At 43.2% G+C, this 142,584-nt stretch overlaps 5 protein-coding genes, 2 long non-coding RNA genes and 2 pseudogenes across 22 annotated transcripts; 3 read left to right on the forward strand and 6 right to left on the reverse strand.

Annotated features, from left to right (window-relative positions):
• The first annotated feature begins 598 nt into the window (after nucleotides 1–598).
• On the forward strand, nucleotides 599–12,613 carry ZSCAN31 (zinc finger and SCAN domain containing 31). Of its 2 annotated transcripts, none has more exons than XM_077885919.1 (4): nucleotides 599–695; nucleotides 8,363–8,834; nucleotides 9,835–9,985; nucleotides 10,456–12,613. In XM_077885919.1, exons 2-4 carry the CDS (start codon nucleotides 8,454–8,456, stop codon nucleotides 11,253–11,255), a joined length of 1,332 nt encoding a protein of 443 aa, XP_077742045.1. In that variant the 5' UTR covers nucleotides 599–695; nucleotides 8,363–8,453; the 3' UTR covers nucleotides 11,256–12,613. The 2 variants fall into 2 exon arrangements, with proteins under 2 accessions (XP_077742045.1, XP_077742046.1); XM_077885920.1 differs by having other exon boundaries at nucleotides 602–695; nucleotides 8,423–8,834.
• A 7,312-nt stretch (nucleotides 12,614–19,925) lies between these two features.
• On the reverse strand, nucleotides 19,926–78,890 carry PGBD1 (piggyBac transposable element derived 1). 7 transcript variants are annotated; one of them, XM_077885898.1, is made up of 9 exons: nucleotides 78,305–78,890; nucleotides 77,813–77,942; nucleotides 74,391–74,700; nucleotides 74,032–74,215; nucleotides 44,307–44,779; nucleotides 43,205–43,354; nucleotides 30,094–30,223; nucleotides 29,271–29,367; nucleotides 19,926–22,049 (listed from the first exon to the last, which is right to left on the reverse strand). In XM_077885898.1, exons 5-9 carry the CDS (start codon nucleotides 44,733–44,735, stop codon nucleotides 20,495–20,497), a joined length of 2,361 nt encoding a protein of 786 aa, XP_077742024.1. In that variant the 5' UTR covers nucleotides 44,736–44,779; nucleotides 74,032–74,215; nucleotides 74,391–74,700; nucleotides 77,813–77,942; nucleotides 78,305–78,890; the 3' UTR covers nucleotides 19,926–20,494. The 7 variants fall into 7 exon arrangements, with proteins under 7 accessions (XP_077742024.1, XP_077742021.1, XP_077742022.1 ...); XM_077885895.1 differs by having other exon boundaries at nucleotides 77,813–78,890; XM_077885896.1 differs by lacking the exon at nucleotides 74,391–74,700 and having other exon boundaries at nucleotides 77,813–78,890.
• On the forward strand, nucleotides 28,647–45,591 carry LOC144306558 (uncharacterized). 2 transcript variants are annotated; one of them, XR_013373630.1, is made up of 3 exons: nucleotides 28,647–30,260; nucleotides 41,521–41,863; nucleotides 42,382–45,591. It is a non-coding gene; the product is annotated as an uncharacterized LOC144306558 (long non-coding RNA). The 2 variants fall into 2 exon arrangements; XR_013373631.1 differs by lacking the exon at nucleotides 28,647–30,260 and adding an exon at nucleotides 38,271–40,796.
• On the reverse strand, nucleotides 50,610–59,768 carry ZSCAN26 (zinc finger and SCAN domain containing 26). Of its 5 annotated transcripts, XM_077885914.1 has the most exons (4): nucleotides 59,631–59,767; nucleotides 55,913–56,375; nucleotides 55,561–55,678; nucleotides 50,610–52,581 (listed from the first exon to the last, which is right to left on the reverse strand). In XM_077885914.1, exons 2-4 carry the CDS (start codon nucleotides 56,321–56,323, stop codon nucleotides 51,680–51,682), a joined length of 1,431 nt encoding a protein of 476 aa, XP_077742040.1. In that variant the 5' UTR covers nucleotides 56,324–56,375; nucleotides 59,631–59,767; the 3' UTR covers nucleotides 50,610–51,679. The 5 variants fall into 5 exon arrangements, with proteins under 5 accessions (XP_077742040.1, XP_077742042.1, XP_077742041.1 ...); XM_077885916.1 differs by lacking the exon at nucleotides 55,913–56,375 and having other exon boundaries at nucleotides 59,631–59,768; XM_077885915.1 differs by lacking the exon at nucleotides 59,631–59,767 and having other exon boundaries at nucleotides 55,913–59,604.
• NKAPL (NFKB activating protein like) lies at nucleotides 66,028–67,567 on the reverse strand. Its single transcript, XM_077885928.1, has one exon. The coding sequence runs from the start codon at nucleotides 67,457–67,459 to the stop codon at nucleotides 66,242–66,244; it is 1,218 nt and encodes a 405-aa protein (XP_077742054.1). The 5' UTR covers nucleotides 67,460–67,567; the 3' UTR covers nucleotides 66,028–66,241.
• ZKSCAN4 (zinc finger with KRAB and SCAN domains 4) lies at nucleotides 78,254–85,710 on the forward strand. The gene is made up of 5 exons (XM_077885913.1): nucleotides 78,254–79,129; nucleotides 80,443–80,587; nucleotides 81,941–82,023; nucleotides 82,974–83,097; nucleotides 83,996–85,710. The coding sequence occupies exons 1-5, from the start codon at nucleotides 78,695–78,697 to the stop codon at nucleotides 84,856–84,858; spliced, it is 1,650 nt and encodes a 549-aa protein (XP_077742039.1). The 5' UTR covers nucleotides 78,254–78,694; the 3' UTR covers nucleotides 84,859–85,710.
• Nucleotides 79,382–110,616, reverse strand: LOC144306552 (uncharacterized). Of its 4 annotated transcripts, none has more exons than XR_013373615.1 (6): nucleotides 110,488–110,616; nucleotides 108,519–109,013; nucleotides 108,203–108,347; nucleotides 106,278–106,475; nucleotides 98,213–98,299; nucleotides 79,382–79,814 (listed from the first exon to the last, which is right to left on the reverse strand). It is a non-coding gene; the product is annotated as an uncharacterized LOC144306552 (long non-coding RNA). The 4 variants fall into 4 exon arrangements; XR_013373617.1 differs by lacking the exon at nucleotides 79,382–79,814 and adding an exon at nucleotides 90,744–90,758; XR_013373616.1 differs by lacking the exon at nucleotides 79,382–79,814 and adding an exon at nucleotides 95,418–96,463.
• On the reverse strand, nucleotides 102,060–106,267 carry LOC144306549 (ORM1-like protein 1; annotated as a pseudogene).
• A 13,506-nt stretch (nucleotides 110,617–124,122) lies between the features above and the next one.
• On the reverse strand, nucleotides 124,123–125,381 carry LOC144306452 (uncharacterized; annotated as a pseudogene).
• Nucleotides 125,382–142,584: the final 17,203 nt, after the last annotated feature.

Consider the following 142,584-nt stretch of genomic DNA (forward strand, 5'->3'; position numbering starts at 1 on the left):
CGATGCTCCCTGCACGCTCCTCCCTGGTCCTTGCACCTCCATCCTCCCCACGCTCCTCCCTCGATCCTCCCCCGATGCTCCCCAGGCTCCTCCCTGGGCCTCCGATGCTTCTCGAGCTCCTCCCCTGATTCCGCCCCCCTCCCCCCCCCCCCGCCCCGCTCTTCGGGTTACCCCGAGAGGTCCGCTAGGTCTCCTCGGCCACCAGTTAGGCTTAGTACTGGTACCTGTGTCCTAATTGCACAGCGGTAACTACAGCCTAATCGACTTATAAACCTTTATTTCATTTCACGTTCACATCCGCTTTATGAAGTTACTTGTTCACCTGCCCACGTCTCCTCGACTCGGAGAATCCAGAGACAATCACAACAGAGTGCCCCGTACTGTCACCCCTACAAGCACTCTCTCCTCTAGCGCTGTCCACACCAAGGAAGCCCCGGGGGGCAAGCACTAGAATTAGATGAACTGCTGCATTCCCGAGGCCGCCTGACCCCGAGGGCTGGGCGTCCTGCAGCGGAGCCGGAGCTGGGCGGGGAGGTGGCCACCGAGACGCAGGGACCTCTGAGGTCCTAGAGAGGACCGGAAAGCTCCCGGAAGGCGACTGGGCTCAGGCTGCTGACGCACTTCCGGCCTCCGTGGCTGCTCAGCTGTTGGGGATCCGCTGCCCGCGGCGGCCCTGAAGTTTCCCTGGTCCGAAGGTGAGTCTCGGCCCTGGGCCCCTTACTCCGGGAAATGGAAGGTCCGCGCCTTGGCGTAGGGGCCCGGGACGCCTTCTGAAGTCGGGGCCGAGTGGGAGTCCCGTGGGAGGGACCCCCACTGGGGGTGTCTGAGAGCCGCCGTGCGCGGGGGCGGTTGTTGGCCTTTGAACAGTATCAACTGCTCTTCCTGTCCCTGGCTTCTGCTCTTTGCATGGCTCCTTTTCTCTCTTAAGGGCTCCACTTAGATGTTTATCACCTCCCACCACCCTATCTTCTAGGCCTTCCATTTATTTGATGACTCGGTGTCACATCGGTTTTCCTTACAGTACTTATATCACCTAGTTCTTACTTCATTTGCTTAGCTCCTTACCCACTTTTGTCGTTGTTAATGTTACTCTTGGTTTTCCTCTTGGAACGTAAGCTCCAGCAAAACAGAGATTCTGTGTTTTTCACAGTTGTATCTCTAGCGCCTGACAAAGTGGCCTGGAATGTTGTAGGTGCTTGGGAAACAATTGTTGAGTAAAATGAGTGAATAAATGGCAATAATATCTATCTAGAACACAAACAGGAATCGGGATATCAGAAGAAATCAAATAGGAAACCTTGGCGTAATATAAACAGCCCCAAATTTATGCAGTATATTTAAAAAATACTAGAGTCTTAAACAGTTGTCAAAATTCAGTTTCTTGTGGTTGTAGGACTGAAGTTCCTGGTAGAACTGAGGTCCCCCCTGCTTGCTGGCTGCCAGCAGGAGACTGACCTCAGCTTCTAGAGGTTGCCGGCATTTCTTTACACTGGCTTCCCTCCACTGACAAGCCAGGAAATGAGCCTCAAATCCTCCTCAGAGCTTCGTTTGACATCTTCTGCTACCAGCCAGGGACTACTCTACTTTTAAAGAGCTCAAGTACGGGGATCCCTGGGTGGCGCAGCGGTTTGGCGCCTGCCTTTGGCCCAGGGCGCGATCCTGGAGACCCGGGATCGAATCCCACGTCGGGCTCCCGGTGCATGGAGCCTGCTTCTCCCTCTGCCTGTGTCTCTGCCTCTCTCTCTCTCTCTCTCTCTCTGTGACTATCCTAAATAAATAAATAAAATATTTAAAAAAAAAAAAAGAGCTCAAGTACGTAGTTTAGCCCTACCCAGAGATCAGCTGGTGTCTCCCCATCATAAGATCAACTAATTAGTAACCTTAATTATGTTGCTGGGTGAATTTAGGAGACCCCAGGCCCTGAGGCTTTGACCTAGCCCATCCGAAAGGTTCTTGGTTTTGTCATATGAAGAATTCAAGGACAGACACAGCACAGTAATGATACATCCTCAAGATGTGAGTGCAGGTGAGTTCCAGTGAGTGAGCAAGTGAGTGCCAATGCATTGCTGGCCACTGCTATTTATTTGGGTTTCTTTTATTGACAGTTGTCAGTAAGGGAATGGAATATTCACTATTTGGGGCAGGGATTTCTTGGAAGTAGGGTTTTGTGCTGCTTTGATTGGCTTCTTGTGGCTTTGTTTTGGAGTGCTGCCAGGACAAGTCTCTGACCTTCCCAACAGGGCCCTCCAGGCATCCTGTTAGAGCCTTACTGCCTGCTCTAAAACTTTCATCTTAATTATACCTTTTGCCATATAAACCAACAATGAGAAGAGAAATACTAGAAGACAGAGATCATGAGTCCATCTTTGAATTCTGCCTACTACAATAATATATTCATTTTGCAGTTGATGGATTTTGGGGTTGTTTCTAGTTTGGAACTATTATGAATAAAGCTGCTCTGAACATGTATTTAGCTTTTAGTGGAGTAAACTCTCATTTCTATAGGAACTGTATCCAGGAGTGGAATTACTCAGTCGTAGTGTACACCTGTGTGCCACCTGTTAAAGAATGATGGCACTGTCCCTCAGTATCTGAGATACAGAGCTGAAGACGTATGCTGACTGGGTGCAGAGGAGATTGCTGATCTTGTGAAGCATGCAGTTCAATATTGCTGGGGTTAGGTGGACTGATACCATCTGTGAAAGCACGATTTCATGGAACAGACTATTGTTCATTAGTTGGCACTCAGATGTATTTATTGGAGTGAGTTATTCTGAATTGGCTGATTTTCAAAAGCTATGGATTGTCATGAATTGATTGACTTGCAGAAACATGTTCTCTGAAGTGAATTGTTGAGTGATTGAATAAACTAGATCTGGGTGACTTGACACAATGGGTACAGACCAAGCAGTCTTTTCCTAGAAGGAGGGTACTTTTTTTTTTTTTTTCATTCTAAAGCTTTAGTAGGTAATTCTTTTTTTTTTTTTTTTTTTAATTTATTTATGATAGTCACAAAGAGAGAGAGAGAGAGGCAGAGACACAGGCAGAGGGAGAATCAGGCTCCATGCATTGGGAGCCTGATGTGGGATTCGATCCGGGGTCTCCAGGATCGCGCCCTGGGCCAAAGGCAGGCGCCAAACCGCTGCGCCACCCAGGGATCCCCTTTAGTAGGTAATTCTAAAGAATTTTCCAAAGTGTTTGCATATATTGAACTATCAGCATTCATATGTAAGCATTCCATTTGTTCCATATACTTGCGATTTACCTTTAAATTATGAGAGGTGTATTTACTTTAAGAATTTTTTACATTAAGTGCATCATTCTTCAGTATTTCTATTCTCCTGACAAGAGCCTTAACACACTGTAACATTTTACTGAGCTGCACATCCACCACATCTTGTCATTATACATTAGATTTTAATTTCATATCCTTCTTTTGTGTCATAAAACATTCTTATGTAAAAAAAAAAATGTGACAAAATCTATCCTTTGGATAGAAGGATGTGAAAATTGCACATCTTCCCTGCCCCAATTACTCTTTTTCCGTCCCCAAAGACCAGGGAATTCAAATGTATTCTTTTTTTTATATACAAATAATAGCATGTTAATCATACTCCTTCTTCCCCTAGCTCTTTTCACTTAACTGTATTTTGGCAGTCCTTTCATATCTGTACATAAAGAACTTTCTCAGATTTATTTATTTATTTATTTATTTATTTATTTATTTTCTCAGTTTTAAAACTGCATCATAATCCAATACACTGATGACTATAATCTGTCTAAGCAGCCCTGTACTGGCCACCATTCATGTTGTTCCCAGTCTTTTCTGTCACAAAGCAGCGCTTCAGTAAGCAACCTTGAACATAGAGCATTTTACATATGACTGAATAGAGACTTTTTACCATAATCATTTCAACTTATTGTCATATTTTGTTGGTTCTTAGGGTTCTGTTATTTCTTCTATTTTACACCTTCTCTCTGAGTTCACTTTTGTTTGCTAAACTGCATCCTTGACTTTTAGGAGGGGGTCTCTGGGTAGCATATGACTTTATTTTGCTCCCACTGTTTACTTCTCTTTGGCTGGGGGCAGATTCTGTGTTGACAGTCCTTTTTCCCACCCCGATTGCATTCAGGACTCCCTCCACTTCTGCTCATGAGTGGTTTGCTGTGTCCTTAGGGGGTATCTGGCTCTGTTTCTCGGGCAGCTTTTAAGGCTGTCTCTTGTTCTCAGTAGGCTGTGGTTTCACTGTATTCTGTCTCCATGTGTACTCTTGATCCGAGAAGTCATGCCTTCATTTCTGGAAAATTTTGTTTTATTCTCAGTGATTTATTTCTCAGCCATTCACCACATTCTTCTCTCTTGAGCCTCCTATATTAAAGTCATATTCTCTCAACATAGCCCCTTTCTTATTAATTGCTCTGTAATTTTCATCTCTTGCTGCATTCAGAGTGAAGTCTAGTGTTGTCAAATACTAAACAGTTAAAAATCACTTTTTTCTTCAAATGTATTCTTTCTGTTATCTTCTAATGTATTTTCAGTGTTAAAGGTTTTTTGTTTTTTTTTTTTGTTTTTTTAAAGTTTCTAATTCTTTTTTATATCTACCTGATAACTACATTTTACCTGTTTTGGTTTCACTGTATTTCTCAAAATCACTTTTTTAAAAAAAATTTATTTATGATAGTCACACAGAGAGAGAGAGAGGCAGAGACACAGGCAGAGGGAGAAGCAGGCTCCATGCACCGGGAGCCCGACGTGGGATTCGATCCCGGGTCTCCAGGATCGTGCCCTGGGCCAAAGGCAGGCGCCAAACCGCTGTGCCACCCAGGAATCCCCTCAAAATCACTTTAAAAATTTCTTGGACTATAGAATAAATTTCATTCCAAGAGAATTACTATTTTAACTGTTGATTGTTTTTCTTAGGGTTAGAGTTTTACATGTTTTGGAATTTCTTTTGAGTGGAAAACTGTTGTAGATTTCTCTCACTTAGATGTAGTGCTATATGCTGAGCATGGTAGGTTACATCTAAGACCCTTCTTGGGTCTTATATCTAGTGCTTTCGTGTTGCTGTCCCCAGCAATTATTAGGGTGTGCAGACCTAGTATGGGGCCACCAGCTTCTGGGCTTCATTACTGCAAATGAGGCTGGTCCTGTCCGTTGGCCCCTGGGCCTGTAACTTCTGATAAAGCTGTAGGCTGTCAGCATCAGAAAGTTAGCCTGAATGCCTATAGTCTGACACACACCACTCTGAGTCTTTAATCCCCGGGAGTTGAATTCTAGGCTGTCCCTGGCTGATTTTTATCTTGTGTTTGTGGCTGGCCATTTCTTTTTCTTTCTTTTTATATATCATCTTTTAATGTTTGGAGCCAGTTGGTAATTAAGCATAACTGGCTATGCTGTGTTACTCTGGAAATCTGAATCCAGTCTTTGATTTGTTGCTTTTGAGCTGCCATTGGGACGTTCAGGGTTATAAGCTTCGCGGGATCTAGAGGAAGGTCACCACTGGTCATAGTTTGTCCTGACCTTTATCGAATATTTCTTCCAGGTTTTTCAACTATCTACTAAATATTGGCCTATGAATTCAGTGTTTTATTTTATTTGAGCTAAAAAGGAGGATATTCAATTCATTAATACTGCTTTGCTAATAATACCAGGTAATTTTTATTTAGCAGTTGCTATGGGCCAGGTAAGCTTTGTGCTAAGCTTTTTATATGCATTACCTTATATAATTATCAGAATAGCTTAAAAGTGGAGTGCTTTGGTCACTCCCACTTTTGAGAGGCCACATGATTTGAATATTACTCACTTGGCAGCACTGTTTCTCTAAAGACGGTTTTAAAGAACTCATTCCATTTGGTTCATCAGATGTGTATTAGGTACTTGCTTCTTCCTCGGAAATGAGACAATGCCAAATTGTGCATAATTGAATCCGGGCACGTAAGTGAATAAATCAGGTAAATAAAACATTGACAAGTCATCCATAATTTTGTGGCAAATCTAGACTTGTAAATCTTCTAGGCATTTTGTCATAAGAGGTGTTTGGGATCTGTAGCAGGTTGGGATGTAGTTGGGAGTGTAGACAGATGGGAGGGCTGCTTGGGAACTCTGGATAATGCATACAGATCCTGGGTGTGGCAGAGACTTGGGGAGAATAGAAAGAGGCTGTTTCTGTTTCCCCGTCCTTCTTCCTTTCCATTTCCTTGCTATAGCTTGATGCAGTGAAAAGGGAGAATTTATTTACTCATCCAGAAAACATAGAGCACTTGCAGTGGACTAGCACTGTATTAGGCATACAGGTAAAGACAGGGTTCACGGTGGCACAAGACCAGGAGGTAAATCCTAAGCCCAGGCACTGTGGGGAGAGCAACACAGAAAATTGAGAGGCTGCCCCACCCAAGGCCTTGGGTATGTGAGGAATCTGCTTGTTCTGCTCCATGGTGTCTCAGTAGCATTCAGGTGCAACCCCATAATCACAGACCAGTTTTTGCCTGTAAATCTAATCCCATGGGAAACCACATTTTTAATAATAATGAAACCCAATGCCAAGTCATAGTTAGGGATTCTCAGACTTATAGTCTTCCTGGACTGAAGACTCAAAAATCCTGACACCTAGATCCTGCAGTAAGGAGTAAAAACAGTGCAGTTGTTGGCCATGGACATTGGCAAAGGGTAAGCTCCACAATCTTTGTTAACTTACCATATTCTCATCACAATTTTATGTAAATATTGCACTAATGTCTGTCCCACTGTAAATGCCGTGAAGACAAGGACCGTGTGTTTTTCCTCTCACTGCTATGGCCTCGGCACCCCACACCACGCCAGGCATCTGGTAGGCACATGGCATTTGCATGAATGGAATATAAATACATATTCCCACAATAAAGCATATCTGAAAAACTTCTAAATTGTCTCAGACATTAAGAATTCTGTTAACACAAGACTGAAGTAATCTATAAAACTCAAATTCTACCATGAAAGTAAACTGCCTTTGTAACCACCATTCCACCTCCCAACTTAAGTGCTACAGCCCTACAAATACTCTTACCATTTCCTTCCTGAATCATACTCCGTTTTTCTTTAAAATACAGATCTGACAACGAAATAAAGCTTTAATGCCCCTTGGTTTTCCATATACTAAACTCTAAACATCTTAGTCTAGAGTTCAGGCTGCTTTCTACTGCAGTGTATCTTTCCATCCTGACCTCTTCGCACACCTTCTACCCATTCTCTGTGGCCTGGCAGTCAGCCTCCAAGACCCCTGCACAGTGTGCCTGCAAATAGCTGAGGTCCTGTTGTTTGCTTGGCCTGTCATGTTGAACCCCCTCTCAGTGCCCTGTCCGTGCCTGACAAGTTTCTTTTTGTTCTTTCAGACCTAATTCAAACCCACTTGCTCCTAAGCCACATTCTTTCAGTGCTCCATACCCAGTCAGAATTATTTTTTTCTACTCTTTGCTTTCTAGTTATCTAGTTGAATCCTCTGTGATAGCACTCATCATTTGATTTTATCACTAGTTTTACGTGTTCGGTTCTTTACCTGATGCTACTGTAATTTGTCTACCAGGCTTTCCAATTACTACTATTTGTTTGTTTTCTTGCAGTAAGAATTTCAAATAATACAAAAGTCAGAAGAAGTACAGAGAGTATTCTGTGAAAAGTAAATTTCCCTTCTCTTGTTTGCACTTAACCTAGTTCCCTCCCTAGTAGCCAGCCCTGGGCATCAGGTTTTCTTTGCTATAATAATGTGGTGTACAAACAGATATAAAATTCTGATGGCCTGCGGCAGTAAACATTTAATTAGCACATGAATCTGTGGGTTCACCTGATCCACGCAGGGCTGGCTTGTGTACCTGCAGTGAGCTGTGGGTCCGCCAAGCAGTTCTACAGACCTCATCCTGGCTTACGCACATGTCTGGGGGTTGGCTGGCTGTCAGCTGAACCAGGTGGGTCCATCTGTCCCATTGGGATGGCGGGTCCGGTCCCACAGGCCTCTTTCATCGGGAAGCCAGCAGATCCTCCTTGCAGTTGTGGGGGGGAAGGGCAAGCCAGCTAGCTGAGTCACACAAGTACTTCCCAAGCCTTTGTTTGGGTGACATTTGCTGGTGTACCACTGGGCAAGTCTGGTCATATGTTTGAGGACAGAATCAGTGGGAGGCCACTGCAATACGTGGCTATGGGGAAGAGTGAAGACTTGAGACAAGTGATGTATTCTGCCATATGCTTTTTTCCAGGTTCTAGACTATATTAGTAAAACCCTATATACGTTTTTATGAACATAAATGATAGCATGATATTCATTGTTCCTATACTTCACTTTTTCCTCCACTACTTTTTCATTTCCATGAATATATAATGTTTCATCATCAGGTGTATCCTCTTAAAAAGAATATCTCAGGAAATCTTAAATGAGGCTCCCCTTCATCCCAGGCTGGAGTGAACCTTCCAAATTAACCCCAGAATGGCTTCAACAGAGGGACAGGATGGACTTACTATTGTGAAGGTGGAGGAAGACCCTATCTGGGACCAGGAAACCTACCTTCGAGAGAACAGCTTTTCTAGCCAGGAGGTCTCCCGCCAACTTTTTAGGCACTTCTGTTACCAGGAGACCCCTGGGCCCCGAGAGGCCCTCACCCAGCTCCGGGAGCTGTGCCGACGCTGGCTGCGCCCGGAAACCCACAGCAAGGAGCAGATCCTGGAGCTGCTGGTGCTGGAGCAGTTCCTGATCATCCTGCCTGAGGAGCTCCAGGCCTGGGTGCGGGAGCAGCACCCCGAGAGTGGGGAGCAGGCCGTGGCTGTGGTTGAAGATCTGGAGAGGGAGCTTAGTGAGCCTGAGAACCAGGTGAGAGGAGGAATGTGGACTCTCCAACGCTGAGTTCTATGAAGGGTGAAGTTTGCAGACTCAGGCTGGCTGCAGCCAATTCTCAGCTGCTGTTGAACAAACTGCCCCAAGCCTTAGTGGCTTAAAAAACCCAAATATTATCTCATGGTTTCTATAAGTCAGGATTTAGGACATTACTTAGGAGGATCTCTCCTGAGGTTGCAATGAAAAAAAAAAATTTTTTTTTTTAACATGGATTCCCTTTTTACCAGTCTTATAAGGCTGGGGTGATCTCATCCACTCTCCCAAGGTAGAGAGGGAAACTGAGGATACACAGTGAGTCAGGGCAACTCTTGTTAATCCCCATTACCCAGAACCCAGACACAATGAGGCAAGGGGTAGCTCTGGGGTGCAGAGCTTCTTTGTGATTACCTGTCTCAGCCCTGTGCCGTGAGGAGCCTGCCCCAGGAGAGTATCTGAATGCTTGACTGGGGCTGGTGGATTCCCCTCCAGGATGGCTCCCTCCCATGATTGCTAGGAGGGGCACCAGTTCCTCAGTGGCTTTTGGCAGGAGGCTTAGTTCTTTGCTATGTGGATTTCTGCCTAGGCCTCATTGAGTATCCTCTGGCACTAGCCAGCTTCTAGAGAGACAGAGAAGGAGAATGAGGGTGCTTTCTATGACTTGGTCTCTGAAATTTGTAGCATCACTTCTGCCATGTATTTTATTCTGTGGCAATGAGTCACTAAGTACAGTGCACTCTCAAGGATGGGGAATTAGGCTCCACCTTTTAAAGGAAGGAGTATCCAAGAACCTAGGAAAAACATTGTAAACCAGCACAAACACACCAGGCCCCCTTGATCTCCCCATCTGCTTGTGCATGTGAAATCAACCTCTGGGCCTCTCCCTGTGCCATTCCTCGACAGAATGTTCCATATGCTTCCATTTGATGTCTTTCAGTGAGTATTAGCCTGGGTTCCTGTGTCCCTTCTCATGATCCCAAATATACTTACCTGCCTCCAGGCCCCAGATGACGAACATGGCCATTCTGGAGCGCTCTCAGAGGATGTGGTGTGTTTGAAGGCCAAGCAGGAATCGATAGCCATCCAGCTTCAGTCTGTGGTGACTCAGTTCAAAGGTGAATCTTTAGATCCCCACAGATTTGGAGAACAAGGTAAGGATTTTGAGGGGTCCACTCGGTGTTTCTGGTGGCTCTGCAGAGAATAATAGTTAAGGCTGTGGATTCTGGGGTCAGTTTGCCTGGGTTAGAACTTTCTACTTCTCTGTAGCTCTGACAACAGGCCGGTCAGGTAAACTTCCCTGTCCTTCAGTTTATGTGACTGTAGGATGGACGTAATCACAGTCCCTTAATCTTAGAGTTGTGTGGACATTTAGTAAGTTAATACAGGTAAAACAGATAGATCAGTGCCTGCTTACCTTTCTGGCCCCTCACCCTCCAGCCGTGTTAGCAGGGCTGCTCACCCTGCTCTGGTCTCAGTATCCTCATTGATCCCTGTTGTACTTCCCACCGCCCGTTTTGCATTCTGAGAACATGTGTGTTTTGATAGGGACTTCCTGTGCCCATCTTGGTGCTCTTTTATAAAGGGAGAAGGATGACATTATCTGGTGCATTTATTATCCCAGGTGGCGAAACTGTACCGGAAAGCCAGGAATCAGGATTGAAGGAAGAAGTCTTGAAAGAAATGGAACATTTTGGAAATGGCAGACTCCAAAGAGATGCTCCTCTAGATTCTAAGTACGGAGAAATTTGTAAGCAGGAGAGCAGAGTAGAAGAGTGGAGGGGACAGGCCACTGGAGAGAGACGACACAGGTGCAGTGAGTGTGGGAAAGGCTTTACTCAGAGTTCGGTCCTCATTCAGCACCAGAGAACCCACACGGGGGAGAAGCCATATGAGTGTGAGGAGTGTGGGAAAGCCTTCAGCCAGAGATCAGGCCTGATGGAACACCAGCGGAGCCACACCGGAGAGAAGCCCTATCAGTGTAAGGAGTGCGGGAAGGCCTTCAGTGCCAGCAATGGTCTCATTAGACACAGGAGAATCCACACGGGGGAGAAGCCCTATGAGTGTGAGGCATGTGGGAAAGCCTTCCGCCTGAGCTCATACCTCGTTCAGCATCAGAGAATACACACTGGGGAGAAACGCTACCGGTGTCACGAGTGTGGGAAGGCCTTCAGTCAGAATGCAGGGCTTTTCCAGCACCTGCGCATCCACACAGGGGAGAAGCCCTATCCGTGTAGCCAGTGTGGGAAGCGCTTTAGCAGGCGAACACTCCTCATCAAGCACCAGAGAAGCCACACCGGGGAGAGGCCGTACGAGTGTGAGGAGTGTGGGAAGGCCTTCAGTCACCACTGCAACCTTATGAGGCATTTTAGAATCCATACTGTTGCCAAACTAGACTCATTCCACGAACTCCCAGACCCTTAAATCGGGCCATCTTGGATAGTAAGATTTTCAAGTGGGTTATTTTGTTTTTACCAAGTGTATTCTGCTCTGGAATGCATAGCTTTGTCTGCAGACTGGGTGCTGGTGTCTTCTGGGTGAATGGCTGTGGGCACAGGTTACCTGGCAGCGTCTTCCTTCTCTGTCCCTTGGTTCATTTCTGATCATTTCCCTAAAAAGAGACCAAAAGTTACCTGGAAATAAGTTGGTATGGAGGGCTGTTCTTGAGTAACACTGAATGCCAAGCAACCCAAAAAGACTAGCATCTGTGTATACTTTTTTTTTTTTTTTTTTTTTTTAAATTCATGAGAGACGGGGCGGGGGTGGGAGGCAGAGACATAGGCAGAGGGAGAAGCAGGCACCATGCAGGGAGTCTGATGTTGGACTCAATCCCGGGACTCAGTATCACGCCCTGAGCCGAAGGCAGATGCTTAGCGGCTGAGCCACCCAGGCATCCCTTTGTGTATACTTTTTAAAGATGGGCAGACTAAAAGGATATTTAGATGTGAAGGTTCCCCCCACCCCCGTAAAAGTACATTTTAAACACACTGAAGGTTTTGGGAATAAGAATCCTTGCCATTCGCATAGGCAGTCGTCACCATAGTCTGAGGAAAGAGGTAGATGATCTCCTTGGTGCTTTCATCAGAACGAGCAGCGTGCTCACCAACTATGCTGCATGACACTTGCAGTCACGGCATTTAGGGCCGCATGCCTTTGATACCTACATGCAGGTTGATACCATATTTAAAGCCTCCATTTTGTTATCAGTAATAAGGGGTGCTTGAAAGTGTACACACTATACTCTTCCTGTCGGCATCACTGCCCTGCCCCTGCCCTTTGGAGATTAGTCGGGTGCCTTAGCAGACAGCATCACCGAAGCTCTGTAAAGAGGACCCATAGCCCTCAGGCCGCCTGCTCTTAGCTGGGGAGACCAGCTTGCCCAGGCCACTTACTGTCAGAGTAACACACCAGCTCTGGCACCAGATGTCTGGGCTCCAATCCTGCCCATCTGGTTGGGAGCCTTGTGACCTTGGGTAACTTAGTCGAATGACCTGATGCTATGGTCTCCCCATCTGTAATAAGGGGTGATTAATGTGCCCTTCCAACAGGGCACACAGGATTAAATTAATGCAAACTTTAAAACACTTAAGACAGCTCTCAGAAAATGTGCATTAGGATTTATAAAAGAAATAATATTGTCTAATGAGTGCAGGTGGAGTTGTAAGTATGTTGGAACTAAGGATATTAAATGCCTCTGCTGGTATTCTCATTATACTTTTCCCAAAGGTCAAAATCAGAAGCTGAACTTCCAAAGAGAGGAAATAAAAGTTCAGCTTAAAATATGCTGTACTAAATCTTTGTCTTTGGAGTTTATAAAAAGCTAGGGATGTGTGTATATATATTTGGTTTTCCTTAGAGCTTGGGGACCATAGCAAAAGAAAAACTCTTTAAAATTCCTGGACTGTTTTATCTGTGAATAGAACAATTAGTTAAAATCCGATTATCTGTAACAATGCTTACCAATTTTTAGAGTATCTACAAATCACCTGGGATCTTCTTAAAATACAGACTAAAAAATTCAGACTGGAGGCTAGAATCAGCATTTTCAGCAAGCTTCCCGTGCTGCTGCTGCTGCTGCTACTGCTGGTTCCCAGAGCACACTCAGTGCCACCACAAGCCCTGAATACTGGTGTGGTCCTTCAGATAAGCGAAGGGCGCCAAGCAGATCTGCTCTCCTTCCCATGCCTCTTTCCCCTGTAGCCTCCATGGACAGCAGTGTGTAATCCCTGAACTGGGCTCCCCACAGGCAAATGCAGCCTGATCTTCACCCGGCGGTGTTTGCCTAGAGGAGGCTGCTCCTCATCCTTCCTCCATACACACCCTAAGAGAGAGGGCAGAGCAGCTGTTCAGTGCTTGTGAGCATGCTGTAGACCTGCCGGTCCTCACCCTTGGCCGTCTCATGGGCTTTCTGGGCATTCAGGACACAAGAGCCAGGTCTCCACTGAGATGTCCTTACCTGTGGTGCTACCACATGCCACCCTGAACTTGTTTGGTTCCTCTGGGTCTCCTTCTCCAGTTCTCAGACAGCCCCTTCCCTTCTCAGCTACTCACAACAGCAAAGGAAAGCTTACAGGGGAGAGCAGCCACAAGAGGCCAGGGGGTAAAGGAGAAAAGGAGAGGCCTTCCAATGGGTGTGTGGGGAGAGAGAGGAGAAAGGCCTGAAAGGGCAAGCCTGCTGCAAGGGGAAAATTGAAGGGGGAATTTGGGAATGTTTCGTTTATTTCAGATCCTGTTTCAATGACCTGGTCCAAATGGTGCCCAGTGGACTAGGGAGACATTGGGCCCTGGGGTCGCAACCCAGCCATCCCAAGGATGTCACCAAAGGCTCTGGGTCTCATCACAACAAAGAATTCAAGCACAGATGCAGCACAGTGGATGAGTAGTGACACAAGGAGGGTTGTTTTTTTTTTTTAAGGTTTTATTTGTGCATGTGGGGAGAGAGAGAAGCGGGCTCCCAAGCAGGGAGCCCACATGACAGGGCTTGATCACAAGACCCTGAGATTAGGACCCTAGCTGAGGGCACACACTTAACTACCCAGGCACCCAAACAGGAAAGTTTATTAAAGCCAAAGTACACTTGAGATGTGAGAGCAGGGCAGTTCAAGAGAGAGTGCTGCATTCCTGGGGTTTGGCTTTCTACCCTTTTTTTTTTTTTTTTTTTTTTTTTTTAATTTATGATAGTCACACAGAGAGAGAGAGGCAGAGACACAGGCAGAGGGAGAAGCAGGCTCCATGCACCGGGAGCCCGACGTGGGATTCAATCCCGGGTCTCCAGGATCGCGCCCTGGGCCAAAGGCAGGCGCTAAACCGCTGCGCCACCCAGGGATCCCTCTACCTTTTATTAATAGCTCTTAAGGGGATGGGATATTCATTGTTTGAGATGGGAATTTCTTAGTAGCAAAATTTTGTGCTTTTTCCTTATTTTACCAGGGGTTCCTGTCATGGCACTGCCATCTGGGGCTGTCTGGTGTGTGTCTGGCTCCTTGTGGAGTGTTGCCAGGAAGGCCTGGACCTTCCCCATGGCTGGCCACAGCCTCCTTGCTGGCCTCCGGGCATCCCGTTCAAGCCCCTCCCTAACTGCCTACTCTGACAGGTTCACTAATATTTGTGTAGAAAACATTAAAGACTCAATTTCCAAATAGTCCCCCCCCCTTTTTAAAAAACTAATCGTAAGATAACATAATTTCTGAATCTATTATTTTCCAGTTAAAAATGGCCTTTTTGGTCCAAAGATACCAAAAACTACAGCAGCAAACAAATCAGATGAAGTGGGATCCTTGGGTGGCTCAGCAGTTTAGTGCCTGCCTTCGGTCCAGGGCGTAATACTGGAGACCCGGGATCGAGTCCCACATCGGGCTCCCAGCATGGAGCCTGCTTCTCCCTCTGCCTGTGTCTCTGCCTCTCTCTCTCTCTCTCTCTCTGATGAATAAAATCTTTAAAAAAAAAAAAAATCAGATGAAGTCCAGAGTGTGAGTGTTGGTTCCACCCAAAAGTTGGGGGCTTTACTGACAACCAAATGGCTTCCGGGTTTGTGATGGCTTAGTTTTACAACGGGCTTTCACTAATGGTACACACAAGAAACATTCAGGCACGTCAAAAGAGCTCCAGTTGGGCCATGTGGCTCGGGTTGTCCTTATATTTTCTCATTAGTAACTACTTGCAGTAGAAGCTAACATGCATTGTTCATACACATATATTCCTGTTGGAGTTCTCTGGTTGGTGGTGGGTTTTCCAGGGGTTTTGAAACATGGTTCCCTGGTCCTTTTAGTTTCAGTTGTATTTGTAGATGAAGGCTGGGAAAAGATCCAGGGATATTAAATGTGGACGGAGAGGGTGCCGCATGTGTCACTTCTCTTCTGTGTCTTTGGTTTCTCCTAGCAAAGTCTAAGACCACTGATGGTGCTCAGAGCACTGGATGACCAGTCCTTAGGTGTGCATCCCTGGACAAGCCAATCAGTCACTTTAGGAGACCGGAAATTCCTATGGGAGGGCTCCACATCTTAAGTACCACCCTTATACACGTCTGGTGGGAGCAAGTGCCCCTTCTCTTTGGAGCTGAATGATTTGGCCTCATTTTTCTAACCAGAAAACTTGATTCAAGCCTTCTATTATGTCAATTAATTTAATGCCAAATCAAGCAATCCATAAGCTCCGCTCTGGGTTATTCCCACCTAGAGAACATTATCAGTAACCCTCAACAGCTCAAGTAGAATCAGATCTGTCCACTCATTGAGGTCTGGCTATTGGGAGAATTCAGCAGGTACACCTGTGAAGGGCTGAGAAGTTGGGGCTCCTGCTGGCGCGAAGCGCCCGTTTCCAGAGGACCCCCACCCAGGTGTTTTTAGGCAAGTTGCTCTGAGATCCTACAGTGATGACAAAAAATGATGCAAAATGAACAAACCTTTTAGATTTTTTTTTTTTTTAAGGAAGAGTTTTTTAATTCAAGCCCAAGTTAGGACAGCTACCAAGGTTACAGTCTTCACAGAGAGAGTAGTCTGGTAAGGGAACATTCGGTGTAGGGCTGTACAGGTTTATTACATGAAGTTACGAACTGTTAGACGAGGCATTCCAGAAGGCTGCAGGGCTTATGTTACTTTTCCAGTATCTGCAGGGCTGTCGGACTCATGACCCTTTGGTTCAGAAGACTCCTTTTTGGTTATTTTCATTAGGAAGCACATGCACAAAGTGTGTGGGGTCGAAACGAGTCTCGTTGTGAGGTTTTGCAGTCATTCTAACTTTGGTGAAGGCCCTGAGAGCCCAGGAGCAGGGCGAACACAGGAAAACTTGAAGGTTCCCTTCATCCCGGGAGGTGAAGGGGTCCGTGAGATCTCGGAGGAGGGCGCGCCCTCCCCGCGGAAGGAAGCAGCCCGGGCAAAGGCCCGAAGGATGGGGTGAAAATGGTTTTCCGCTGGGTTTGCGTACGGCCCTTACGGTCGCCCTAAAAGAGGAAGAGCGGGTATTTCGCGTCACAGGTGGGCTCCTGTGTCCTGGGAGGCGCTGGGGAAAGTGTCGGCTTCCTGCTCCGGAGCTGTTGGGTTGTGGGGTGGGGGTGGGGGTGGGGGTGGGGGGTGGGGGGCGGTGGCGGGTCCTTAGCCCTCAAGCGGCCTTCCCTAGAGCCACGGCGTGCTGCAGCGAGCGCCGGGCAGGTGGGCAGGTGGGCAGGTGGGCAGGTGGGCAGGTGGGAGGGGCCGCTTGCTCGCCGACGCCCGGCGCCCCAGGGTGCTCTCGCCCGTGAACGCGGCCTGGTTCCGAAGGGACCTCGCGGAGCGGGGGGGCGGGTGGGGTGGAGGTGTGGGACCCAGGAAATTTAACAAAAACCCCCTGCCCCTGGACAAGCAGAGCAGGACTGATTCCATTTTGTGCTACACCCGCCACCTCCCCTATGACCCCCCATGACCTGCTTATGGCTTAAGGCGCTGCCCCACCCGAGTCAGGCCGCTGGGCACACCCTAATGGGAAATCGGCTCATGACAGTGTAACCCCGCTTTGTGCCCCCCAAAACTGCGCGCCGATTCTGCCCAAAGTAATAGGCCAGCTCAAGTGGATGCTACAGGGTAAGGTGTCATTCAATCGGCCACCTGCGTGTGGACCCACACGACTGTGCAACTATCTGGGTATCCCATGGGCCACTGGCCCCCCTAAAGCTGCTACGCCTCTTAGTCTCGGGGTCCGAGTCCCTGCTCCGCTGTGTCGGGTGCACGTGGACCCAAGCTCGAGCTTGTAAATAAACCCTCGTGTGTTTGCATCGGTGTCGGCTCCTCGGCGGTTTCTCGGATTCGCGATCTTGGGCACAACAGAGGAACCCCGGGAAGGTGAGCCCCCGCATCTCGGGCATGGTCACGCCACCGCCACTGCAGCGGGTGTCCCTGAGCCCATTTCCGGGAGAAGAGGGGAGCTTCCTGAGGGGGCCGGCCGCGCCCCTGCAGAACGGGCGTTGAGGTGGTGCCCAGTGTCGGCGGAGGCTTGGGGGGCGGTACTGGACGGGGTTGGGATTCCCCTCGGCTCCCTGGGGGTACGTGCGTGCGCTCCCTCCGCCCCCGCAGTCGTTATTCTGAAGCCCCCCGGGCACGCTGTTTGCACCTGTGCCTGGCTGGCGGCGCGCCTGCAGCCTAAGGGCTCTCGCAGGTGCTTTCGCAGATGCACCTCATTATCGTGCTTCTCCGTGAAGTACGTCGTCGCTCGCATCGTGTTCTTCGCTGTGCACAGGCCCTTGACTTCCGCGGAGTCCCAGTGGTTTATTTTTGTTTGCCCTGCCTCCAGCGGTACCCAGAAATCCTTTGCTACGGGTGTCAGGGACATTACTGCTTGTGCTCTCCTGCAGGATTTTAAGTCCTTCATTTATTTTGGTTTTATTTTTGCCTGTGGTCAACAAGGTAGTCAGGATTCATTCTTTTACGTGCGCTGTCCAGTTTTCCCAACACCATTTGTGAAGAGACCTTTTCCCACTAGATAGTCTCGCCTCCTTTGTCAAACTCCAATTAACCATATAATTGTGAGTTTATTTTCTGGGATCTCTATTCCTGTTCTAGAGACTTGTGTATTTTTGTGCCAGTACCGTACTATTTTAATTACTACAGTTATGAAGTATAGTTTGAAATCTGAGATGGTGACCTCTAGGTTTGTTCTTTTTCAAGATTGCTTTAGCTATTCGGGAACTTCTGTGCTTCCACACAAATTTCAGGATCATTTGTTCTAGTTCTGTGAAAAATACTGTTGGTGTTTTCATAGCGGTTGCATTATTTTTTTCTTAAGACTGTATTTGAGGGAGAGAGTGAGGTGGGAGGAGGAGCAAAGGGAGAGGGAGAAGCAGGCTCCTGGCTGAGCAGGGAGCCTGGTGTCAGAAAGCCAGAAAGCTGGGATCATGTCCTGAGCAAAGGCGGGCCCTTAACGGATGGATCCACCCAGGCACCCCAATAGGAGTTACATTAAATCGGTACATCCTATTCATTTTAAAAGTAATTGTTCTCCCATTCCACCAGCATGGAATGTGTTTGGTTGTGTCATCATCAGTTTCTTTCACCAGCGGTTTATAGTTTTCACAGTATAGGTCTCACACCTCCTTGATTGTTACTAGGTATATATTTTTGATTCAGTTGTATGTAAATGGGACAGTTTTCTTAATTTCTCTTTGCTACTTCATTATAGAAATACAGCGGTTTCTGTGTATTGATTTTTACTTTCTTGTATTGACTTTACTGAATTATCAGTTCTCATGGTTTTCTGGTTTCTCATGGTGTCTTTAGAGTTTTCTCTATGTAGTGTCATGTCATCTGCAAATACTGCAAGTTTCCTTCTTCCTTACTAGTTTCAGTGCTTTTATTTCGTTTTCTGTTCTGATTGCTGAGGCTAGGATTTCTAGTACTATGTTGAATAAAAGTGGTGAGAGTGGACATCATGGTCTTGTTCCTGATCTGAGGAGAAAAGCTTGTTTTTTGCTACTGAGTGTGATGTTGGCTGTGGATTTTTCATATTAGGCCTTAATTATGTTGAGATATGTTCCTTCTAGATCTATTTTGCAGAGGGTTTTTATCATGAATGGGTGTTGTACTTTGTCAGATGCTTTTTCTGCATCTACTGAAATTATCATATGGCTTTTATCCTTTCTTATTGATATGAGAGATCACATTGTTTTGTGAATATTGAACCACCTTGCAGCCAGGGAATTAATCCACTTGATAGCAGTTATGATTTTTTTGATATACTATTTCAGTTTGCTAATATTTCATTGAGGATTTTTCCATCTGTATTCATCACAACCTGTTTATCCTACACAAAGGGAGCTTACTAGGACTTCCCTCTCCTACTGAGTTCCCATGAGATATGGCCCAAGATCTTGTGAGATTTGGGCTGAAATCTTGTGAGATTTGCCCCAAGATTAAGTGAGATCTGGCAATGGAAAGAGATGGCTTGTTTTTGGGGGTGTGAATCACAGACTGCCCTGAAGTCGACAGCCTGGGAGAGCACTCAGGCAGCCTGCCTGTGTTCTCAAATGCACCAGCTCTCATACACGCTGTTCTATCCTACACCTACTGCCCTCCGGTTTCTGTCACCTACTTTACTGTGGCTAAGGGGCCACAAGGCCCATTCGTCCCTATTTCTGTGCTGTAGCCTGCAGGTTTTCTGTGTGTGTGTGTGTGTGTGTGTGTGTGTGTGTGTGTGTGTGTGTGGTGTCTTTATTTGGTTTTGGTATCACAGAATGATTTGCAAGTTTTCCTTGAGAAAAATAGGTATTAACTCTTCTTTAAATGTTTCATAGAATTCCCCTGAATCCATCTGGTCTCAGACTTTGTTGGGAGATTTTTGATTACTGATTTAATTTCTTTGCTGGTTATAGGTCTCTTCAGGTTTTCTATTTCTTCCTGATTCAGTTTTGGTAGTTAATATGTTTCTAGGAATTTACCTATTTCTTCTAGGCTGTTCAGTTTGTTAGCATACAGGTTTTTCTCCCTGGGCTTTATGTCAGCTTCACCCTACTGCTGACTTTTCCTTTCTTCTCCTGCTGATGCCACTGTTACCTGATTTGCTTCCTATTTCCTCAGTTTTCTTTATTCTTAGCTGCTTCTGCCAACTCCCACAGTCCCAACAAGATACACCTTTCATTTCAGTATTCAGAGGCACTACTTTACTTCCAAATTCTCCTTTATAATACTCTCTTTCAGTATCCCTGCCTGGCCCTTCTCTCCTACACACTGTCTGATCCAGTTTTATACCAATGCTGAGGTCTTTAGCCTCCTATCACCTCAGGGTTTTTTTAGATCATCCTTATGTCATGGACTCTGCCTCAATTTTTAACTGTAGATTCAGCCACCATTCTATGGTTACTATGACAGTGCATGCATTTAAAACAAAATCTCCACAAAAAAATTAGAGACACAATTTCATTCTATGTACAAATTAATCAATTCAACAAATGACTTCCCACATCTTGCACCAAAAATTAGTCATAGAAAAAAGGTAGCACTCAAGTTCAACACTGTAATTTAAAAAAATTTTTTTAGTTCCTTGTTATAATAGTCTTTGAAACTCTATATAGATGTTTGACTTTTGAAAATATAAATTACTTAATAATTTCATCACATATACCAGGTTTGCTTTGGAAGGGTAAAGTCTGATTTGTACCTGTAATTTGTCTTAATATTGGCACCATGTTCATTTTATCTGCCTTAATCTGATGGATTAGCATTGTGCTCCAAGTAGAAATGTGCAACATATTTCCGAAAATCCAGGAGGTCTAGAGAAGTACCTGGGTTACAGGTTCTGTGTAGCTGCCATGCATTGTTCATGGCTACATCAATTATGTAGCTCACCAAAACTGAGTACCATTTCTTGTTTCTTACTCTTACCCTGTATTTGGAAATGATTTGATCCATTTTAGATACACCTTCCCTGCATTCACCATACAATTTCACTATAGATGGTTGAGCTATCTGATGGATCTCTTCCTCATCAGAACAGCTTAGCTCACTGGCTGGTTCTATGCCCACAGCATTGGAGCAGAGACTGATAATGCCATCACCATGCCAGCGACACAAAATTACCTCCTCATTTTCTTCGACTCGGAAATCGAAATACCCCTTCTTCATTTTTCGCATATGTTCTACATTCATGAGGGGACATTTTTCAGTCCTATTTTCACGAATTGTTCCTGTGGCCCTCACTCCTTTCTTCTTCAAGGCTGATACCAATTTGACGCTTGTAAAGAAGCTATCAAAACACAGGTGATAGGGATATTGGCCTCTCTCTAAAAGAACATCAGCAAAATGCATCACTAGATTTCCACCTAAACCAAGATCAAGATCCTTATCCACCGTCACCATTGATTCTTCTTGATAGGGCTCAAACCACACCAGATAACCCTGTGTGGTTGTGCCACACCAAATTTTATAGCCAATTCTAATAGGTTTCCCATTCAGGAATTGGTCACTATCAAAACATTCACACATTGTCTTATCAAAATAATAGTATTCTTCCAGGGGAGCATACAGGAGGAAATTTCTGTTCATTTGCTTTATGAGAGGCCTCAATTTTGTAAACTTATCTTTTTGATCTAGGTGGCTATTATCTGCAAAATGTAGATATGAGAAAATCAATTCAAATCTGTCCCTTCTAATTGCATCTCTAACCAGGTTCTGGTCAGCATCAGAGATTTCCCAATACATTCCCCTTCTGGGACGCCTCACAAATCCACTCAAAAGCAGGATACCAAACACACACCTTACTTCCTGAACTGTGACTTCCAAGTTTACATTTTTCTGAGATGCATAATTATTGGTTTCATTGACAATCAAGTTGAATACTTCATCATCAAAAAACAATTCAAAGAGTTCTACTGGGTTCAGCTTCTCATTCTTGAGATTCAAAAGTCCAGAATCTAGTGCTAACCAGCTTGGGAAGTTAGGTTTAATGTCTCTTTTGGTCCAATTCTTCTCTGGCACATTTGACAGCCTTAGCTTTTTTTGAGCATGGTAGGCCTCAAGCTTGTTATCTTCTTCCACATCTGAGTCACCAGAAAATGCAAGGCCTTGGAGCAGTTCACTCACTCGAGCTTTGTCCTTTTTTCTCCCTTTTCGCATCATGTCTCCTGCAGCATATTCCAAGGAGGAGATGTGCATTTGGGCCCACAAGTCACCCGGGTGACGGTCCTTCAGGGTGTTCAAATGTGCAACTGTCTTGTCGGTGTGGACAGAAGTACAACAAAGTGGCTGGGGCACACAATCTCTAGGAATGAAAAACAACAACATACTATAAAAATCCTCAGTCTTACTACAACATGAATCTGATGACACCCAAGTATTCTTGGGTGGAGATTAACCACTTCTCACTCCTAGGACTTTGGCCAGACCTAACACTTCTGGCCTCTCCCTACCTTGGTCTCACTGGTCAAGACCGTGAGTTGTTAGCCTAAAAGAAAGAAAGAACTGGGCATCTTACTACAGTGCCTCCCTCCTCTTCAGGAGCAAGTGGCAGATATCCCATGTACCTTTTGGCCCCAGGTTCTATTGGGCAGGCCTGTGCAAGGGGAGGTCTGTTCTCTTTCTGCTCTAGAGCTCCTTTTCTAGCTGAGCTTCCATCAGTAATGAAGCCAAGGTTTCCACAATCATCTGTTTTACTCCTGTATCTCCATCGATTGGTTCTAAACTTGGACAAGGAAGAGGGTTGTTATTGACTGAGCTCCCTCACACCTCTCTCAGAATTTCTGAACATGGAAAGATTTAGCCTCTCCTAGCTCTACAATGATCTGGAGGACAAACTGCTCTGGGGAGAAACTTAAGAGAAACTCGAACTTCCTGCTGTTGAACTGATTTTTATGGTGTTTACAAGGAAGGAAGATAAAGTTACCAAAGTGAAAAGTATTATACACAAGCTTCTCTCTTAACATGAGAAATTTCCATTTCATTTACTAAAGTCTCATTGGTAAATAACCTAGTTGCAGAAGACATAAGGGGGAAAAAGCAGTGACGAGTATGCTACAATTTATAGTACATCCATTTACTTATTTGCTTAAAGCATTTATAATCCTGGGTGTCTCCAGTGTGTGCATACAGCCCATTCAACAGTTCCCTAACGTTCTCAACTGCAGGGACCCTGCCTTGATGCCACCATCATGCTGAATCTTTTCAGTCTAACCTGCTCATGCCTCTGCTCTCCCATCTCACAGACTCCTCCCTTCCCTCCTGCTTCCACTGCCCTTCCTGCTCCATTAACCGACCCCAAAACCCATCACCTGCCAGGATCATCAACCACCTGCCCTATTGTCCTTCTGTAGCATCATACTAGCCAAACTTCAGTACCTGGTAGAGCCCGTGGTTGGGTCTTCTCCAGTCCTCATGCCAGAGTGAGCGGCGCCACAGTACCCACACTACCGGGGAGACCGACACTGCTAAAAGTGCTGGTCTCCAAGATGCAGCTGGTCACTCACCCTGCCCAGGAGTCCTCCTTCCCCCTCACCTTTCCTCCCAGTTCCCAACATTTCACATCTTCATCATTCTTCTAAAAGCTTCGATCCCACAACTTCTTTTCCTACTCCAAAGAGAACCTAGAATTTCTCAGGCAGCAAAGTGCTTGTTGAAACAGTCTGCCTTCGATGGCTCCTATGATTCCTCTCCCAGTTCATCTCCAATCCTCTCCAGGCACTGGCATATTCACTTCTCTGCCTCTCTCCTTTCCACCTCCTCTGTCCAACAAACTCCCACCTCATCTCCCTGAGTCTTGTTTTAGGTGTCACCTCCTTCACAGGTACTTCTTTTTGCTGCACTGCAGCACCATCCCCTCTGCTGTGTCCTCATGGCACCTACTGAGGGTGGGGTCGTGGTAGCCATGGGATTCTGCGTAAGAGAGAAAAAATACTTCCTGAATAGGTGGATGACAGGAAAAAAAGTATGAAAGCTGGAACTTAAAAAAATGTGCCTGGAAGTCTTTTCAACAAAACCCTCTCTTGGTCTCTTATCAGTTCATCACTGATTCTCCAAACCTGACTCTTGATCCATACTTCTGTCTAGTTCATCTTGGCCTGTGACACCCTGAGAAAGTTTCCCTAATCATCTTCTCAGTGAGGGTGGCAGACTCACTGACTTTCCTGCCAATACTCCTTGCTCTCCCTTTTAGCCAGTGAGAAGCCCAGTTCTACTGGTGGCAGCAGTGTGTCCAGATAAAGGCCATGAATTGGTCTAAGCCAGTCCCAAAATCCCATTCCCCTTTCTAGATACTCTGTTCCCCTAGCCTCTCTTATAGCCAGAGTTGTTCCTATGAGTCGGTTTCAGCCAGTGAGAAGGAGGGGAAGACTGCTGAGGCTTTCTGGGAAGACATCTGTTTCCTTGGTGCCAGGAACCAACACTGGTAGAGGTGCCCTTCTACCCCCTTTCTGCTGTAACAGATTTAGTACTTGGAGTTGAAGGGATCATCCTATGGTCATGGGTTGATAAACAAGTCCTGGTTCCTTGAATGAGAAAACTGAATAATGACAAATCCTGGTGAGTATGAACCTTTTTAAACTGATCTGCGAGTACAGATGGTGCATTCTTTTCAGAAGCCAGTTTAGCAGTACTGAGTTAAATTTAGTAAAAACACACCCTAAGGCCCAGCAGTTCTGTTCGTAGGTATTAGTCCCAAAGAAATTTTCCCACAAGGGGTAGGTAGAGACTGCTCACAGTAGCAGTGTTCCTGCTGATGGGAGACCCAGAGGCAACAGCGTGACCACCTTTGGGGAAGCTGACGGGCAGGCCATGAGAGATGAGCCCGCAGATATGATGTAGCAGCTCTGAGTAAAGGGATAAATGTTTACTCAGAAATACAGATAGGCCTTGAAACATTATACTGATAAGAATATTCAAAATACTATTTAAATAACTTAAAACACTCACATAAAGAAAAAGTGCATATTTTACACAAACAGATATTGATAGTGGATACACATCATGGCCCAAAATGGTGGGAAGAAAGGGGAGTGAGTGGGGGAAAAGGAGGTAAAGAAACTGTGGGGCAGCTCAGGTGGCCCAGCGGTTTAGCGCCACCTTCAGCCCAGGCCGTGATCCTGGAGATCGGGGATGGAGTCCCACGTCGCATGGAGCCTGCTTCTCCCTCTGCCGGGGTCTCTGCCTCTCTATCAGTGTCTGTCATGAATAAATAAATCTTAAAAAAAAAAAAAAAAGAAAAAAAGAAAAGAAAGAAAAAAGAAACTGTGTTGCAAGGCTGTGGCAGGGTGAAGACGGAGTCAGATTTCTGGTCACTAAGGTTAAATGTGCCTGACAGGCACACCACCAGATTCCTATTTTGCAGTTACAATTACGTCACAAAATATTTCCTTTGGCTCAGACCTCCTGGGCTTTGAGACATTTCCATTTTCACGAAGAATTTAGCCCTAATTCCCTACCCTAAACATATGTCCCCTCTGCTACCCTGCATTGTCAAGCTAATTATTTTATTCTGTTTCCTTTCTCACCTCCAAAGACTTAAGGGCCTCACCGAAACCCGCCCTCTGCCTGTAAGCAGGTTCCTCCCATTATGCTTTAGGAGGATCTGTGCTACATATATCCATTCATTCATTCCCACAACCAACACTCAGTTGTTGTTGTAAAGTTGTTGATAGTAAAGTACCTATTACTATCTTTAATTTCTGCCTCATCAGCTACTTTCCTTTCAATTCTTGTTCAGGATTTTCCTATGCTATTTCTTTCTTGTTGCCATGACAGCCCTCACTCTCATCTAAATTCTCTGCCTTGGGGCAGCCCGGGTGGCTCAGCAGTTGAGCACCCCCTTCAGCCCAAGGCCTAATTCTGGAGACCCGGGATTGAGTCCCACATCGGGCTCCCTGCATGGAGCCTGCTTCTCCCTCTGCCTGTGTCTGTGCCTCTCGTTCTCTCTCTGTGTCTCTCATGAATAAATAAAATATTTTTTAAAAAATAAATAAAAATAAATTATCTGCCTTTTCTGGTTTCTCTTATCTGTAGCTCCACAAAGATATAAGGATGCTCAGGGAAGGGTGACCAGGCAGGGTAAACAGAGTCAGAATAGGATTCTTGGAAGCAGTTGTACACCAACTGAAAGTTTTGTGCAATGAGGATATTAGTAGGTCACCAAGGCATGGGGCCTCCTATGATTACAGAATTGAGAGCAGCACTCTTACTACATTATTCCAGAGAAGCAGCTTTGGTCCACCTGGTTTCTCTGGTTCCATTCCAATTTGTTCTTACAGCTGCAGGATTTAGTGATCAAAAATTCTTTCAGTTTCTGGTTGTTCTGGAAGCTTTTTTATCTCTCCTATTTTGAACAAGATCCTAGCTGGATAAAGTATTCTTGGCTGGATATTTTTCTCATTTTGGAACTTGAATATATCATGCCAGTCCTTTCTGGCCTGCCAGGTATCTGGATAGGTCTGCTGCTAGTCTAATGTTTCTACCCTTTTAGGTTATAGACCTCTTGTCCCAAGCTGCCTTCAGGATTTTCTCTCTGTTTCTGGGATTTGTAAGTTTCACTATTATATGTCAGGGTGTTGACCTATTTTTATTGGTTTTGAGGGAGGGGTTCTCTTTGCCTCTTGGACTTGGATGCCTGTTTTCTTCCACCAGATTACAGGAGTTCTCTGCTTTAATTTGCTCTATATGGTATACCTTCTGCCCCCCTCCTTTCCTTTTCTTCTGGGATCCCAATTATTCTAATATTGTTTTGCTTTATGGTACCACTTACCTTTCGAATTCTCCCCCGCTGATCAAGTAGTTGTTTATCTCTCTTTTTCTCAGCTTCTTTATTCTCCATCATTTTGTCTTCTATATCACTAATTCTCTCTTCTGCCTCATTTGTCCTAGCAGTTAGAGCCTCCATTTTTTATTGCATCTCATTAAGAGCCTTTTTTATTTCAACTTGATTAGATTTTAGTTCTTTTATTTCTACAGAAAGGGATTCTCTAGTGTCTTCTATGCTTGTTTCAAGCCCAGCTAGTATCTTTATAATCATTATTCTGAACTCTAGTTCTGACATTTTACTTATATCCATACTGATTAGGTCCCTCGCAGTCAGTACTACTTCCTATCCTCTCTCTTTTTTTAAAGACTTTATTTATCCATTCATGAGAGACACAGAGAGAGAGGCAGACACACAGGCAGAGGGAGAAGCTGGCTCCACACAGGGAGCCCGATATGGGACTCGATCCCAGGACCCAGGATCACACCCTAAGCCAAAGGCAGATGCCCAACTACTGAGCACCCAGGTGTCCCGTTCTCTTTTTCTTTTTTTTTTTTTCTTTTTTTTTTTTTTTTTTAAATTTTTATTTATTTATGATAGTCACACAGAGAGAGAGAGAGAGGCAGAGACACAGGCAGAAGGAGAGGCAGAGACACAGGCAGAGGGAGAAGCAGGCTCCATGCACCGGGAGCCTGACGTGGGATTCGATCCCGGGTCTCCAGGATCGCGCCCTGGGCCAAAGGCAGGCGCTAAACCGCTGCGCCACCCAGGGATCCCCCGTTCTCTTTTTCGAGTGAGTTTTTGTTTTGTCATGCTACCCAGAAGAATAGATGGACAAGGGAACAAAATACTAAAATGTCAACAACCACCCCAGAGAAATATACACTAATCAGAAGAGACCCAAAACCAAAGAGAGAGAGAGAGAGAGAGAGAGAGACTGACTATAAACAGGTGAACAGACCAATACACTGGATCCTGTGTGTATTTTGACCCGTTTGTTAGAAAACTTAGTCCCAAAATTGTAACAAAAGAAAAACTTAGTGTATTTCAATTTTTTGTGGATAAAAGGATAGAAAGGATAGAATGTATCTAAAAGGATAGAATGTAACTGCAAAAATGAAAATTAAGTTTTTTAAAAAAAGGACTACAAACAGAAAGGTGAACAGAACACACCAATACACTATATCCTGAGTGTATTTTGGTCTGTTACTAAAAACTACATCTCAAAATTGTATGGAAAGAAAAATACATATATATGCAAAAACTAAATATATTGAATAGACAGAATGTAACTGTAGAGATGAAAATTTAAAAAAAGGCTTTAACAGAAAAAAAAATAATATGATCAGACAAGTGAGGAGAAAAGAGCCATACACTAATACACTAGATTCTGGGTGTATTTTGATCTGTTAGAAGAAACTGCATCCCAAAGTTGTAAAAAAAAAAAAAAAAAAAAAAAAGACAGACATATATAGAAGATAAAATTAAATATAATGAAAGAGTAGAATATAACAGTAAAAATGAAAATTAAAAAAGATTTAGAAAAAAGTTGATAAAATAAGAATTTGGTTGAAAAAGAAAGTGAAAAAAAATTAATATTAAAAAACTAAAGAATCATGGGGGGAGGCGGAGGGACCCAAACGATGATTTCTATATGCTGTGTTCCCCTAGCACTGGAGTTTTGCAGTTCTCAATGCTTGGTAGTCTTGGACTTAGCTGCATGATCTTACTGATCTTCTGGGAGAGGGGCCTTTTGTGTTGATTGTCAAGTGTCTTTGTCCTGGGGCAGAGCTGCACCACCCTCACCAGGGGGCTAGGCTAAGTAATTTCCAGATTGCTCAATGTGGCTTTTTTTGCTCCCTGAAGGCTTTCCGTGCCACTGTAGAAGATGAGAGTGAAAATGGTGGCCTCCCAATTTCCAGCCTCAGAGCTGAAAGCTCAGGGCCCTACTCCTCAGTGCACCCTCAGGGAAAAGCAGCCAATCACTCTGTCTCCCTGGTCTCTGTCCACATTCTGTGCTCACCCAGCCTGTGACTGAATGTCTTTACCTCAGACACGAGACCCCCGTTTCGAGTTCCCTAACCCTGCAGACTCTTGTGGCCCACTCCCACACCACTCCTCCCTGAGGAGAAGGGGGGTCTCAGGTTCTGCCGCTCGCTGGGGCCCTGATTGGAGAGCAGTCGCGCCGACTGTGCCCCACCCCAGTTCATGGTTTATGGCCACCCTGAGCTGGGAGCCCACTCCCAGACCTGCTGATTGCAGCCAGCTTCCCCTCTTCTAAATCCTGGGAATTCTGTCACACTCAGGCACCCCTGAGCTTCCTGTGGCCCTGAGGATCCTGAGACCACTCTGCCCACCTAGGATTCTGCCCTGTTTTATCACCTGAGTGCCTTTCATCCCTCCACATTCCCTGAACCCTTCACCTAAGCAGACTTCTAAAAGTTCTTATTTTGTGCTGCACTGCTCTGTCACTTTCTGGTAGCTGGAGGCTGGAGGCTCCCACCTCCCGTGGTCTAGCTTCCCATATATCACCTCAGATTCACTTCTCTGCACTTCCTACCTTGCAGAAAGTGGTTGCTTTTCCATTTGTAGAGTTGCAGCTATTTTTTCAGATCTCTGGTTGAGTTTGCAGGTGTTCAGAACGATTTGATAGCTGTCTAACTGAATTCCTGGGATCAGATGAAACTAAGGTCTCCTACTCCTCTGCCATCTTGGACTCCTCCCAGCTGCAGGATTTATTTACGTACAAGCATGGACACTCACCTGCTGGGTATTCCTGAGGCCTCAGCACTGTGCTGCAGTTCTTCAGAAGTTTCTTGCTTTGCATTAAATAATGCATCTTTAGTTACAACTTCTTCAGCTAAAATGATACAATAATTTAAATGTCATTTGTTGTGTGAATTGAGAAAGAAGAAAAAAAATCTCCAGAGTAGGGAGGGAATAGGATTTTTTTCAGTGAGCTCTGTGCCCAATATGGGGCTCAAATTGACAAGATTCTGAGATTGAGTTGTATGCTCTACTGACTGAGCCAGCCAGGTGATTTAATAGGGGAATAGAATTTTCAAATTAAAATAATCATCAGGTGTCCCAGGAGTGCCGTCACAACAGTCCTACAAAATGTGGTATAATATGGGAAGATAATAAAGGTCAGTGAGCTGGGGAGAAGGTCTAACAAGGCAAAGCATATTTAACGAAAATCATACATGGATAATAATTTTCTCAGAGCGTGGGGAGAACTTCATCTGAGATAAAGAAGTGTGTGGGTCTTCCAGACATGAAGAGATGTCTGAACATGACAATTACATGGAAGCTTTTACAGGGAAGAAGATGGGAAGCAAAGGAGTGGTGAGGGGTTCAGGGAATATGGAGGGATGATCAGAGAAGATAACAAGAATCACTAAGCTGAGTGATCTGTGACCAGGAGGGATGCGAAAAGGTAAGGGCTGAGAGAAGTCAGCAGGCAGAGGGCAGAGACGGGGAGGGAGGGCGATGGTGGATAGGGAATGTTGCCTCACAAGGGCCACATCAGAGTTGATGATGGGAAAAGGTGCTCATACACATGGGACCTGCCAGAAGCCGTCCTCACCCACTGGACTGATGTTTGTAACCTTCTCTTGAGCTGAGTTTCTACAGGGGCTCCTGTGAGCCAGACTCCAAGGCGGCCGTTCCTCTGCGACAAGGGCCTGGATGGCTTCTTCCTCCATCTTCAATGATGTCTGAAAAGGCAAAAAGAGGCTCTTAGTCTACACTGTGGTAAGGATGGGGGCTCCGGTTGAAGGGTATGGACTACCCCACCTTCAGTAAAGCAGTGGTACCAGCCCTTTGGCATGGCCTTGCTCTGTCTAGAGGTCTTTGGGAGGATCATCCTCACCGTTCTCCTGGCTGGTGGTGGTTGGCAAGGATCAGTGTTCTCTGGCTTGTAGATGTGTCACTTCAATCTCTCCCTCTGCCTTCACACAGCCTTCTCATAAGACACCACTTACCAGATCTGGGGCCCACGCAGATCCAGGATAATCTCACCTTCATTACATCTACAGAGTTTCTTACAAAATAAGATTGCATTCACAGGTACCTGGAATGTTAGGGCCTCAATATATCTTTCAGGGGGACACAGTTCAAACCACATCATCAACTATATTGTTCTAAAAACACGTACAGGTAACTTTTATTCTCTGTACAACTATTTTCATAAAGATAAAATATTTCTGAAAAATAGAAAGCACCAGGTCTGACAGAATTAAGAACAAATTAGAAGCCAGAAAAAAACACCAAGTAATGAGAGGACTCCACAAGGACCATGTTTTGAGGAAAACTGAATTAGAAACACAGGACTTAATGGAAGATTCAATTATTTTTTAACTAAATGACTAGGAAAATGACTAAACCACTGAGAAATTGAGGGGGAAAACAAAATCCATTTGTGGTGATGTCAAGTTTTGCCCTGGATACACAGAATTAACATTACCATCATAAATGTCAGGTCTGTGCAAGAACACTAAGAATATAAAGCAAGAATCCGGGAGGTCAGGCTCGGGAGACAAAGCAGAGGCCCTCAAAGAGAAAACATGAGGCACTAAGCCTCAAATGAATGGAGGTACTTTCTGAAAAGAAGGGTCTAACTGCCCCTTCCCTGTCCTACTTAAGATGTGGATGTGCCTCTTAAGCTTGGCCCACAATGAGGCAACAGCATGTCATCCACACGAGCCCCTTGCATGAGGCATCCTTGATCTGACACCTGTTACAAGGTGAAGGTAGAGGGGCAGAGGTGCCTAAAAAGCTCCCACAGGTGAGAAGGGCAAGGAGGAGGTGGCCAGAAGGAGGGCTGCTACCTGCCACATTCCCATGAGCTGGGCACCTTGCTCTCCTGGGACCCAGCTGAGTCCTTGCCTCTAGCTGGTCCCTAGGGGAGCAGGCCTTGTGGGGGCACAGCCTGCATAGCCTCTGATGTATATGAAACAGGTCAGAACCAAGACATGCCTCTGACTGACATGGGACACCACAACTGTCCCCATTCTGTCAGGAATCCTACAGTTCTAAAACTTTAGGGTCTATTCACAACTATTCACAAACTCAACTATTCACAAACTCTTCAAGTGCTTTACGGTGATGCACTTTCACATACAGCAAATTTTAAAGTCATAGATGAAAATAAGGAGGAGAAAGAAGCTTGTGCTATAGGAAAACTTAAGCAAAGAGTAGAGCTACTCAACAAAGGGGAGACAGGAAAGAAGAAACGAAACAGGAGTTGACAGAGGAGGTGGCTGTGTGTGGATGAGTGCAGGGTGCTTTCTGGGAAATGAAGACACACACACCCCCACACACACCCATACACACACAAACAAAAAGAAGCAACCTGAAGTGGAAATGCTGGGAATCTACCATGTTGGAAGCTGCTGATTCCAAAAGGACCCACAATAATCGAAACAGGAACAATGACTGCACAGTGCATGCAACTCTTGATCTCAGAAGTTGTCAGTTTGAGCCCCATACTGGGCATAGAGCTCACTGAAAAAAATCCTATTCCCTCCCTACTCTGGAGATTTTTTTTCTTCTTTTCTCAATTCAGGCAACAAATGACAAAAAGTCTGCTTAGGTGAAGGGTTCAGGGAATGTGGAGGGATGAAAGGCACTCAGGTGATAAAACAGGGCAGAATCCTAGGTGGGCAGAGTGGTCTCAGGATCCTCAGGGCCACAGGAAGCTCAGGGGTGCCTGAGTGTGACAGAATTCCCAGGATTTAGAAGAGGGGAAGCTGGCTGCAATCAGCAGGTCTGGGAGTGGGCTCCCAGCTCAGGGTGGCCATAAACCATGAACTGGGGTGGGGCACAGTCGGCGCGACTGCTCTCCAATCAGGGCCCCAGCGAGCGGCAGAACCTGAGACCCCCCTTCTCCTCAGGGAGGAGTGGTGTGGGAGTGGGCCACAAGAGTCTGCAGGGTTAGGGGACTCGAAACGGGGGTCTCGTGTCTGAGATAAAGACATTCAGTCACAGGCTGGGTGAGCACAGAATGTGGACAGAGACCAGGGAGACAGAGTGATTGGCTGCTTTTCCCTGAGGGTGCACTGAGGAGTAGGGCCCTGAGCTTTCAGCTCTGAGGCTGGAAATTGGGAGGCTACCATTTTCACTCTCATCTTCTAGAGTGGCACGGAAAGCCTTCAGGGAGCAAAAAAAGCCACATTGAGCAATCTGGAAATTACTTAGCCTAGCCCCCTGGTGAGGGTGGTGCAGCTCTGCCCCAGGACAAAGACACTTGACAATCAACACAAAAGGCCCCTCTCCCAGAAGATCAGTAAGATCATGCAGCTAAGTCCAAGACTACCAAGCATTGAGAACTGCAAAACTCCAGTGCTAGGGGAACACAGCATATAGAAATCATCGTTTGGGTCCCTCCGCCTCCCCCCATGATTCTTTAGTTCTTTAATATTAATTTTTTTCTCTTTCTTTTTCAACCAAATTCTTATTTTATCAACTTTTTTCTGGACAGATCATCCAAATAGAAAATCAACAAGGAAACAATAACTTTGAATGTCACACTAGATCAGATGGATCTAACAGATATTCAAAACATTTCATACTGGAATGCTTGGGTGGCTCAGCGGTTGGGCGTCTGCCTTCAGCTCAGGGCATGATCCTGGAGTGCCAGGATGGAGTCCCACATCAGGCTCCCTGCATGGAGCCTGCTTCTCCCTCTGCCCGTGTCTCTGCCTCTCTCTCTCTCTCTCATGAATAAATAAATAAAATATTTTTTAAAAATTCATACTAAAACAGCAGAATACACATTCTTTTCAAGTGCACACAAAACATTGTCCAGAATGAATAACTTTTTGGGCCACAAAACAAGTCTTACAAATTCAAAAGACTAAAGCCACTGTCATTTCAATAAACGCAGAAAAAATATTTGACAAAGTACAACATTCATTCATGATACAAACCCCCAACAAAGAAGGTTTATAAAGAGGGAACATACCTCAACCTAATGCTGTATACAAAAAAAATCAAAGCCAACATCATACTCAGTGATGAAAACCTGAGAGCTTTTCCCCTAAGATCAGGAAAAAGACAAGAATTTCTACTCTCACCACTTGTATTCAACATAGTACTAGAAATACAAGCCACAGCAATCAGGACAGAAAATAAAAGGCATCTAAACTCACTATATATTTGCAGATGACATCACACTATACAGAGTCTAAAGACTGCCAGAAACCTATGAGAACTGATAAATGAATTCAGTAAAGCCACTAGGGATGCCTGGGTGGCTCAGTGGTTGAGCATCTGCGTTTGGCTCACGGGGTGATCCTGGATTCCTGGGATCAGAGTCCCACATGGGGCTCTTGCATGGAGCCTGCTTCTCCTTCCTCTGTGTTGTGTCTCTGTCTCTTTCTGCGTCTCTCATGAATAAATAAAATCTTTAAAAAAATAAAAATAAAGCCACAAGATACAAAATCCGTAAACAAAAATCCACTGCATTTCTATACATGCACTTACAACAAAGCAGGAAAAAGAGAAATTAAGAAAACAGTCCCATTTTACAACTACATCAAAAATAATGAAATACCTGGGAACAAACTTAACAAAGGAACTGAAAGACCTGTACTCTGAAAATTATAAAACATGAGGGAAATAAATTGACAATGACACAATCAGAAAGATACTCATCCTCCTCATGTATTGGGAGAAGATTATTATTAAAATATCCCTACTATGCAAAGAAACCTACAGATTTAATGTAATCCCTATCAAAACACCAACAGTATTTTTCACAGAACAAGAATAATCCTAAAATTTCTATGGTACAACAAAGGTTCCCAAATAGCCAAAGCAATCTTCAAGAAGAACAACAAAACTGAAGGTGTGACAATCTCAGATTTCAAGCTACACTCGGTAACTGTAGTAATTAAAACAGTATGGTATGGGCACAAAAATAATAGACACATAGATCATTAGAACAGACTAGAGATCCCAGAAATAAACCCACGATCATATGGTCAATTACTCTTCAACAAAGTAGGAAGAACATGCAATAGGAAAAAGACAGTCTCCTCACAAATGGTGTTGGGAAAACTGTACAGCCACATGGAAAAGAACAAAACTTCAACACTTTCTTATGCCATACAGAAAAATCAACTCCAAATGGATTAGAAACGTTAATGTGAGACCTGACAGCATAAAAATCCTAGATAAGAGAACAGGCAGTAATTTCTCTGATATCCATTCATACCATTTTTCTAGATGTGTCTCCTGAGGCAAGGCCCAAAGGCAAAAATAAACTAAATAAAAAAAAAGCTTCTGCACAGCAAAGGAAACAATCAACAAGGTTAAAAGAAAACCTACTGGGGGCGACTGAGTGGCTCAGTAGGTTAAGTGTCTGCCTTTGACTCAGGACATAATCCTGGGGTCCTGGGATCAAGCCCCACATGGGGCTCCTGCTCAGCGGGGAGTCTGCTTCTCCCCCTCCCTCTGCCCTTTCCCTTGCCCCCTTGCCGGTGCTATCTCTCTCTAATAAATAAAATCTTAAAAAAAAAAAAAAAGACAACTCTAAAGAACAAACTGGTGGTTACAGAGAGGAGGTAGGTGGGGGGATGGGTGAAACAGGTGAAGGGAATTAAGAGTACACTTATCATAATGAACACTGAGTAATATATAGAATCATTGAATCACTATATTGGACCCATGAAACTAATATAACATTGCACGTTGACTATACTAGAGATAAAATTAAACTTTTTAAAGGCACATAAAGTCAGAGGTGCCTGGCTGGTTCAGTTAGTAGAGCATGTAACTTTTTTTTTTTTTTTAAGATTTTATTTATTCATGAGAGATGCAGAGACATAGACAGAGGGAGAAGCAGGCTCCCTGTGGGTAGCCTGAAGCAGGACTCAATCTGGAGACCCTGTGATCACCACCTGAGCCAAAGGCAGATGCTCAGCCACTGAGCCACCCAGGCACCCTCATGCAACTTTTAATCTCAAGGTTGTGAGTTCAGACCTCATGTTGGGCATGGAGCCTCCTTAAAATAAAAATTTTAAAAATAATAAATAGATAAATAAAGACACATAAAGTTAAACAGACATTTGTTGAGTGACTGGACCCTAGGATCACAAACTGAGCCAAAGGCAGATGCTCAACACTGAGCCACCCAGGTGCCTGGTGACCACCAACTTTAAAAAAGACAAGAGAAGAAAAGATCTGAGAAAATCTAAAGAAACCATTAAAAGGGTAAAAAATGGCAATATATATCTATCAATAATTACTTTGAATGTAAATGGACTAAATAAATCCAATCAAAAGACATAGGGTAAGAGGATGGATTAAAAAAACAATATCCATCTATATGCTGCCTACAAGAGACTCATTTCAGACCTAAAGACATCTGCAGATTGAAAGTGAGGTGATGGAGGAACACTTATCATGCAAATAGATGTCAAAGGAAAGCCAGGGTAGCAATACTTCTATTGGACAAAGTAGACTTTAAAACATAGACTGTAACAAGCAACAAAGAGGGGCACTATATAATCAAAAAGAGGAAACTTCAACAAGAAGACATAACATTCATTTATGGATGAATAAAATATTTTAAAAAGAAAGAAAAAAAACTATATGTCAACAAATAAGACAACTTGGAAGAAATGTATTCATTCCTAGAAACATACAAACTACCAAAACAGAATCAAGAAGAAATAGAAAATTTGAACAGACTGATTAACAGCAAGATTAAATAAAGAATCAAGAAACTCCCAACAAATGAAAGTCCAAAACCACATGGCTTCAAAGGCAAATTCTACTGAACATTTATTTTTTTAAAGAGTTTATTTATTTATTTATTCATGAGAGACAGAGGCAGAGACTAAGTAGAGGGAGAAGCAGACCATGCAGAGAGCCCAATGCAGTACTCAATACCGGGACTCCAGGATCACACCCTGAGCCGAAGGCAGACACTCAACCGCTGAGCCACCCACCTAGGCGTCCCTCTACTGAACATTTAAAGAAGAGTTAGGGGACACCTGGGTGGCTCAGTGGTTGAGTGCCTGCCTTCAGCCCAGGGCGTGATCCTGGAGACTGGGGATCGAGTCCTGCATTGGGCTATCTACATGGAGCCTGCTTCTCCCTCTGCCTATGTCTCTGCCTCTGTGTGTATGTCTCTTATGAATAAATAAATAAATCTTTAAAAAATAAAAATTTAAAAAAAAAAGAAGAGTTAGCACCTCTTCTCAAATGATTCCAAAAGGTAGAACAAGGCTTCCAAACTCATTCTATGAGGACAGCATTACCCTGATACCAAAACCAAATAAAGACACTACCAAAAAAGAGAGCTCTAGGGAAATATCTCTGATGAGCACAGATGCAAAAATCTTCAACAAAATATTAGCAAACCAAAGCCAACAATACAGTTTTAAAAATCATGCACCATAATCAGGTGGGATTTATTCCCAGGATGCAAGAGTGGTTCAGTATTCACAAATCCATCAGTGTGATATATCATATCAATAAGAGAAAGGATAAAAACCATATGATCATTTCAAGAGAGGCAGAAAAAAATATCTGACAAAGTACAACATCCATTCATGATATAAACCCTTGACAACGAAGGTTGAGAGAACATACCTCAACATAATAAGGGCCATATATGAAAAACTCACAGCTAACATCAGACTCAATGTGGAAAAACAGAGCTTTTCCACTCAGGTGAGGAATAGGACTAGGATGTCTACTCTCACTTTTGTTTGTTTGTTTCAAAAGAGACTGAGGGGAGGGGAGGAAAGGGGCAGAGAGAGGAAGAGAATCTTAAGCAGGCTCCACTGTGGAGCCTGAATGCAGGGCTCAGTCTCACAACCCTAAGAGAGAGATCATGACCTAAGCCACAATCAGGAGTCAGACATTTAACTGACTGAACCACCCAGGCAACCCTACCCTCACCACTTTTATTTAACATAATACTGGAAGTCCTAGCCATAGCAATCAGACAAGAAAAAGGAATAAAGGATATCCAAACTGCTTAGGAAGCAGTAAAACATTCATATTTGCAGATGACACAATACTATATATACTATATAGAGAAAACCCTAAAGACTCCACTAAGAAACTACTAAAAATGATAAATGAATTCAGTAAGGTCACAGGATACAAAATCAATATGCAAAAATCCACTGCATTCCTGTAAACTAATGATGAAGCAGCAGAAAGAGAAATTAGGAAAACAATCCCTGGGCACTTGGGTGGCTCAGCCCATTAAGCAGCAACCCTCCAAGCTCAGCAGGGAGTCTGCCTGAGGATTCTCTCTCCTTCTCTCTCTGCAGCCTCCCCCTGCTTGCAGACACGTGTGCTCTCTCTCTCTAAAATAAATAAATAAATCTTTTAAAAATCCCATTTAGAATTCCACCAAAAAAAGGAAAAAAAATGAAGTATCTAATAAACTTAACCAAGGAGGTGAAAGACCTGTACTCTGAAAATCATAAAACACTGATGAAAGAAACTGAAGACAACACAAATGAATGACTTCCATGCTCATAGGTTGGAAGAACAAATATAACTGAAATGTCTATACTATCCATAGCAATCTACAGATTTAATGCAATCCCTATCAAAATACCAACAGCATTTTCCAAAGAACTAGAACAAATAATTCTAAAATATGTATGGAACCACAAAAGACCCCCACATAGCAAAATCAGTCTTGAAAAAGAAAAAGTGGGAGGTATCACAATTCCAGATTTCAAGTTATATTACAAAGCTATAGTAATTAAAACATTATGGTACTGGCACAATCAATGGAATAGAATAGAAAGCCCAGAAATAAATGAATGATTATAATCATTGACCAAAGAGTCAAAAATATGCAATGGGAAAAAGTATCTTCAACAAATGGTGTTGGGAAAACTGGACAGCAATATGCAAAAGAGTGAAACCACAACTTTCTTATACCACACACAAAAATAAACTCAAAATGGATTAAATGGGAGACCTGAAATCATAACATTCTAGACAAGAGCACCAGCAGTAATTTCTCTGACATTGGCCATAGCAAAATCTTTCTGGATAGGTCTCCTGAGGCAAAGGGAAAAAAAAAAAACAAAATAAACTATTACAATTACACCAAGATAAAAGCTTCTGCACAACAAAGGAAACAGTCAACTAAAAACAATCTACTGAGTGGGAGAACACATTTGTAAATGGCATATCTGATAAAGGATTAATATCCAAAATATATAAAGAACTTAGGTAGCTCAACACTAACAAATAATTCAATTTTAAAAATGGGTAGAAAACACAAACAGACATTTACACATGGCCAACAGACACACAAAAAGATGCTCAACATCACTTATCATCAGGGAAAAACACATCAAAACCTCAATGACATATCACCTCAGATCTGTCAGAATGGCTAAACCTAAAAACACAAGAAACAAGTATATTGGTAAGGATGTGGAGAAAAAGGAATCTTCCTACACTGTTGGTGGAGATGCAAACTGATGCAGCTACTATGAAAAATAGTATGGCAGTCCCTCAAAAAAAAAAAGAAAGAATTACCATATGATTCAGCAATTGCGCTATTATTTACCCAAAGAAAGTGAAAACACGGACTTGAAAGGATATATGTACCCCTGTGTTTATAGCAGTATTATTTATAATAGCCAAACTAGGGAAACAGTCCAAGTGTCCAGTGATAGATGACTGGATAAAGATGTGGTAGACACACACGCACAATGTAGTATCACTCAGCCATGGAAAGGATGAAATCTTGCCATTTGCAACAACATGTATAATGCTAAGTGAAATAAGTCAGAGAAAGACAAACACCATATGATTCCACTTATACGTAGAATTTTAAAAACAAAAGGGAAAACAGAGACAAACCAAAACAGACTCTTAACTACATAGAACAGATAGATGGTTAGTAGAGGGGAAGTGGATTGGGGGTGATGGGTGAAATAGGTGAACAGGATTAAAAGTACACTTATCTTGGTGAACACTGACTCAGTGTTCAATATAGGAAACTGCTGAATCACTATTAGATACGTCAAACTAATAGAATACTGTAATGTTAACTACATTGGAATTAAAAGAAAATATAAAGAACTGACTTACAGGTGCAGCTGTGTGATCTTGGGCCTGCCAGTCTTGCTAAGCCTCCAATTCCTTATCTGTGCAATGGGGAGAACATAGTCCCTTTACAGAGTTCATGAAGATCCAATGAGATAATGAACACAAAAGCCCTCTATAAACTGCAAGACCCCCCATGAGGGAATGTATTATTATATTTTAAGATTGGCTTAATACCAGATACACAAAATTACTAAAATGAAGAGGATTTGATCATTCTAACGCAAAATATATCCAAGACTATGGCATCACTTTTTTTTTTTCTCCAGACACAATGGATCCTCATAGAACTTTTTTGTTTCTGTTATTTGGGATCTAGAGAAACCAGAGTTTGCTGGAAAAAGAGACTCATCCCTGATAACTATTAACTGCCTGACCTCCCCCAGAACACATACATGCCAAACCTCTCACTTGAAAAATTACAATGTAAAACAGACCTGCTGACAGAGAAAGGGCTGAGTTGAGAATGGGGAGGATGGGACAGAAAATGGAAGCAGGAAAAGATAAAATGCAAGGAAAGAGCAAACACAGTGGAAGATGTGAGACTGCAAAGGTCAGATCAGACTTTGTGTCTGCTTATCATCTTCCTGAGGTGGAAGAGCATTAAGGTTAAGCCTGAGAAAGAGGCAGAAGAATGTTTTCACATATAGGAAAGTTCATTACAAACACCACACTGATCTACTGCTCTACATCTCTGTTAAAGACACAACAGGAGTACTGAATACAGGGTTATGTTGCAATTCAGATGATATCTTAAGGTCCCTTCTACTTCTCCATCAACATATCCAAACACTCAACAATGTGTCTGACAATAAAATTCTATCAAAACCGAGCAATAAGAAACTGGGAAAAATAAAGTTCTCAAGAGTTTTCATTTAAATCTAGTGTTCTATGACAGGTAGGAATGCCCCTCCACAAACACACCCAAATGTGTGCATGTGCACACACATGCTATAACTGCTTGTAAATCCTATTTTTGATTAAAAAATAAGGCTTCCATGGCACCCAACTATTTTTTTAAGATTTTATTTATTTATTTGAGAAAGAGAGAGAGAGAGTGAGAGTATGAACAGAGGGAGAAGCAGACTCTTCACAGAGCAGGGAGCCTGACTTGGGCTCAATCCCAGGACCCCAGGATCATGACGTGAGCTGAAGGTCACCTGCTGCTCAACTGACTGAGCCACCCAGGTATCCCACCCAACTTTTTTAAGGTTTTTTGTTTTGTTTTGTTTTGTTATTTTTTTTTTTGAGAGGGAGAGAGAGAGAAAGCATAAGGTGGGGGGTTGCGGGTGGAGAGATGCAGACTGCCTGCTGAGCAGTGAGCCTGACACGGGCTCAGCAGAGGCCTGAGATCATGGCCTGAACCAAAAGAAGACACTCAACCAACTGAGCCACCCAGGCATCCAGCACCCAACTTTTTTTTTTTTTTTTAAGATTTTATTTATGTATTCATGAGAGACACAGAGAGAGAGGGGCAGAGACACAGGCAGAGGGAGAAGCAGGCCCCATGCAGGAAGCCTGATGTGGGACTCCACCCCGGGTCTTCAGGATCACACCCTGGGCTGAAGGCGGCGCTAAACCGATGAGCCACCCAGGCTGCCCCAGCACCCAACTTTTTAGCAAGAGTCCAAACTTTAACAACCCTGCAAGATGTTTCCACGTAATCTCCCTATTTCTTCCCACACTCTTCGCCAAACAAACCTTACTCTTTAGCCATGCTGGTTGACTTGCTATTCCTTAAAAATACCAGCAAGGAGGGATACCAATAGCCTGGGAAATTGGTCTTTAGTTCATGTGGTCTCAGGTAACCTGGATAAATGTGCTGAGATTATAAGTGGTAGGTAGATCTTTAGCTAGAGTCTAAAGGTCTAAATCCTAGCTAAAAGGATATACTTTTTTTTTTTTTTTAAAGCCCTTGAAAATGACAAGACCTGCTTCCTGAGGGCCCAGAGAGCATTCTCATCCTGTTCGCACACTTCACAGCAGTGGTGCCTCCCTGTGAGGACACAGAAAACCGCAAGAGGCCGTCACTCTGCCCAGAATGCCCCTGGGGTCCAGTTCTATGAGCCATCTCACACAGCTTTTAAGCATTCACTTAACATGAGAGAATCTTACGTCTTATGACCACTGCTATCTTTTAGTCAATTATCATCCTCACCATTCTGACAACTGCCTACTTCCATTCATTACCTTCCCATCTCCAGTCGAAATGAAATGAAATCACTTGGAGCAGATGGGTGCTCATCGTCTCATAGGTAAGTAGGAATGTCTGCCCACTGTGGGGCTCCCTACCTCCTCTCAACTTCTTCACATAAAATTCTGGGGCTTTATGTAATGCTGGCTTTTCATAGCTGAAGAAATATGATAGAACCATTAGCCATGTCAGTAGGTAAATATCAAGTCCTATTTATGCTACATTATATGGGTAAACACCATAAGTAATGCAAGCCCTATACATTTTATCTCACTCTAGTGATTTTATTTCATGAATCATTTATTCTCCACTTATTGTCAAAATATCAATATTCACAGATCACCAATGTGGTAACTGATAAACCATGAATGACTGGGGTATATCATGAACCCTCTGAAATCATACACATAATTTTGAATGTACCCACATTTTCCAGGGAAAAGAGTCAAGTTTTCAACAACTTCTGGGGAAAAACCTGTAGCACCTCTCACCAGAGGTTAAAAAACACCACACTGTGGAGTTCTAAGTTTTTCTCTTTGAACTTTCTGTGTACTTTTTCTGTTCTCAATCCATCTGCAGACCACAGATTTTGTATTCACTGCATGGCTTATCCCATTGCCAGAGGCCCGCACAGAGCTGAACAATAACCAATAACCACCAGCAGGGGTGGTTTACCTGGAGGTAAAGACTGGAGATGGAAAGTGGGGAAGCTCTGCACATAGGAGACTGCACTCGAAACAGAAAAGAGAGAACCTGCTTAAGCCCAAAGCTGCACTTAAAATGGTCCAAGAGGGGATCCCTGGGTGGCTCAGTGGTTTGGCGCCTGTCTTTGGCCCAGGGCGCAGTCCTGGAGACCCTGGATCGTGTCCCACGTCAGGCTCCCGGCATGGAGCCTGATTGTCCCTCTGCCTGTGTCTCTGCCTCTCTCTCTCTCTCTCTCTCTCTCATGAATAAATAAAACTTAAATAAATAAATAAAATAAAATGGTCCAAGATTAGAGGCAGGGAGGATACTGAAGAAATGTTACTAAGGGAAAAAGGTAAATCTGGAAGGCTACCATCCAAACAGGTATAGAATTAGATATGTAGAGCAGAGGTATATAGCAGAGACACTTCTGGTCAGAAGGTCAGGTGACATGAATTCTAGATGTTGCTATGTCTGTTGAACCTGGACAACTCATTAAACAACCTGAGTTTGGTTTTCCCAACTATTGGGAAGGGTATCGGACAAGAAGATTTTAGGATTCCAACATTTTACAATTCCAAATGTCCTTAGAAGCTTGCTTAGATACAGGGTTAGACTAAAATATACATATAAAAACTCGAGGACACAGATAAACAAACACCAGTCAGCGTCTGCTCCCAACATCCACACTAAACACCGACTGGCGCTCACCACTTACTTCTTCAGGGTTTTCTTGGCAGAGTTCAGGAAGTTCACATTTCAAGGGGGGTTTCCTGGGCAGGAGCTGGAGACTCTGACACTCCAAAGAGGCTCCTTGATCATCTGTCACCAGTGGGTACAGGCCCTGTCCCTGAGTATAGATAGACGCCTAGAGACAAAAGATTCGAATACCTTGAAGAGGCACCCTGATAGGACCCAGACTGAACAGCAGTTAGGGACAACTCCCAGGGAACACCAGACGAGCCCCATTTTATCTTTGAGAGAAGCAGCAAGTAAGACAGAGGAGCAACACAGAGAAATTCATCCATTTGATAAACAAGAACTGCACACCTACTAAGACTCAGACTTTGTGCTACATTCTGAGGATATCGTGGCAAACAAGAAACAAGGCAAAGAATCCCTGCCCAGAAAACAGAACAAACCCAAGTGGATGCTTACACTAGTAGATGGGACTTTAATGAGGACCAGGGTGTGTTACACTATTTCAAAACATCTTCCAAGAATTACTTGTTAATTACAAAGGGAAAACAGTAACTTTATAATACAGAAATCCAAGAGATACCACCTTAACCTCATCAGTAACAGGACAACCCATCACCATGGGCCTCCTGATGTGATGCACTTATCATGACAAAATAAAGACAAACCCAAATTTATGGGCATTCTGTAAAAAAACTGGTTTTGTATTCTTCAAAAATATCAATCTTATGACAGACAAAGAAAGACCAAGAACTGTTCCAGATTCAAGGAAACTAAAGAAGAGGCAACTAAAATGCAACATGTGAGGCTGGACTGTATCCTGGATCAGGGTAAAATTGGCAAAAAAAAAACCACTGCTGGGATGATACGGCAAAATGTGAACAAGGACTACTGTGTATATGATAGTATCATAACAATTTTAATTTCCTAAAATGAAATCTTTGTATTCTGGTTATACAAAAGAATGCCCTTGTTCCTCAGAGGAGGCACATGAGGATACAATGGTTACAACTAGTGAATCTGGGTGAAGAGGATACAGGAGTTCTCTATAAGATACTTCTGTAAGTTATAAATCATTTAAAAATAGTAACTTAAAAATTAACAGACAAGTGTTCCCCAACCTGCTGTCCTGGGTCTCCTGTGTCTTTCTGTAGATTCTCCAGCATAGTCACGACATCCTTCCTGCTCTCCAGATGACAGGCCTGCACCCGGGCCTGGAGCTCTTTGGGCAGGATGGTCAGGAACTGCTCCAACACGAGCAGCTCCAGGATCTCCTCCTTGCTGTGGGTCTCAGGCCGCAGCCACTGATGGCAAAGTTCTTGGAGTTGGGCCAGAGCCTCTCGGGGTCCTGTTACCTCCTGGTAGCAGAACTGCCGGAAGCGCAGGCGGCAAAGTTCCCGAGTGTCGCAGCTGCTTTCCTGGAAGCTGCACATCTGCTCCCAGGTGGGGTCTTCCTCCTTCACTTTCACAAGGCTGTCTCCATTTTCAGAGGTGGGGCCTGGCAAAGCTTCATCCATGCTGAGCTTTAAGGCTTCAAGGAAAAGGCTCATTTAGCCCACTTTTGCACTTCAGAAATGTTTTTCCAAATGTACATCTAAGGAATAAGAATGGATGTAAGTTACATGTAAGTTACAAGAGCTTCAAAATTCTATGAAACCTATTTTTGTTCCTATTGTACTTTTGTTCCTATTGTACCTCTCACTCAGAGCCTCTCACTCAGAGCCGGCTTGCCTATGTTACCAGTGAGATTAATCAGAAATATATCTTGAATCCTAAAGGGGTTGAGCCAGGAGGTGATGGATGTAAGTAAAGGATGTGAGGGAAACAGGGTTAACAGTAAGAATGCCTGAGCAGCCTACACTTCAGCTGGAGAGAAATAATTGTATTCAGTGCAGAGCTATAACATACTTTTTCACCTGTGTACTTCTCACAGAATATTCCACCTTAAAAGCAGGGAAGGTTTCCAGTCTCCTGTCCCCTAAAAGTTCTTATGATGAGATTTCATCACTCCTTTCATCAAGAGGTGGAGTCTATTTCTCCTTCCCTTGAATCTGTGCTGGCCTATGACTTGCTTTAGCCAAGAAAATATGGCAGAAATGGCTCTGCAAGAGGAAGTGAACACTGCTATGAGCCTGCCATGCTGTGAGAAAGCCCAAGCTGGCCATGCAGAGGTCATGTGGATTGGAATCCAGGTGCCCCAACTGAAATCCAGCAGCATCTAACTCCCAGCTGATAGCAACCATAGGTAACTCCAGCAGTAGAAATCCTCAGTCAACCAACAGAATCATGAAAAATAATTTCAATATGTTTTACAGCACTAAGTTTGGGGTTTCGATTTATTACATTTTTAATGTAAGAATAGGTAATTGAAATACATGCTTCGTGTTCTTTTTCTCTCCCTCCTTACTATCTCCTTTTGTGTTCTCATTAATCACAATTTCAGCGTATCTCTATTCCGAGAACACTCAAATCTGGCTGACTCCAGCTAACCTTTACATTCCTGACTCAGATCTTAAAATGCCAGTAGGATGCCTTCCAGTTTCCAGCTTCTCCTGGTCGTAATTTCAACACATCCCAAACTGAAATCCAAGTCCCTCAAAGCTGTCCTCACTGCTCTCCCCATTCCATTGGCATCACCACCATCGCCCCAGGCTGAAAACCAGTCTCTACACATTGAGTCCAGCAGATCCTTCCTCGGAAGCACCTGGTGCTGCCATCCCCTCCCCTTTCATTCTCCTATTACCTTTACTTACATTCACGACTACAATAATGTCCTGACCTTCGCCGGGTTTTTACTGGTTTTTACTGGTTTGTCTGCCATTCGGTGAACATTTGAGCACGTCATTATTTTCCTGGCAAAACGCTAATCCCGGAATAAAAGACACAGCCTCTACCTCCTGGAAAGCCATGGTCTTCGCAAACTCAAGTCACCGCTGACTGCTCGGGCTTTTCCTAGCCACCTCGTCCTCCACGGCCAGGACTGCCCTTCTAGGGAGGCACATTTCCCAAGTCACGGTGCATACGCCATCCTACAACTCCTGTCCGGACGAAGGAAACTCCTTTGTGCTCCAGACTATTCGTGGGAGAGCGAGCCCGACCCTCAGCGCCCACCGGGTCCTTCTCCGGCTCTCGCCGCCCCCCCCTCCCGTGCCCACCCCGGGGGCAGAGGCCCCGTCCCCACAGCCCCAGCGAGCCCGCCCCCACCTGGCGTCCAGGCAGCAGGGCCGTCCGAGTCACCGAGGGGCACCTGCGCCCCCGAGGCACCCCGCAGGCGCCGGATACCAGCACGTCCTCCTGCTCTTCAGCGGAGGAAACAGCTCAAGGATGTTGCTCAGCAAAGACGCGGCTCTCCCGACCGCACAGGCTCCCGAAGCCGCAGAGCCCGACCCGCCGGCAGCCGAGCGGGGCTTTTGTAGGAACGCGGTCCCGCCTCTCTAGGATCCCGCCGCCACCACCCCGCGCAGGCGCGGCGCGAAGCCCAGAGCGCGCCGCTCGTCTCCGTGGGCCCTTTCCATCAGCAACGGGATGGCAAAGCCGAGACCCTTTTGTGAGGCTCCTCTCGGGCTTCTGGTTAGACGATGAAGGAACAAGTACAATATGGCAAGCAGCACAAATTCCTAAAATTTAAATATGCAGGTGATCTATTCCCAATAAAAATTCAATTTGCATAGAGACCATGAAATGAAGAATGCCCCATCCCTAAAGTTAACCATTGTTAATATCGTGTATGGGTTTCCCAGCACACTATCAGCCACGTGGTAGCACCCAATCAATCAACGTTTGTTTACTGAACGTTTATGGGATCACAACATGAATTTGCATCTCAGCCTTTTCTGTTACCTTGGAGATCTTTCCATACGAATTTATTTAACAGCCTAATAGTTTTCCATTGTATGGATGCACCACAGTTTACTCAACTATCCTACTGTTTTATAGTACACGTGTACACATATATATGTGTATATGCGCACATATATATATACACATACACTAAGTAATGCTGCAGAGAACATTTAATAGCTTTACATGCTCTTATAACTCCAGGTTAACTACTACACATTAGAATTGATCTGTCAAAGAGCATGTGCGTTTAAAATTTTATATACAGAACCCCTATTTTGAAGGGCAGTGCTGTTTAAAAGCAGAAGAATCTAAGAGAAAAATCCAGAAAAAAATGTAAGTATGGCTGTTCACAAAATCAGAATTATAAATGACCAATTAACATCCAAGAGACCAACGCTGACAGCAAAAATATTCTTTAAAAACCGCTTAAAATACTTATTTTGTATCCACCAGAATGTCATATATGCAAAAGGATAATTCCCAGGTTTGATGTAGGCATGGGAAAATGGGCATTTTCAGACTAACAGAAGGTACAGATTAGTATAACCATCCTGGAAGGCAATCTGGAAAATGAATCAAAAAGCCTTAGAAAAATGTGCCTACCTCTTTGTCTCATTAATTTTAGTCACAGGAATTGAATGAAGGAAAATTCTACAAAGTGAGCAAAGCTGTATGTCCAAGGATGTTCACTGAAATACTGTTTATGGTGACAAACTATAAACTAAAATGACTAATGGTAGAAACATGTACCACAGAATGTTTAGCGACCTTTCTTAGAAATTGTCTTCAATGAAGACTTTTAGTTATCTGGGTGTCTTAATCAGGGCTTTCTTTTATTCGCTGGCAAGGAAACAAGGGCATTTCTTGGACTCCCAGGACCCACTGGGAATATAGTGGACCTCAGGAGAGGAGGGTCAGAGTCACTTCTCCACAGTCTCTGAGTCTTCATTCTTTTACTTCTCACTGGGCTGGTTTGTTTCTATTTGGTTTTCATAAGACCACAAAAATGGTTCCAGCTCTAGATTAGTTTCTTGTTCAAATGCCTAACGAAGACCAAACAGAATCTGTGATCCAGTATGAAACTTCTGGGGGTATCCAAATGACCAAGCCTGGCTAAGAGGTCCCCCACCCTGGTCTAATGCTCAGTGGTCAGAGAAGGGTCACATGGCAAGCTGCCCACTCAGGATCGTGGCAGAAATGATAGAATGGACTGGGCAGACAGGCAAATTGTCCTTTTCTTTTACAAATCAAAACTGTTAATGATATGAAGTCCACTGAGAAAAGTGAAGTGTTTCTATGCATAAAAAAGATCAGTATCTCAGAATACATTAAGAGATTATGTCTAGACCACGCAGCAGGATGATTTAGTTTTTTTTTTTTTTTTACATGTTTTCAGGTCTTTACAAAGTATATGAATTTCTATAATAAATATAATGGGCAATTATATATTAAAATTAAGCAGAAATTATCAGTACTAATCACGATTCATTTGATTGTCATATATATACATGTATGCACGAATGTATACATGCATACATGCATGTATATACATGCATATACATACATACACTAAACAATGATTATTTTTGACAGGTGAAAATTAGGATGCTTTATTTTTTCCTTTCCTGTTTCTCCATACTACATGAATTAACGGCACATTTACTAATAACTGTATCAGTTTTTTAAACAGGAGTGAGCAGGAAATGTTCTTTTTTGAACATTACAGGATACTATCCCAACAGAAAAGCTGATCAGTAGAAGATACTTCACAATACAGCTCATCCTTTCTGGGCTGCTATCCTCTGAATAGACTTACAGCTTTCCTTTTAGGGCACCTAACAAGTGTTGCATTGCAAGCAAAACCTTCAAGATCTGTTATAACATTTGCCCTTTGTTCAATGTTTCTATAATCTTTGAGAAATAGAGAAGAAAAGCACATTATCAAAATATACCTATATCCAGGGGTGCCTGGTTGGCTGTCGGTTAAGAGCCCGGCTCCTAGTTTTGGCTCAGGTGATGATCTCAGGGTTCTGGAATCCAACCCTGAGTTGGGCTCTGCGCTGGGTGTGGGGCCTGCTTGAGATTCTCTTCCCCCTCTCCCTTTACCCCTCCCTGCCCCCATGCTCTCTCAAAAAAAATTTAAAATATTCCTGTATCCAACATATATGTTCAAGTGGTTATGAGTGCGCCCCCAGGGCACCGATGAGAAGACAATTTCCTTTGGGACTGTGAGAGGGAGTAGGCTAGTTAAGGTGTCCATGAATTTAGAACACTTATAATGTGTGTACTATAGAATCATCACAAAGAAAGCTAAATTTTCCAGTTATTGAAGGGTATGTCATTCTTCATGCTTTGACTCTTGTCATTGTCATTTATTTTTCATGAGAAAAATAAAGACATTCTGTTCTTTCCTTCTTAAATGGAACAGAATCAAACAGATTTAAACTATGACTCAGAGCTGAATGATAGGTACTGACTTCAGCACAGCCATCAAAACACTTGGGGGAAAATCTTCAGTACCAACTTAATTTTATCCATCAAGGCAGAATAAAAGAAACACAGCTTTATGACCCCGTAAGGAATGGAATATGACTGTTCCATGAAATTCTTTAGTGTCTCAAAAAGTTGCTCTGCCTCTACAGATTTGGTCCTCCTCCAGGAAACAGTATTTTTTTTATTTTTATTTTTTATTTTTATTTTTTTTTTAAATTTATTTATGATAGTCACAGAGAGACAGAGAGAGAGAGGCAGAGACATAGGCAGAGGGAGAAGCAGGCTCCATGCACCGGGAGCCTGATGTGGGATTCGATCCCGGGTCTCCAGGATCATGCCCTGGGCCAAAGGCAGGCGCCAAACCGCTGCGCCACCCAGGGATCCCCAGGAAACAGTATTAACTGTGGCACCTGGTCATCCTGCACGCAGCCATACACAGGTGGAACGAAATGGATCAAAGACTGCAAAGTGGCTGTTCCAGCCTTCATGCTCCCCTTTCTTCTTAGTGACAGAAGCTTAGTTTTCAGCGATTCACTCTGCAAACCGGAACAAGACACTCTCCAGACTCTCTTTCCTAAGTTTTGGCCTGCAATCTATGCTGAAGTGACTTCTGGGAGGCTGTTCACAGAGGGCTGGCTGAACTTGGAGGACTCTTTGCCCTTATGCGTCTGTCTTTTTGCATGTGATGGCTGGAGCTTCAGCAGCCACCAAGGATCATATGAAGTCAGGACTGATGGTGTGCACCAGGATGATGGAGCAGAAGAGCAGAGGCAGGATCCCTAGCGGTGTCACAGAACCACTTTATCAGTCCTGGACTGCTTGTCTCCAGATTTTTCTATCTGAGAGAAAAACAAGCTTTTGTGAAGTCACTCTTAGTTTGTTTCTAAATTATATGCAGCTGAACCAAATCCTCACCAATACACAAGTGTTCATTCCCATGGCAGACTAAGACGCTGTTTCCAGACATAATACCCTATGCAGCTATTGCCAAACAGCAAGCAATGAGGATTCAGGAGTGCACCCCCCCAAGCTCAATATTCCTCATCATTACCACAACATTTTAGTATTCACAGTATAAAATCATGATCTCCTCTCAATTGACTTTATTGACCTCCAAGGAATTCCAGAACAAGCAATATTTTAAAATTACATTATTAGATGGCATCTGGGGGACTCAGTCGGCTAAACGTCAGACTCTTGATTTTGGCTCAGGTCATAATCTCAAGAGTCCTGGGATTGAGCCCCATGTCAGGCTCTGTGCTCAGCAGTCTGCATCTATCCCTCTGCCTTTCCCCTACTCATGCTCTCTCTTTCTCAAATAAATACATAAAATCTTTTAAAAATAAATAAAAAATAAAATAAATTATCATTATCAGTATTAAAGGAAAAAAGTCTAATTTCTTTCCCCAGTTACTAAACAGTGTCTATGCAGGAGCCACTCTCCTGTCACTGGAGTTATCAAGTAAGACAGTTGCTACCTGGATTAATTCAGCACTATTCACTCATATGACTTATGAAATCTCTTCTGTACTTCAAATAAAACCTTGATTTCTAACTTCAATCAGTGAAGTATTGTAGCAAGAATGGGGTGGGAAGTGGTCAAATTAAATTTTCTTTCCCTTCCAAAATGCTTCTGCTGGCTGGGGGTGGGGGATGGCAGGCAGATGCCAGTAGGGGGTGGTTAGTAAAATCATGGAAGAAATGCCCACCATTAACCTGCACTTTAAGACACTTTCGAAAGTGCTATATTTTCAAACATCATTAGTTTTATTTTACAGTTGTTTCTGTAGCAGATGCAAAAATATTGACCTCCTCTTGTTCTGTTGAGCCTATAAATCCATAGATACTTGAATCACTGCTGACTTCAAAGCCCTAACTCAATCAGAAGGCTCTCTGCTACTTGAAGTACACAGTCATGTATTTACCACGGTCAAGGCTCAGAGAAGTCCTGCAGTGAAGCGTGCTGGTTAGCTGGTTCTCACAGTCCCATCATGGGTCAAATCATTGTGGCCCAAAGGCTGAGCACAAGTGGAGGTGGAAAGTCTCCTGCTCGGCCCCCTAGAGTTCTCTGGGGCTAGAATCAGCTGTGATTCTTCCTAAAGTGCTGTTTGCTCGTCAACATAGCCTCTGTGATATTCCTTGCGGAGATGATGCCCCATCAAGCCAGACTGTCTTTATGGTGATATCTCTGATGCTGAAAAAGACCCGACCTCTGCCTGAAGGCTTCACCACATTCGTTACACTGATAGGGTTTTTCTTCATTGTGGATCCGCACATGCTGAGCCAGGTGGGAGTTCAGTCGGAATGCTTTCTGGCATATGTCACACTTGAACGGCTTCTCTCCAGTGTGAATCCTGTGATGTCGAATCAGGTCTGAGGTCAAATTGAAGGCTTTTCCACACTCATTACAGTGATGGCTTCTGGAGTGGCTATGGATTCGCTGGTGGTGAGTGAGAAAAAGGGCCTGACTGAAGGTTTTTCCACACTCCTTGCACTCACAGGGCTCCTCCTGACTATGGACTCTCTGGTGCCGGTTGAGGTGGGAGCTGCGCCTGAAGTTCTTCCCACAATGGATACATAGGTAAGGCTTCTCTCCAGTATGGATCCTGAGGTGTTCCAAAAGGCCTGCATTCTGGCTAAAGACCTTTCCACACTCTTTGCACTGATAGGGCTTCTCACCAAGATGGATTTTCTGGTGTCTAACAAGGTGTGAACTTCTCTGAAAGGCTTTCCCACACTCGTGACACTGATGACCTTTCTCTCTAGAGCGAATTTTCTGATGTCCAGTGGGACTCGAAGTCTGACACACCTCAGATTCATAGAGCTTTCCTTGTATGTGTGTACCTTCATGCATAATCAGGTCTGAGTGCTGGATGAACCCCTTTCCACATTCTGAGCATTTATACTCAGTCTTTGCCTTGAGCTTGACCTGCTGCCTTTCCAAGTTAGGGTCCTCATAACGAGGCTCTAAGGGTTCAGATACTTTCCTAGATGATTCCACTTCTCCACAAGAGTCTGTCTCTACAACCATCTTCTCATTCTCAGTCCTTGTCTCCTCACCTGAAACATTAAATATATACCACCAATTATTTGTTTTTTTGATGCTTTGGGAAGGGAATCTGCATTTGGGAGGAATAAATCTAAATCAAGCCATGTGTGCCAAGTGGAAATGCTGTGAATGCTTGTGTTTGCACAAAATATATAAGAGCAATGGTTCATGAGAACTTGTCAACAGCGGCTACTCAAGGGAGGATGGGTATTGTGGTAGGAGGCAGCTTATCTTAAATGGTTTGAATTTTATCATGTGACATGCAGCACACATTCTGCAAGGAAACTGGCTCAAAGGGCTTAGCTGTACATCCTTGAAAATGGTTTGTCAGCCGCAGTATAAAAAAGCAAAGTCAACTGATGGCCCTGAGGCCAATAAGAAAGAAAAAGTACTGGAGATGAGGAAATGCAGACAGAATGCCCATTTTATCACTGATTAGCTATGTAATCTAAGACAGGTAATTTAAACCCTCTGGGCTCAGCATCCTCACCAATAAATCAAAACCACTGGACCACAAGACCTTGATGTAACATGAAGTTCACAAAAATGTCTTGGACTTTCCTGATCTCCTTGGACAGCAGCAGCTGCTCCCCTGTGTGGCTCAACAGGGACAGGGCATCTCAGTGCTGTAATAATTTGCTCATAGGTCTGGTACATAAAAGACCATAAGAAATGTCTTCTGAATAAAATCTAAGAGCAGACACATGGGCACAAGTGGGCAAGTAGAACAGGCCTTCCCAGGCTAGGAACCTGAACGAGGACACGAGAAAGCAGGAGAGAGAGGTCCTCAGTAGCATTAATGACAAGTTAGTACGAGTTTATCAGTGTAAACCAGATTAAAGCAGCAGATCAACTGCAAAGTGAGAGCACATGAGCGCCAAAGGTAACAGTGGAGGACTGGCCATAAGACTCCAGAGACAGTGAGTCCTGTGTGGGGCAAGCCACATGTGTGTCCTCCTGCAGCCATCCATGGGGGAGGGAGGGCGGCTTGAAGGAAGAGAAGAGCAATCCTTCTCCAGCAACAATCTAATGACATAATCAACTAAAAAGAAGGAGTGGCTCTAAAACCAGAAAACAACCTAAACTTTGAGTGTAAAATAGCATTTTCAGGGCAAGGAACAGTGTCAAGGATCTACTGTGACTACATTTATTTGTCATATTGAAAATACATGCGCATGATGGACGACATGGGATAAATTCATTTCTACAAGACTATTTACAAAAGGCAGGCCCCCTCACTAGAACTCATATAAAAATTTGAAAACAAAAACAAAAAAACAAAACAAAAAGGCAGGCCTCCTCTCTTTCAGCTACTTTGCACAGCAAGCTTCCAGAAGATGAGGACCTTTGAAGCAGGCTCAGAAATTAAACAGGGGAATCAGATAGTAGGTAACAGAAGCTTTAGAATCACAATCAGCCATTCATCAAACATTTATTGAGGATCTGCTCGAGGCCAGGAGCCATGACAGATTCAGGAAACAAAACAAAGCCCAGCTTTTTACCAGCAGGAGAAAGACATACACCAGCAATGATATTACGATATGATCCGTTCTCTGATGGGAGACATCTTGGAGCTCTAGGAGCCTAGGTGGGGAAGTCAGTCACATTAGGAGGACTTAGGGAAGGATGGAGGCAGGGAGGTCTAAGACAAATCCTGAAGGGTGAGTAGGAATAGTCAGGGAAAGCAAGGAAAAAGTAGTGTAGACAGAAAAAACATGGCAGGAAGAGGCTCAGAGGAGAGAAGCAGCAAGGAACAAGCAGGAGTCAAAACACAGCTCAGAAAGATGGGAACCCGCAGCGTGACGAGGACATAGGTGACTGACTGTCCTGATCTGTCTGGGACTGAAGGGTTTCCCAGGATGTGGAGCCGATAGGGCCAAAAGTCTCAAGCAAACTGGCACAAAGTTCATGCTTATGGATATGTGGCTGAGAAGCCAGCAGACACAACATTCAGGGGAGGCCTCTGTTACTGGCTGTCAGGAATTTCTGCAGGTCGTGGGTTTTTTTCTTGTTTTTATTTTTTTCCTTTTTATTATGGAATTTTTCAAATATTAAAAAATATATATATGTAGAAAGAATAGCATTACTCAGCTCACTGAAGGGCTTTAAGGACGGGAGCAGCATGAATGAATTTGTGTATAAATGATGGAGGATCAACAGGAGGTAAGAGACCCAACAGAAGCACCAGGAGGACAGTGAAGGACACAAGAAAAAGCAGGCCTACAAGACAGCCACATGGCTTCTGGCAGCCTGGAGAGAGGAGAAAAACATAAGCGACAGAAGGAGTGCCTGGGGGTACTCGGTTGGTGAGGTGTCTGCCTTTGGCTCAGGTTATGATGCCGGGGTCCTGGGATGGAGCCCCGCATCAGGCTCTTTGCTCAGTGGGGAGTCTGCCTCTCCCTCCCCACACCTCCCTCCCACCCCTGCGCTCGCTTGTGCTCTCTGTCACAAATAAATCTTAAAAAAAAAAAAAATGGAAGCAACAGAAACAAGAAAGAGGGATTTCAATGACAAATACAATATAGAAAAAAACTAATCTAGGTGCCATTTAGAAACAAAAGACAGTAAAAATACTACAATAATTTGAAGGAAACAAAAGAATAATGAGTAATAGAGCATTTGGCTGGATTCTTTGCCTGAGGTGAGAAACCACCAATCCTTTTTCATTGACTGCTACGGTGAAAGGAAGAAGATGGTGAAGGGCAGCCAAGAGAAGCCTCTGGTTTCAGCTGAACAGAAACATCAAGGAAAGGATGGGAGGAAATGTTTAGTGTGACAAGAATCTTCTAGATCTTGACTGTGGTGGTGATCAGAGGACTGAGTTTTATCACATTTGTGAAAACTCACTGACCCAGACACATACAGAGTGAAGTCCACCTGGTGTAGATTATTCCTCGATAAACCTGACTCAAAGCAAACACAAATGTCAAGCCTCTGGAGGGACCGCCAAGCCCGTCTGTCACACGTCAGAAGCCACAGCTGTTTCTCACCCTTCTCTCGTTCTGGCTCCAGAACTTCACCCTCAGCCTGGACCCACGGCTCCTGCACTGCTTCCATGGCAGCTGCCTCCTCCACAAGCACCTCCTGCTTCTTTGCCTGGTCTGGGTTCTAGGGGCAAGTATAGACACATAGGGACGGTTAGGGACATGTGGCTTAGCAGAACACTGCTCAGAAAACACTGCCATGTAAGAAAAGAGTAAAGAGAAACCCCAGGGAGGAGGCAAAGTGGAAAGAGACCAAACCAAAGCTTAACAGGTCTGCTGCTCAGCTCACACCCGCCTCTCTGGCCCAAGGTCTTAATCCCTGCTTTTCTGTACAAGAGCATATCTGGTCCTTAACCACCTGCTGTTGGGGCTTGTCCAGCTCCCTCTCCAGGTCCTCCAGAATGGCCACCACCTCGTCCCCGCTCTCGGGGTGCTGCTCCCGCACCCAGGCCTGGAGCTTCTCAGGCAGGATGGTCAGGAACTGCTCCAGCACCAGCAGCTCCAGAATCTGCTCCTTGCTGCGGGTCTCAGGGCGCAGCCAGCGTCGACACAGCTCCCGGAGCCAGGTGAGGGCCTCACGGGGTCCTGTGGTCTCTTCATAGCGCAACTGCCTGAACTGTTTGCACAGCGGTTCTTGTCCAAGGCCTGTGCTATCTCCTGGCAGCTTGACTACCTGTTCCCAAGTAGAGCAGGGATCCTTCACTGTCCAAAGCCCCTTCTTCAGATTCAGAGGAGCCTGGGAATGGGCATTCACCAGTGCAGTCGCCATCCCCAGTGTCAGCCTGTGCTCTCTCTGCTCAAAAACTTCCTTGGACTGTCTCCTGAAAATGTGAAAACAAGAATCACAGAAACAGGGGCACCTGGGTGGCTCAGTCAGTTGAGTGTCTGCTTTCAGCTCAGATCACGAGCGCTGCATCCCTACATCGGGCTCCCTGCTCAACAGAGTCTACTTCTCTCTCTCCCTCTGCCCCTCCCCCGGCTTGTGTGCTTTCTCTCTTTCTCTCTCATACTCAAATAAATAAATCATGGAAAAAAAAAAAAGAACCACAGAAAGGGTAGCAGTAGTAGTAACAGCAGCAGCAGTACTCCTTTGTTGGGTTCATACATTTCCAATAATTACTATCAATTTCTTTCTCTCTGAAACAACCATTTCTAAAAACAGAACACACATACAAAATGAGAAAACTGTTCTGTACAAGATTGCCAGCTGAAGGAGCACAAATAACAAATCTGAAAAATCACCATTTTGCATCTTGATGAAATAACTGATTGAATCAAGTGCCACAAATGGGTGAAGCCACTGGGCAAAAAGACACTCTCACAGTCTCAAAGAATCACCATGTTGATTGCTTATTAATTGCAAAAGAAACAATGGAGATATCTGGCAGACACAAACTCAATCGAATGATCAAGCCCAGCAACACCAACAGTGAGACAAGTGACCTTGTGCCGTATCACTTATGCAGCATTTTTACTAAATGGTTAACATGAATCTAATAATGAGGAGACTTTTAGATAAATCCTGAATGCAGCTCATCTACAGCAATTTCACAGAGATAAAAAGAGGTATTCCTCTAGAATACCTAGTTCTCATCTAAATGAATTATGAAAATCGGCTCCTGGGTTTGTTTGTTTGTTCTTAAGATTTTATTTACTTATTCATGATAGACAGAGAGAGAGGCAGAGACACAGGAGGAGGGAAGAGCAGGCTCCATGCAGGGAGGGACTGTATGGACGAGGGACTCGATCCCGGGACTCCAGGATTGCACACCTGGGTGGAAGGCAGGAGCCAAACCGCTGAGCCACCCAGGGATCCCCTCGGCTCCTGGGTTTAAAAAACAGTATAAAACCTAGTTAGGGTCCAAATACTGCTTGCTGCTACTATATAGTCCTGGATGTATGTGTACATGGTAACTCCCAGCTGATATAGGTTTTAGAGGAGATGTTATATATATGAGAAGTCAAATATATGTTAAAAAATGGACTTAAAATTTAAAAAGTCAAATCCTACTGTTCTTAATAGAAGTGAAAAAGTCTAAGAAAGTGATGATCATTAGTCAGAAATAAAAGTTGGAGGGCAGCCCCAGTGGCCCAGGGTTTAGCACTGCCTTCAGCCTGGGGTGTGATCCTGGACACCCGGGATCGAGTCCCACGTCGGGCTCCCGGCGCGGAGCCTGCCTCTCCCTCTCTCTCTCTGTCATAGATAAATAAAGAAAATCTTTAAAAAAATAAATAAAAATTTGGTATTGTGATGGTTAACTTTATGTGAAAACTTGACTGGACCATGAGATGCCTAGATATTTGGTCAAACATTATTTTGAGTGCTTCTGTGAGAGTGTTTTTGGATGCAAGTAACATTTAAATCAGTAGAGTAAAACAGATGCCCTCTATAATGTAGGTGGGCTTTATCCAATCGGTTGAAGGTCTCAATAGAACAAAAACGCTGACTCTCCCTCAGGTAAGAGAATTCTCCCTGCTTGACTGCCTTCACACAGGAACATCAGCTTTTTTCCTGCCTTCAGATTCAAATGGAAACATCAGCTCTTCCTGGATCTCGAACCTGCTGGCCTTCCTACTTCCTACTGTAACTGTACCATCAGATCACCCAGTTCTCAGGCCTTTGGACTCAGAATGGAACTAAGCCATCGGCTTTCCCGGTCTCTGTCACTGACTCATCCTGAAGATCTTGGGGACTTGACAATCTCTGTAACTTCTGGATCCAATTCCTTATAATAAATCTGTCTCTACGTGTCTATTTCTGTGTATTTCCTATTGGTTCTGCTTCTCTGGAGAACTCTAATACAGATGTATAGCATAGGTTGCTGAATTAGTGGTGGTCATTTCTATAATGTGATTAAACACATCAAATACAATATATAATAAATAATATGATAAACTGACCCTTCCATTCTCCTATGATATCTTGTATATCAGATCAATCAAGATCTACTGATTCTGCCTACCAAACCTATCCTCTCCTCTTCATCCCCTTGACACCATCTTCTATCCAGACTACTGTGACTGGCCTTTCTGACCATCAATCTATTTCCCACACTGTGAACAGTTATATTTCTAAAAAGGAAAAGGATTGTGTCTCTGCTGTGCATTTACTGCATTTAGTGGTTCATCACTATCTTTAGAATTAAGTAAAAGACATCTAATATGGCTTAAAAATTTCTTATGATCTAATGAACTTTCAGTTCCTCAAATTTCCGATACTCTTTCCTGTTCCCGGGTCCTTCCCCATCTTATTCCTTCTGCCTGGAAGGAGTAATTCTCCAATTTTTTCTCATTAGCGCACATATACTCATATATACTCACATATACTCTTCGTGTCTCAGCATAATAAAACATAATAAAACAGTAAGGCAGCACAATTGGTACTTAACGAGAACTAATGCATTTTATCCTCACACAATTGCCAACTTCGTTTCACAAAGAAGGATCCTGAGACATGGAGAGTTTAATAACTTACACAAGGTCCCCAAGCTCAACCTCAGATCTTTCCCTCAAGAGCTCTAAACCCTTGACTTGACTTTGCCTTCTCTCTCGCATAATCCACGTGTGATCCAACAGCAAAGCCTGCTGGCTCCGTTTCCAGGTAGATCATTAATCTGGCCACTACTAACCACGTCTACCAAAGTTCAAGATACCCTCATCTCCTACATGAAGTACTTGTGATAGTTTCCCCAATTCCATCCTCGCGCCCCTATGGTCTAATCCCATCGTAGTTCTCAGCTACAGATGCTTTAAAACATGAGTCAGATCATGTTTTTCCTCTGCTCAAAACCCTTCAAACACTCTTCACACCAAAAAACGACCAAATTACTTAAACAGTACACGGCACAGCTCTTGCACACAGCTCCTCGCAGTCCCGGGCCTCTGGATACCGTTGTCTACAGCTCGGCCCCCGTTCGCTGCCCTCTTGGTCCGCCTGTGATTCCTGAGTGTGGCAAGCAGGCTTGGAGGCCTCTGAATTTGCTGTTCAGCTGCCTGACAGCTCGTGCCCCTGGAGGCCACACAGGTCTTTTCGGGTCCTTAAGGTTTCTGCTTAGGCACTACCCTGTAAGGCTTACCTTCAACATGTGTTGAAAACTGCAGTCAGCGGATGACACAGGCGAAGCCTACGCGGTGCCCAGTTCAGCAGACGCGCAGCTGCGGGACCCCCCCGCCCGGCCCTCGCCCTGGCCCGCGGGCCCTCGGTCGCAGAAGGCTCCCTGCACCCGGGGAGCAGCGGCTCCCCAGCCCCGGGCTGCAGGGCCTTCCTCGCCAGAGCGCACACACCGAGCACCCCAGCACCTGGCTGCAGGAAGAGCCAGACGGGCCCCTGCACCTACTCGGCTCCTAGTCCAGCGGCAACGCCCACTCGCCCGCGCCACGTCGCCTCCGCTCTAGGCGGCCGAGAGGACCGCAGCTCAATGGTGCCTGGTTCCGGCGCGCGGCAGGGAGGGCGGGAGCTCCGCCGGGCCGCAGCGCCCCCCGCGGCGTGCAGGGGCGAGCACCCGCCGTTCTCGCCTGCGAGCGATGTGTGTTATATCCAAGTTACAGGCCGGCTCAGCTTCATGTACCGCGAAGAGCCAGCGTTTCTACTTTGCGCGCTCACAAATTTAACATACTTTTCCATTTCTCCCCAATTTAAAAAATCAAACACAATGGCAAAAATAAATGTCAGCGTAGGGGGATGGTTTTTTTTTTTTTCATAGCAGCAAAGAATTGATTAAATTGAACAGTGAAAATATCTTTGGATTGAAGGATTTAAGGTAATGAAAGCTTAAGTATATTACTGTAAAAGTATAATTAGCAATACTTTGCAGTGAATGTAGGTTTCAGAGGAAAAAACATCAGATACCACTTTAGCAAAATAATTCTGCAGAAGAAAACAGAAATATTCCCTCTTGTTCATCTTACCAAAAACGTTTTTATACTTTCAATAAATTAAATACTTTTAAAAATCTAAACAAATTTCTGTTTAATGATAGTTTTGAAAAATCATTAAATATACTAATCATTGTTTTATGACAGGTAATTTATTCAGTGTTTTCAGCATTGAAATTATCACAACAAAAGGAGAAAACGTTTCATTATGACAAGGAGAAAACCTTACCTTCTTGGGTGCCAGAAGCTTGGAAGTATCTTTTAAAAGTTAATTAAATACTAAATTAAATAATTTAATAATAACAAATATAATATATATTATAAATAATAATTATATTCACCTTAAAACTTCTCTAGGCAAACAAATGCAATCAATGCAAGTATTTTACTAATTAGAAGCTAACATTTTTTCTTGAACGAAAAACTCATGTCTGATTTTCTTTCTAAAGAAGGGCTTATATATTTTTCAAAAATTATATAAGGAATAAACAAAATTTAATTTTATTTATTTATTCATGAAAGACACGGAGAGAGAGAGGCAGAGACACACGCAGAGGGAGAAGCAGGCTACGTGCAGGGGGCCTGGTGTGGGACTCAATCCTGCAACTCCAGGATCATGCCCTGGGCTGAAGGCAGATGCTCAACCACTGAGCCACCCAGGCATCCCAACAAAATTTAATTTTAAAAGGAAGTAAATATATCTTAATTCATTTACTGCCCGTTTTAAATTCCCTACCATGGATGGCTCCTTAAACATCATTCATCAGCTCAGATTATTGGCAGTGTGTTGGCTATCCCATGAAAATCAAAACCGTTACTATAGCTTAACAAAGCAGAGTTTTAAAAACTCTGTTAAAAAATTCAAAGTTTGCATTTCTTACTTAGTAGTCTATATCTTTTGGAATGGGTAAGGGACAAATGAGAATAAATAAAAATACCATCTTTATGGAATAGACTACATGTGCTAATTTTTAAAAATCAATTTTCAAAATTGAGATTTTTCATTTTCCAGGATTATCCTTATTTTTGTAAATAAAATGGTGGTTCATATGTTTCCATCAGGTCCATTCTTAAAATATTCAAAATAAAAGCCTTCTGTAGGATCTATAGAGGGACTAGTGCATTGTGAGTCATGCTACCATGCTATAGCATAAGATAGCAGTGCTAATCTTTTTGTAATGATGTTTTCTGCTTTTCTCTCTGCTTCCATGCATCTCTCAAGATATTATTAATTGTTCTGAATTTTAAATAGAAAATTAATTGACCAGTGATTGTTCCAAACAATCAAAAACCTACAAATGAAAAAAAAAAACCTATAAATGAGTCCAATAAACTTAACCCATGGTTTAATATTATGAACCCTATAACTTTTTTTTTTGAACCCTATAACTTTAAACCATCATATTAATAGGCTAATAAAGAAAAATCCTAGGGGTGTCTGAGTGGCTTATTTGGTTAAGCATCCAACCCTTGATTTTGGCTCCGGTTGTAATCTCAGGTTCATAAGATCGAGCCCCATGTTGGTCTGCACTCAGTGGGGAGTCTCAGTGGGGCTTAAGATTGTCTCTCCCTCAAAACTGGACAGTCACATGCAGAAGAATGAAACTGGACCATTTCCTCACACCATACATGAAAATAGGCTCAAAATGGATGCAAGACCTAAATGTGAGACAGGAATCCATCAAAATCCTAGAGTAGAACACAGGCAACAACCTCTTTGACCTTGGCCATAGCAACTTCTTGCTAAATACATCTCTAAAAGCAGGGAAACAAAGGCAGAAATGAACTACTGGGACTTCATCAAGATAAAAAGCTTTTGCACAGCAAAGTAAACAGTTGACAAAACCAAAAGGCAACCTAGAGAATGGGAGAAGATATTTGCAAATGTCTTGTTAGATAAAGGGTTAATATCCAAAATCTATAAAGAACTTATCAAACCCAACCCCAAGAAACAAATAATCCAATCAAGAAATGGGCAGAAGACATGAACAGAGAAATTTCTCCAAAGAAGACGTATAAATGGCCAACAGACACATGAAAAAAATGCTCCATTTCACTTGTCAGGGAAATACAAACCAAAACTATGAGCTATCACCTCACACCAGTCCACCACACACACACACACAATGGACTATTTTTTCATCAGAAAAAATGAAATCTTGTCATTTGCAATGCCATGGATGGAACTAGAGAATATTATGCTAAGTGAAATAAGCCAGTCAGAGAAAGACAATTATATGATCTCACTCATATGTGGAATTTAAGAAACAAAACAGAGGATCATAGCAGAAGAGAGGGAAAAAAACATGACAAAATCAGAGAGGGAGACAAACCATAAGACACCCTTAAGCATAAGAAACAAACTGAGGACCACTGGAGGGGAAGGAGGTAGTAGGATGGGGTACCTGGGGGATGAACATTTAGGGAGGGCATGTGATGTAATGAGCACTGGGTATAAGACTGATGAATCATTGACCTCTACCTCTTAAACCAATTATACATTATATGTTAATTGAGCGTATTTTTTTTGAGATTTTATTTATTCATGAGAGACACAGACAAAGAGATGTGGAGACACAGGCAGAGGGAGAAGCAGGCTCTTCTGCAAGGAGCCCAATATGGGACTCAATCCCCAACCCCAGGATCATGTCCTGAGCCGAAGGCAGACAGTCAACCACTGAGCCACCAGGTATCCCTGTTAATTGATTTTAAATAAAATTAAACAAAAGACTGTCTCTCCTTCTCCCTCTGCCTGTTCCCTAACCTCGCTCTCGTTCTCTTAAAAAAAAAAAAAGAAATGAAATGCCATTTTTCATTTATTAGATTGGCAAAGATCAAGATTTAAAAGTACAATATTGTTGGTGATGTAGGTGTGTAAACTGGTACATCTTGTTTGCAAAATGTTGCAATATCTATTAAAATGTGAAAGCACATAGAACTTATATGTGACATTCTTAGGCATTTCCTGACCACCCTATCAAACATATCCCCCTATTATTGTCTCTGGTCCCTTATTTTCTTCATAGAATGCTGCAATTAATAGATATTTTTCTGTTTTTTTTTTAAATTTTTTTAATTTTTATTTATTTATGATAGTCACAGAGAGAGAGAGAGAGAGAGAGAGGCAGAGACACAGGCAGAGGGAGAAGCAGGCTCCATGCGCCGGGAACCCGATGTGGGATTCGATCCCGGGTCTCCGGGATCGCGCCCTGGGCCAAAGGCAGGCGCCAAACCGCTGCGCCACCCAGGGATCCCTATTTTTCTGTTTTTAAAGGTCTGTCTCCTCCGTAGAATATAAAATTCTGGGATCCCTGGGTGGTGCAGTGGTTTAGCGCCTGCCTTTGGCCCAGGGCGTGATCCTGGAGACCCGGGATCAAATCCCACATCGGGCTCCCGGCGCATGGAGCCTGCTTCTCCCTCTGCCTGTGTCTCTGCCTGTGTCTCTGCCTCTCTCTCTCTCTCTCTCTGTGACTATCATAAATAAATAAAAAATTAAAAAAATTATTTCGAATATAAAATTCTGTGATGGCAAGTATCAAACTTAACTTGCTCTCTGATTTATAACCAGTACCTGCCATAGTACCTAGCATATAAAAAGCACCTGTTAATAAATTTTCCTTTTGATCTGAGAACTCCACCTCGAGGTGGCCATTTTTAGATGATCCTGAGGATTCTTTTTGACCTAATAATTCTATTTCTAGATGAGGATGCTACAGATAATGCTGTCACATATCCACGAAGATTTTCAATTCAGTACTATGTAATTATAAAATATAGGAAACATTTTAAACATCCAATAAAATATGGTCCTCCCGTTCAATAGAATGTTATAAAGTCAATAAAAAGAATAAAGTACTGGGTGACGGGCACTGAGGGGGCACTTGATAGGATGAGCACTGGGTGTTATTCTATATGTTGGCAAGTTGAACACCAATAAAAAATAAATTTATTTTTAAAAAAGAATAAAGTAGATTTATATGCATTGATTAAGAAATCTCCAAGAGGGCAGCCTGGGTGGCTCAGTGGTTTAGCACCGCCTTCACCCCAGGGCATGATCCTGGAGACCCAGGATCGAGTCCCACGTCGGGCTCCCTGCATGGAGCCTGCTTCTCCCTCTGCCTGTGTCTCTGCCTCTCTCTCTGTGTGTGTGTCTCTCATGAATAAATAAATAAAAATCTTAAAAAAAAATCTCCAAGATGTATTAAGTGAAAAAAGCAAGGTCTAAGCCCATGCTGTAATGTGGTATGGCTTGTTTCTAAAGACAGAAATACACATATGTATCATTGACTTATACCAGTGTTCCCCAACACTGTTTGGGGAAATTCTCAAGGTATGTGGTCCAGTGGCAATCAAGTCATCTAATAGGATGAAGGTGCCCTTCCACATCATGCTATCCTGTGAAATTCTAGAACCCTACTTTTTCACCTTCAACTCTGTGGGGCTTAGTAGGGTCTTGAGTCCTGAAAAGGTGACCCCTTTTCAAATGAGATAGTTTGCTTAGTAATGAAATGAAGTCTTAGTATTCAGGCAGATGTCACTACATGACAATGAACACTTTATCATGAACCAAGAGTGGAGCTCATTCTAAAGTCTTCTGTGACACTGGTGCTCTCAATGTTAATTTTGTTGTCCATGAAGTTCTTCCTGATTGGATCTTTTCCTGAAGTCCACCAACTGCATTCTTCTTTGTACCTTCTCATTATTTTCTTTCTCCTTTCAGTCTAAGGTGGCATCTAATCTACTCTTTGGAAGACCCAAGCATCATGGACCTTTATCTTTTAGATCATGTTAATGGATAAACCCAATGTCCCCTTCAACCAGATGTTCCTTTTCTAATAGTCAAAACCAAGCATCAGGAAAATTTGGGCTTTCAGCACATGTACTGTTTTTTAAGAAATCAAACTTATAGTGGGTGCCTACACACCTTCCTAACATTACCCTGATTTTCATTCAGGTATCCACTTCTTCTCCAAGTAGCCTATAAATTCACTATACCCACATCTCCAGGAGAAGGCCAATTTTCATAGCAATAGAACCTTTCTTGAGAGTGGACATGTGACCTAAGCTAATCCAATTAGGATCCATCTCAGGATTCTTGTTTGGAATGCCAAGACAGAAACATTTTTTAGCTCTTCAGAGTGGACCAAGAAGTACATAACCAAACTCAGGATGTTTGGCAATCGTTTTGTTATTTAAAGGAAACCAGGCTAAGGAGGAAAATGACCCATGGAGAACAAAAAAGTCAAAGTCCCATAAAACCACAGGAAACTCATTCTCCTGCAGTACTTTTCAGTTACATGAACCAATAAATCTCCCTTATTTTTTAACTCAGTTAACTGCAACCAGAAGTATACACTCAGTTGAATCATTAGTTATTTCTGGGGTTCTTCTGTTCCTCCTAGGGGCAAATGAAGGGCTCCATGAGACCCTTCACGAGAGAGAAAAGTCAGGGCAACAGGGAAAATAACGTTCACGTTAATAGCTCCAACATTTATCCTACAACATTCTTGTATATACACAAAACTTGTGAATAGATCTAAAATACATCAAAAAGAGATTTCTTTGGGGAGAAGAGACAAGGACTAGGATGACTAGGACTAGGATGACAGACCTTTTATTAACTCTCCAACTGTAGTACTTAAATATCTGCTAAACCATGTGCACATTTTAAGTTAAAAATAAAGAGGCCTCAGCAGCTTTTTTCTTGAAGGACTTTCTAATGTAGTAGGTATAGTAGCACCATAAAGTCTTTTCATACTATTTTGGTCATATAAAATTGTTGTTAAAAGTCCTGCTGAAAGATACAAAGTCCTTACTTGTCATCTTTCCCTTTTGTCTTCCTGTACACCATCTCTCGGAAACTGGCTAGAATCTTATTCTCTCTCTTCCGCCTCTCTTCCTGGTTAAAGGATGCAAGCGCTCTCTTCTCATCAGCACTGTAGATCTGGTTCTCTTTACGCAGTCGCACAGCCTCCATCCTACGATGCCTGCTACCACTCATAACATAACCTGAGCATTCAAATGAAGCAATCTCTTCACTTGTCAGCCCAATTTCACCTCTTCGTGGGATTCGCTTTCCAGCTTTTACATACTCAGCCATTGCTGCACCTTCACCTGGGAGCAGAGCATGGCCATAGTTCAAAGGTTTCTCCTCTTGAGACGTGTGTATTATGGGTGCTTCTGGACCTATCAGATCCATGGTATCTGCAATCTTTGACTGCTTAATCCAAATATCTTCCAGCAACTCCCCTTCTGAATCTTTAAAGCTTGAGTCACTGGATTCTTTTTTAGTCTTCTTCTTTTTCTTGTTTTTTCTTGCCCTGTGTTTCTTTTTCTTCTCCTTCTTCTTGGCTTTTTTGGCTCTCTTTTTATCATCATCAGAGCTAGAATCCATGTCGGAGTCTGAATTACCATCACTATCATTAGAATATTTCCTGTGTTTCTTTTTGGACTTTTTCTTTCTCTTCTTCTTGCTTTTTGAACGACTGGCCTTTTTCCTCTTTCCCTCGGAGCTGGATTCTGAACTGGCGGTCTTCTGAGCCTTCGCCCGGTCATCCTCCACGGGGGTGTGCTCATCAGAATCCAGCTCAGGAAACTTCGGAGACAGCCCCCACACCTCAGGGGCGCCCAACTCCCCAATCCTTTCTCTCTCCTTCAGCCTCCTCTGACGATAGCTCTCCTCCTCCTCCTGGTACTCCTCCGCCCACTGCCGGTCCCTCGGGGAGTGGCGGTGATGGCAGTGGTACCCGCTGCCGCTGCCGTAATAGACGGAGGACGACGAGAACGCGTAGTCGCGGGGCCCCGGCGGTGGTTCTCGAAACTCAGAGCGGCCGAGCGGGTAACGGGCGCCAACGCCCGACCCTCCCCACGGAGGTCTGAGGGCCTCGCGGCCCCAGGAGTAAGAACGGACGAGGCCTCCCCACGGGGAGCGTCTGGCCTGCGCCAAAGGCGGGCTCCCCGACGAGCGGCGTCGCCACCTCCGAGAGCCCACAGCTTCCTTGGAGTAGCGGGACCGGGACACCGGGGCCATGAGTGACGCCTTCACCGGGTACGGAAGGGCCAACGCCAGTCAGTTCATACAGAGATCGTAGTTAGCACCAGCCCTTCCGGCCCACGCAGGCACGTCAGCAACGGTCCGCTCGTGACTTCCGCTTCCGGCGGGTTGGTAGGCGCGGGCGGAAGGCGCGCCCCGGGGGAGGCGAGCGGCTCTAGTCTTAGGGTTTGGATCTGTGCCTTGAGCCCTCGGGAACACAAGAGGACTGTGCAGTGTCACCCTCTATTCTTCCCACGTCTTCTACGCTGCTTGGCTATTCGCCTTCAACCATCTTGACACCCTTCGCTCCTCCTTGGTCCCTTCCACCCTTCTTACCATTTCCCCTTGGTGGAGGTTCCCTACGTCCTTTGGTCCTTTCGTTGATCCCCTAGAAAGAACCTGTCCGTTTCTTCATGGTGGAAATACTTTTATTAATGAATTGCAAACACCCGCCCCCCTGCCCTTGTGCCTACTGGAAGCAAGAACCAGAACTTCTTTTGGAATTGAAGTTTAAAGTCAGCCTCTGAGCCAAGTGAAGGCCAGAGTCGTGATTTTAATTCTTAAAATCACACACTTTTCTACCCCTGAAACACAGGGAAACATCCTACTCAGTCTTGTAGATGTTTCCTAATCTGGTTAATTTTCACCAGAAATTTTGTGATTAGGAGCCACTTTCTGTACACACTTTTTTCACTGTCTGAAATGGCCAGTATTTCATGCAAGATCATTTTCTTTTGATCTTAAAATGTATGTAGGCAACACCATCATCTTAGTTCTCTATACTTAAGTTCACCTGTTCAGTTATTTGACAAACTCATAAAATCACAGGAAAGCTAAGTCAATGGGATCCCTCGGTGGCTCAGGGGTTTAGTGCCTGCCTTCCACCCAGGGTGAAATCCTGGAGTCCAGGGATTGAGTTCCATATCAGACTCCCTGCATGGAGTCTTCTCCCTCTGCCTGTGTCTCCGCCTCTCTGTGTGTCTCTTAGGAATAAATAAATAAAATCTTTAAAAAAAAAAGCTAAGTCAGAATTTAGAAATAATGCTTTCCTGATTTTAAATAGTATAGTAAAGTGGGGAAATTAAATTGAAGAGGATCAAATTAGATTTTTAGATGACATTTACCAGCAATATGAGATGCTCAGCATGGAAGTCAGCAACCTGCAAACCTCAAATTTGTTATCAACATTCCCATGGCCTATCATTTCCTGTGCAGATATGCTAGATATCTCCATGCAGCATGAAGACATTGACTTGTCCCACTTCATCCCTGAGATGACTGCGGAGCTAAGAATATATCCAGGAAAGGGCTTCCAAGCTAGCTCTGACTCCTTCCTCCTGGCCCTCTACATGAAGAAGTTCAGACACTGGGCTCCTACCCTGGAGTATTACAGTGGCTACAAGACCTCTGATCTTCACCCGTGGACAAGCAGTTGAATATCCCGCTGTTTTTGCATCTTTGCAGTAGGCTCAAGACTGTGCATTCCAAATATTCTCACAAGGTCTTCTCTGAACTCACCAAAATCTCTCCCTGGGAAATGTGAAGCTGGAGGAGATTTTGAACTACTACTAACTCTGAGGATTAGAATTAGCACTCTGGCAGCATCCACCAGGGCCAGGCAGGCTATATTTATTGTCTATAAATTTGTCTTTTGATCACTTTGCTCCATTTTTAATCTATGTCTTCCCAAACTGATAATGTTATAAACTCTTAATTTTTAATGAAAGAAAATAAATTATTCTAGTATTTGATTAGAAATTTAATTTAAAAAACTATTTTTAAGGGTATATAATAATACATTTTTTTTGTAATACAAGTCTTCTAATGGGAAAAATAAAAAAATTGAGGGGGGATGCCTGGGTGGCTCAGTGGTTGAGTGTCTGCCTTTGGCTCAGGGCGTGATCCTGGAGTCCCAGGACTGAATCCCAAATTGGGCTTCCTGCATGGAGCCTGCTTGTCCCTCTGCCTGTGCCTCTGCCTCTCTCTCTTTCTCTCTCTGTTTCTCATGAATGAATAAATAAAACTTTTTTTAAAAATTGAGGAATAGCATTTGCTTAATTAGGATTCTACCATTGTAAGGCAAATGCAGCCATAGATAATATGTAAGTAAATGAATGTGTTGTAATAAAACTATTTATAGACATTGAAATGTGAAAGTCTGTAATTTTCATGTCACAAACTTTTATTATTCTGATTTTTCAACAATTAAAAAATATAAAATAGTTTCTTGTTCTTGCCACACAAAAACAGACAGTGGGCCAATTTTGGTCTGTAGTTTGTTGACCCTGACTTAGTAGAGAAAGCAGTGGTATAAAAAATATGCTGATAAAATAAAAAATAAATACCTACAATACCTTTTTCAGGGGAGAGGCTTTATTTTCTTAATTTTATTTATAGGTGAGCAAATATTCATTCAGATAGAGCACAAAAATGTATTTGAAGATCTGTAAGAAAAATGGTAGTTTTGGGGGCACCTGGGTGGCTCAGTTGGTTAGGTGGCTGACTCTTGATTTCTGCTCAGGTAGTGATCTCAGAGTCCTGGGATCAAACCCTGCATAGCGGGGGGTGGGGGACAGGGAGGGTAGTCCATGCTCAGCAGGGAGTCTGCTTGAGGATTCTCTCTGTTCCTCTGCCCCTCCCCCTACTTGTGCACACACACACACACACTCTCTCTCTCAAATAAATATATAAATAAATCTTGAAAAAGAAAAAATAGGTAGTTTTTGAAATAGCAATACATTCTAATCATTAAGAAAAGCACCAGATGTTGAAAGCTCAGCTAAAATGAAATTGCTCTCACAGGTATTATTTTACTATCTTTCTCAAAATTGTTTTCCATAAATTTCCCCAAAATTTTTGTTTTAAAAGATTTCAAACCTACAGAAAAGTTAAACACTTGTATGTTTAACTTGTGTGTCCTTTACCTAGATTCACTAATTGTCAAGATTATATTTCTTACTCGATTGAAGGAAAATTAGAAATTATTAATATTACTGAATACTTTAGTAATCAACATCTAAGGAAAGGGACATTCTCCTTCGCAACCATAATGCCATCTTTACTCTTAAGAACCTTAATATTAGGGATCCCTAGGTGGCTAAGTGGTTTGGCATGTGCCTTTGGCCCAGGGCATGATCCTGGAGTCCTGGGATTGAGTCCCGCGTTGGGCTCCCTACATGGAGCCTGCTTCTCCCTCTGCCTGTGTCTCTGCCTCTCTCTCTCAGTCTGTGTCTCTCATGAATAAATAAAATATTTTTTTAAAAAAATAACTTTAATATTATTATTAAATATTAGGTGGTGTTATCTAACATGCAGGATATGTTCAAAATTCTTCAATTGTTCCAATCATGTCCTTAAAATGGGATTAAAAATCCAATCAAGTTTCTTGCATTTGATTGTGATTACTCTCTAGTGTGTTGAATGTAGAATGGTTTCTCTGCCTACACTCCCACCTCCACTTTTTAAAAATTATTTGACACAGTTTTGCAGGGTCTGGGGTGATGTTTTGTAAAATGTCTGGCAGGTTGAATTTATCTGATAATTTTCTCCTGATTAGATTTAGGGTAATTCTGTTTGGCAAGACCACACAGGTCTTCTTGTGGTACCTCCTCAGGAAGCACAGAACATTAGTTTGTTACAATCTATATTTATTACTAAGAAATTCCTAACAAGCCAGTTCTATAGAGCTCTGAGGACAAGCTGGAATTAAACATCCCTCCAAATTACTTCATATTTGCTGTCTTCACAATATTTAGTGATTTTTACCCACCAAGCCAGCAACAACAAAGGCACTCACTAATGAGACTTACACCACCTGATAGTGCCCTCCTGCTGCTCACCTACCCTCCTGCACACAGTGCTCTGATTGACACTTTACACAGTATTTCTACAAGGCTTAGCTCACTTGATATGCCCATGGTTGCCTAAATATATGTTGGGAAGAGGAAACAAATACTTGTGTTATGACTACAACCTGTTTCTTACCGCCACCCCCTAATAAAAGCAGATACAATGGGACTAAATTAAAATGTTGATCCTTGTGTAACATGGGTTTGAACTGTAGGAGTCCACCCATATGCCACTTTTTTTTATTTTTAAGAGTTGACAGCTTTTGCTGTCAAGCAAAAACCTCAAGGCATTTATTGACAACTGCATAACCCAGTCTCCATGGGTCGCCTGCTGCCCTCTGAGTACCTTGGCAGCCCCCAGAGCCCCAGGATGGGGCAGGACAGCAAGTCTCTGCGTGTACTCACCAGGTGGTCCTGCCCAGGCTGGGGCCTAGCAGACAGAGGCTGGGCTGAGGCAGAGGACTTGTTTAGACCGCAGGGACCGCGCTGGGCCAGGATCCCAGGCCCAGCCCGTAGCCTTAGGGCGGCAGAGGCCGCCCAAACCCAGGCGCCCCCCTCGGGACTCCTCCCCAAGTGGGCGTCCAACCCCGCAGCATTCCGAGGTGGCGCTCGCACAGTGGCGCGGCGGTGCACCTGCTGGCCAGTGCAATGGCTGCTGCGCCCAAGCCTCCAGGCGCGGGAAGGCCACCCAAGAAGAGCAATGACCACACTTTGGGGCACCTATACATGAAGGTTTTATGTTGATTTGTCTGTTTTTTACAATAAATGTACATGCGGTATTGTAAATGTGTTTTCTCTTCCTTATGATTTTGTGAAGGGTGGACTGCGCCTGGGCCAGTGCACCTAACCGCTGCGATGTTGGAGGGGCAACCCTACAGCTTAAACACGCAGTTTTTAGGGAAAGGACTGGTAATGGAAGTTAGGAATAGAGTGTGAAGAGACATGAGGGAGACTCCTAGCAATGCCATTTACTCACCACTTCAAGAGTCAGGGGAGATAAATATAAAAATGCTTAATGGGGGCAGCCCCGGTGGCGCAGCGTTTTAGCGCCGCCTGCAGCCCGGGGCTTGATCATGGGGACCCTGGATCGAGTCCCACGTCTGGTTCCCTGCATGGAGCCTGCTTCTCCCTCTGCCTGTGCCTCTGCCTCTCTCTCCCTCTCTGTGTGTCTCTATGAATAAATAAATAAAATCTTTAAAATAAATAAATAAATAAATAAATAAATAAATAAATAAATAAATAAATAAATAAAAAAAAACGCTTAATGGCCTCTAGCGCTGGGCAGCCTGGGTGGCTCAGCGGTTTAGCGCCGCCTTTAGCCCAGGGCTTGATCCTGGAGACCCGGGATTGAGTCCCACGTCCGGCTCCCTGCATGGAGCCTGCTTCTCCCTCTGCCTGTGTCTCTGCTTCTCTCTCTGTGTGTGTCTCATTAATAAGTAAACAAAATCTTTTTTTAAAATGGCCTCTAGCTCTGTGTCAATACAGAGCCAGGAAGAGGGTGAGATAGGCACTGAGGGCCCAAATTTAAGGATGAATCCACACTCTTTAAATTCTGTGACCTAAGTGCCTCACTCTCCTCACCCTACTCCCAGTTCTATAAACATTAGATGTAGACAAAGGAGCATCTCATTTTTCTTCATGAAACATATAGAAGAAATTCTTTGGAATTCTCTATGGTCTTATACAGAGGATACAGAATTAGGAAAAATGCTGTATAATTTTGGAACTATATACAGTTCATGTTGTAACAGTTTGGTGAGAATCCATATAGTTGATTCTCTTAATACGCAGGATGACAAAATACTTAAGATATGGGCATTTTAAGGTTTCTGTGCAGATTGGAGAATTGTTTCTTCTTAATTGTTCTGAAGATTTCTATATATTGATGCCTAGAAGGGTCAGATCTGCCTCTAACACTTATAGCAACATCTCAACTGTTACTTAGACAGTTAATTTTATCTTAATCTTACCATTAAGGTGTGTCAGGATTAAGTTTTTATATCTTTAAGCAATAATCAAGAAGAAACATACCATTTAAGGGACTTTTAGAGACCTCAGAGTTAAATCAAAGATAACCTACTTATAGTTTTCAACATAATGAATATAATGGGAAAATAGAACATATGTAAATGGGAAAAAATACAGAAACAAAGAATGAGAAGCTATGGGGAAAAGTAGAGAAATGTATATCCATAATCTATTTAAGGATTAAGCACCAACATTGAACAATTTGCTCCCTTGCTATCTTAATTATGGGAGGAAACAGGGTTTCTAGAAACGTTGATTCCCCACTGCCTCAGTGATATGGTAGCCCGTTCCCTTGCCAACTTCTTAAAGGGAGTAGGGATCATAGGGCTAGAGGTAAAATTTCAGGAATTCCTAAACTGCTTGGAGACATAATAACCCCTTCTTGCCAATTTCCTGCCCAAGAAGATCTACAATGTCCTAAGAGTAATTAAGAACATTTAGACTCAAAAGGTCATCACTATGGGAATATGAGTACACTGAGGACCCACAGTGTCCCTCTTTTTTTTTTTTTTTTTGAAAGGGTCTGAGAACTAAATAAAGTCAATAACCACTGCTCTTGGGGTGGTGGAATGACAAGATGGAAAGGCAGAGACAACAGGATTGGTGGAGTCTATTCAGAATCACTTTCTCCCTGCCTCCCTTCCTCTCTGTCTCACACACACACACATACTCCCACATCAATCTTTCACTTACTCTCCCTGCTCAGCCCACTCTCTCTCCAGAACCTTCTGCACAGTCACCAAGTTGTTCCATATTCTGGATGATGTTCTCACACTCAAACCAGTTGTTGGTCATCCTGCCCTTGAACAGTTCACAAGATGATATCCAATGCAGCAGAGCTCAGAGCTTCATGAGTACTTCCAAGGTATAGAAATAACTGTTCAAGACAAAGGAATTAATATCAGATGAACTTAGGTGAAAACTGTAGCCCAGAGAGTCTCCAAAGCTCATGTATGAAGAAGTTAACCCAGAATTCAACCCAAAATTCGGGAAATACTAGATATCTTCTATATTCTATTTACCTTTAGGAACCTTTTTCTTGGTTCACTTACTCATAAATAAAATGCAAGCATCTAGGACAGTGTCTCCAGGTCGTCTCTACCTCCTTGGGCAAGGTGAGAAAATGGAGAAAAAGGAGTATACTAGGCTTCTCTCTAAGGCTGGTTTTCATCATGTTTCATGTTGTAGCCTTCACAGTGGAAGTACAGATCCAAGCACTTGTTGTCATGTATGTCTCTCCAGTGTTCTCAAATTCCATTTTCTACTCTCCTGAATCTGCTTCCTCAGGTATGACTGAGATTCCAATCTTATTCAGGGGACTCTACATTCCCCAAACCAGGAGAGTCTTCCTTGTTACCATCACTACAGTGAAGAATGGTATAAATGAGGGGTGTTATTCATGAATTCATGAGAAACAATAGTGGGTAAAAGTTTCACTGGATAACTGAAGTTCTGAACAACAAAGCTTCTAGTACTAACATTGCTACCAGTTAGATGTGGAACTTGAGAAGCCCTGAAATTTCTCTGTGCTCAGTGGAGAAGTGAGTCTTATAGCTTCTAGCGGTCTTTAAAAGCTGATCGTATTGGGGAACCTGGCTGGCTCAGTCAGGGGATCATGGGACTCTTGGCCTCGGGGCTAGGAGTTTAATCCCCATGTTGGGTATAGAGATGACTTTAAAAAAAAAACTTTTAAAAAGTTGATCATAGTTTTAAAAGGCCACATAGCCATACTGACATGCTTTCATTTTCTCTGGCTGCAAGGTAACTGCTCCTCAACAGGTAAAAGCAGTGCAGGAGTTAAAATATGTCTACAGTGAATAGTGACCTACTATACCTATATATCTATATATCTTGGGAGGATGAGAATTATTTTTTAAGGATTTTATCTATTTATTTGAGAGAGAGCACAGCAGGGGGGCAGAGGGAGAGGAAGAAGCAGACTCCCCTCTGAGCAGAGAGCCCCATGAAGTGGGACTCAATCCCAAGATCCTGAGATCATGACTTGAGCCAAAGCAGACGCTTAACCAACTGAGCCACCCACGCACCCTGGGAATGGAAAGTCTTAAAAAATAGCTATGCATGCAAAGCATTATCACCATAATACTTAAAGGGAATATATAAGTCAAAGGAAAATTTATAAGTAATGCTCCAGATCATGAGATATATGTGTATGCATAACCAGAGTCATAGCCCCAAGAACTAACAAGACCAAAGGGGGAATCAACAAGACTGGTGGATGTATTTTCTCAGAGTTTTGGGGTTTGGACTTTGATTTTATTCTACTAGCAAGCTAATTAACTTAGCTTGTCGTTGTTTCAAGAAATTCAGCATGAAATATGAGTTTCCTGCGTCAGAAAACTTGAATGGGGTCTTTAGGAAGAGACGGTAGTAATGGATCAGTGTTGGTTTTCTGGGGCCATTGCTCCCTCCCCCATGCCTATGAACAATCTCCTCACTCCACCTGGGCTCCAAACTCAATCCAAGCTGGGCTGCTGCCTCCTCTACCACTTCCTCTGGCACCACCTAAAGATTTTTGGACTGAATAACTCAAGAAAGAGGGGAGGACTTTAATTAAAAAGCAAATTTCTATGGAAAATTTCAAATATGTATAAGCATAAAAAGTATATTACAGTGAATCCCAATGCCTCTTCCCCAACTTCAGCAGTCATTGTGGTACCTTTCTTTGTGTGTTTTCTTTAGTTTTGAGTATTTTATTTATTTATTTATTTATTTAAGTAGGCTCCATGCCCAGTATGGAGCCCAACGCTGGGCACAAACTCACAACCCTGAGATCAAGATCTGAGCTGATAGGCAGCCCAGGTGGCTCAGTGGTTTAGCGCTGCCTTCAGCCCAGGGCCTGATCCTGGAGACCAGCGATCAAGTCCCATGTTGGACTCCCTGCATGGAGCCTGCTTCTCCCTCTGCCTGTGTCTCTGCCTCTCTCTCTCCGTGTGTCTCTCATGAATAAATAAATAAAATCTTAAAAAAAAAAGATCTGAGGTCAAGAGTCTGAGGCTCAATTGAGCTGCCCAGATGCCCCTAGTTCTGAGTATTCAAAAGCAAATCTAGACATTATATCAGTTCACCTATAAGTACTTCAGTATAAATTTCTAATAAATGACACTTTTTTCCTTAACATAACCAAAGTATCATTAGGACAACTAAATTGATAGTAACTCCTTAATATCATTGCATTTTAGTTTTCCCAGCTGTCCCAAATATGTTTTTTACAGCTGTTTTCTTCTGATCAGGTACCAAATAATGTTTACCATTGCATTTGGCTCATATATCTATTCAGTTTCTTTTAATCATAGACATTTCCTACTTTTTCCTCTACCTTTTCAAGAAATACCATTTATTTGTTGAGGATCGAGGTTCTTCTGTCCTATTGAATATCCCACATTCTGAATTTTATTTATTGCTTCTTTTAAGTATCACTTAACTAATTAACTCTCAAATGTACCTGCATATCACAATCATCTAGGAAAATTCTATAGTTATGCACACCTGAGTTCCATTCTTCGACATTCTGATTTAATTGGTCTTGTTTACAGCCAAGATATCAGGATGTTTTAAAGCTCCTCAATAATTCTAATATGCCACACAGTGTGAAAACTGCTAACTTGCTTCTGAATCCCACCTATATGCAACTATTAGGAACTAGAAAGTTAATTAGATTCAGGTTCACTTATTTTGCCAACAATACTTCATAGTAGTGCCTTGCACCTCTGTGGCATCTTATCAAGAGGAAAATATTTTCTAGTGGTTTTCATTTGTAACAACCTTTGGGATCTCTCATTTTCTTCAATTCTATCCCCTCTTTGCTATCCATTGAACTGCGTAGGGGTAGGCTGAGGTACCAGCATGGTATTTTTCCACTTAATAAACTTCTACCAAACTTGCATTCCATTGAGTAGAAAGAGGACTTACTGACATCAGTCCAGCAAAATAACTGCTGTCACATCTGGCTTAAATCTAGTCACTTCTGGCTCAAAGAAATGTCAGGTTTTCCTTCCATTTTAGTATAGGCCATTATTCTAAGAACTTTACACACACACACACACACACAAAAAAAAAAAACCTCACTTACTGCTCACAACAAACCTATCTACTATTAGTATCCCCGAGTTATAGATTGGGAAAGTCAGGCAGAAAGACGTTAAGTGGAAAATCGAGGTCACCCAGCTACTAAGTGGTAAATAAACCAGGATTTTTTAAAAAAGATTTTACTTATTTATTCATGACACACACACACACACACAGAGAGAGAGAGAGAGAGAGAGACACAGGCAGAGGGAGAAGCAGGCTCCATGCAGGGAGCCCGATGTGGGACTCGATCCTGGGTCTCGATCCTGGGTCTCGATCCTGGGTCTCCAGGACGACGCCCTGAGCCAAAGGCAGGCGCTAAACCGCTGAGCCACCCAGGGATCCCCTAAATCAGGATTTTGGCTTTAGAGTCTGTGGATCTACTCACCGAGCTAGACTGTGAATGGGAACTGGGAAGAAGCAAGAAGAAAGAGAGGAGAGAAGAGGATCCCGGAAGTCAGCGATACCAGATTCCCAGAAGTACGGAGCAGCATGAACCTGGCTGCTGAGAGGAGGCCCTAGAAGACGGAAAGTGGAAAGCTGTGGGGAGAGGGGCGATCTCTAGTGAATTGAGTTGGAGGGATGAGAATGCCTTGTTGGCGGTTTGCTGCCTACAATGTGGTAAGGATGAATGGCAGAGGACTAAATCCAAACTTAGGGAAGTCTTTCTTCCAAGCCATTTGTCCTAAAAGGGAAGGAAAGAGAGAGACAGCTAGAGGCGGGCAAGGTCCAAGGGCAGCCACTGCTCTCCCCCAAGCAAGGGCCCGGTGATCCTTCTGGCTTGCTCGGCCAGCCCTCCTGCCGGAGCGCTAAGGATGCCGGGAAGCGCGTCTTCTGAACCTTAGCGTCCGTTGCCGGCCACCCCCTTGGCCCAGCTTACATCAGAGCCGGGGCATCTGGAGGTGAGCTCTTATTTCCTGTCCGTAGCCAGCCGCCCGTTAGTCCCTCTTGCCCTGGGTGCGCCCTAGTCCTGCGACGGGCCTGACAGCGGAAGGGTTAACTCGGGGCTACCGCGAGAGTCGCGTCCTAAGAGCCGGGGAAGGGGCGAGAGTCCCCGACTTCCGGTCCCCGGCTTCCGGCTTCCGGCGTCCGGCTTCGGCGCACTCCCGGGAGGGGACGGCTACCTGTTGAAGTCGGAGGCTGGGCCCCCGGCTGCGCGCCTTGCTGCGGGTCGGGTCCGGGTGCGGAGGACGCAGGGGACGCCGCGGTGCGGCAGCCACCGGCACTCGTCGGCCGGGAAGGGGGGCCGCCTCTCGGCGCGAGCCCGGGGATGGCCAGAGAGTCGAAGTGCAGCGCCGCCTTGGACGCCCACACTGCAGAGGAGCGACCGGGGCTCCTGAGCCGCGTCCTGACGGTGAAGGTGGAGGAGGAGGACGGCCCGTACCCGGCCGCAGCGGCGGGCGCGCCCCGCAGCCCTGCCCCCGGCACCGAACGCTCCCGCCGGCGCTTCCGGAGCTTCCGCTACCCCGAAGCCCAGGGGCCCCGCGAGGCCCTCACCCGGCTCCGCGAGCTGTGCCGACGCTGGCTGCGCCCCGAGTCCCGCAGCAAGGAGCAGATCCTGGAGCTGCTGGTGCTGGAGCAGTTCCTGACCATCCTGCCCGAGGAGCTCCGGGGCTGGGTGCGGGAGCAGCACCCCGAGAGCGGGGACGAGGCGGTGGTGCTCCTGGAGTATCTGCAGAGGCAGCTGGACGAGCGGGGGCCGCAGGTAGAGGCAAAAGGCTGAGTATCTGAGAGCCGCGCTCTGTTTCTTCTTCCTGAAGTCTCAAGATCCGAGTGAGGGCCGTTTCTGTCAGATTGAGAAGGTCTCGGGCTCTTTTGGTCTGGCGAACCTCTTTGCCATTCGGGAAGAGTCCACGGACCCCTCCTCATGCCAGTATTTTTGAGAACATAAGGGATTACAAAAGTACTCGAATATATTGGGATACGGTTAACAGCATGAAACCAATTAGTGATAAAATTATATATGTGCTTTTTTAAAGTTAATGCACCAAAGAGTAAGCCGTAGCGACCCGCCCCTAACCGGTACAGTTTCACAGGGTGCTGAATGACCTTGACAGGGTTTGCCTGGCTGTGCCTGCTTCGGCTGATAACATTTTGGTTTGTTGCTGCCATTCATAATCGAAAGAATGACTGAATTTTGCTTAGACACTAGTAAAAGTAGAAATACGTTTCATTTTTACATTCATAGAACACTTGGAAGGGAGTGGATGAACCACAGGTTCCTCTTAGGAACCTCTGGGTTCATTTTTAACTGCATCTTCCTGCTTCTTGTAGACCATTTTCTATGTGCATTATCCCGTATTTTTGTGTGATCCTTTCGCGGGACACATACCAGATAGCTGGTGACCAGGAGACCAAGCTTCTTCAATTGGCACTATTGTTCTCGAGCCCTATAACAGTGAAAAGTCATTTCAAGTCCCTTTCAGGTTTTGCATCTTGTACAAAGGACGTGGAAATTCTCAGCTGCACATAAGCTAATGATAATGAAAGTGACTTCAGAACTAATTACAAGTGTCCGGAAAGGAACTTGCATTTAATAAGGACAGACCATATACCAGGCTCTGTGTTAGGTGATTTCACATACTGTCATCTAAGTTGCCGGCCCTTCAGGCCTTGTGAGCTAGAAATTATTGTCCTCACTTTTCAGTGAAAAAAAAAAAATTCAAGTAGTCGGAAACTTAACACTAATTTCCAAAGAGCACAATGTGTATAACGAGGGAGCACCTGGTAGTGGTTAAGAGCTTGGGCTCTGGGGTCCTGCCTGTGCCCCCATCCTAGCACCTTCACCTATTAGAGGGGTGACCTTGGGCAACCTGTTTCAGCCCCGGGCCTCTACAGGGTTTTATCTCTAAAACTACAGATAATACTAGTACCTGGCTCATAAAGTTGTTGTTTTCTGCATTAAGAGAATTAATCTTCATAAAGCTCTTAGAAATAGTGCCTGGAAATAGAAGGTACTAGCAAGCACATGGAAAGCATAATAGAAGTTTTTATAAATACAAAGTGAATGCCTTCCAGATCCCAGGTGGTGTTGAGGGGCAACTACTCTGTTGTAAGGTGGCAGCGTTGACACCAGCTCAGAGGCCACGGAACACCCAGTTGCAGCCAATGAAGGCTTTGCTCAAGCATGAATCTCTGGGATCCCAGGCCTCGCCAGACAGAGGTGAGTGTTATCTTCTGGGGACTATGAATTCTAGAGTTCACCCAAATTCATTTAAAAGCCAGACGTGTTGGCATGCCTGGGTGGCTCAAAGGTTGGCGTCTGCCTTTGGCTCAGGGCATGATCCCGGTTCAGGGATCGAGTCCCGCATCCGGCTCCCTGCAGGGAGTCTGCTTGTCCCTCCTGTCTGTGTCTCTGTCCCTTTCTCTGTGTCTCTCAGGAATAAAAAAATAAAATCTTAAAAAAAAATAGCCAGACCTGTTGACAGGTTCTTTATATGCCCATCAGAGACCTGCTTTACTTTGAGACTGAGATGACAGGGAAAGTTCGGGAAGTAAACAAGACTTCATTAAATTGGTGACTGGAATGACTCGATTAACACTGGTGTTTGGGAAGAATTGACTTCTTAATATCACAGTGATCTCCATTCATTGAACGTGAATTTGTGGAGATGACCTATGTGGTAGCTAGTGTTCTGGCCCCAGGGTTACAGTTGTCAGTAGACAGATTTCTTGCTCCACTGGAGCTTACACTCTAATAGGAAAGATGGCAAATAAAGTAATGATAATTTTAGTTATTGGTAAGTGCTATGAAGACCATAAGGCAAGAAATGTAAAGCCAGCCATAATATCCCAGACAGCGTAGGACTCTGCAAGTCAAAGAGTGTAAGTCTCCTATATCCTTGGTGTGTAACTAGGACAGGGTGAAATCACTCCATGGGAAAGCACTGGGTGCCCTTCTGCTGTACACATTTGGGCCTGTTCCCAAGACACGCAGCCCTGGGACACACCAGCCAACAGGCAGTCTTTATTTTTCCACAGAGGTTCTGACCTAAACTAATTGGTTTTCTGCCCCTTGCAAAGTTCAGCTCTTCCAAGAAAACTGGAAGTTACCCACCTCCTTATATAAGACTTCATTTTCTTCTTTCTGGGCCTAGCCTCATCTGACTCTTCTTAGTTTTTTAAAACTAAAGCAGAAACACACTAAGAGCTACTAAAGAGTTATTTTAAATCAAGAATCTTCTAATCCGTTCTCTCAGCGAAATTCAAGACTAAAGATCTTCAAATGGAAAGCTTTGTTGTCTTTCTACGTTGCTTTCCTGTCACCATCCCTCCCTCTCTCCCCGCTCCCCAGGACCCTGCCTGCTGAGGTTGCAGGTTGCATATCTGCAGGGGCTCATCACGCCTCTTCAGGCCCTAGTATGGGAGCCGGTAGGGACCAGGCATTCAGGAAAGGAGCGATTCTGTAGGAGCCTGCTGACTGGAATTTACGGGCCCCGTTTTTGCACTGGGAATCTACAGGTCAGGGAGGCTGGGTACCAGGGTCCATCTCATCCAGAGCGTCTTTCCTTCTTAGTTCTCCAGGTTCCTGGGCTTGGCCCAGGAGGGCGTTGCAGAGGAGACACAGTGGTGGCTGCCAGGCTGCCCCCAGAGCCCCAGGTGAGCTGGAGCCCCCTCCCTAGCAGCCCTCCTGCCCGTGGGATTCCCGGTAGGTCCCTTTCTCCCCACTCCTCCTCCCTCATCCTCTGTCCCTGTGGACTTGGAGTTTTTTCATCTATCCCAAGGCTGTTCACTGTCCTCCGCCTTTATTTTGGAGCCCACTTACAAGAATTTTCCTGTTTTACTCCTAGAGCAGGGTGCTGTGTGATTCCCCAGTCTTACCCCATCTGTTTGGTCAGCTCCCGTTATCAGTGGGATTTTCTTCTTCCACTGGGCAATTTAGCAAATACAAACAACATTTTGTTGTGATGGCGATTTAGCTTTGTTTTTTAAAGATTCATCAATTGTGCTGTTAGAGCTATAAACACAGGACTTCTGCCCTCTAGGGACTGAAACTTGAAGGATTAGATGAGGCATGTTCTTTTAGGCTAAGCTAGAATACTAAAATCTGAATGCTCTTTACTGAACCTGGACTTTAATACCTTACCCGGTCTTTCACGTCCTCTTCAGCATTTGAGGCCCTATAATGTTTTCCCTGGTTTTCTTCACTTCAGACTGAGGTCTCCTTGTATTTTAAAAAATCGCTACTATAAATAAGCCCCCGCTAGCACTCTGCCAAAGCACAGCACAAATATTTTGAAAGCTTTGTGTATGCTTCCCCTCCTTTCACTGTCCTGGTCCTTGTGTCCCAAACCCTTTTACGTTCTGAACTATTTAGATCCAAATACGAAAGTATTTTTCCTAATGTGTGTGATATTTCTTTTCTTAATGGTCACATATATGTGTATATATTTACAAAGACGTTCTCAGAGACCGGGTGAAGGAGGCATAGTGGGCCACACTTGATCTTTTTAAAGAGAGCCCCTTTAGAAGGGATGTTCACTGCCTGTGCCCAGCTGTGGGTGTGACTTTGGAGAAGAAGAACGAGGTGGGATCGTGTCTTGTTTCAGGGCTTGCTGAAAACTGAAGATATGGCCCTGGCTTTCTGCTCTGTGTGGACACAGCTGGATTCATCTCGGGGCAGCTTCCACAGAGATGAGAGGCAGGAGAACTGTGGCGGCCCGACTCCCCTGGGTAAGAGTGTTGGGGGCTGGTTTCCTAGGGCTTCTTGGCATCCTTTGTAGGTTCAAACCTCCTGGGCTGCGAGAAGCTGTTGGGACTGTGTTTGCATTCAGAGCCACCATTTCTGAACCCCAGCTGCTAAGCACATGTGTGACTGGCTCTTTCACCCTCACCCTCGTGACCTTGCTTCTCCTGTGCTGCCGGTGTTCTGGTTAAGTGGGATGCAGCAGGTGCAACTCCCAGCACGGGCCCGGCTCACAGGAGGTGTACGGGGAGTGTTCACCCCTCCCTGCTGCTGGCCTCAACAGAGGCCAGCTGGGTCCTCCTCAGGAAATGGGCCCTGGGGCCACAGAGCCTGAGAGCGACAGGTGACTTGGAACCGACGGCAGAACTGACCTGGAGATGGGGGCACAGGACACACAGGGTGACAACCTACCTCGTCTGAGCTGCCACAGCTCCATGACAGTTTGGCAGGAGCTCCAGCTCAGATCTTTCCTCCCCAAGCCAGTTCTGCTGGAGACCTGCCCTTGTCTGGGAGCAGAATCCCTGCTGCTATTCCTTGTGAGGGATCAGTGTCTAAGTTCCTGCTTGCGCCACTTCTTACAGAAACGTCTCACAAGGTGGACGTCTCACAAGCTGCCCTGGCCTGCTCACTGCTGTCTTCTGCCCCACCCTCCCAGCATCAGCCCCAGTGCAGGGTCTGCCTTTGTCCTCGGGACTGAGAGCCTCTGCATGTGTCCCCAGCGCCCAGTCCTCCCCACCTTCCTCCACTCCCGGGGTGAACCCTGCTCCTGACGGCCCCATGCCTATGCTCAGGTCTCCTTCCTCCCCAGCACCCGTCGTCCTCATCCCAGCACCTGGAAGGCTGTGGCAGGGCATAACTGAATTGTCTGGCCACTTGTTATTTCAGGTGGGGACACACAGGCTGAGATCACGGACCTGCCCCCGGGGGAGGAACGTCCAGGACAAGAGCCTGGGGAAATACCCTGCCACCTGGGTGAAGACGTCTCCCGCATTCCTGCCTGTGCAGAAGCTGGTGAACAGGAGGGCCGGTTACCAAGAAAGCAGAAAAATGCCACAGGAAATAGGCGGCACTATTGTCATGAATGTGGAAAGAGTTTTGCTCAGAGTTCAGGCCTGACCAAACATAGGAGAATCCACACTGGGGAGAAACCCTACGAATGTGAAGACTGTGGCAAGACCTTCATTGGGAGCTCTGCCCTTGTCATCCATCAGAGGGTCCACACTGGGGAGAAACCGTATGAGTGTGAGGAATGTGGCAAGGTCTTTAGTCACAGCTCAAACCTCATCAAACACCAGAGAACCCACACTGGGGAAAAGCCCTATGAGTGTGAGGACTGTGGCAAGACGTTCAGCCAGAGCTGCAGCCTCCTTGAACATCACAAAATCCACACGGGGGAGAAGCCATACCAGTGTAGCCTGTGTGGCAAGGCTTTTAGGCGGAACTCACACCTCCTGAGACACCGGAGGATCCATGCTGACAAAAACGTGCAGGATCCTGAACGTGGAGAGACCTGGGAGTATCAGGGGAGGGGGGAGGGCCAGTGGGAAAATAACGAGGCTCCCGTGTCTTATAAGTGTACCGAGTGTGAGAGAAGTTTCACTCAGAATAGAAGCCTTCTCGAACACCACAAAATCCACACTGGTGAGAAACCCTTTCAGTGTGACACGTGTGGAAAAGGCTTCACACGAACTTCCTACCTTGTTCAACATCAGAGAAGCCACGTTGGGAAAAAAGTTCCATCACAGTGACCCCCGTCGTACATGTGAGAGCTGGTGCTCATTGCTCATTGGCCTGAAGCCACTGGGAACCCTTTCTGACCACAGAAACTGGGCTGGGACTTTGTTTACCACTTCCCATCATCTTATGTCAGAAGACAGAGTCTGGCTGAGATGTATTGTCTTCTGCATTCTAGAAGGTGGGTGGGGAGCAGCTTGTTTGATAGGAGGCTACGGGAGAGTTGTCTGGAAGGGGTAGGACCTGAAATGTTTATTCTTACCTACTGGACTGAAATGGGCTTCCAGACTGGCTAACCCCCTCCAGCTGGCACCTTAGGATGTCTCCTGGGCAGAAGGCTCTGTTGGGAGCTGCTGCTCTGACCGTTTTGCTTATAAAGAATCCTCCATCAGTCGGTCAGATCCATGACATCTTCTACTCCCCATTGTGCCTTGAACACAGGTGCTCATAAAAATACATTAAATATACCAGTGAGGTGACCTCCACAGCTCTCCGAATGCAATGTGCTTTCAGATTTCTGAGGCCTAACTAAGGCCACTTGGTCTGTGTCTAATTCTCTGAGTTTCTAGATTTTGGGTCAGTTGTGTATTTATTGCTATGTACATAGGATTGTCAGAGTTGAAGTGGGGGAAATCCATATTTCTTCACCACCATAGTACTTGTAGAAGAATGCTGTAAGCAGTTGATCATTCAGACATGGTGAGACTGCTCCATTCATAGAACTCCATTTTTCAATGTTAATTACGTTTGCCCACATTAATTTTGCTACTTTTTAGGGGGAAACCTTTCACATTCAGGTAAATAAAAAGAGAATCAAGTTAGATCAAAGTGATTATGGATTTTGATAAAAATTCTGTGATGTTGAACAGCTTGTTTCTCACCTTTTAGTTATCTTGGGCCTAACAGATTGCTAAGACCCTGTTTGTATCCCTTTTTCCCAACTTAGAGCCAACTTGAATCACAGCCTATGCTAGCTAAACAAGTTTCCTCCAGGTCAGAGGATTCACACTAGATGTGTATAGCAAGTTTCATATTTTTGGAACTGCTCTCTTGGTTTGGGATAGGAAGATTGGGTCAGAGGCAGCCAATGAGGATGGGAGCCCAAGTCTGAGCTGTAGGAGAAAATGTGTATCTATTCAGAATTACATTGGAATCCTACTCTACAATATCCAAAGTATTAACATGTGAAGCCACAGTAAGAATTTTGTGATACCTCTTCTTTTCACCCAAATCACCTACTGTGTTCTTCAAAGACTGACAGCTTCCTGATATCACCAGCTTACAGCTTTACCAGGCTGTGCCAAGAATGGATTCCATTTCTCCTGGATCTCAGGACCAGAGATGAGGACAATGTTTTATTCAGTTATCAGCATAGTGTTCTCTGTGCTCTCAAGTACCCTTTCTGGGTTCCTACTCTGAAGCACCACAGGCTGACTAGAGACTTTGCAGACTGTGGGGCTCTCCCTCTATCACTTTCCTGTAGTCTTTCGTTGCCTTAATTTCCCCTCATTGCAGTCTAATTTAAAACTTCTTTAGCTTTCCAAAATTCTATAGACTTTCTCCATTTAATCTTTTCTGGCTCTAAATTTTCCTTAAGTTTTTTACTTCCACAAAGCTAGCAATTTCCTTTTCTCTATTTTTCCTGAATATTGGCTAATAGCCTTGATCTTAAACACTGTTCATTTTTCTTCTCACTCTTTATGTCATGGAGAGAAATATATGTGAAAGCTTTTTATAAACCAGAAAGCATTACATTCAATATAATTTACTGAGATTAACAAGGGACCCTATGCCTCCTTCACTCTTTCTGCTCCCTCTCAGCCTTAAAAACTTCTCTGTAGAGGAAGAAATTTAGAAAAATAATTCCAAATGCCTATTCTGTCTGATAATGAAAGATAAAGCATATACATACATACATACATACATACTTGGGCTTAGGGTTTCAGCATACTAAAGTTGATAAGACCTGCACATAGATTGGATAGTACCATGAGAATGATAAGCTGAATGGTACAGAATCTCAGGAAAAGGTTATTTCAGGCTGTGAAATTATTATCACATGGATAGGGTGATGTGTGAAAGAGCTGGGAAGACTAAAGGAATTTGTAAGTAAGGCAAGTTTGAAATAGGTACATTGTAGGGGTCTGGGGTCTTCAGTGCCAGAGCAAGGAGTTTAAATTTTATTCAGTAAGTACCAGGGAGCCACTGACAAGATCAAAATACCGTCTGGCAGCATTGTGTAATTTCAACTCAAAAAATTATTTGCTGGTAGTCTTGGACGTACTGCTTTAGTAAAAGCAAAAGTAAGATTATAAGATGGCTTCAACTCTAGCTTATTTAATAGGCCTGTCAAAAAATTTGTTTCCAGATGAAATTAAAACTAGTAAACTGCTTAGTTAAGATACAACCAGTACTTAGAGTAGAATAAAATGCCACTTTTTATGCTGTTGAAAATTGTTTTTATGAATTTTAGTGTTGATTAGTCAGCTGTTCTACTTCATTTCTCCAACTGCTGCAATGCAGAAATCCTCCATTTTATCTTTCTCCCTTTGCAGAAGTAGTTTTTTTCCACTTGGGTAGAATGAATAGTTATTATGAAAAGAGCTTTTGATGAATAGCCTTCCTGGATGTGTTCTTAATTTTGATAAAGAATATAACCCTATGAAAGACTGTTTTTTCCTTTAGAAGGAAAAAAACAGGGAAGCCTGGGTGGCTCAGCAGTTAAGTGTCTGCCTTCAGCTCAGGGCATGATCCTGGAGTCCCTGGATCCCATCCTGCATTGGGCTCCCTGCAGGGAGCCTGCTTCTACCTCTGCCTATGTCTCTCCTCTCTCTCCCTGTGTCTCTCATGAATAAATAAATAAAATCATTTTTTTTAAAATAAGGGACAGTTTACCCATAGGGTTATGAAGACCACTTATACAAACAAATGCTGAGAATTTCTAGTTCCAAGTGGGGCTGTAGTAAACCCTGAACTCACCTCCTCCCACAGACCCACTGAATCAAGCTACAGTGGAACAATTTCCTCTGAAAAAGCAAAGGCTGGCTGAATGACAATCATACACCTGGCAAACAAGAAGAAAATCACTTGGAACCATGTAGAAGAGTTGGAACACAACCTTGCCATAAAGCCCACCCCTGGCACAGTGATCAACAACTTGGAAGGAACCCAAAATCTGGAGCTTCTCCCTGAGGAGCAATGGGTTCAAACCCACATCAGGTATACCAGCTTTTAAGACACACTTGAGAGACAATTCCCCAAAACCCAACAGGGCCTGTATCCCAAGATCCACAAGACTGAAGGGATCTGAGAAAGTGCTCTTACAGGACTCAGAAGCGGCTGATAGTACTCAGATTGAAAGTGAAGGAGAGTCACCTGCTTCTTTTAAAACACTGGCCTAAGGAGCAGCTTCAAACTGAATATATACTTAGGAGCCTACTGAAACATTCCAGAGAGGAAACTGGCAGGTGCCATCTTTGCAATCTGTCTTTACCATGCTCCAGAGCACCAGTATCTTTCATAAGGGAGCTTTTACATGCCTCTAGTGTCCTAAGTTTTGCGGCTGCCACCTAGGGCATGCCTCTGGATCACTTGGCTCTGGAGACCAGGGGAGCTTCCATCCCTAGTCTCTTCAGGCTATATTTGGTGTCCCCCCAAAAGGAGCTCATACCCAGCCTGGTGCCCCAATTTTTGTGATTGCAAGAGAAGAAGAAAGGAACAGAAAGAGACTACAAAAACAGCCAGAAAACAATGAACAAAATGGCAATAAATACATACCTATCCATAATTACCTTAAACATAAATGGACTAAATTCTCGAATCGAAAGACACAGAGTGGTTAAATGGATAGAGACAAGACCCATCTCTATGCTGCCTACAAGAGACTCACTATATATATGAGAACACACAAGACTGAAAGTGAAAGGGATGGAAAAAGATACTCTATGCAAGTGGAAAACAAAAGAAAGGTAGAGTAGCTAAACTTAATGAGATAAACTAGACTTTAAAACAAAGACTAATGACATAATGATAAAGGGGTCAATCCAACAAGAAGATACAACATTTGTAAATATTTATGCACCCAACTTAGGAGCACTTGAGTATATAAGCAAATATTAAACAGGAATAAAGGGAGAAATAGCTCCACAAACCAATATTTCACTCTATATGTTAACTAAAATTTAAATTTTTAAAAAAGTAATAAAGTGAGAAATAGCAATATAACAATACTAGGGCCTTACATTGATGGACAAATAATCCAGACAGAAAATAAGGAAACATTGGCCTTACATATGTTAGGCCAGGTAAACTTAACATATTTATGGAACATTCCACCCTAAGGCAACAGAATACACATTCTTCTCAGAAGCACATGGAACATTTTCCAAAATACACCATATATTATGCCACAAAACAAGTCTTAATAAATTTGAAACGAATGCATCATATAAGTATCTTCCAGCCACGCTGGTATGAGATTAATTATACAAAGAAAACTAAAATTTCACAAATATGTGAAGATTAAATGACTTGCTACTGAACAGCTAATAGATCAAAGGAGATAACAAAAAATACCTTGAGACATGAAAATGGGAATATAACACTATATGGGATGCAGCAAAAGCAGTTCTAAGAGACAAGTTCAGAGTGATAAATGCCTATCTCAAAAAACAAGAAAAGTCTCAAAAAATCTAACTTTACACATCAAGAAACTAGAAAAAGAACAAATGAAGGCCAAAGTTAGCAGAAGAAAGAAAGATTACAGCAGAAATAAATAGAGACTAAAGAGACAGTAGGAAAGATTAATGAAACTAAAAGCTGGCTCTTTGTAAAGAAAATTGACAAACCTCTAGCTAGACTCACGGGGCGGAGGGGAGACTGAGAAGAGGACTCAAAAATCAGAAATGAAAGAGATGTTACAACTGATACCACAGAAACACATAGGAACAATTTTAGGCCAACAGCTTGGATAACCTAGAAGAAATGGGTTCTAGAAGAAATTCCTAGAAATATACAACCTACCAAGACTGAATCATGATGAAATAGAAAATCTGAACAAAAACAGTTACTAATAAGGAAATTTGAATTAGTAATCAAAAATGTCCCAACAACAACAAAAAGTCCAAGACCAGACAGCTTCACTGGTTAATTCTACCAAATATTCAAAGAATAACGATCTTTCTCAAATTCAAAAAAAAAGAGAAGGGGAAGGAATTTCACACTCATTTTGAGGCCAGCGTTACCCTGTTATCAAAACCAGATAAGGATGGCACAAGAAAGGAAAATTATAGCCCAATATTCCTATTGAATATAGATGCAAAAATCCTCAAAATATTAGCAAACCAAATTCAACAATACATTAAAAGAATCATATAGACAATTAAATGGGATTTATTCCAGGGATGCAAGGATGGTTCAACTTCTGCAAATCAGTCAATATGAAACACCATCACATTAACAAAATGAAAGAGAAAGATAGCATGATCATCTCAATAGATAGAGAAAAAGCATTTGACAAAATTTATCATTTATGTTAAAAATTCTCAACAAGGTGGGTGTAGAGGGAACATAACAATGAAGGCTGTACACAAAAAGCCCACAGCTAACATCATACTCCAAAGTGAAAATGTTTTCTCTAAAATCAGGAACCAGGGATCCCTGGGTGGCGCAGTGGTTTAGCGCCTGCCTTTGGCCCAGGGTGCGATCCTGGAGACCCGGGATCGAATCCCACATCGGGCTCCTGGTGCATGGAGCCTGCTTCTCCTTCTGCCTATGTCTCTGCCTCTCTCTCTCTCTCTCTCTCTGTGTGACTATCATAAATAAATAAAAATTAAAAAAAATAATAATAAAATAAAATCAGGAACCAGACAAGGCTGCCCACTCACTACTTTTATTCAACGTGGTATTGAAAGTCCTAAAAGAAAAAAGAAAAAAAAAAAAAAAGAGAAGAAGAAAAAAAATAAGTCCTAGCCATAGCAATTAGGCAAGAAAAAGATATAAAATGTATCCAAATTAGAAAGGAAGAAATGAAACTGTCATTATTTGCAGATGACATTTCATACATAGAAAATACTGAAGACTACACATACACACACATACAATTAGAACCACTAAATGAATTCAATAAAGTTATAGGATATAAAACCAATACACAAAAATCTGTTGTGTTTCTATTCAATAATAATAAACTATCAGAGAGATTAAGAAAACAATACCATTTATAATTACACCAAAGAGATTAACATACCCAGAAATAAATTTAACTAAGGAGGTAAAAGATCTATATATTGAAGACTGTAAGACATTAATGAAAGAAACTCCAAGTAAATGGAGATATTCAATGTTCACGAATTGGAAGAATTCATATTGTTAAAATGTCCATACTACTTGAAGCAATCTACAGATTCAATGAAATTCCTGTTAAGATTCCAATGACTTGGGATCCCTGGATGGTGCAGAGGTTTAGCGCCTGCCTTTGGCCCAGGGCGTGATTCTGGAGACCTGGGATCAAATCCCACGTTGGGCTCCCGGTACATGGAGCCTGCTTCACCTTCTGCCTATGTCTCTGCCTCTCTCTCTCTCTCTCTCTCTGTGTGACTATCATAAATAAATAAAAATTAAAAAAAAAAAAGATTCCAATGACTTGGGAAACTTTTGCATTGGGTGGGAAATGGAATCATGGATTCAACAGGCCATAGTGGCACACTCACTCTTTGTCCTTTCACTTTGCATCAGTACCTATTGTTTCTCCTTTCAAGAATAGGATTTTTTCCATCTGAAAGAATTATCCTAGAATAAAATTTTAAAAATTCCAATGTCAGCTTCAGTTGAGAAACAGCCTTCTGCAGTCTCCTCTGCAAATGGGCTCCATGGCCATCCCCACCACTTGTGATCACCCACCAAGGCCTGCATGGTGTCACCGCCGAGGTTTCCACCAGCCCATAAGTGACAGCAGCTCACTCCTGGCTATTGCTGGTGCCAACTAGGCTCCACTTCCAATAACTGCTTCTGCAGAAGTGCAGAGTAGGCTGGGGAAGCCATCCCTCACCACCCAAGTCTCTGCAAGGCTGACCTGGGTCACTGGTGGGCAAGCTTCTTTTTCAGGAAGTCCGCTTTCCCATTCATGGCTACAGTGTTCAAGTCCCCAGAAAGTTCAGAATCTTCTCAGGCCTCCAATAGCATGATCACCTGTAACTTGTTCTGGGAGCCATGAGGAAGCAGCCTGGTGGCCAGCCTGGCAAAGCCAACACCAGGCTCCAGGAGGTGCTAGGCCCATCAGTGAGTGCCCTTCCATTCCCCTCCTCTCCTTCCCCTTAGATTAGGCAGGCTGCACCAAGCAGAAGCAGTTGGGTTCTTTTATATCAAAATAGTAAAACACCAAAAGGAAGATGAGAGAATCCCATTCTTTTTTTTTTTTTTTTTCCCATTCTTTTTTATCCAAGCCATCCACAAGCCTTCCTGATACCCTGGAACCATGTGCCTTGCACCAAGTGAAAAATAAACTCCAAGCAGCCATTTGAAAAAAAAAATTCTAATGGCATTTTTCACAGAAATAGAACAATTTTAAAATTTGCATAGAACCATAAAAGACCCTGAATAGACAAAGGAATCTTGAAAAAGAAGACCAAAGCTGAAGTCATCATGCTCCTTGATTTCAAACTATATTATAAAATTACAGTAATTAAGAGTATGTCATTGGCATAACATTCACATAGAACAGTGAAACAAAATAGCCCAGAAAAAAGCCCACCCATATATGGCCAATTAATTTATGACAAAGGACCCAAGAATATATAGTGGGAAAAAGTCTCTTTTATAAAGGTGTTGGGAAAAGTAGACAGTCATATGCAAAATAATGAACCTGGACCACTATGTTATACCATATACAAAGATTTGGATTAGACTTGAATGTGAGGCCTGAAATGTAAAACTCCCAAAAGAAAACACAGGCAGTAAGCCTCTTGATGTAGGTCTTGGCAGTGATTTCTTGAATCTGATACCAAAAGCAAAAGTAAATAAGTGGGCCTGCATCAAATTAAAAAGCTTTTGCAGACCAAAGGAAACTATCAACAAAATGAAAAGGCAACATATAGAATGGGAAAAGATATTTGCAAATCACATTATCTGATTAATGTCTAATATCCAAAATACATAAGGAACTCATACTACTCAATAGCAAGACAAAAAAAAAAAAAAAAAAAAAACCCAACTAATAAATGGGCAGAAGATCTGAATAGACATTTTTCCAAAGACATACAAATGGCCAATGGGCACCTGAAAAGATGTTCAATATTAATCATCAGGGAAATGCAAATCAAAACTGTAATGAGATATCCTCTCACACTGTTAGAATGGTTACTATTAAAAAATAAAAAAGACACAAGAAATAACAAATGTTGGCAAGGATGTGGAGAAAAGGCAATCCTCATGCACTGTTTGTGGGCATGTTAATTTGATTCAGCCCCTATGGATACAGTATGGAGGTTCCTCAAAAAATTAAAAATTGAACCACCATATGACCCAGCAATTCCATGTCTAAATATTTATCAAAACAACCAACAACAACAACAAAAGACTAAACAAGGGACACTTGGGTGGCTCAGCAGTTGAGCATCTGCCTTCAGCTCAGGGCATGATCCCAGGTTTCTGGGATTGAGTCCTGCATCAGGTTCCCCTGCCTATGTCTCTGTGCCTCTCATGAATAAATAAAGAAAATCTTTAAAAAATAAAAAGACAAACACACAAACAAAAAAACCAAAAACACTACTCAAAAAGATATATGTACTTTTGTGTTCAGTGCAGCATTATTTACGATAGCCAAAATATAGAAACAACCTAAGTGTCTGTTGATGGATAAATGGATAAGAAACTGTGGTATATATACACAACGGGATATATGACAGTGGTTTGGAAGGGCTATCTTCCCACTCACCTTTGTTTAGGAACCTGTCTTTGTTGGTATCACATCCAGCATTTAGGCATTATTAATTGGTGGCTGATTGCTCTATTGTTTTCAACAATACCTTGTGCCATAAAATATTCAAGTATGATACAATTAAATTTAAACCCCTTTTTATGGATAGTTTTTGAGGCCAATATGTATAACATTTCTGTCTCACCCCATGGGGGCTCTTCTCTCTTGTCTTTTTCCCTGGTTCTCATTGGTAAATTAGCCAGCCTCCTAAGATTTATTATTTAGCTTCCATGGAGTTATTAGCTTCTTCCTTTAAAATTGCCAACTACCAAAATCTACACTGTTTCAGAGAGTACCTTTAGGCTTGACCTTTCCCATAATCTGTTCCAAGTATAGTCAGTTCCACTGGGGAGAGCCTCAGAGCATTCTGCTCTTACACTCACCTCTTCCCCATGGCAAAATATGGGTTACTGCTCCAGAGCTGAGGACAGGAACAGTGACCCACTTCTCTCAGCGACACTTCTGCATTATGATTAGGGTGCTGGGCCAGGCAGCAGCCTCTAGTCTTCCCAGTATGAAACTTCTGCCTATGAGTGAGCTTCTGTGAGGACTTTTAAGGCTCCACTATTCTTAGCCTGCCATGGTGCCTCAAGTAGAGCCTCTGCTCTATGAATGTGGGCTGGGTGGAGGAAAGAGTGCTTGACTTACTGGTCATACTTGCCTGGAATTTAGTCTCTGAAAAATAGAACTTTGGAGGAATTGAAAAAAAGTGCTGGTGCCTTGTCCCTCTTGGGGTGGTACCTTAGCCTTCGCTAGACCCTGGGGAATTGGGAGCCCCATCTTTTTAGACATTCCCACCCAGACTGGAGCTTCCCTCATGCTGAGCCGGTGGATGGGGATAGGATAGGAAGTGGTTCACGGCACAAGTGCTACAAACTGTGTTCTTACGAAAATTTAGTACATTTTCTTTTTCATTTATTTGAGAGAAAGAGAGAGAGAGAGCACGCACAAGTGGGGGTGGGGGGGGGCAGAGGGAAAGGGAGAAGCAACTCTCCACTGATAAGGGAGTCCAATGTGGTGCTTGATCCCAGGACCCTGAGATCATGACGGGAGCAGAAGGCAGACACCCAACTGACTGAGCCACCCAGGCGCCCCATGAAAATAGATTTTCTTGAACAAATGTTTCCCTATTTGCCTAATGCTCTTAGGACAATTTCGAGAGACTGTAAGTGATAGCATTCACCAGTAATGACTGTTTCACTCTGAGTGGGTCCATGGAGCTCCTATGCTGCCAATTCAGAAGTTGCTTTTAAGATTTAATTTGTAATTATTTATTCCTATTTTAATAATGGGTATTAAATTTTTATTAGTCTTTGTCCACCCTTCTTTTAATGTGCTATGGATTTTTTTTGGCTAGTATTTATTTGGGATTTTTGAATTAATATTTATAAGTAAATATGAATGGTAGTTCTCTCTATGCTAGTTCTGACAGATCTTAATGTAATATTTACTTTATAAAAAGAACTTGTCTTAAACTTATACAGTGATGTATGTCAATCATTTCTCAACAAAGCTGAAAAAAAAAAACCAATTTGGAATAATTCCTTTTAAAAAAAATCTAATCTCCAGAAAAGTTTAAATAGAATGGCTTTATGTTCATTAGAGTTTTTATACATTTTATACATTTTACTGTGAAATTCACTGAACCTGGTGCTGTCTTAGGGATAGAACTTTGACAATCTTTCTGTTTCTTCTCAGTCTCCGGCAGAGATTGCTCATCGTCCACCCAACATCCATTTTCCCTTTCCTACTCAGAGCCATAATCCTGATTCTATCTGGATGCGGTGTCTCGGGAATACAGGACCACATTTTGCAGTGCCATGATTATGTCATCAAGAAGGTTTCGCAGCATCTCAGAGAGAATGACAGTGAGGGATGGAGACCGGGCTACCGGGAAATGGTAAAGGTTGCCCACACCTTCCTCTTTGGATGCGCCCCCGAACCACAAGTCAGTACTTCTTCCTAAACACACGGAGAGGGGACGTGGGGACATGAAGCAAGGCATTTCCTAGCTTCCACCTGTGCGGACAACGCGGCCAGGGACCCGGAAAACCTGCACAAGGCAACCGTCAAGGCAGCTCAGCCCCGCGTGGGTCTTCTGATGTGGATGAGGTTGCAGTGGTGGCAAAAGCTCTTCCCACCCTTGCATCAGTGAGGCCACTCGCCTGTTGGCTCTTTGGGGCTCAGGGAGTAAGGCAGGCCCACAGCAACTCTTCCCGCACGGCTGCCCTGGTGGGGTCTCCCTGGCCCAGGGCTCCTCAGGTGCTGGGTCAGCCCCATGCTCTGAGGGAATGCCTTCCCACACTCCTGCACTCCTGAGAGTGGGGCCGCTTCTGTGGGCTGTGGCCCCTTGGGTTCCACCGGCAGGTCCTTCCTCCCTCCTCACGTACACAGCATCTCTCCCCAGGGGTCTTCTCCGCTGGCCAACGAGGCCGAGCTCTGGGCAAAGCTCTTCTCACACGCATGACATAGCTGCTGCCCTTCCTGCCCTGGGGGGCTGCCCAACCAGCAGGGCCCCAAGCACTCCATGTCGGGACCTTAGGGGCCTTCCTCCCAGGTCCATCCCTAGATATCCCCCCAGGAACTCAGCTGCCTCAGGGCCAGGTTCCTCTGCACCAGAGCTCCTGCTCAGCCGCTTGTTCGGCCTGAAACAGAAAGACCAGGCAAATGTCACCTGTTCTCGGAGTCTGCGGGAGGCTCACACTGTGTGCCCAAAAGGACAGGGTGCTCCTAACCTGCTGGACCCCACATCACAGAGCAGAGGCATTAGAAACCCAAGGGCTGGTGTGGGAAAACCTTCCTCTAGGTAATAAGGAAGTCTAGTGAATTCAGCAAAATACAGTTCAGCCCAGCCTTCCCTTCCACACAGCCTAGGCCTGGAGAGAATTCTTCATGGGGAGGGCTGATCCAGATCAGGGTGGCTTCTCTTAGTTCCCCTCAGAACTCCCTCCCCATGGAGCATCTGGGTGGTTCAGTTGGATCAGGTCACGCTCTCAGGGTCCTGGGATCGAGGCCCACATCAGGGTCCGTTCTGTGAGGAGTCTGCTTGAGATTCTCTCTCTGCCCCTCCCCCAACTGCACACACCTGTGCTTGCTCTCTCCCTCTCTCTGAAAAATAAGTAAATAAATCTTAAAAACAACAAAAACCTCCTTTTAAGGTGGTGAGCCTCACAGTGACCAAGGGGAGTCACCCCGTGGACTCATTCCTTTATGGGACAAGCATTCAATCGCACTCTTCCAGTGGCAGTGGCAGCACCCAACGACTATCAAATGGGCAACACCCCAAGTGTGTTCCTGGCATGAGGCCCTTACAGGCGCTGCCTTCTGCCTGGAAAGCTCTCAGCTCAGGTAACAGCAAGTCTCCTTCTCTTATCCCTTTGCTCAGCTCCCCCTTCCTTACTTCTTCCACTTACTACTGCAGTCAGCTCACTGGGGCCACGGCAACTCACTGTCTCCCTTCCCTGGGCCAGTCTGCTCATTCCTCACTGACCACCTTCTCACGCACTCATCACCCTTCTATTTGTCTCCCCCTTGCCACAACCAAATATCCACAGCAGCAGGATCTTCCTGTTCTGTTCCTGGAATCATGGCTGGCACAAGGCAGTTTTCAATAAATACTTGTCGCATGAGTAAAAGAGAAAGCACCAGAGCCAATCCAACTACTATGACCTCAAATGACTGGCTCAGAGTTGGCACCAGCAGCAAACCATGCCCCAGAGAACCAGCCCATGTGGGATAGCTGTCCAACCAGTCCAGTCAGATGCAGAGGAGTTGAGGGCAAGAAGGGAGACAAACAGGCCCAAACCATCTCAACACTGGGCAGCAGCCTCATGGTCCCCTGAGGATGCCTTGGTCCCCAGGGATGAGTGTTGGGGATGCCATCAAGAACACATGACCATCCAGTGACCCATGAGCCAGACCCAAGCACTGGATGCTCCTGACCTCCTCTGACCCTGGAATGTGAGCTCCCCCTGCCTGCCCCACTCCCAGGAGCTGCCCCAAGGATAGCGACAGTGCAGGGGGTGGTATGGAGCAAAATGGACAGCACCTGACTGAGGCCAGTGAAGACCTCTATATATACTTTTCAGATCTGGCTGGTGGGTGTGGGTATCTACTCATTCTGCCACCACCTGGGAAGAGCCTCACCTGTGAGCCTCCTTTGCTTGGGAACACCACCAGCTTCCCTCTTTCCTGGGTCTCTCCCTGCCCCCCAAGGAGGGGCTAGTTTCAGATCACAACTAGAAAGCTTCCATGGAGCTTCCCAACTAACAGACTTCTATCTTGCAAACCAGAAAGCCCAGGGAAAACAACCCCAGCCCTTCTCTTTATCAAAACATCCAGCTTTCTCCCACAGCTAACTGTCCTGTCCCTCCCTCACACCCCTGAACAAGTACCTCTGAGTACTCCTCTGTTGTCAGACCATGGTTCTCTCAGTCCTTATAGCTGAAGGATGGCAACAGGTTTGGAAAACAGAAATGTGTCTGCAGAGAAGAAATGGGCCACAAGTGGGATCAGTACTGCCCTTCTGCCCAAACTTCACACACACACACACACACATATATATATTTTAAGTCTTCCTTTATTAGCACTAACACAGAACTGAGTGAAGGTGTGATGGTTAATAAAAATTCAAGGTAAGATTAAGGAATTGAAATTATATAGCCTCTAAGGTCTTTTCCAACTGTTAGCATCATGCAACTCCATAAGGCTAATACATACTAAGGTATTAGTTAAGGAAATACTAATACTAAGGAATACTAATTCATACTAAGGTATTAGTTAAGGAAATATTGTTATGCCCCTTAGGATATTTACAGTTTAGAAGACTATAGTGCCATAAAACCTAAAACACATAGTTCTACACTTAAGAAAAAAAGGAGAGACAGGTCAAAAAGATACAGAAACCAACTTGGAAATTAACACTGGGAACTTTGACTTCGAATGGCAAAATCTGGAGAACCATTTGATAAATAGATTAATAATGATAATAATGAATTGTAAACCAAAGAATAAGGTATCTGTAAGTCCAAAATAATACAAATGAAGGCTCACTGGGTGGCTCAATGGTTTGGTGCCTGCCTTTAGCCCAGGGTATGGTCCTGGGTCCTGGGATCAAGTCCCACATCGGGCTCTCAGCATGGGGCCTGCTTCTCCATCTGCCTGTGTCTCTTCCTCTTTCTGTCTCTCATGAATAAGTAAATAAAATCTTAAAAAAAAAAAAAGATTGAATATAAGGAAAAGAAAAAAAAAATCATCCTTAGAGAATTCCAATAAATGTAGAAGGAACAGGAAAGAAGAAAACCACCATGGAACTCCACAGTAATCTTTGTTGCACGGAAAATTCACCAATGAATGCTAAAATTAGTGGCACTTCTGAGCTCATGCACATTTAGAAACTGCCATTGTATCCTGACTTGAAATTAGGAGCCATTATAGCATAGCAATTAGTTTTGTTCCAAGTAATAGTCATAATAGATTTTATTTTTAAAAAAATTATTATTATTTTTTTACATTAAACTGTACAAACTTGAGAAATTGGAAGTTCACCTGAGTGTTAAGAACAAAAAAGTAGAGATCCTTGGGTGGCTCAGTGGTTTAGCACCTGCCTTCAGCCCAGGGCGTGATCCTAAAGTCCCAGGACTTTGTGGGAGTCCCACATCAGGCTCCCTGCATGGAGCCTGTTTCTCCCTCAACCTCTCTCTCTCATGAATAAATAAATAAAATCTTAAAAAAAAAAAAAGGAACAAAAAAGCGTATCCCAAATTTGACCACTTCCCAACCACTCTATCAGCCATTCCCCTAGTCTGAGCTACCTCTTGCCTGTAGTAGTTTCCCAACTATTCTTCCTCCTTCCTATTCACGTATACTTTATTCTCAGCATTAGCCAGTAAACTTAAAAGAAAAAAAAAAATCAGATCCCTTTAATCATTTATGTAAAACTATCCAATGGCTTTGTCTAGCTTAGAAGAAAATTTGCTTATTACTTTGGCCAAAGAGGCCTATATGATCTGACTCTTACCTACTTCTCTGAACTCATTTGTTACCATTCTCATCCTTCTTATTACTCCTTTCTAGCCCAAAAATAACCTTAGGAATATTAGGGAAGACCCTTCTGAGGTATGCTCCCCTGCCTTTTACCTGCTTCATTTTCTTCCCATGGCATTTATCACTACATGAAATACTATGTTTTGGTTCATTTTTTTACCTGATCTCCAATTTGAACGTAAGCTTATATGGGAAAAGATTTGGTTTGTCTTGCTTACAAACTATAGCCAAATACTTATTTTTAAAAAAGATTTTATTTATTTGTGAGAGGCACAGAGAGAGAGAGAAAGAGAGGCAGAGACACAGGGCAAAGGGAGAAACAAGCTCCATGCAGGGAGCCCAACGTGGGACTCGATCCCTAGTCTCCAGGATCACACCCTGGGCTGAAGGCGATGCTAAACCGCTGGGCCACCAGGGCTGCCCTAGACACAATACTTAAAACAATACCTATACTAGAGTGAGCCCTCAAATATCTGAATATTTTTAAAACATTGAAGTGTAAAAAGTGGGGAAAAAAGCAGAAGGCCTGTATTAACAGAAGTAGACTTCTATTTCTGAAGTCTGTGCAAAAAATGTAAGTCTTTAATATAAAGAAAAAGGAGTATTTTTAACTACATTAATTTTACAAATTCAGTTGCTTAAAAAAACCTTGAAAAATAAATATGACATTGCTGACTCAATTTGGAAATTTGCAAGAATCTTACATGAAAGAAAAATTTATTTATATAGATTACTGGTTTAAAAATACAAGGGAAAAGACAAATATACAAAAGCATTATTATACAACTGATTTCTAAACTCAATACTTCAGAAATACAAAACAATGATCATTACCCCCCAAAGTCACTTTATTGAAACAAATTGATTTTTCAGTTGGTCTGTAACTCTTTTCACTCAAGTTTACAAATATTACTGGATTTTTCAGTTTCATCCCACATCAGAACTTTATTTTTTACTGTCTTCTTCTTGAAGTAGTATATAGTTATTTCTGGCAATTAATGTCAACTATAGGAAGATTCTCTATAGAGAATCTAATATCTAAATATATAGAATTTAATATGGCTGCTGCTTTGGAAACAGTTACCACTCTGAGTTAATCTACACTAAGACTAAGACCTATGTAATGAAAGGCAAAACATTAATGGGCAATATATGAGGATTGAGATCAGAGAGTCTCAGAAAAGACAATGTTTTCTTATACTGCAGATCTGCTAGAGAAGACTCCATTATTTACTTTGGTATTACTGCTAGAGAAGCAGTTTCTGCTAGACCACAAGCTGGCCATATACTTGTCCATTTTATGTTTCCTTTTCTAAACAACAGCAGACTTTAACAATTAGACTGATGAACCAAATAAGCAGACACCTTTAAACTACTATATATTTTAACTGTAAAATAAATTATTTTCTAAATTGATTTTGTAGCCTTGTGTCTGGAAAGGCAATAAAACCCATTCTGTTCCAAAATTACAAGGCTGACTCAGAGGCTATTTGTAAAATGCCTGGCTGTCTTCTATCACCAGTCATGAAGGTGGGCCTTCATGAACTCAGTAACTTAATACATGTAAAAATGACCTCATCCATCAATATAATGTTGAACCAGTAAAAGCAAAAAAGTATAATCATAACGTAGGGATTGGGCTATATAAAGCAAGAGGGAAATATCCTCTTACATAACATAAGAGGAATATACATGGTAATAAAAATTATAATAAACTTGTAAAGAGATGATTCTGGTTTACATGTATATCTGCTTAAACTGACTGAATGATTGGAAATTTTCTTCTCCTAACAGAACTCCTCCTCATTATAAACTAAGCTGGTCTTAGTGTCTTATAAATCTCTTATTTCCTCAGATTTATCTATTGTACCCTCACTTTACAGTGATTTAACTTATAAGCTGGACCTGCCCAGCTTGCCTATAAAGCCTCTCTTCAGAAAGATACCATATGCATTTTTTAGTAAATACTGCACTTCAAAACAGTTTATAAAGAACCAGCAACTGGGGATCCCTGGGTGGCGCAGCGGTTTGGCGCCTGCCTTTGGCCCAGGGCGCGATCCTGGAGACCCGGGATCGAATCCCATGTTGGGCTCCTGGTGCATGGAGCCTGCTTCTCCCTCTGCCTATGTCTCTGCCTCTCTTTCTCTCTCTGTGACTATCATAAATAAATAAAACTTAAAAAAAAAAAAAAAAAAAGAACCAGCAACTGGCCCTCCAATGTAAATACTTCTCATTTCATATTATCACAGAAGCAGTGCAGTTTACTAACCACTCCTTCCTTACAGAAAACTCAGTAGCTATAAAAATTTTTTCTGTTTCAAAACAATTCAATACTTATTAATTCCAAAGATCCGATCACCATGTAGCTGTGGCATTTTAGGAATTAGCACACTCTGGAGAGAAGCTGTGTTTAGGATGAAGTGAGTTGGATCATACTTCGTATAGAAACTTGCCAGAAAATATCTGTAGAAATAAAAATTTTTAAATTATATCATATATAACATGTAAAACTTGTAAAAAAATTTAAAGGTTAACAAAAAGGTCACTGAAATACCTAATAAATACCTAAAAACAGAATCACTTCTGAGCACTAAAATAGTTTTACAGTTTTGGGCCTAAATTAATTTGGGATTAAAAATTTTTTTTCATTTGTTTTTATTTAAGTTTGATTTGCCAACATATAACACCTAGTGCTCACCCCCATCAAGTGCCCTTCTCAGTGCCCATCACCGAGTTACCCCAACCCCCTGCTCACCTCCCCTTCCGCAACCCTTTGTTTCCCAGAATTAGGAGTCTCTCATGGTTTGTCTCCCTCTCTAATTTTTCCCACTCAGACAACATTTAAAGCCATCTATATAGCACTGATACTTTTCAGAGTGCTTTTGCATTTTCTTATTTGATCATCATTTGTCAGGTAGGTGGGGCATACAGTGTTATCCCAGATTTTTAGATAAAGAAACAGGCTCAAATGCATTACCTTGTTCAAGATCTTGTTGTTATATAAGGAATTTAATCACAGAATATTTGAAATCATACCTGTGGGTCAAAAATATATGTTTAGAAATATGGATGCTGGGGAACCCTGGGTGGCGCAGCGGTTTAGCGCCTGCCTTTGGCCCAGGGTGCGATCCTGGAGACCCGGGGTCGAATCCCACGTCGGGCTCCCGGTGCATGGAGCCTGCTTCTCCCTCTGCCTATGTCTCTGCCTCTCTCTCTCTCTCTGTGACTATCATAAATAAATAAAAATTAAAAAAAAAAAAAAGAAAAAAAAGAAATATGGATGCTTTACACAGGTACATTTTAGTTGACTATTTTGTGATAACTTATTGAAAATTCAGGATAAATGTCAGGCTTTTTACATTAATTATAATGTAATCCTCAACACTGTATAGATGAGGAAACTGAGGTTTTCAAAGAAATGGCCAAAAATCATACAGCTAGAAAGCAGTAGAGCTAAAATCCAAATCTAGGGCTGTTTAAATAACTATTAAGACTGTTACTGCATTTATCTTTGTTAGATCATACAAATCATTTAGCTTTTGATGTTAATTTTATATAGGGCTGAAACAAAAATTTAAAAAATTTCCTCAAAGTGCTATCAATATAAGGAAAAAGAAACCTACCACTTTATCATCAATTTATTCTTTTCATTTTTTTTTTTTTATTTTTTTTATTTTTTTTATTCTTTTCATTTGAAAATGCCTTCCTTTCTCTCACATCTGTCTAAAATCTACCCTTCCTTAAGTCCCAATTTAAGGAATCCTAATGACTCCAAGAATTCTTTCCAGTTACTCCAGGCTGCACTGATTTTATCATTGATGCATTACTACATGTAATCTATGTGGTACACAGTGTTTGATTAAGATGTATTTAAAACATCCACTATACATACGCAACTATACTGAGTATGGAATTCAAAGCAATCTATGTACTTATAAATTTTTGCAGAAACAAACCATTTACAATAACAGATAATACAAAGTGGCATAAATAAGGGATATGTAATAATACTAAAGATGTTCAAAATAGGGCAGCCCTGGTGGCTCAGCGGTTTAGCGCCGCCTTCGGCCCAGGGTGTGATACTGGAGATTCGCGATTGAGTCCCACATCGGGCTCCCTGCATGGATCCTGCTTCTCCCTCTGCCTGTGTCTCTGCCTCTCTCTCTCTGTGTATCTCGTGAATAAATCAGTAAAATCTTTAAAAAAAAATAAAGATGTTCAAAATAGAGCATTATTACTTAAGGTTGGGTGCTAAGGAAAAGACCTCATTGAGGAGTTATGATACAAAACTTTTTTTTTTAAAGATTTTATTCATCTATTCATGAGAGGCACACACACACACACACAGAGAGAGAGAGAGAGAGAGAGACAGAGGCAGAGACACAGGCAGAGGGAGAAGCAGGCTCCATGTAGGAAGCCCAATGCAGGACTCGATCCCAGAACTCTGGGATCACATCCTGAGCCAAAGGCAGACATTCTTTTTTTTTTATTTTTTATTTTTTAAGATTATTTATTTATTTATTCATGAGAGCCACAGAGAGAGAGGCAGAGACACAAGCAGAGTTCGAGAAGCAGGCTCCCTGCAGGGAGCCCGACATGGGACTCGATCCCAGGCCTCCAGGATCAGGCCCTGGGCTGAAGGCAGGCGCTAAACCGCTGAGCCACCTGGGCTGCCCAAAGGCAGACATTCAATCGTTGAGCCAACCAGACATCCCAATAGGATTTAAATCTTGAAAGACTAAGAAAGATAAATTAGGAAAGGAGAAGGTATTACAGGTAAGAAATGATTTGAACAAAAGCATAAACATAGGCCTATATACAAGTATCAAGAAATGCTGCTTAGAAGAACTAGACCAAGTGGGAGTTGGGTGGGGGTAAAATATTCACATAAAGAAAAAATGAGGTAAGAATCATTTTGTGGAAGGCCCTGATACCAGATAATAGGAGTTAATTTAAGGTTGAATGCTTTACAGATAGGTATTATCTATAATTTATTTCTTCTGGCATCATAGTGAGCTATGTACTATTAATGAGAATTTCATTTATGAGCAAACCATGCAGGCTGGGCGATAAATACGGGATTCAAGCCAGGTCTGTTCTACAATGAAAACCTAACTTTTGTTGTCAAAAACTATACAGCAGTCTCTCCCAAGGAGTTTGAACATCTAATGTGGGGTGGAGGAGGTGTGGATCAATGAAATTCATCTGAAATTATCCAAATCCTCGTTTAGGGAGATTAATCTGATAGTGTAATACAGAATAAGATTATGTGTATAGCTTTCTTATAAGCAATTTAAAAATATGAACTAGAATACATTTTGACCTGTATATCCTAGAATGTCTAAAAATACTGATGGGCATATTATATTGTCTCCATATATTACTGACTGAAGTAAAAAATGGTTTATTACCAGCCTGTCAAAGATTTTGCTTGTATTTTATGCTCTAAGGTAGCTATCTATCAGTAGAGGTTTCAACAAATATTGTTTCTAACTGAAATTCAACATAATATCCAATATCCAATCTTCTTCATACCTAAAAATTTCCATCACTTCAGAATTATTGGAGAAATTGTGAAAAACTTCCGTGAAGATGTAAACTGTACTCCATAGTCCAATTGTCCCCAATGAATTAAAAGCCTTGCTTTACCCTGCTTTACCCAGTTTCAAAAGGTGTTCCTTTAATGCATGCAAAAATACATACATCCCCAGATTATGGATAACATTCGTTAAGGTCCAAGCAACAGGAACACTGAAGAACAGAATGCTGAGTAGGATAATATAAAGCAAGCCAACTCCTAATGCATATGTCAGCCACAAACCTCATCTGCTCATTACACCTCACTGTGAGCAACTCCAATATTCATGTTTGCTCCGCCGCCCCACTGCAAGTGGTGGGCTTGGAACACCCACCCTTATATTTGAAATGTATGAGAGAACTGGGTAGATGACAAAACAAAGACATTTCTCACCTTTTAGCAATTAACCATTTACAGAGCCTTCTGGGACTTATGAAGCACTGTCACCCATGCTATTGAACTAACACGCCACAAAACCCCTTGATGTTATCACCCCACCTCTTAAAAGGAGTGAATAGCAAATAAAAGGCAGATACAAAGCTAGACAGACTCTATTTAGAGAAAGTCTAGAGAATACAGAACAATTTGACAAGAGTGGTTACTACTAGGGAATAAAATCTGGAAAACTTTCAAGTTTTACTATATAAACTTGTATATTACTTGGATGTTTTACCATCAGCAGGAATTCTAAAAGAAACTCAAACTCAGTGATACATAGTAACTTTAAATGTTGCTTGGTTAAGGAAAAATGTGAGCTGGAAAGTGTATTAATCCTTGTAATCTCAGACACTGTGTTGCTTTACAGAACTGGCTCTTCCTGAGTATAAGATGCATACCTGTAGTGACAGTCCTGTAAGAGAGCCCTTGGGTGCTCTCCAGCAGCCATATTCGATGCTTAATGGATGACTGGATGGAGGGAGGTGGCGAGCAATGGGCAGATGGGAGCAAGGACATGCTCAGATGTGCGTCCTGAAGAAAGGAGTCCCCAGTAGGTTCTAGATACAGCTTGGAAGGCAGAATAAAGGAAAAGATGGCTGGAAATAAAAAGTCCAAGTTAATAGGGAAACAAGAAAGAAACAAAGAAATGGACTGCAAAGATGTTCATGAAGGAGGGAAATTAAACCAAAGGACTTTATTTTAAAGATATATTTATTCTATATATAGAGAGAGAAAGCATGAGTATGGGGAGGGGCAGAGGATGAAGGAGAGACTCTCCAGCAGACTCCTCCACTGAGCGCAGAGCTCAGCGTAGGGCTCCATCCCACCACCCTGAGATCATGACCTGAGCTGAAATCAAGAGTTAGATATTTAGCCGACTGAGCCCTCCAGGACTTTTATCTGATGAGGTCATTGGAGCCAGAGGAAGGTCTGTAGAGCAACAGAAGTCATTCAAAAATATCTTTTCAATTTAAGTCAAGAGATGTGTTCCAAGTGGCAGAAACCCATGGTATCTGTATGATTGCCAGGGCAGGCGAAACAGAGGCAGAAGCAGACAGCGCGGAAGTCGTGGCTTTGATACACATAGGGATGACGTGAAAATGGAAACAGCAGACCCACTGCACACAGACCTTTAGAAGGTTAACAGTCAGAGGCGACGACATCAGTGTGAGACATCAGGCAGAAGCTGGACCAGCTGCTGCAGAGACAGCCAGGACAGAGAGGCAACAGGCTCATCCCCTATGCCCAGGACTGCACCCATCACCAAGTCGCATAGGTGGTTCCACTGAGGCGGCAAAGGCTGGTTCCACTGGACTCTGCTATCTGGCACATCCTAAGCATACTCTCACCTTTCCACTGCTGATGTAAGCCCAGGCAGGTGAGGGCAGCCCACCAAATGCTGCCCATCAGTTGTTCATGTCCAGTGCTCACAACCACCTTCTGTGGTACGTACTTGCGCCACTGAATTGTGACATCTCTGATACCCCAAGCACATGCTAAAGCCCTCACTGTGATAGGGCCTTTCAGAAAAGTAATTAAGGTAATTAAGACACACACAATTCACTCAGAATAGTTAAAAAGCTCAGACTCATTATGTAAAAGTCAAATTAGAGAATAGATGGAAATACTGTTCTTGTCTTTGATTAATAAATGAACTTACTTTTACTTGTCTCTTCATTAGTTTTCAAAATCAGAGTAGGGCTCTGATCCAGCAGGACTGATGTCCTTATGAGAAGAGACACCAGAACTCATTCTCTCTCTCTCTCTCTCCCCCACTCCCACCCCAGTACACACAGGCACAAAGGCACATGTGAGAACCAGGCAAGAAGGTGGTGTCAGCAACCCACCCTGCTCACACCTGGATCTTCAACATGTAGCCTCCAGCACTATAAGGAAATAAATGCTTGTTGTTCCTGCCCCCCAGTGAATGCTAGTCTATTAGGATAGCCCTAGCAACGAGAGCAATGCTATTACCTACCCCATTTTGGCGATGAGAACTGAGAGCCCATGTATAAGCAGCTTCCAAAGGCAAAGGCATGATTTGAACCTTTGGTCTGCTCCCCACAATGAAGCAGAAAGCCAGAGAGCCTCCAGGATGGTAGTCGGGAAGCCTGAACGCAGGGCAAGGGAGCGAAAGGAGTACTCCGGACACTCAGAGCACTGAGCATCGCTGTTACCTGTTTTTTGTTTTTTGTTTTTTTTTTTTTTTTTCCGCTGTTACCTGTTGAGGAGACTTCTAACCCCCTGATTCCCCCCGGGGGAAGGGGGGGTGGCGGGGGGGGGGCAGGCTGTATATCAACAGCAGAAAAACCTTGTCTCTTACCTGTCTCTCCAGGGATGGGCCTCCTGAGCAGCATCCCATGTGGGCTGGGGTCCTCTGGGCTGGGACTGAAGCCTCAGTGATGTCTGCTGTCCCAGAGGCACTGTCCCTCTGGAGAGGACTTCTTGCCCCTGTGTGTAGCTACCACCTGGAAACAAGGACACAAAATCTGACTTCTGAAGAAAAGACTGTCTAAAGGAAACAATTCCTGGAAATGAACACAGTCAGGGTTAGGGTTAGTCAAATAGACACAAAACAAAGCACACAAGGGTTGCTGATGCCTCACATATGTTTTTCCCTGGCAAAACTCCCTTCCTACCTCATGCTGTGATTCATCTAGCTCCCTCTCCAGGTCCACCAGCATGGTAGCCACCACTTTGTCCCCACTCTCGAGGTGCTGCTCCTGCACCCAGGCCTGGAGCTTCTCGGGAGGATGATCAGAAACAGTTCCTGCACCAGCAGCTCCAGGATCTGCTCCTTGCTGTGGGTCTCAGGGCGCAGCCAGTGTTGACACAGCTCCCAGAGCCAGGTGAGGGCCTCGCAGGGCCCAGGGATCTCCTGTCGAAAGTGCTTTCAGATAAATTTCCCTCGGTTAAAAATCCCTGAGGGGATTACTCCATCTCAGTCGGGATTCCTGCATTGGGAGGCGACTTTCCATCTCCACTTTCACTGTCAGCAGTTCCTCCCAGACCTCAGGAGCTTGCATGGTCCAGGGGTAAAGCCTCCTCTGAGTTTGATTCATCTTGACCTTGAAGAGTTTAAGCAGCACCTCCAGCTGGAGCTATGTTGCAGAAACACCTTTGAAAGTTTCCTCCTAAGCAGTAAAAATCACTGTTATATGTAGAAAAATGTCAACAGCTAATGATGAGCACTGATAATATAAGCAACCATCACAGACCCCAGGGCTCTTCACTGAATGTAAAGTCACTTGGTGACCAAAGGATGGGAATAATGGGAAATACAAGGTCATAATGTGTATAAAGCATACACTTTCAAGTCACTCAGAACTCCGTTTTATTCTGGTTCTAACATTTACTAATTGTGTGAGCTTCAGCCAATTTCTTTTTTTTTTTTTATACCTTCAGCCAATTTCTTATCTTCTTTCGATCTCAATCTCTCAACATGAAGAAGACATAGTAATAAAAATACCCTACAGCGTTCATGGCAACATTAGGGCCCACACACAATACACTCAGAATAGTTAAAAAGCTCAGACTCCTTATGTAAAAGTCAAATTAGAGAATAGATGGAAATACTGTTCTTGTCTTTGATTAATAAACGAACTTACTTTTACTTGTCTCTTCATTAGTTTTCAAAATCAACCTCAAAACAGCTGAAGTTGCTGTCATTTTTGCTGAATTCACAGAAAAGGAAACTTGGGTAGATTCTACGTTCTGCGAGCTTTCCACTCTGCTCTGCTGCTTCCTAAGAGCAACAGCCAACACCAACCTGGTCTACAACATGCGTCCAACACAGGGCTAGGATGATCCTCAGGAGGTTTGATAACACCACGATTTCAGGAGATAAGAAACGGAGGCCAGGGGAAGTGAGGCAGGTTGCCTAAGGTTAAGTTCTCTGTGAGGACAGTCCTCAGAATCCACACAAGCCCAAGCAGTGCCTGCGACCCAGGAAGCCTGTATGTCTGCACAACGTCAAGAAGTGCAGCCTCGGGATCCCTGGGTGGCGCAGCGGTTTGGCGCCTGCCTTTGGCCCAGGGCGCGATCCTGGAGACCCGGGATCGAATCCCACGTCGGGCTCCCGGTGCATGGAGCCTGCTTCTCCCTCTGCCTGTGTCTCTGCCTCTCTCTCTCTCTCTGTGACTATCATAAATAAATAAAAATTTAAAAAAAAAATTTAGAAAAAAAAAAAAAGAAGTGCAGCCTCAAAGCTGAATTCCCGCTTGGCAGGAGCTGTGGTGGACACTCAGGGAACTGGCCCCTGGGGACGGGGTGGGTGGCAGGACAGGGAGCCCCGGGGCCCGCATCTCCAACAGGCTCCCGTGCTGTGTGCGCACACCTGGGCTCCAGCATCCTGGGGCTCAGGGGCAGGGAACCGGCCCCCGGCACATCCTGCACCTGAAATCCAGTCCGCTCACAGCCCTTTAACCCGCTCTAAAAACCAGAGTGTAAGAGATTGAACACGCTCTGCGCTTGGTCTGTCTCCCCGCCCCCCAGGCTGCCCGCCCCAGCTCCAGGTTCCCCACCCGGGCCAACCTGGGGCCGCTGCTCCCGGGGGCGCCCCTCCAGCCTCGCGAACCTCCCAGGCCCTGCCCGCGCGACGTCTCCCACCTGGGACCACGCGGCCTCCTCGGCGGCCTCTGCGGGCGGAGCCTCCCCTTCCACGGCCCACTCCCAGCCACGCCCGCCCCGGCTGCTCAGCGCTGACTCACCGGAGCCGGATGAGGCCGGAAAAAGGGGCCGCAGAGAGGAGGCCTCCCGCCGCGCGGGGCGCTCGGGGCAGAGGCACTTCCGGGCCGCTCTAGGATCCCGCGTCTCGCCTCCCGCTCCCGCAGCGGGGCACACGGTGGGAAAGTCGTGCGCAGGCGCGCCTCCTGCACGTTTGAAACCGGAGAAACGCTGCGGTCTAGGCCATTACGTTGAAAATGCTTATTTTTAAAACTTTTTTTTTTTTATTTTTATTTATTTATGATAGTCACAGAGAGAGAGAGAGAGGCAGAGACACAGGCAGAGGGAGAAGCAGGCTCCATGCAGGGAGCCCGACGTGGGATTCGATCCCGGGTCTTCAGGATCGCGCCCTGGGCCAAAGGCAGGCACCAAACCGCTGCACCACCCAGGGATCCCTAAAACTTTTTTTAAAAAAGAATCTATATGATTTTTAAGAAACCTCGGCCAATGCCAAAATGAATAAAGCAAGAGATGAAATCCCACCCTGGCCTACCTCAGACGCAGGGACCTGGGGTGGCCACTGTCACCGTTAGCTGGGCATTTGCGCATATAATTAAGATCTCATTCGTACCTCTGGATAGAGAGGCATGAAGTTTTTTTTACAGTTAGCTTTTTCTCCCCTTATTTTAACTTCTTCACTTCGCGAATCTTGGACGTCTTTATTGTGGAGGCAGAGAAAATTAAGGCCATTCCACCTTAAGTTCAGCGTTAGCACAAGCACAGCCATCCCAGGCCCCTGTGAATAAGAGCTAAATTTTACATTACTTCAGTTAAGCCCCATATTAGAGTGAGAACAGAGCTCAAGCCAGTGGCTGGAAGCCCCTTATCAGAATGAGAACAGAGCTTAAGAAATTCCTCCACCCCTTCTGGAAATTCCCTAGACCAGCCCCTAAAACTCAGCTGGAACCCACCTTGGGGTCCAAGCCCCTGCTCCTCCGGTGTGGGGTATACTTGGACCCAACCTCGAGCTTGTTAATAAACCCTCATGTACTTGCATCGTGTCGACTCCTTGGTGGTTTCTCGGATTAGCAAACTTGGGCACATTTATTGGTCATGTAGATCTACTCCTTTGGTGGCACATGTACTGCAATTCATTTGTCCAGGCCCTACCTATTTTTTTTTTTAAACTTTTTTTTTAATTTTTTTTTATTTATTTATGATAGTCACAGAGAGAGAGAGGCAGAGACACAGGCAGAGGGAGAAGCAGGCTCCATGCACCGGGAGCCCGACGTGGGATTCGATCCCGGGTCTCCAGGATCGCGCCCTGGGCCAAAGGCAGGCGCCAAACCGCTGCGCCACCCAGGGATCCCAAGGCCCTACCTATTGATAGACTTTCCTTCCTTCCTTTTTTCCTTCCTTCCTTCTGCTTTCCTTCTTTTCTCTTCCTTCCTTCCTTTGTTTTTTGCTACAAATCACTTGGCTTTTTAGCGGTAATACAAAATCAGTCCAAAATCAACTAAATTAGCTCTATTGGTACAAAACAGCACAATTATTAGTACTGTTAGTCATCCATCAATTTTATCATGCCAATCAGAATGATGGTATTGCATAAACCATGTTTTGTTGTGCCCAAGATTGTGAATCTGAGAAACCGCTAAGGAGCCGACACTGATGCAAGCGCAAGGGTTTATTTGCAAGCTCGAGCTTGGGTCCAAGTGTACCTGACACAGCAGAGCAGGGACTTGGACCCCGAAGTGGGTTACAGCTGGGTTTTTTATGGGCTGGTCTAGGGGATTTTCAGAAGGGGTGGAGGAATTTTTTTCATTCTAATATGGGAGAAAGGGTGGGGGGAGTTTCTTAAGATCTGATATGGGTTTCTCTGCCAAGGGCCTGAGCTCTGTTGTCTTTCTGATATGGGATTCCCTGCTGAGGACATTCTGCAGTTTTTCTTATGAAGTTCAGCTCTTATTCACAGGGGCCTAAGATGGCTGTACTTGTGCTAATGCTAAACTTGGGGTGGAATGGCCTTAATTTTTCTTGGCCTCCACATGTTTTTGGTTTTTTTTTAAAGATTTTATTTATTCATGAGAGACACACAGAGAGAGGCAGAGACATAGGCAGAGGCAGAAACAGGCTCCCTGCAGGGAGCCTGATGTAGGATATTATCCCAAGACCCAGGAATCACTATCTAAGCCAAAGGCAGATGCTCAACCATTGAGCCACCCAGGTGCACGCCTGTTTGTTTGTTTTTTAAGAGAACCTTATTGTTTATTTTATCACAGCAGTAGGAAAGTATCTTGCATCTTAATGTAAATTATTTGATGGGGTGTTTTAACTCCAAAACTATAGCTTTGTAAATTTCTGTGGTTGTTTTCCTCAAACTAGCCATCTGAGGGCATTAAATAAAGTCAAGTTTCATCCTTTATTTTAACTTAATCTAAATATCTAATAAGTGTATAATCATTAAGAGTACCAGCATTAAGACACTACTCAAAATACTGATTGTTTTCTTCAACACACTCCCAAAGCCATCAGTACAAACTTTCCCAACAAACTATATAATGACTGAAAATTTTCAGCCTTTCTTTAACTGGAATACAGTTCAAATACATATTCTCTTGCATTTTGGATGCCCACCTGTGACAAGTAAACCGTTTCTATTTGCATGAAACTCTCAAATGTGTCACTGATAGTTGATTAGGCTCTCTAATTGGTTCATGTGTGCTCGTTAAGTAGGTCAACTATAGCACTCAGGCAGCTTCCTCCCTAGGATGAAGTTCGACAGTGTATTGGACTTCCCTGTAGTTAAACCGCTCTGAGAAACGCTGGGTCCCATTTGTCTGTTTGAAGGAAGATTCCCCTATATCACTACCTTAATGATTGTCCTGGGGCAGGAGGGATTATTTTTTCACTTAGAATTGGAAATCTCTACCAAAAATACTTAAACATCCCTCAGCTCAGACAAGAAGAAATGCTGACTACAAGACTAAAAAGATTGTTATGTGAATCTGCAAGCAGATATATTGTGATATTGACTCTTCGGTGGCTTATGTCATAAGTTAAAAAATATGGAGGAGGAGGAGGAGGAAGTGGATGTGGAGGAGGCAGAAAAAGGGAGAAGCAGGAGAAGGATGGAAAGAGAATTAGAGAATTGTTAACAGAGATTGAGGGAACTAGCTGGTATGTGGATAGACCCAAGTCTAAAAACATTTATGTCCCATATGAATCTTTACTAACCCAAGATGGTTTCAGTAAGTGGGCAAGCTGATCTGCTCTATGGATGTCACCAACCAATTCTTTTTTTTTTTTTTTTTACCAACCAATTCTAAACCCCTGATTATGATGTAATATCCCGGTGGGAACAGCCAGTCACCTGGTGGCAAGTTGATTACATTGGACTCTCTCTATGATGGAGAGAACAAAAGTTTGGTCCAAAGCAATAGATACTTGTTTTGGAAAATAAATGAAATGTCCACTCCCCCAACTGTACTTTCAACTGGATTCTTGGAATCCTTCTTTCCTGTCCTTTAATGATACTGTGGGCAGATCTCATAGCTTTCTGGTCAATTTTAAGTATTAAAGATACTACTCACTTTATTTATTTTTTAAAGATTTTATTTATTTATTCATGAGAGACACAGAGAGAGGCAGAGACATAGGCAGAGGGAGAAGCAGGCTCCATGCAGGGAGCCTGATGTGGGACTCTCCCATCTCAGGACTCTGGGATCACACCCTGAAGCAAAGGCAGACGCTCAACTGCTGAGCCACCCAGGTGTCCCTCATTTTATTTTTAATTTGAAAATATATTTCTACTGAATAAGTTATATAGCCACAGATTCAAAATTTTTACAAAAAGTACATGTGGATGGCCACGGACTAGCTAGAGTTACTAAACCAAACCAAGCTCGGACTTGTGTCCCTCATTTACTCATAAGGCTCGGGAGCCCAAAGGGTAAATAGTTGGTTGACGCTTGAGAAAGGGCTTGAGCAATGGTTTCCGGAGCTCGCTTTTACGTGATCGCCCACATAATACAATTGATATAATGTGTTCTAGCCTGGTGGTAAAGTTAAATATGGGTCTGTGCTATTCTTACTGGTCTGTTAATCATATATATTGTCCTTTTGAAAGTGTATGTACCTAGAATAGCATGTTTATCTATAACTAGGACCCTCATGTGTCAGTAGGGTTTGTCATGCATGTAGGTATTCCTTTATTTTGTTCTGTTTGTGCTATATAATACCGTAAGAACCTGAATAAAGTTGACACTGCTTGGACATCATCCACTGCATCCCTCCTGCCCCCATCTCTTTACTTTTCTTTTATTTTCCTCATCCCCTTACCCTTGGGACCCTGATCGTGTTGCTGCAGAGCGCTCAACAAGTACAAAATTGAAAAATCTAGCAAGTTTCCTGCTGAGCACATGCTTTTGCTTGGAGGAAACCACATTTAAAAAAAAAGATTTTATTTATTTATTTGAGAGAAAGAGACCAAGCATGAGTAGGGGTCAGAGAGAGAGAGAGAGAGAGAAAAGCAGGCTTCCTGCTGAGCAGAGAGCCCAATGTGGGACTCCATCCCAGGACCCCGGGATCATGACCTGAGCCTAAGGCAGACTCTTAACCAACTCAACCAGCCGGGCAGCCCAGAAACCACATTTTTGAGAACTAAGAAACTAGAGTCATGTCTTGTGTTGTATAAGATCTAATGCTTTGAATCCAATGGTCCAATTCAGACCCTCTGACTAGACATTTAAACATTTCATTCTAATACAACAATCAAGTTTTACCATCAAACCACACCAATCCCTGAAATCCATTAAATCTCAAATATTTAAGATGTCATAGTCAAATATGGACACATTTACTTCTTTGTATAAGTAGCGTCTATATATTGTCTTGCACTGTGTCCTTTTTCATTTAATGATATATCTTGAGAGCTTAGTATATACACATACTTTGTTTCTGGAAGGATACATGAGGGCTAATAGTGTTTTCCTGGTGGGGAGGGCAACAGGTGACAAAATTTTCTGTAATGCTTTTTATATTTTTTGAGTCATATGAATGTAGAACTTATCAAAAATAGAAATAGGGCACCCAGTTGGCTCAGTCAGTAGAGCATGCAGCCCTTGATCCTGAGGTTGTGAGTCCAGCCCTGCATGGAGTATAGGGCTTCCTTAAATTAATTTATTTAAAAATAAATAAATAAAAAGCATGTGTCTTGGGAAAAAATGGAAATAATAAAATTCCCATTTTGGTCAGTCATCCTCCCCAGGACTCGGCGGGTGGTCCCCAGTGACACACAGCAGGTGAGAAGGAGTTTAGGGGAGCAGACTGGCGTGCGCCCCTCCTGGAAGGGACATCCCGCGGGCCCCCCCCACCCCGGGGTCACCCCGGCCTCTCCCACTCGTAAGACTCTGTATGCTCCTTGATACTTACTGCAGAATTGTGGACGGGACATCTCTCAACTCTGTTCTCGATGGCCTTGCAAGAACTCCTCTCTCTCTCTCTTCTCTCTCTCTCTCTCTCTCTCTCTTTCCTTCACCGAATTTAAAAATGCCTCTAGTCAGCACAAAACTACCATTATTTGAGTTCCTTCACCCACGCGATTAAATGACACAGTTGTACGTGTTTCTCTAAGGGGAACTCGGGCGCATCACAGACACGCACCTTCAGAGACTCAGGGGCCACACCCTTTCACCCCGGGGACAGGTCCCAGAAGAGGCTGGGCGGAGGGGAAGAGGGGGTGCATACTGCTAATTAGGAGTACAGTTTCAGCTGCACCGCAGGGAATTAGTATATTTGTCTTGATCATCATTTTGCCCCGTGCCGATGACTGAGTAAGCAGGCAGTAACCATTGTTCAATGAAGGGATGAAATACTCTGGATTAAATATAAAATCTGAGTCTCAGAGTCAAGGTACCTAGAAAGGATATTTTCCCCAGTGTTTCCGCACTTTCCCCTCTTAGGTCCTAACCTTCCTGACCCTTCCACCTGGAAGCCCTCCGGATGATACCAGTGTCCTCTGTGCCTGTGATTCTAGTTTTGCTCTCCTTCCCTATCTGTATCAATAAGGCTTAATCGCTGAGTCGTCTGAGGATTTATGTTCAAGCTTGGAGCATCTGTTTGATGTCTGACCGTCTTTAACATTCCACAGTGCAGAAAGAGGAGAAACTGCAGCGAAGCGACCTCATGAATTTGTACTCTGAGCGTGATGGAATCACAGCACCACCATCCACACCTCCATTCTTTCGACAAGTGTTTAACAAATGTCTTCTCTCTTCCAGGCACTGTGCTGTGCACAATGTACATTGTCTAGGGGGAGGACAGATCTTGAAACAAAAAACACAAATCAGTACATGCTTGCAAATTTTGCTTAGGGATGTGAAAACTGTACAGAGTGGCATGAGAAAAATCACTGGGAGATCAGGAGTTGTATCTCTGAACAGAGACCCTTTAGACAAGTAGGTGACATTTAGGATAAAATTTGAGCAAAATGTAGGGACAGGCAGGGGCAAGCGAAGTGCAGCATAGTCCAGGCGGAGTGAAAGGCATGTGGGGGATGTTAGGAAGCTTGAAAGGAGGTGGGTATGAGCTACGGTGGGGAAGGACACTGAAGGGGGCCACATACCCCAGGCATGGACCATGCCAAGGATTTCAGATTTTACCCAAACTGCAGTGGGAACCTATAGGTGGAGGAGAAATATGATCTGTTGAATCTTTCTGAAAGGTCGTTCTGGAGAGAACAGGTGTGAGCAGCCTAGTGGAGAGGCTGTGGCAGCAGTCCCCATGGGAGGTGGTGGTGGTATGGACTGGAAGAGTGTCTGTAGGAATGGGGAGAGGTAGATGGATATAAGATGTTTTGGAGATAAGATCTCCTGTACCTACAGAGGCTTTGGATACACCTGACAGGGATGTGTCTCGGGTGACTACTCTTGGGTTGCTTTTAGCACGGAAACTACCTCTCAATCCCAGGCAAACCCAAGCTGGAGACAGGGTGAAGAATTTAGCTTTTTAGAGGACTGTAAAAAATATCAGACTTATATCTGTAATGAGTGACTCTCCCTACTCAAGATTTTAATCATCAATGATAAAGATTCTGGAATATACCCTTTTTTGCAGTATATTGAATTTACAGGAAATCATTTGCTGATTTCTTGGTTTCCCAGTTTGAATTATACTATTCTTTTGACTATTTTTAAATATTTTATTTATTCATGAGAGACACAGAGGCATAGGAAGAAGGAGAAGCAGGCTCCATGCAGGTATCCTAATGGGGGATCCAGGACTCCAGGATCACACCCGGGACCAAAGGCACGCCCCAACCGCTGAGCCACCCAAGGATCCGACACATTGATCCTTAAAAGGGAAATTATCTTGCTGCCCTCCCAACTTGGGCCACAGAATTGTTCACCAGATCTCTATCTTAAGACCATTTTAAGAAAAATGATCACACTGATTAAAATAAAAAAGGATAAAACAAAGAAATCTGAAGAATCCATTTTTTCCCTAATAGACATCCTAAGTAAGTAGCACTTATATTTTAAATTCCCATCTTTCGGGCAGCCGAGGTGGCTCAGTGGTTTAGCTCAGCTGACAGCCCAGGGCGGGATCGAGTCCCACTCGGGCTCCCTGCATGGAGCCTGCTTCTCCGTCTGCCTGGGTCTCTGCCCCTCTCTCTCTCTCTCTCTCTCTCTCTGTGTGTGTGTATCTCTCATGAATAAATAAATAAAATCTTTTAAAAAATTCCCATCTTTCTTCTGTTACATGTTGGAATATTTATGGATAAAATAATGTGATGCTTGGATTTTCTTTACAGGAGGAAAAATGTTATATATAGAAAGGGAGAGGTTGGGAAAACTTGCTAATCTTGCAGTTGGGAGATAGTCACATGAGGTTTTGTTTTCCTTGTTTTTGTGTGGGTGTGTTTAAAAATTTCCTTAATAGAGGCGCCTGGGGCATCTGGGTGGCTCAGTGGTTGAGCATCTGCCTTTGGCTCAGGTCGTGATCCCAGGGTCCTGGGATGGAGTCCCTCATTCCGCTCCCCAGCAGGAAGCCTGCTTCTCCCTCTGCCTGTGTCTCTCTGTCTCTCATGAATAAATAAAATCTTAAAAAAAAAAAAAAAAAAAAAAAAGTAGAGGCGCCTGGGTGGCTCAGTCAGCACACTGGACTCTTGATCTCAGAGTCATGGGTTCTAGCCCCGCTTTGGGGGTAGAGTTTACATAATAAATTTTTTTTATATATCTGTAATAAAAAAATATAATGTTTGACTTTGCTTCATGGCATTAATATGCCAGATGTTAGGATCCCTGTACAAGCAGAATTAATAAAATATTCATGGAGAGCATAAATAGATAAACAAAGACGTATGGAACTTTGATGACAAGAAAAGCTGAGGGAGAGGTTGAACACCTTAGTCAAAATTCCTTGCAGACCCCGTGAAGGCACATCTGTGAAACCAGTAACCTGGACAACTCTGCGGTGCACCCCAGGTGCAGCCCCAGGTGCGTGCACAGTGCTCCGCCGGCTGCGGGTCCCAGGCGTCTGCCCCAAGACCACCGAGGGGCCCCCAGCGACCTCAGCTCCCAGCTTGTTCCCGAGGAAGCGCAGAAGGTCGGTGTGGACGCCGCGGCAGCCGAGCCGCTCCGCAGGCTTGCGTAATTCCTGGGGTCTGCATCCTGGGGCCCCCGCAGCTGGGTAAGGAGGGGGCAAGCCCGCAGGCGCCTCCTCCCGCCCTAACCCCCCCGAGACCCCGGGGCCGCCCCTCGCACCCCTCGGGGCCCGCTCCCCCACCCCCGCCCCCGCCCCCGCAGCCCGCCTTCTCCCCTACGCGCGCGCTTTTGGCCGCTATAGGGTTCAGCAAGACACGGGGGTGCCCTGGAGCCCAAGCGGCGGCTCTCAGGCGTGAGAGGCTGGAGGGGAGCGCAAACCTCCCTGCCCCCACTTGCCTAGCCCCGGGGCTGGCGCGCAGGGGGCGCGCTCCGGACTCTCGGGGCTTCTCAAGGCCCTCCCCGGGCCCCCTGCGCAGGTCGCTGCCCCAGCCCGACCTTTCCCACCTGCTGGGTGCGTCTGGGCCCAGTCACAGGTCTCGCAGCTGCAGGTGCCCGAGCCAGCAGGAGACCTGGGGTTTTGGGGGTTCAGCGCTAGGCACGCAGGAGGCACTAGCCGGATGGGAGAGACACAGGTCGGATTGGGGATTAACACCCCGATACACGCATTCTTCATTTTATTGCACTTCACCTTATTGCACTTCACAGACGTTGCCTTTTTCCCTCCTGCAAGTTGAAGGTTGTGGCAGCCCTGCAGCAAGCCCCTTGGCATCTTTTTCAACACTTGTTCACTTCGTTTTGGTAATTCTCATAACCTTTTTCGACCTTTCATTTCACCTTTTTTTCAGTATGTTATTTTGTTATGGTGACTGTGATCAGTGATTACAGCTTGCAGAAATCTCAGACCATGGTTAGCATTTTTTAGCAATGAAGCATTTTTAAATTAAGATATATACTTTTTTTTTTACTTTTTAAAAGATTTATTTATTATTTATTTATTATTTATTTATTTATTTTATTATTACTATTTTTTAAAAGATTTATTTGTTGGAGGGGCAGATGGAGAGGGAGACAGGAAAATCTCAAACAGGCTCCACCCCCAGCATGGAGGAGGACTGAGGGGGGATTGATCCCACAACCCTGAGATCATAACCTGAGCTGAAATAGTCAATGCTTAATGGACCGCACCACCCAGGCGCCCCTGTTGTTGTTGTTGTTGTTTTTCTTTAGATATAATGCTACTGCACACTTAATAGACTGCAGTATAGTGTAAACATAACTTTATTCACAAGTGTTTTTTTTTATTCACAAGTTTTTAAAAGATTATTTATTTATTTATTCACGAGAGACACATACACAGAGAGAGGTAGAGACACAGGCAGAGGGAGAAGCAGGCTTCATGCAGGGAGCCGTCGGACGTGGAACGCTATCCTGCTCTCCAGGATCATGCCCTGGGCTGAAGACAGCGCTAAACCTTGAGCCACCCAGACTGCCCACAAGTTTCTTTTTGTTTTTTGTGGTTTTTTTTTTTTTTTTTTTTTTAGGTTTTATTTATTTGACAGAGAGAGCAACAAAAGTTATTAAAGGTTGCATCAGGCTTTCAGGCTCAGGTGTTAGTTGCCATAATTCCAACTTTTAAAAAGTTGATATATAATTGACATATAACATGAACTAAGTTTCATGTCTGCAACATAGTATTTGATATTTGTATATATTGTGGGACAATCACCACAGTAAATCTGGTTACCATCCATCACCATATAGTTACAATCTTTTTCTTTTAATGAGAACATTTAAGATCTACTCTTCTGGCAACTTTCAAATAGGCAATACAGCATTATTAACTACAGTCACCATGTGATACATTCTGTCTTCAGGCCTTGTTCATTTTATAACTGGAAATTTGTATCTCTTGATCCCCTTCACTCATTTCACCCAGTCCTATTCCTTCCCCCTAGTGACTATAAGTTTCTCTGTGTCTATGAATTTGGTTTGTTGTCCTTTTCCCTAGATTCACCTATCATTAAGGCTTGCCACTTGTTTTCTCCATCATATATACTTTACTGCTATTATCTGCTAACCCACTGACCACTTGAAAATGTGTTGCAGGGCGGCCCCGGTGGTGCAGCGATTTAGCGCCGCCTACAGCCTGGGGTGTGATCCTGGAGACCCCGGGTCGAGTCCCGCATCGGGCTTCCTGCGTGGAGCCTGCTTCTCCCTCTGCCTGTGTCTCTGCCTCTCTCTTCGCTCTCTCTGAATGAATGAATGAATGAATGAATGAATGAATAAATAAATAAATAAATAAATAAATAAATAAATAGAAAAGAAAATGTGTTGCAGCGATGCCTGGGTGGTTCAGTTGGTTAAGCATCTGCCTTCAGCTAAGGTCATGCTCTCAGGGTCCTGGAATGGAGTCCTCTGTGGCATCAGGCTCCCTGCTCAGCGGGAAGTCTGCTTCCCTCTGGCCCCCCCCCCCACTTGTGCTGTCTCTCAAATAAATAAAATAAAATAAAATAAAGAAAATGTGCAGCAGTATAAAGAACCTTCACCCGTAAACACTTCAGCATGCACCTTTTCAAAGCAGAGACATTTTGTCTTGTGACCACAAAACAATGATTGACTCAGGAAACAACACTGGTGCAATACTATTATTGAATGTATATGCCATGTCTACTTTATGCCAATTGTCCCAACAATGTTCTTTACATAAATTTTATTCCAATCTAGGACCCAACCTAGGCTCACACACTGACTTTATTATATTTCTTTAATCTCCTTTAATCTAAAACAATTCCTCAATGCTTCTTTTATAACGTAGATATTTTTGAAGAACACAGACCAGTTGTTCTGTTGAACCCTCCTACCCAAATTTGGGTTTGTCTGTTTCCTCATGATTAGATTTGGGTTACACATTTTTTGCCAGAAATCCCACAGAAGTTATGATGTGTCCTCAGTGAAGCAATTCTATCAGAAGTCCAGTAGCAGTTCATCCCATTACTAGTTGATTACTTACTTAGTTAAGGTGTCATTTGCCACATTTCTCCATATTATTTCATCTGGATTATGTTTTTGAGGGCAGCCCCCGTGGTGCAGCGGTTTAGCGCCTCCTGCAGCCTGAGGTGTGATCCTGGAGACCCAGGATCAAGTCCCACATCGGGCTCCCTGCATGGAGCCTGCTTCTCCCTCTGCCTCTCTCTCTCTCTCTCTCTCTCTCTCTCTCTCTCTGTGTGTGTGTGTCTCTATGAATAAATAAATAAAATCTTTAAAAAAATGTTTTTGAATTTAGGCCCATAGCTTCTTAGGCAGGATGGTCAAGAATCACTTAACACCAATAGTTCCAGGATAAGCACTGGGTTGTGTGTCTCTGGTCTCAGCCACTGGTCATTAACTCAGAGATGCACAAGGCCCAGGAACCTCCTTTTCTTCCTTCCTTCAATATTTATGGAGCAACTAATACTTGTCAGGTCCTGTTTGAAGTGCTGAGATATACAGAGAGAGAATAAAACAGTCCTGCTCTCAGTGATCCTTAGCTCAGGAAGTTCTGGAAGGCTCCCTCTGCTGGGTCTCATCAGTGGCTCTCCTAAGACCTAAGAGGTAACAGGTAACAAAAAAACTAACATAGACTTTGATAGGAACTCAACTGTTTAATCCCCCATATCTGTTTAGAATGTTTGTAGTATTGTCTAGGGTTGTTCTCAAATTAAGGTTAACAAAAATTGATGTATTTCTTGGAGGGAAATGTGCAGAATATATGTGGGTTGAAAGCCAGTTTAAAGTAACGGATTTTATCATGGACAATGATGCTATATAGATATATCTGAAAACATCATGAACAAATCAGATGGACTTCTAAAAAACATGTTCCAGTAACCCACAAGAAGGCTGGGAAGAGAACCTACAGAAATGCAATATAGGGAACAAAAAAAAAATAGTAAACTGAAGCCTTAAAATACCAATAATTACATTAAATGGAAATAATTTACATCCACCAATTAAAAGACAACAATGGGATGTTAATTTAAAAACATCATCCAAGCATATGCTGTCTATAAGAAACTCACCTCAAATTTAATAAGTAAATTGAAAGTAAAAGGACAGAAAAAGATACATCATGCAAACATAATCAAAGAAAAGCAGGGATTGTTCTTTTGCTGGCCATCCAGATTTCAGAAGGTGTTGAAGAAAATGTTAAAAGTGCACATTAAGTTTAAGGGATCCCTGGGTGGCGCAGCGGTTTGGCGCCTGCCTTTGGCCCAGGGCGCGATCCTGGAGATCCGGGATCGAATCCCACGTCGGGCTCCCGGTGCATGGAGCCTGCTTCTCCCTCTGCCTGTGTCTCTGCCTCTGCCTCTCTCTCTCTCTCTCTCTCTGTGACTATCATAAATAAAAAAATAATAATAATTAAAAAAATAAAAATGTGTCACATCTATAGCAGTTACATCGTGGATAGCAGCAAAAAATGAGAAAGTAGTCTTCCAGTATTTGAAAACTATCATGAGCTTCAGCAAAGAAGGGCCTCACATTATTGCCCAAGGGACACAGGTAGTGCTGAAGCTGAATGTTTCAGTTGTGTAAATATAATTTGCAGGAGGGTGAAAATGCTGTTAATTAAAAGTTTGGTTTTCTGTCTTCCCTTTCATCCTTCTCAGTTGTGAGCTCAAGGAGTATGTTCACAAGGAGAAAAGTATGCCCTGGGCTTTTGCAAAGTCTGGGGGTGGGGGTCAGGAAGGTCTGCAGGCTACCTACTTCTGGTTAAAGGCTGGTTCGGTAGGGAGGGAAACAGAACACTCGCTTCACCCATTCCAAACTTGGATATTCCAGTGTCCTTGACTATTACTCAGAGTAGTAATTTCAACACTGGGATAGGCTAAAGCTAATTAGAAATCAAAATGGTTTGAAAAGGGACACCTGGGTGGCTCAGTGGTTAGAAGTCTGCCTTTGGCTCAGGGCATGATCCTGGGGTCCTGGGATCGAGTCCCTCGTTGGGCTCCCTGCAGGGAGTCTGCTTCTCCCTCTGTGTATGTCTCTGCCTCTCTCTGTGTGTCTCTCATGAATAAATAAAATCTTTTTAAAAAATGGTTTGAAAAAATACAACATCAAAACTCATGAATTCAGTAGAAAAATAGAATTTTTTTATCAATGGGCTTTTATATATTTTTCATATTAACCAATACTTCATTGTATTTAGTAAAAGTAATCACAGGTAAATTTCTTGTTAACATTTACTTTTCTAAATTCTCAACTTTTCCAGCATTTACAATCTTTATAAAAACTTTTTGATGTGACATCTCCAATTTTCTTTAATAATGAGTTTCAAGAAACATTTTATTTCAGATTAAAAAAAAAAGTCCTTGATTCTTCCTGTAGTTGTCACTGAACACCTGGGCAGGGTGTCCAGTTGTAGTGGATTCTCTAGGACTACATCAAGGCTGTGTTCCCACAGCAGGCTCCACTCAGTTCATGCTGCTGCCAGGGCTTAGAACAGTGTAATAGTGTTGCAACAGTGTTGCTCTCTGCCTATAGGCCTTTCCATATTCTTCATATTTATGGGGGTTTTCCTCAGAGTTTATGGAGATCTGACTTACAACTGAAAGCCTGCCCACATTCGGAACACTCAGTGTTTCTTTACCATGTGGACTCTGAGATGGTGATTCAGACCTGTCTTCTGACAACTGAAGGCTTTCCCACACTCTTTACATTGATGGGGCTTCACCTTGTTGTGAATTCCCTGGTGTTCAAGAAGATGCTCTCCTCTTGTGAAGGCTTTCCCACACTCAGGACACTGCTAGGTTTTATCCCCAGTGTGAATTCTTTTATGGTTTCCCAGGCCAGTTGATCGAGTAAAGGTCTTCCCACACTTGTCACACTTATATTTTCTTGGCTCAGGGGGCTTACTGTGCTTCCCTCCTAACCTGTGTTTGTTAAGACCTGAGTGTTGACTACAGGCTTCACCACACTCATCACATTTATAGGGCTTCTCTCCAGTGTGACTTCTTTGATGTATGATCAGACTTGAGCTCACACTAAACATTTTTCCACACTCAGCACACTCATAGGGTTTTTTCCCCCTGAGTGAATTCTGTGATGGATTATGAGTTCTGAGCTCTGGCTAAAGGCTCATCCACATACAGGACATTCAAGAAGTTTCTCTCCAGTATGGATTCTCTGGTGCTGGTTAAATCCTGCATACTGGGCAAAGGCTTTTCCACACACTTTACATTCATAAGGTTTTTCTTCACTGTGGATTTGCTGATGCTGAATAAGATGTGAACATTGCTGAAGGTTTTCCCACACTCATTACTCGTAAGGTTTCTCTTTACTGTGGAATCACTGATGCTCAGTGAGATCTGAACAATGGCAGAAAGTTTTACCACAGTCCTCACATTCAAAAGGTTTCTCTCCAGTGTGGACACTTTGATGCTTTGTAAGAACTGATCTCCGACTGAAATACCTGCCACAATTACTACACCAATATGGCTTCTCTCCAGTGTGGATTTTGAGATGTTGGAAGAGGCCTGCTTTCTGACTGAAATGTTTGCCACACTCTTTACAGGGATAAGGTTTTTCCTTGCTGTAAAGCTCCTGGTGCTGGGTAAGCTCTACACATCTGAAGAAGGCATTTGCACATTCTGTACCTGAGTATGGTTTCTCCCCAGTGTGGGATCCTCCTATGGCATATGAAGCCCTCTTATCCAGGTGAAGGTTTTCTTACATTCTTCACATGTATGTATTTTTTTTTCCTGTGGCACTCCATCCTGCGTTTCCAAACTTCCATCACGGTCATGGCCTCCTGTGTATTTGGCATGTTGAGACAAAGTTCCATCATGTCCGTCAGACCCCTTCCCACATAGTTCTGCTTCTTCAAGAAGTTCCTGCTTCATGCTTAACATCATGTCGTCAGTCTTCATACCACCATCTGAAACAAGAGACCACAGAACTTGGGGAGCAAAGAAAACTCAAAAATAATTTAAGAGATAGCCAGCTGGAAAGGCTAATGTCTCTTTTAGGTTGATGCTAACAGAAGATACTGTATCATCTCTTTACTTAGTGTTAGCAGTTCAGAGAAAGATGTTAGTCAATGTGGAAGGAATGGTAGTAATACAGGTGTGGGGCAGCCCCAGTGGCCCAGCGGTTTAGCGCCGCCTTCAGCCTGGGGTGTGATCCTGGAGACCCGGGATCGAGTCCCATGTCAGGGTCCCTGGAGTCTGCTTCTCCCTCTGCCTCTGTGTGTGTGTCTGTCATGAATAAATAAATAAATACATCTTAAAAAAAATACAGGTGTGAAAGTGAGAATGTGGCAACATTGACAGGCTGTCACTTCTGTGATTACATAAGACTGTAAGTTCCATCTTGCTAGTGGAATCTCTATGGACACTCTTCCATGCTGGCTTGCTGGCTCTGGTGAAGAACACCACCATATGGAGAAGCCCATGAGGCAAGGAAACAAAGGTGGCCTCTGGCCAGCAGCCAGCAAGAGATTGAGGCCCTCTGTTTAACAGAGATGTGAGTCCTGCCAACATCTATGTGAGGTGGGAAATGGATCCTTCCCTGCTCACAACTCATATGAGATGTCAGCCCTAGCACCTTAACTGCAACCTGATCTGAGCCAACCCAGACTCTCTACCCACAGAAACTATGAGATAAAACATGTGTGTAGTTTGAAGCCACTAACTTTGTGGTAATTTGTTAAACAGCAATTGCTAACTAATATACTGCTGATACGAACATACAAATCTTCCTTAGTATAAGAACTAATTAAAAAGAAAGGGGAGGGGTGCCTGGCTGGCTCAGTCAGAACATGCAACTGTTGATCTCAGGATTTTGAATTCAAGCCCCAAAAATGAATCTTTTTTTTTTTAAAGATGTATTTATTTATTCATGAGAGACACAGAGAGAGAGAGAGAGAGAGAGAGAGAGAGAGGCAGAGACACAGGCAGAGGGATAAGCAGGCTCCCCACAGGAGCCCAATGTGGAACTTGATCCCGAATCCCGGGATCACAACCTGAGCCGAAGGCAGCCACCCAACCGCTGAGCCACTCAGGTGTCCCTAAAAATAAATCTTAAAAAAAAATAAATAAAAGGAACGTGCGGAGTGGCTCAGTTGGTTAAGCGTCCAACTCTTGATTCTGGCTCAGGTCATTATCTCAGGATTGTGGGATCAGCCCCATGTCAGGCTCCATGCTCAGCAGAGAGTCTGCTTAGGATTCTGTCTCCCTCTGCCCCTCCACCTACTCACTCTCTGAACAAATAAATAAATAAAATCTTTAAAAAAAAGAGAGAGAAAACAAACCATACATTGAAAAGCATGTATATATGTGCATATATATACATACATATACACACATATGTACCTATTCACATATGCATGTTTGTACTTATATTTATATGTTTATATGTGTATAAATGACATGTACAATATAAAAGACAAGAAAATTGTTAATATAAAACATAATTGTCCTAATAGCCATATCAATAAATGCAAATGGCTTAACTTGTTAAAAAAAAAAACATTAGATTTGATCACAGAGCAACACTCAACTCTATTATATATACAGGAGACACATATACAACATAATGATTGAGAAAATTTATGAATAAAGGATGAATAAGGATAGATTGGGATCCCGGGGTGGCTCAGCGGTTTAGCGCCGCCTTCAGCCCAGGGCGTGACCCTGGAGTCCGGGTATCGAGTCCCACATGGGGCTCCCTGCATGGAGCCTGCTTCTCCCTCTGCCTGTGTCTCTGCCTCTCTCTCTCTCTCTCTCTCTCTCTCTGTCTGTCTCTCATGAATAAATAAATAAAAATCTTAAAAAAAATAAGGATAGATTAAGGAAATGTAAATAGAAAGAAAGAAGGCATCAAGATTTCAATTTCAGACAAAGGGGAGATTTGATGCCTGGGTGGCTCAGCGGTTGAACATCTGGCTCAGGGCATGATCCTGGAGTCCAGGGATGGAGTCCCTCATCAGGCAACCTGAGAGGAGCCTGCTTCTCCCTCTGCCTATGTCTCTGCCTCTCTCTCTGTGTCTCTCATGAATAAATAAATAAAATTTTTATAAAAGAGAGAGAAAACTATCTATTGGGTCATAAGAAAACCACAATAAATTCTAAAACATAGGAATAACACAAACACTCTCTGATGACAATGCAATTAATTAAAAACAAAATCAGAAAATAAGCTCTTTAATCTGTAAATTTTAAACTCCAACAATTGTTATAAACATACATTTCAGACTTTCTGGAAAATATATAAATGAAAACATTACATTTCAAAACATTTGAAATTCATCTAAACCAGTGTTCAATGAAATATTCATAGCATCAAATACTTACATTAATAAGTAGAAGAATGAAAATATATCAATCAACCCAGCTCAAAAGTTAGGGAAAAATGGGGTGTCTGGGTGACTGAGTTGGTTAAACATCTGACTCTTTATTTCAGCTCAGGTTTTGATCTCAGGGTCTTGAGTTCAAGCTCAGTGTTAGGCTCCATGCCCAGCATACTTAAAACAAAATCCTAAAACAAAACCATGACAGCCTGCTCATTTATGCATACTTTATTGGCATTTCTCCCTTTAGTGTCTCAATTCCCACTCCTTGTGTTTCCCTGGGTCACCTTGGATGCAAACTATTACACCTATAAATAAATGAGAGAGTGAACCAACAAACCAACCAACCAAAGGAGAACTCAACAAAGGAATTCAAAAATTGAAGAAACCAAATATAATACAGAACACTGATGTAACATTGTAATGGTAAAATAGAATGAGTACACCAATATAAATTCAAATTTGTTAGGAATAAAATCTATCTAGCTCTGCCCATGAATGTCCTAGAAGTAGTGTTACCCAAATGATAAAGAACACCCCTAGCACCCAGAGTTTATTCTCCAATAGCATTCTCTATTAACAAGAACCAAGGCTCCTTCAGAAATGGCTGAAACCAGATCCGGTACAGGGAAGGTACAAAGTGAGCCTGAAACAAGTTATTTTTGTTCAGAAAGCAAAAGCAAGCATTCAAAATTACTAGAGCTATGGCAAAACAGAGACAGGAGCAGGACTGAAGATATTCACACAAGCCAAAGATATGTGGAATAAAAGGTCGATTTTGAATGTGGGGGCTGAAACACACTGACTCAAGAAAAATTCCTAAGTCCAGGGGCACCTGGGGGGCTGAGTTGGTTAAGCCTGTGCCTTCAGCTCAGGTCATGATCCCAGGGTCCTGGGATAGAGTCCTGAGTTGGGCTCCCTGCTCACTGGGGAGATTGCTTCTCTCCCTCTTCCTCTGCTCCTACCCCCTGCTCATGCGTTCTCTCTCTCAAATAAATACAAACCTTATTTTTTAATTTTTTTCAATCTTTTTTAAATTTTTATTTATTTATGATAGTCACAGAGAGAGAGAGAGAGAGAGAGAGGGAGGCAGAGAGAGAAGCAGGTTCCATGCACCGGGAGCCCGACGCGGGACTCGATCCCGGGTCTCCAGGATCGTGCTCTGGGCCAAAGGCAGGCGCCAAACCGCTGCCCCACCCAGGGATCCCTTATTTTTTAATTTTTTAAAAAATATTTTATTTATTTAAGCTTTTATTTATTTAACAGAGAGAGCACACACTCACAAGCGGCAGAGCAGAGGGAGAGGGAGAAGCAGACTCCCTTCTCACCAGGAAGCTGGATGTGGAGCAGGGAGCCCGGTGTGGGGCTGGATGCCAGCACCCCGGGATCATCACCTGAGCTGAAAAGTAACGATTTGTTCCAAGTAGTATCCAATTTCATTACAAGGAGCTTTTGAAACAATCATATGCTGTAATATATACTTAATGATAATTTATTGATTGGTATTTTGTTCTTAATAAAATAGCTCAGTGTATTTTCCCCTATTTTGCATTTATTGCCATTTTATTTATTTATTTTATTGCCATTTTAAACATCTGAAGAGGAAATGAAATTTGTTTCAGCCACAGACAATCTCATGATTTTTCTAGGAGCTGTATACATTTTACCTTAATATTTAGCATTGGTATTTTGAAATATAAGGCTTCTTTTTTTTCTTTTTAAAAGATTTTATGTATTCATTTGACAGAGAGAGCACAAGCAGGGGGAGTGGCAGGGAGAGGGAGAAGCAGGCTTTCTGCAGAGCAGGGAGCCTAACATGGGGCTGGATCTCAGGACCCCAGAAACATGACCTGAGCTGAAGGCAGATGCTTAACTGAGCTACCCAGGTGCCCCTAAATAAAAGCTTTAAAAAAATACATTCCAAGTCCTTAATGATACCAACACAGAAAAAGTCCTAAAATCTCAAGTTGCCATTTAAGATAACACAATAAACCACTTCTTGAATTTGAAGATTGGCATAAGAAGGGGGAAAACAAAGTATCAATCATGACCACCTACAAGGAAGTGACCAGACAGATGTGATGAAGGAAAGCTTTAGTAAGAATGCCAGTTAATAACATAGAAGGAATAAAGAATTACAAAATCATCCTGTAATGCTTAATAAAATGGTTGACCCACATAAGGATTATCAAACATTTCTAATTTGTTGATGTGAAACTATTTGTGTAGTGCCTCGATGACACCACACATTAGCTAGCTACAAGGGGAAAAATCACCCGTTCAATGAAGGTATCACACTGTCATCATGCCAAGCCAGTGATTTAGTAGTGGGCCACACAGGTATTAATGTCTATTACCTAATATTAATTCTAGCCAAAAATGTTTAACCCAAATCCTTCAGGCATGGAGATGGAATTTCCAGTTTATAGGGAATACAAGGTACAGGGGCAAGAAACTAAATGATACAATTAGAAAGCAATCAGAAAACTCTAGAGGGTAGGAACCTGGCCTGGGTTCCTCAGAAAGTCTGGGCAATGGGGAAAAGATGGGAGAGGGGAACTGTTCTAATGTAGAAAAGAATCAAGAGGCATAACAACCAGAAGTATCATGCTGCTCTGGATTCTATCCGGAGTTGGACAAATGAGCTTTAAATACATTTTAGAGGGATGCCTGGGTGGCTCCGTCAGTTAAGTATCTGCCTTCAGCTCAGATCATGATCTCAGGCTCCTGGGATAGAGCCCCACCACTGGTTCCCTGCTCGGTGGGGAGTCTGCTTCTCCCTCTTCCCCACACACCCCTGGTGCTGCTTGTGCACTCTTTCTCTCTCTCAAATAAATAAATAAGATCTTTAAAAAATACATTTTAGAAAAAATGAGCCTATTTGAATTTGGATTGAATTTAGATAACATTAATTCAACAAATTATGTTACAAAATAGCACAGAGTATGATCTCTTTTTGGTAAAAGGTAAATGTACACACATATGCATAAAAAGATACACAGACATAAAACAAAAAGTTAAAAAGTCATTGACTGTAATCTCTGGGTGACAGAATACCATGTTTTATTTTCTTATCTTGTTACTATGTATTTTCTAACTTTGTACAATGCATATACACCATTCTGTTAATAATAAAGGGTAATTTTCAGGAAAGTCAGTATAGTTTTACATTGTTAATATCCTAGCTATATCTACTGAAGGATGTAAGCATCAAAATACTTGAAATAACATTTGCTGCTAGACCATATACAGAAAATTCAAATATGGATATTTAAAACCAACCATGTTACTGAGGTTGCTCTGAAATGACTTAATACCTTTTGATTTATTACTCCAAATGTCACCTTTGTCGTGTTCTTTAATAACCCTCATCACAAGGAATTAACATGTCACAAGCCACAAAAAAATCCAACTCGGAGGCCATTTCAGTCCAAATTCCCTAGAGAAATTCTTGCCTCACCTCCTTCCTCTGATGGTTGGGACTCAGGTCCTTTGTCCTGGATCACTGGGGGCTGAATCCATGTGTATGAAGATTCTTCATCTAGTGTCTGAAGGGTCACTGCCTGCAAAAGGATTTTCTGTTCCAGAGCACAGGCTGAAACCTAGAGACAAGCAAGTCATTAAGCCTTAAGGATATCAAGAATTTAACAGAGATTAAACCTCTGGAGGAGTCCACAAGAAATATATTCCCAGAGACTAGGAAAAAGAAGAGAAAAGCCAGGGCCTTATGTACCTTCTGAGGCAGAGAGCAGCCAAAAAGGTAAGCAAAGCAAAATTTGATCAGGTCTCATTTCTGTCGTTTCACTATTGGCTGTGTGTCCTTGGCCAAGTTCCCCAATCTCTCTGAACTTAGTGTCCATGTGTGCAAATTGGGAACGATTACACCTACTTCTTTATTGCTGTGAGAGTTGAGTCACCTGTAAGGTAAGGAGCATCATGCTCCTCATTCTATCTGAAATACAGAACACCTTCGGTATCTTTGCTCACCATCCCTGGATCTGCTGTTCCCCTCTCCCTTTCCCTCTTTACGTGGTTGGCTTAGCAAGAAGCTCACTTCCCTGCCAAATGCTGGGTTTTCCCTTTGTTCTCTGAGTTCCACAAACTGAGAGTCTTGTTCCCAGCTTCCCACAACCATATCAGACCAGAGTCTTCCTAAGGTCCAAGGGAATCCTGATAGCAGAAGTGTCTGAACCTTTGCCTGAAGACCTCCCGAGCAAGGGGGTGCTGGTTCTCTGTAAGCCTGAGGCCCTGGTCCCTGGGTGGGTCTCCCCCACCTCCACCACCACAGTCCCCTGCTAACCCCATCGGGCTTGAACAACTTGCCAGCAGATTTTCTTGTGTCTGCAGCCGTCCTGCCTGGCTTCTGCTGCAGAGCCATCCGGGAGCGTTCACCGCACTCGGGGGCAGTTGGCAAACACTAGTGGGCACCTCCTGCGCTCTGTGAGACGGTGGCAGTCCCTCCGGGCGGGGATGGGTGCAAACAGGCGACCAGCTACCATCACCACTATCTAACTCCATCACATTTTCATCACTCCAAAATAAATCCACACCATCAATAGTCACTTCCAATGCTTTCTAGTCTGTGGCATCCACTAATCTTTCTTTGTCTGTGGACTTGCCTATTTTGGACATTTTGTAAAAACAGATCCTATGATACATAGCCTTTGTTTAGCTTCTTTCACTTAGCATAATATTTTCAAGATTCATCCATGTTATAGCAGTATAAATACTTCATCCCTTCTCATGGCTGAATAATAAATCATTGTATGATTATGTCAGATTTTGTTTATTCATTTATTCATTGACAGAAATTTGGATTGTTTCTATATTTTAGCTATTATGAGTAGTTCTACTATGGACATTTATGTACAAGTTTTTATTTGAACACCTGTTTTCAATTTTTTTTGATATATAACTAGGAATGAATTGCTCCTTTATATACTAATTCTATGTTTAATTTTCTTTTTTTAAAGATTTTATTTATTTATTCACAGAGCTACAGAGAGAGAGAGAGAGAGAGAGAGAGAGAGGGGCAGAGACACAGGCAGAGGGAGAAGCAGGTTTCATGGAGGGGGCCTGACGTGGTACTCGATCCCGGGTCTCCAGGATCATACCCCGGGCTGCAGACAGCTCTAAACCGCTGCGCCACCAGGGCTGCCCTATGTTTAATTTTCTGAGGAACTTCCAAAGGATTTTCCAAGGTGCTACACCATTTTATATTTTCATCAGCAATGTAGGAGGGTTCTAATTTCTCTATATCCTTGTTAACACCTGTTGCTGTCTTTGATTATAGCCACTTTAGTGGGTGTGACAGGGTATCTCATGGTTTTGATATGCATTTTTTTTTATTTTTATTTATTTACACACAGAGAGAGAGAGAGAGGCAGAGACATAGGCAGAGGGAGAAGCAGGCTCCATGCACCGGGAGCCCTACATGGGATTCGATCCTGGGTCTCCTGGGCCAAAGGCAGGTGCTAAACCACTGTGCCACCCAGGGATCCCAATATGCATTTTTAAAATATAGAATGATGTTGTGCATCTTTTCATGTACTTATTGTCCATTTGCATATCTTCTGGGAAGAAATGTTAGACATTTCATTTGAATAGTTCAAATCCTTTGCCCATATATTCTAGGTACTAGGTCCCTATAAGATATACAATTTGCAAACATTTTCTATTTCATAGGATGTCTTTTCACTTTGTTGGTAGTGTTCTTTGAAGCACAAAGGTTTTTAATTTGATGAAATCCAATTTCTCTATTTTAAATTGGTTTCTTGGATTTCTGTGTTATCAAAGAAATCACTGCATGGTCATGTTTACACCTGATTTCTTCTAAATATTTTAAAGTTTTAGCTCTTACCTTTAGGTCTTTGATGTATTTTGAGTTTATTTTTTAGTAATACAGTTAGGTAGGGGTCCAAATTAATTCTTTTGCATGTACATTTACAGTAGTCTTAGCACCATTTCTTGAAAAGACTATTTCCCCCCACTGAATTATCTTTACACCACATTAAAAAACCAATTTGCTATAAAGGCATAGACTAATTTCTACACTCTAACTTCTATTCCACTGACCTACGTTTTAACCTTATGCTATTCCTCTTCATCTTGACTACTGTTAAAGAAAAAGAATATTCAGTGATTTGTTAAAGATGGTAAGGCAGATTTTATTCAGGACCACTGCAGTAACTACAATGGGATTTTACTGTGGTGGACAAGAATTGGGCTCAACGATCAATACAGCATGGATAAGTGGGAATTTATAGCCAAGGAGCAAGGTAGGGGCCAGTGGATGAAGTGAGGAGGGTTCTGATTAAACAGACCTACCAGAATTCTTGCAGACAGGCCAAGGTGATCAGAAATTACATGAGATATGGTGGAGAAGGAGAAATCTGATCAGCTGTCAAGAATGATCGGATATGCAGGATGATAATGTTCTGGTTAAACTGATATAGCAGAGTTCTTGCTAAAACTAGGTTTTTTTTTTTTATTTTTTTTTATTTTTATTTATTTATGATAGGCACACAGTGAGAGAGAGAGAGAGGCAGAGACACAGGCAGAGGGAGAAGCAGGCTCCATGCACCGGGAGCCCGACGTGGGATTCGATCCTGGGTCTCCAGGATCGCGCCCTGGGCCAAAGGCAGGCGCCAAACCACTGCGCCACCCTGGAATCCCTAAAACTAGGTTTTTAAAGGAAATTCACAGATGGGCCTAGGAGAAGGTTTAGGAGTCTAACGAGTTTGATCGAGGAAAGAATCTTCGTCAGTAGTAAGTTTTGAAATCAAATGTGAGTCTTCCAACTTTTTTCTTATTTTTTAAGATTGTTTTGGTTATTCTGAGTCCCTTACATTTCCATATGAAATTTTAGGATCAGCTTTTTAACTTTTGCAGGAGAAAAAAAGCAGCTGAGTTGGTTTTTTTTTTTTTAACATTTTTTAAAATTTAAATTCAATTTGCCAACATATAACACCCAGTGCTCATCCCATCAAGTGCCCTCCTCTGTGCCTGTCACCCAGTTACCCCAACCCCCCACCTACCACCCTTCCGAAACCTTTTATTTGTTTCCCAGAGTTGGGAGTCTCTCATGGTTTGACTCCCTCTCTAATTTTTCCTACTCAGTTCCCCTCCTTTCCCTTATAATCCTTTTCACTATTTCCTATATTCCACGTATGAGTGAAACCATATGATGATTGTCCTTCTCCGATTGACCTATTTCACTCAGCATAATACCCTCTAGTTCCATCCCCGTTGAAGCAAATGGTGGGTATTTGTCCCTTTATATATATATATAAATATATAAAGGGATATATATATATATATAACATCTTCTTTATCCATTCATCTGTCAAAGAACATCTTGGCTCCTTCCATAGTTTAGCTATTGTGGACATTGCTGCTATGAACACTGGGGTGCAGGTGCCCTGGCATTTCACTCTATCAGTATCTTTGGGGTAAATACCCAGTGCAGCTGAGATTTTTTTTAAGATTTTATTTATTTATTCATGAGAGACACACAGAGAGAGAGGTGGAGACACAGGCAGAGGGAGAGGCAGGGTCCAGGCAGGGAGCCCGATGTGGAACTCGATCCTGAGACTCCAGGATCACACCCTGGGCCAAAGGCAGGTGCAAAACCGCTGAGCCACCCAGGGATTCCTGCAGCTGACATTTTCAAAGAGTTTGTATTGAATTTGGGAGTATTGCCATTTTAACAATATTAAATCTTACAATCCATGAGATATGTAACCACTTATTTAGATATTCCTCAATTTATTTTCATGATGTTTTGTGGTTTTTAGTTGTAAGAGGAAATATGAATCTAAAAAGAAAATATTTAATATAATCCAATACAAAAAAAGAAAGTCTAATTTTACAGTATTTCATTTTGAAAACTTGTATTATTGTAGAATCTTTCTCTGTCCCTTTGAGATTTATGTAAAAAATTTTAAAAGCTAAATAAGACTCTCCCATTTTAAGACCTAGTAATGTTTTTCCTTAATGTCCTGGATTCCATCTCTTTGACATGTAAACACCTCCATCTCCTGTCCCTTTTCAGATACTCATCTTCTCCCATTCTGTGGTAGTTTAACTAGATGCCTGGCTCCAAGTTCTAAGTACCTGCTTGTCAGAGACACGAGAAGTTTTCTTTTTCCTTTGGATCAAGGGAATTGGCTAACACAGATAGCCACTAAATTCTCAAATAAAAGTTTGTCTAATAAACACAAGCTTTGAAATTTGGGTTTTCCAGGGAACCACCAGGCAGGTCAAATAATGGAGAATATCTGGGAATGGTGCCTTGCCAACACTTCATGTCCTTCCAGTAGTTGCAGGGTTGCTGGTTTTCACCATGATGACAGGCTGTGTGTTTTCAAGGCTGCTGTGGAGCTGAGCAGGGAGAGTGAAGAACAGAAATAGCACAAGTTAAAATGCCACAAACCTCACTGTTCATACTGAGATTCAGTCATTTTTCTTGAATAAACATGCCATGGTTTGCTGCATGCTTTCCTTGGTTTCCAGAGTTCAGAAAAAGTTGATTCTAACATTTTGCCAGAGTTCTTGTTGGTTTTATGGAGATTTTTGTGGTGGTTCTTACTCCACCATTTCCTCTGATATCACTCACATTTTAATTTTAGGGTAAATGTTGTTACAAAAGCAATAATCTTTACCCTTATGATCAGTGTGTTTTATGTCCTGCTTCAGAACATCTTCTTCTGCTATGAGCTCATGAAGATATTCTCACACATTATCTTCTAGAAACTTCATTATATTGTCTTACAGATTTAGATATACATCTCCCGGGAAATTATTTTTATGTATAAGCCAGGGCCCAAGTGTCTCTTTTCTCCACCTTCATGTTGATATTCATTTAATCAAGCGCCACTGACCTATTTGTCCACTCCTACACCAATGTCACAACTTTAACTGCTCTAGTTGTATAAGTCTTAATATCTAGTAGAGCTAGTCATCCACTTTGTTTTTCTTAAGAATATCTTAGGGGTAGCTGGGTGGCTCGGTTGAGTGTCAAACTCTTGATTTCTGCTCAGGTCATGATCTCAGGGTCATGATATTGAGCTCTGTGTTGAGTTCTACATTCAGAGTGGAGTCTGCTTGAGATTCTCTCTCTCTCCCTCTCCCTCTGCCCCTCCCTCTGCTTGCATGCTCTCTCTCTAAAAATAAGTAAATAAATAAAATCTTTAATAAAAATAAATTTTATTATTTTTGTTTTATTTTACTTTTATTTTTATTAAAGAATTTATTTATTTATTCATGAGACAGAGAGAGAGAGAGAGAGAGAGAGAGAAGCAGGCTCCATGCAGGGAGCCTGGCGTGAGACTCCATCCCAGGTCTCCAGGATCACATCCTTGGCTGAAGGCGGCACTAAACCACTAAGCCACCCAGGGTGCACAATAAAATCTCTTAAAAAGGAGACTATCTTAGTTACTTATTGCTCTGCATTTCCATATAAATTTTAGCCAACAAAATGATGTCAGAAATTTTATTAGGATGGCTTTGAATATATAGCAAAGGTTAGGGAACTAACATGATTATTCAGTTCTCAAGTTCATGAATATGACACATGATTTCATTTATTTAAAAGCATGATTTCTTCAATGTTTTCTGGTGGTCTTGTGCAAAAGTCTGCAAATATACATTTATACTAATGTTCTATGGTAAAAAGAATCATACATATATATGAATGTTGATTTTACAATTACATACATGACACATGTATATGTTGATTTTACAATTATACACAACACACATATATAGTTAACAATTACACAGCATGACACACATATATAATTACACAACATGACACACGTATGTGTGCGTATTCATATCACAGTATATAAAAGTGCAGTTGAGTTTTTGTATATCAATCTTGAATCCTGCAACCACACTAAACTCACTTACTAGTTCTGGTAACTTTCAAGGATAGATTCAAGCCTATTACCAACATGAGGAATCATATCATCTAAGAATAAAGAGTTGTATTTCTTCCTTTTCAATATTTTTATTTCATTTTCATGTCTTACTGCATAGACTAGATCCTCTAGTACAGTGTCAAATAGAAATGGTGAGAGCAAAAAAAAAAAAAAAATGGTGAGAGCAGATATGCTTGCCTTGTTCTTAAAGGTATTCACTTTTTTTTTAAAAAAAAGTTTATTTATTTATTTATTTATTTGAGAGAGAGAGAGCGAGCAAGAGTGGGGTGGTGGAGAGGCAGAGACAGAAGGAAAGTGATAAGCAGACTTCTCACTGAGCAGGGAGCCTGATGCGGGGCTTGATCTCAGGACTCCGAGATCATGACCTGACCTGAAGGCAGATGCTTAACCAACTGAGCCACCCAGGTGTCCTCTATTCACTTTCTTCATTAAATATGATGTTAGCTGTAGGTTTTTAATAGATGCCCTTTATCAAGTTGGGAATTTCCCATCTTTTACTAATTTGCTGAGAGTTGTTTTTATAACAACAATATATTAAAATAGTTGACATAACATGGCACTAGTGACTTCAACCTTCATTCCTGCTCAATATTGTCAGAAATAACGTGCTTAGGGATGCCTGGGTGGCTCAGTGGTTGAGCGTTTGCCTTTGGCTGAGGTCGTGATCCCGGAGTCCCTGGATTGAGTCCCACATCGGGCTCCCTGCATGGAGCCAGCTTCTCCCTCTGCCTATGTCTCTGCCTCTCCCTCTCTCTGTGTCTCTCATGAATAAATAAATAAAATATTTTAAAAAAAGAAATAACTTGGGCAGCCCCCGTGGCGCAGCGGTTTGGTGCCGCCTGCAGCCCAGGGCGTGATCCTGGAGAGCCTGGATCGAGTCCCACGTCGGGCTCTCTGCATAGAGCCTGCTTCTCCCTCTGCCTGTGTCTCTGCCTCTCTCTCTCTCTCTGTGTATCTCTCATGAATAAATAAATTCTTAAAAAAAAACTAGTTACTTAAAAACAACCCTCATTATCTCACAGTCTGCATAGATGAGAAACTGGGCATAGTGTGGCTAGATCCTCTGCTTAGGATCTTCCCAAGGTAAAATCAAAGTATGGTCCAGGACTGCAGTTCTCATCTTATGCTTGGGTTCCTCCTCCAGGTTAATTGGTTGACAACATAATTCACTTCACTTCAGGTGTTGTTTTTGTTTTGTTTTGTTTTTTAGAGAGGTGGAGGATGGACAGAGGGAGAGAATCTTAAGCAGGCTCCACGTCCAGCACAGAGCCCAGTGCTGGGCTCCATCTCACGACCCGAGATCATGACTTTAGACGAAATCATGAGTCAGAGGCTCAACTGAGCCAACCAGGTCTCTCTTTCAGGTATTGTTTTTAGTATTTGTTAGGTGAGGCCAAAGCAACATTTAGCATAGACTCATGTGGTAGATAAAAATCTCCCCTCCATACCCCAAAATATTTATGTCCTAATCCCTAAAACCTGTGACTATGTTAGGCTACATGGCAAAGAGGAATTCAGATTGCAGATGAAATTAAGGTTCCTAATTAGCTGACCTTAAAATAGAAGATTATCCTGTATTTTCTGTATGAGCCTAATGTAATCACAAGGGTCCTTAAAAGTGGGAAAAAGAAGCTGAAGTTGGAGTGATATGATATGAAAAGATTCAACCTGATATTGGCTTGGAAGATGGAGAAATGGGGCCAGAATCTGAAGAATATGGATGACATCCACCAGTGGAAAAGGCAAGGAAATGGGAAAATCTGCCTTTAAATGCTCAAAAAGGTACGCAGCTCTCCTGATATCTTGTTTAGCCCAATGGGGCTTATTTTGGACTTCTGATTTCCAGAACTGTAAGATAATAAATTTCTGTTGTTTTAAGCTTCTGCATTTGTGGTACTTGTTACAGCAGAAGCAGAAAGTAATTGTATGTAGCTAACTATTCCTTGCTACTGAGGCAGACCTCTTCTTAGTATTTTACCTAATGCTTTGTGAATTACAACATTTTTCAGTCTTGTTGATGGGAGCAGGTACTATTTCTGGCCTTGTGTAATGCTGTGTACTTTTCCCTGAAAGAACCTTGCAAATGGTTCTTTCCCTGAGGATAGCTTCTTTAGTGCATGGCCCTCAACTCTTGAGGACTTGCGAGGCAATCTCCGTATCTTGAGTTCTCTGGGCAGCACTTTCCTTTCCGTGATTCTGCCCTGTGAACTGTAGCTGCCTTGGTCTTTTCAGATGCTCAACTGATCCCACATCTCAGAGAATCTGCCAGCTGTACCTGGGTTCCGTCTCCCTGTGCAACAGTCAAAATTCTCTCTCTCAGGACAGTAAGCTGGGGCAATCCTAGCACTCATCTGTTTCCCACTTTCAGTCACCACCATCCTACATTGCTTGAAGTCCAATGTCTTGGAAATGGTTATTTTTTTTTAAGATTTTATTTATTTATTCATGAGAGATACAGAGAAAGAGAGAGGCAGAGACACAGGCAGAGGGAGAAGCAGGCTCCATGCAGGGAACCCGACATGGGGACTCCATCCCAGGTCTCCAGGATCACGCCCTGGGCTGAAGGCGGCGCTAAACCGCTGAGCCACCGGGGCTGCCCCATTCATCCACCATAATTTTTTTTTTTTTTTTTTTGGTATTTCTGTTCTTTGCAAGTTTTTTTTTTTTTTAAGATTTTATTTATTTATTCATGATAGAGAGAGAGAGAGAGGCAGAGAGAAAAGCAGGCTCCATACCGGGAGCCTACGTGGGACTTGATCCTGGGACTCCAGGATCGCGCCCCGGGCCGAAGGCAGGCGCTAAACCGCTGAGCCACCCAGGGATCCCCTCATCCAACATTATTGAAGCAGAATTCGGGGTGCATGTTTTTGGAGGGTGAATAGTTAGTAGGTGATTTCTGTTCCAACTCATATTTTAACATTCTAGCTTAAGAGAACATTTACATAAAAATAATTTGATTAAATGTTCTTCAAAATGATGACAGGAATATACCACAAGTCATATTTCCTAAGAAACTATGGACTTGGAGTTTAGAACTGACCTGCCATAGAGGCTGATAGTTTACTTGTGCTGTAGTTTATTTTATTCTTTATTTTTTAAAAAAGATTTTATTTATTTACTCATGAGGGACACAGAGAGAGAGAGAGCACACCTAGGTCTGCCTCTCTATCTCTCATGAATAAATAAAATCTTAAATAAAAATGAAAGGGAGGAAGTCTGATAGAAATGGTATATTTGGTGCATCAGAGGAATCAATGTCAAAATCATTCTTAGAAAAACTATTTTATCTTTTTTTAGATTTTTATTTATTCATGAGAGACACACAGAGAGAGGCAGAGACAAAGGCAGAGGAAGAAGCAGGCTCCCTGCAGGGAGCTTGATGTGGGACTCGATCCCAGGACTGGGGGATCATGTCCCGAGCCAAAGGCAGATGCTCAAGTGCTGAGCCACCCAGGCATTCCATAGAAAACCTAGTTTATTTTTTTAAGATTTTATTTATTTATTCCTGAGAAAGAGAGAGACAAAGACACAGGCAGAGGGAGAAGCAGAGGGAGAGAAGCAGGCTCCATGCAGGGAGCCCAACACGAGACTCCAGGATCATGCCCTGGGCTGAAGGCAGCGCTAAACCGCTGAGCCCCCTGGGCTGCCCAGAAAAACTATTTTAATTAGCATCATGAATTCCAAACCAAACAAAATAAATGTAATAAATAATGTTTCAGTCATCAAAGGTTGTGACTAATTATTAAAAAAATTTGCCCCCATTTTTACCTTTACTACAGAAAATGAAAGCTAACTGTGCCAAAGACAGTTAATATCCATGGAGATCTGCCATTGATAATATTTCAACTTTGCCCATGAAGTGATCTGACAAGTCTCTAACACTTGTCTTTATTTTTTTTTAAGATTTTATTCATTTATTCATGAAAGACATAGAGAGAGACAGAGACAGGCAGAGGGAGAAGCAGGCTCCATGCAGGGAGCCGGACGTGGGACTTGATCCCAGGTCTCTGGGATCACACCCTGGGCTGAAGGCAGTGCTAAACCCCTGAGCCACCCGGGCTGCCCATAACACTTGTCTTTAATTCCATAAAATAATACTAGTCAAAGTGATTGTATGCAATTGAGGGTTTTGTTTTTCTTTTTGTTTTTTTAGTAATGTCCCAATGCAGGACTTGAACTTACAACCCTGAGATCAAGAGTCAAATGCCTAAATCCTTTCTAAAAT

Source organism: Canis aureus, chromosome 37 (genome assembly GCF_053574225.1).
Source record: "Canis aureus isolate CA01 chromosome 37, VMU_Caureus_v.1.0, whole genome shotgun sequence".
NCBI lineage: Eukaryota > Metazoa > Chordata > Mammalia > Carnivora > Canidae > Canis > Canis aureus.

What these genes read in the sequence shown, in the direction of transcription:
- NKAPL (XM_077885928.1), bottom strand. Translation starts at nt 67,459, where the DNA reads ATGGCCCCGGTGTCCCGGTCCCGCTACTCCAAGGAAGCTGTGGGCTCT.
- PGBD1 (XM_077885898.1), bottom strand. Translation starts at nt 44,735, where the DNA reads ATGAGCCTTTTCCTTGAAGCCTTAAAGCTCAGCATGGATGAAGCTTTG. An exon ending in GCCAAGAAAACCCTGAAGAA is followed by an intron (nt 30,224 to 43,204) that starts GTAAGTGGTGAG and finishes TTGCCTTTTCAG; the next exon opens with ACATCATTGAAGATGGAGGA. An exon ending in GCCTCAGGAATACCCAGCAG is followed by an intron (nt 22,050 to 29,270) that starts GTGAGTGTCCAT and finishes TTTCATTCCTAG; the next exon opens with AGATTGTGTGCCCCAGCCAC.
- ZSCAN26 (XM_077885914.1), bottom strand. Translation starts at nt 56,323, where the DNA reads ATGGCGACTGCACTGGTGAATGCCCATTCCCAGGCTCCTCTGAATCTG. An exon ending in TGGACAAGCCCCAACAGCAG is followed by an intron (nt 55,679 to 55,912) that starts GTGGTTAAGGAC and finishes ACTTGCCCCTAG; the next exon opens with AACCCAGACCAGGCAAAGAA. An exon ending in GGAGCCAGAACGAGAGAAGG is followed by an intron (nt 52,582 to 55,560) that starts GTGAGAAACAGC and finishes TTAATGTTTCAG; the next exon opens with GTGAGGAGACAAGGACTGAG.
- ZSCAN31 (XM_077885919.1), top strand. Translation starts at nt 8,454, where the DNA reads ATGGCTTCAACAGAGGGACAGGATGGACTTACTATTGTGAAGGTGGAG. An exon ending in TTAGTGAGCCTGAGAACCAG is followed by an intron (nt 8,835 to 9,834) that starts GTGAGAGGAGGA and finishes ACCTGCCTCCAG; the next exon opens with GCCCCAGATGACGAACATGG. An exon ending in CCACAGATTTGGAGAACAAG is followed by an intron (nt 9,986 to 10,455) that starts GTAAGGATTTTG and finishes TTATTATCCCAG; the next exon opens with GTGGCGAAACTGTACCGGAA.
- ZKSCAN4 (XM_077885913.1), top strand. Translation starts at nt 78,695, where the DNA reads ATGGCCAGAGAGTCGAAGTGCAGCGCCGCCTTGGACGCCCACACTGCA. An exon ending in GGCTGCCCCCAGAGCCCCAG is followed by an intron (nt 82,024 to 82,973) that starts GTGAGCTGGAGC and finishes GTCTTGTTTCAG; the next exon opens with GGCTTGCTGAAAACTGAAGA. An exon ending in TGGCGGCCCGACTCCCCTGG is followed by an intron (nt 83,098 to 83,995) that starts GTAAGAGTGTTG and finishes TTGTTATTTCAG; the next exon opens with GTGGGGACACACAGGCTGAG.